Source organism: Culex quinquefasciatus, chromosome 3 (genome assembly GCF_015732765.1).
Source record: "Culex quinquefasciatus strain JHB chromosome 3, VPISU_Cqui_1.0_pri_paternal, whole genome shotgun sequence".
Classification (NCBI taxonomy): Eukaryota; Metazoa; Arthropoda; class Insecta; order Diptera; family Culicidae; genus Culex; species Culex quinquefasciatus.
The window spans coordinates 50950602-51094780 of NC_051863.1; the positions used below are offsets into that span (position 1 = coordinate 50950602).

General features: G+C 38.7%; 8 protein-coding genes and 1 pseudogene across 11 annotated transcripts; 4 read left to right on the forward strand and 5 right to left on the reverse strand.

The window, feature by feature from the left end:
* Window positions 1–1922: 1922 nt before the first annotated feature.
* Window positions 1923–3602, forward strand: LOC6039811 (SAP domain-containing ribonucleoprotein). The gene is made up of 3 exons (XM_038265814.1): window positions 1923–2100; window positions 2260–2353; window positions 2413–3602. The coding sequence occupies exons 1-3, from the start codon at window positions 2071–2073 to the stop codon at window positions 3282–3284; spliced, it is 996 nt and encodes a 331-aa protein (XP_038121742.1). The 5' UTR covers window positions 1923–2070; the 3' UTR covers window positions 3285–3602.
* Window positions 3603–8349: 4747 nt separating this feature from the next.
* On the reverse strand, window positions 8350–32337 carry LOC6039809 (pre-mRNA 3' end processing protein WDR33). Its single transcript, XM_038265809.1, has 8 exons — window positions 31725–32337; window positions 26024–26293; window positions 25785–25936; window positions 23412–23509; window positions 15874–16000; window positions 15576–15809; window positions 14963–15516; window positions 8350–9835 (listed from the first exon to the last, which is right to left on the reverse strand). The coding sequence occupies exons 1-8, from the start codon at window positions 31986–31988 to the stop codon at window positions 8571–8573; spliced, it is 2964 nt and encodes a 987-aa protein (XP_038121737.1). The 5' UTR covers window positions 31989–32337; the 3' UTR covers window positions 8350–8570.
* Window positions 32338–32675: 338 nt separating this feature from the next.
* Window positions 32676–34025, forward strand: LOC6039808 (insulin-like growth factor-binding protein complex acid labile subunit). The gene is made up of 2 exons (XM_001849271.2): window positions 32676–32780; window positions 32834–34025. Exons 1-2 carry the CDS (start codon window positions 32776–32778, stop codon window positions 33984–33986), a joined length of 1158 nt encoding a protein of 385 aa, XP_001849323.2. The 5' UTR covers window positions 32676–32775; the 3' UTR covers window positions 33987–34025.
* A 5557-nt stretch (window positions 34026–39582) lies between these two features.
* LOC119770297 (chromatin assembly factor 1 p55 subunit) lies at window positions 39583–41513 on the reverse strand. The gene is made up of 3 exons (XM_038264907.1): window positions 41386–41513; window positions 41081–41257; window positions 39583–41014 (listed from the first exon to the last, which is right to left on the reverse strand). The coding sequence occupies exons 2-3, from the start codon at window positions 41100–41102 to the stop codon at window positions 39747–39749; spliced, it is 1290 nt and encodes a 429-aa protein (XP_038120835.1). The 5' UTR covers window positions 41103–41257; window positions 41386–41513; the 3' UTR covers window positions 39583–39746.
* An 8938-nt stretch (window positions 41514–50451) lies between these two features.
* On the forward strand, window positions 50452–50891 carry LOC119768948. The gene is made up of 2 exons (XM_038260787.1): window positions 50452–50649; window positions 50711–50891. The coding sequence occupies exons 1-2, from the start codon at window positions 50471–50473 to the stop codon at window positions 50889–50891; spliced, it is 360 nt and encodes a 119-aa protein (XP_038116715.1). The 5' UTR covers window positions 50452–50470.
* Window positions 50892–54517: 3626 nt separating this feature from the next.
* Window positions 54518–80920, forward strand: LOC6039805 (A-kinase anchor protein 17A). 4 transcript variants are annotated; one of them, XM_038263026.1, is made up of 6 exons: window positions 54518–54672; window positions 55072–55257; window positions 55303–55781; window positions 55847–56104; window positions 56402–56609; window positions 79178–80920. In XM_038263026.1, exons 2-6 carry the CDS (start codon window positions 55207–55209, stop codon window positions 80738–80740), a joined length of 2559 nt encoding a protein of 852 aa, XP_038118954.1. In that variant the 5' UTR covers window positions 54518–54672; window positions 55072–55206; the 3' UTR covers window positions 80741–80920. The 4 variants fall into 4 exon arrangements, with proteins under 4 accessions (XP_038118954.1, XP_038118953.1, XP_038118952.1 ...); XM_038263025.1 differs by having other exon boundaries at window positions 54518–54668; XM_038263024.1 differs by lacking the exon at window positions 54518–54672 and having other exon boundaries at window positions 54689–55257.
* Window positions 80921–87803: 6883 nt separating this feature from the next.
* On the reverse strand, window positions 87804–101930 carry LOC6039804 (bumetanide-sensitive sodium-(potassium)-chloride cotransporter). The gene is made up of 10 exons (XM_038263584.1): window positions 101651–101930; window positions 97741–97993; window positions 94473–94569; window positions 90732–91116; window positions 90136–90671; window positions 89095–90071; window positions 88778–89037; window positions 88448–88727; window positions 88112–88385; window positions 87804–88043 (listed from the first exon to the last, which is right to left on the reverse strand). Exons 2-10 carry the CDS (start codon window positions 97983–97985, stop codon window positions 87930–87932), a joined length of 3168 nt encoding a protein of 1055 aa, XP_038119512.1. The 5' UTR covers window positions 97986–97993; window positions 101651–101930; the 3' UTR covers window positions 87804–87929.
* A 3155-nt stretch (window positions 101931–105085) lies between these two features.
* On the reverse strand, window positions 105086–111837 carry LOC6039803 (annotated as a pseudogene).
* A 13099-nt stretch (window positions 111838–124936) lies between these two features.
* On the reverse strand, window positions 124937–128786 carry LOC6039802 (coiled-coil domain-containing protein 149). Its single transcript, XM_038265935.1, has 5 exons — window positions 128511–128786; window positions 127757–128452; window positions 127609–127690; window positions 125805–125949; window positions 124937–125719 (listed from the first exon to the last, which is right to left on the reverse strand). The coding sequence occupies exons 1-5, from the start codon at window positions 128640–128642 to the stop codon at window positions 125173–125175; spliced, it is 1602 nt and encodes a 533-aa protein (XP_038121863.1). The 5' UTR covers window positions 128643–128786; the 3' UTR covers window positions 124937–125172.
* Window positions 128787–144179: the final 15393 nt, after the last annotated feature.

Here is a 144179-nt window from a genome sequence, read left to right on the forward strand (position 1 = left end):
AAGCCGTTACGAAAAAAAAGTTTCCTATGCAAATTTTGAGTTGCGTATTTAATGGGCGGACTCCGACGAGGCCCACTTGCCATCTGTCGGTGAATACGCGCAACTCACGAAAACTGTCATCTTAGGGTCCGGTTGGTGTCAAACTAAAAAGTGACCCCATTCGTTTGACAACGAAAAACGAAGTTGACTTTATAGCTGTCGGCCACCATTGCTAGTACCAACCACTAGTGTCTTCCTTTTAATCTACAAGGACTTCGCCGCCCTGGGCTCCAAGTGTATGAAAGTATGGCACGGAGCGACGGCGCCGAATACCCATATTTACACAAAGAACAGTTGGTTTCAAACCAACAGGGTTTGAGTGTAAAAAACTCCTCAAAGTTTGGGAACGATTCGTTTATAAGTCCTCACTTTGCGCAAAGCGATTCAATTGGGTCCTAAAATGAAGCTTAAATTGCTGATATTATTGTTTACAGCGATAAAGCTTATTTTTCTGAGTACAATGACCCTTTGTACGACCACAAAGAGTTTAAAATGGATTTTTAAATCAATTTTGAAAAATTAACCTCGCGGTCCTTCTTGACAGAAAAGCTCCTATTTGACAGCTCGTTCCAAGGGGACCATAGTTGATCCATCGAAAAAATGTTGTCTTGTAAAAAAAAATTGCATTAAAATGAAAAAAAGTTATCAGAAATGGTTTTTAATCGTGTTTTTTACCGTTGTACATAAAATTTGACATAAGGCTTTAGTACCCAATAGGGTCCTAAAGCCCTAAGTAAATGTTTATGTACAACGATTAAAAACACACTTAAAAACCATTTCTGATCTCTTTTTGTTATTTTAATGCAAAAAAAGTAGACAAGACAACCCAGTCACGACGTTCTAGCAGAGTTCTTACAAAGCTGGATATTCTTATAGCATTCTAGCAAAAATGTTCCACCGTTCTAGCAGGAGTCTGCCAGAACCAGCTCTGCTAGAATATTTCGTGACTGGAAACATTTTTTCGATGGATCAACTTCTGTCAAAAAGGACCGTGAGGTTAATTTTTCAAAATTGATTTAAAAATCCATTTTAAACTCTTTGTGGTCGTTCAAAGGGTCATTATACTCAGAAAAATAAGCTCTATTGCTGTAAACATTGAAATAAGCAATCTAAGCTTAATTTTAGGACCCAATTCCTCGCCCAATTCAGACTTTCCTGCGAGTATCTACCATGGGCTGCGTTGGTTGCTGTGATTTCCCATTTGGAACTGTCAACGCATAAATCCTGCGAAAATTTTCATTTATTTCAAAATTTGGAACTTACGACCTGCGGTCCAGCATTGTCATTGCAGAAGATCAGATTGATATGTATGTGTTTAAAACTTGCGCTTGCATCTGCAATCCAATTGTGTGTATGCACTTCGGAAGGAATCGGTCAAGAAAAATTTCAAATGGGCAGCAGCGGCAGTGAAAGCAAGCCAGAGAGGGTGAAGAAAAGCCCTAAGAAAACGCTCCCTCTCCTTTGTTCTGCTGTACGTAAAGCTGTTTCTTGACCCCTTTCCTTCCGATTTCCATACTAGCCTGTAACGCGTAACGCAAGGTCTTTTTTGCAAAATAAGATTTTCAGTTACAGTGTAGCAGAGCTGGTTCTGGATTCTGAATCCTGCTAGAATGGTAGAACATTTCTGTTAGAATCCTGCTAGAACGTCGTAACTGGGGTACAAAGAAAAAAATGGTAATTTCAAACCCAAATCCAAACTGTTTTGGATCAGCGTGTGACGTCCCCGGCGCGAGAAAATTTCAGCTTCAATTCCACCCCTGCAACCAGCACCATCTTTCGTGCAGGACGCAGCCATCCGCCGGACCGCGCGTCAAAAATAAACCGAACTGTCAAAAACGTCAAACGTAAACAAAACTGCCGTGAATGCATTCGCAAGTCGCCGCGACGGAGAGAGTGGAACAACTGCAAACGGAGAGAAAAAAAAAGTTCGTCTGCCTACAAGTAGGAATACTTTTCTAGAAAAATAATCTTTTATCGAGTGATTTCGGGTTTTGAGACAATCGCTGAACGGTTAGAGGAAGCGCCAGCACGATGAGCGATCACGACGTTTCGAAAATGAAGGTAAGTTTGAGGTTTTCCCGGTTGCCTTTCGATTTGGCGAAGGTGGCCTCGCAGGAGAAAAAAGAAAAATGGTTGACGCTTCTCGTTGCAGGTTATGTGGTCGCAGCCGTCTACGATTGAAGGGTGAAATAAAGTTTTGTTTTGTTTTTTTGCTCGCAGGTTGCGGATCTCAAGAAAGAGCTGAAGAACCGAGGCCTCAGCACGCTGGGGAACAAGAACGAGCTGGTGGACCGTCTGCAGGGGGCACTGATTGGTATGTGGTCTTTGCGGGTTCGAGAAATTGTACAAGATATAACTTTTTTCTTCTTGTAGACGGTGGTGATCCGCTGGAGGAATCGGATTTGTTGGAAGATGACGAGCTAAACGACGACATCCTGGAGGAGGAGGAGGATAAACACGCGGACGTAACGGCCGAAGAGGACCAGATGCTCAAGTCTCCCACGCCCAGTGAAGCTTCCAAGTCGGAATCGCCCGAACAGTTGAGCAAATCTACCGAACAGCTGCACGAAACCAAGAAAGATGAAGAAAATTCGTCGACCGCAGCGGCGGCCGCTCCCCAGAAGAAGGTAGCCCTGAAGCGTAATATATCGATTTCGGTGCCAACTCCGGCCGCGGTGACCGTCCCGGCAGCCGCCACTGAAGAGTCCAAAAAAGACGGCGACGACGAAAACGGAACGGACCAAAAGTCGGACGAACCGGAGAAGAAAGTTGTCAAGCTGACCCAGTTGACGGCTCTGGAAAGGCTTGAAATGCGTGCCAAGAAATTTGGAGCGGCCGCCCCTGTATCGGAGTCGAAACTCCAAGCCAGGGCGGCCCGCTTTGGGCTGGATTCCGAGTCCAAGACCACTCCAGCAGGAACTATGACCGCGACGACGACCTCTAGCCTGGAAGCACTTAAGAAGCGTGCCGAACGATTCGGCGTCTCCGTTTCGGACAAACTCACCAAGATCGATCAGCAGGAAAAGCTTCAGAAGCGCCAGGAACGATTCGCTGGAACGGCAGCAGCAGCACCGGCAGCCGCGGTGACCACCACCGAGGCCGGCAGCACCGTTGCCGTTACCACGCCGAAGCTGACCGCCACGGGCAAGGTGGCCATTACCGCAAACAGCAGCAGCTCCAGCTCGAAAACCGACTACGCCGAACGGGCTCGCCTCCGGCTGGAGAGATTCAAAAACACGGCTTAATTTCATACCCAACTTCGCGGCGGATCGTGGTCCCACAAACACACACATTAGTTTTAACGGTTAAACTACAAATGAAGTGTTAGAAAGTAGTTTTTTTCTTAAACCCCCCTTTTCCGGACGAGAGAGAGAGTGTGAGTTCAATTTTGGTTTGCTTATAATTTTGGGATTTCCCTTCCACTTCTATTGTATACCTCTACTAGTTCTTACCATCTTCAAACAAACTAACAAAAATACTGTAACGTTCATGTAAAACTTTTACATACATTTGTAATCATCATGAAACAGAGAGATCCAATAAATCCAGCAGTAAGCAAAATATGTTTCATATTTTGAAAAATCCCAACTTCAGCCCTTGATTGACACGTGTTCTTTTCAAAGATTCTATGGCAATAAAATAGATAATTAGTGTTGATGAGAATTCCTTGGATGATTACTGAGATATGCTACAGTAGTTCGTATGAATATTGTGCATTTCCAGGGTGGTAACACTTTCGCGAATTTTGCAGATTTAGTCAGCGATGGCGCGGATTTACAAAATTGAAAAATATTTGTTTATTCAATACACTTATTGTTTAATTTAATTCATATAAAACTTCTAATCATGTCTTGATTTGGAATTGAGTGCTTTTGACAATTTCAAATATCTCGAGTTTTTTTTGATTAGGTCCTATAAACATATTTTTACGAACTGGTGGTCTCGGGGTGGACCACCACCGAGACCACAAGAAAGACGCGTAGAATTTAATTAAGAACTATAAAACACGTTTATTCAGTCGCAAAGATAAATACAGAGTGAGGACCGGAAGCTGGGAGTGACATCGCATTGTTGTTGCTGGATGACATCGAAGAAGCTGTCAGATGGCTGACAGTCATGAGCCGCAGGTAGCAAGCGGTTACCAAACCGCCAGTGTTCCCAGGTCGCAACATCTCCCCTCTGAAGATGTGTGGTGCGGGTCAAACCAAGGTACCGTTCGTCATCCTTGGAGAGAACGATATGGTTGATGATCTACCGGTGAGACGTCCGACGATGACCCGGATTGGTTGAAGAACATCAGGGTCGCCGGCGTGGATGATGTAAGATTCTTGGGACTGGTTACACTGGACGGTGACATGGACTCCGTGCTACCTGAGACCGCGGTGTCGAGATGGTACGCTGTCGTAGTGAACCGTTGACGTCCGTTCAGCCGATGAGACCAGTGGTGAAGAAGAGCCGCTGCGGAGGGCCTGGTGCTTTTGCTGGACTTGACGCTTCGGCTAACTAAGGCATAGTTGACGACCAGACAGTCGCGATCCGTTTGGATGGCTTTTTCTGGTTTCCTGGTTGATAGCTTCGGGGACTGCGAATCCGTTCGACAGTTGAGAAATGGTGACGTTGATGTCCACTGGGTCTGGTCCGAGACGGAGGTGCCGCTCGGAGACTTGATCTGGTTCTTGACGGGGACGTTCCTTAATGGTGAGCTTGGCTTTGGCGATACAGAACCGGTGAAATCCGAGGGACCTGTTTCGTCGCTCGGAGACGCTGTCCGGTTTGCGGCAGTTGCCAATGAAGCCCCCAGCAGATGGTACACAATCGGGCTGATCTGCGGGCTTGGAATCCGGCACAGCTTGTTCAGCCGCTGGTGTTCGAACCGGGCTCCCCCTCGCTTGATGGTGTATGCCGTCTTGTGCCACCTTTCCCAGACTGAATTCCGAGACTGCTTGGTATCAACCTGGTGTCCTTCCTCGCTGTAGTGAGAGCTTTGACACTTGATCACCCAGTCTCCGGCAAATTCCTGCTTGCTGGCTTCATGGCACGGCATCTTTTCACACGAGTTCGACCTAACCTCAAACTCTAGATCTGCTTGCTGGGGAGCCGATGATGACGCTGCATTGGCCGCCATCGCGCCTTCCATGTGCGGCGCTGTTGCCGCGAAGGTCGTGTGTTGCTGCTCCGACTTGCCGTTGATCAATTGGTCCTGCTTGGGCAAGCGACGGCGGAACAGCTCTTCGGGTGTTGGCAGCGAACGTCCGTTGCACTCCGGGCCACCTTGTAGGGGATAATCGAATAGCGGCTGCTTCGCAGGTGCATCAAGGTCGTCCCAACTAACAAACGACGGCGGCTGCTGGCCGTGTGGTGTTCTTGGGGAGGACGACTGTTGGACAGGAAGCACCAGCCAGCCACTTCTCGGATCATCCTGCTGCTGCCCGTGGTCGGTGGAGATCGACATTCCGCTGCCACGTTCACGCGCGGGTAAAATTTTTAGTGATAATTAATCACTGCTAACAATTTTTCCGGCTTTCGTCGCCACTTTTACGAACTGGTGGTCTCGGGGTGGACCACCACCGAGACCACAAGAAAGACGCGTAGAATTTAATTAAGAACTATAAAACACGTTTATTCAGTCGCAAAGATAAATACAGAGTGAGGACCGGAAGCTGGGAGTGACATCGCATTGTTGTTGCTGGATGACATCGAAGAAGCTGTCAGATGGCTGACAGTCATGAGCCGCAGGTAGCAAGCGGTTACCAAACCGCCAGTGTTCCCAGGTCGCAACACATATGAAAGACAATGGTTTATTGGTCCTTTTCAAAAAAAACTCTGGATATCATTGTTGAAAATTTTGCAAATTTTTCTATCAATTTGTTATGCAATATTTGTCAGATTTGTATCATGGCTTCAACAATGTTATTTGAATAATATAATCAATATTCATGAAAAATAATCTTAATAATACATTTGAATTTCTTGTGTATCTTAATTCTTATTCGACTCAATCTTTTTGAACTAAATTATAAAATCTTTTGTAAAAAGCATTGTAACATACAAATTAAAAACAAAATTCTAAGTCTACAACAAAGTCAAAACATGATAGCACACATAAACTTTTTTTTTAACTTTGCTACAAGCTGGTTATTAATCGCAATGTTGAAACAAATTAGAATCAACAAAGTTTGTTCTGAATAAACTTTTGATTTAATTCATTTAGTGATCACCATACTGCGATCCGCGGCAAAAATTGGTATTCTTTTTTTTATTTTATATTTTGATATCTGAAATAAGTTCAATAACTGAATATTTTGTCTGACACCTCGCTAAGTGGAACAACTTGAACTTGGTTAGGCATTAAATTTTTCGGCCTTCCAAAAAATTCAAATATGTTTTAATTTTTGAGAATTTTACCGATAGTTGAAAGGGACCATCCATAAACCACGTGGACACTATTTGTGAATTTGTTACAAGCGCTGCTGGTGGTGTTGGTGGCCAGCCTTTGTTCTTTATTTGCCTTCGCTTCTCGCTCGGTTTTCTTCAGCCTTCGATTGGAATGGATGGTCAAAATTGAAATGGATGGTCAAAATTAAGCGCGTTTGTTTTTTTTATGGTGCTTGCTAATTATTTACATGTTTCGGGATTATTTTTCAAGTGAGTGACTAACTAATGGGCAAAAGAACATGTTGCCGGTAGTTGGAAGCAATTTTATATCTTAAGCGCTTTGAAATCGTTAGCGCAAGTGAAAAGATATTGATGGCGACTTTCGTTAAGCAGTTAACCTCTGATCTTGCGTGTGGATGTGTGTGCCACCAAAATGATGAGAAATGGTCTCGCAAAATTGAAATTATGATCAAAAGTGCATTAAATTTGATCTTTTTGGCCAGTAAGTGGCATACATTGGCGTGCTTACTCGAGGCGGTGCTGTTGCTGGTAAGTTTACAGCCTAAATAGTATTTTTGGAGCTTTAATCGAGCATCAAACTCTCCATATGACGAAGATAGGTGTTTGATTAGAAAGGGTATATTTCCCCTACTTGGTGGGACAATTATGCGTAGAAGTACAACGATGGGACAAACAGACTTGGTGTTGTTTTTAATGAGTTTCCGAACAAAGTACCAGAATTTATGTGTTTTCTTAAAGTACACATCAATCTAATCTTAAAAATGTCATAAATCGTCCAAAACTGACATGGGACAATTATGCGTAGAACGGCAGTTAATAAGTTAAAAGAAAGACGAAATATCAATTTAAAAAAAATATTGGAGAATAAACAAAATATTTGTTTTATCCAAATATTAATTTTATATATCGAATGTTTATTTCTTGATATTTGATATGAAATTTATTTGCACTGCAGTTGAGTATAGTCGAATAATTATTGTATTTTTTTTATACATTAGAAACATTTTTAAAATCAATTCAAATTGCATTTTTTTTCTTATGCTTTTTGAAAAACATAGTTTCTTTTTGCAAACATTTTAATGCAGTTTTCTTTGTAAACTCCATATCTATTATTTCATAAACTTCAATTTTTGATAGTGAATAATTTATAAAGATTTTTAAAATAGTTCTTGCAAAATTCGCAATGGGACCATACTTACACCGCGTGGACATTTTTTTTTTAATCTCGTGGATCATCGTGGACAACTTCCATACAAATAAAATCTTTTTTGTATGGGAAGTGGACGATCGCCAAACCCCCGCCCCCCTAAGGTGTCCACGTGCTTATAGTTAATTAGTACTAGACCGAGCCACGTAGCCTAGTGGTAACGCTTCCGTCTCGTAAGCGGTAGATCGGGGTTCAAATCCCGGCTCGGACCAACACAACTGGTAATCTTTTCCCTTCTGGATTCGATTGCTTAGTAAAGGGAAAGTAGTGTAACGTCACAAACTGGACCTTATCAAGACACCTTAGGAAGACAACCTATGGAATGTTAACATTAACCTTAACATGTTAACATTAAGTTGATTAATAAACTGTCGCTGAATCCGCTTTGTAAATGCCGGCCCCGATACTCTTCACGGGTGTTCCCCTCAGGAACAGGGAAAGATTTACTTTACTTTAAAAAAAACTGAGTTTTTTTGAAATTCTGGGAAAAAAAATTATGGCGCGGTTTTCGCGGATTTGATTTTGGGAATGTTGTAACCACCCTTTGATTTCCTCCGTATCCTTCATATAACATGTATATTGTGGTAATTTATCTTGACCGCGTTCCTTAAAATATTTCCACTTTATTTTTGGTAGCATAACCATATTGCTTGAGTGTTTTGTGATGTTTAACGTGAAAAAAGGAAACCGCAAATAAAACAACATGCTGCTTACATACATTTTTTATTCTTATCGGATAAATTTTCACACTCCAGGCAACGATTCTCGCCCTCCTCCCGCCCATTCAATAATAATTTTCTACAAACAATTTTCGTAAATTTTCCCTCGCGAAATCGAAACTATTTGTACACCACATTCGTCACTCGACACTCACGCGCGCGCGCTCTCTTATTCAAAAAAACATGTTTTATTCGCTAGAAAAAAAGCCTTAGTTCCGCCGATTGCCCCCTCGGAAGCCCCCACCACCACGCTGATTACCGCGCCCACCCCCTCGCATGTTATTCCTACCACCGCCGCCACGACCTCCCCCCCTGTTCCAATCGTCGTTTCCGCCGTGATCCGGACCACCGTAATTGTTCCCGCCGCCACCACCACCACCGTTGTTGAAGTTGTTGTTGTTGTAGTTATTTGGCGGCGGAGGTGGAGGTCCGGAGTTGAAGTTGCCGAAATTTCCGGGCGGTGCCGAGTTGAAGTTGCCGGGCGGGAAGTTGACCGGCGGTCCGGAACTGAAGTTGGGCGGTGGACCACCGGCGTTGAAGTTTGGCGGTGGTCCGTTGAAGTTGGGCGGTGCTTGACCGTAGGGCGGACCTTGGCTGAAGCTGTTGGGACCTTGGCCAAAGTTGGTGGGCGGTCCGGAATTGTAACTGTTTGGCCGGTTGTTTGGTGGTTGGTTGAAGCTGTTGGGACCACCGCTAAAGGTGTTACCGAAGCCGCCGGCGCCGCCTTGGTTGAAGTTGCTGCCAAAGTTGTTGCCGCCGAAGCCGGACCCGTCCCGACTGTTGGCGTTGTCGCGGCTGTTGTCCGCGCTGTGGTAACTGCCGCCGGTGGCCAGCGTGTCTCCGCCGGTGTCGCGATCGTACGTCGACCAGTTGCCATTGCTGTTGCTGTTGTGGCTGTCGATCGGTGATCGGTCCCGAGACTTGAACGTGGGTCTGTCGTCGCCACCGCCGAGGCCACCACCATCGTCGTCCCAGTTGCACTCGTTCTGCTCGGCCCAAAGTTTCATCTCTTCCTGCTGCTCGCGACGTTCCTTCTCTTTTTGCTTTTCCCGCTCGCGACCCTTTTTGCTGTTCCGCAGGGCGATTTCGTCCTCCAGTTCATCCGTGTTGAACCGTACGTCCGGAGGCGGGTTAATGTCCAGCTGAAGCAACGAGGGAATGCCCGCCGTTGGATCGGGCGCTGTTGGCGGTGGAGTTCGCCGTTTCATTAGCGATGTGGACGAAAGTAGGGGTTCGGTAGCTTCCGGCGGTTCCGTCGGTTCAATCTTGGTGGTTTTGTTGTAGATGAAGGTCGGATCGATGTCCAGCTTGGCCCGGCTCGCGAAAATATCCAACCCGTTCTGCTCGATCTGGAGAATTTCATCGTCGGTGATCGGTGGGATCATGTCGTGCAGCTCCGGTATGCGACCCATGATGATGTACCGGTTGAGCGCTTCCGGTCCCTCCAGCGTCACGGATTCCAGCTCAGATCCCGCTGAAAATGAGAAGCGGACATGAGGTATACTGCATAAATATGGATTCTGGTAATTATTCGTATTTCAAAATATCTAGGAATTTAATTTTCAATCAAAGTTGATTTACAGATATGTTGGTATTTAAATGTTTTGATAAGCTCTAATTTTATCAATAATTTTATGCGAAATGTTTGAAGAGACAAATTCTTTGAACATATTTGTATAACTTAATAAAGAAAATTGATCATCACTCTCTAATGCTCTGTATTTAGTTTAATGTTACGAATTTTTGCACCAAAATTCATCCAAATGCTGGTTGTACCCTTGGTTGTACCCTTCTTGAAGGCCTTGGAGGAATTTTTGATAAAAGCCAAATGTGTCTAAATGAATAAAAAATTTAAAAACTTTTTTACGTTTCAGTACGTTAATGAAAAAATATTAAAGCTGCAAAAAATTAATTTCAAGATATTTTACGTTTAGTTACGTTAATTTTAACATTTAAAAATATTGACCACAAAACTCAGGTTGGCATTCTTTTTTTCACAGTTTTAGGCAATGTGACAAAATGAAACAGAATTATAACTTTACGCTGGCCATAATCGTTGAAATTACTGTCATATTGGTTTTTCATTAACTTTGGTGAGGTTCAAAGCTAAGTACCGAGATCGGAAGGAACGCAGTCAAGAAATGTTGCGAATTCTTTCCGTGACACGTGCGCGCGCTTGAGCTTCTTGGGAGAAAAACATAAAAAAAAATCAATATTATTAAATTAAAAAAAAAACAAATTCAAAAATTAAAGAACTGACAAAAAATTAACATTAAATAAAAACAAAAACTAAAAATTTTAAAAAAAATTGGAGTTCTGGAAAAAACATTTTTCTTAATTTTCAGATCAAGTCTCAAATTCTTCAAATCTTAAATTGTAAAATTTGCTTAAGTTCTTAAATTTTCAAATTGTTACATTGAGAAATCTTTATTTTATATATTGTAAAAATTCTTTATCTCCGCCAGAAAATCAGACATTTTAGAAGTATTTTTTTAGACTAGAACAATGACTTTTAAATTTTAGAATTATAACAATTTTTGATTCTTATTGTTTTTTTAAATTATAATTATTTGAATTTTTCAATTGTAGCAATATTAAATATGTATTTGTTTTTTTTTTAAAGAGCAAGATGTTCAAAATCCGAAATAAAAAAAAATAAAACATATTCAAACATTTAAGAACTGACCACAAATTTAAATTGAATAAAAACAAAAACCAAAAATTCTTTAAAACATTTTTTTTTAGTTCTTGAAGAAACTATTTTTGTAATTTTCAAACCCATCCTCAAATTCTTTAATTTAATTTTCAAAATCCTAAATTTTAAATTCTTAAATGCTTAAACTATCAAATTACTACATAAGGGAATCTTGATTTTTTTTATATTTTTAAATTCTTAATTTCCGCCAGAAAATCAGACATTTTTGGAGTATTTTTTAGGTTAGAACATTGACTTTAGAATTTTAAATTTAAGAATTATTACAATTTTTGATTCATTAAATATTTTGAAATAAAGTTTTCAATTGTAGCAATATTAAATATATATTTGATTTTTTGAAGTTCTGAACTTTCCAAATTTCATATTTTTGAATTTTAAAATTTATTTTAAAATTACTAAATTTCTGATTTATTTTTTTATTTGAACTAAATTTTTGAATTTATAAATTTCAGTCGCAATAATTTGAATACCTATACAGAGAAACCTCTTTTTACGCGGTGGCGTTACGCTTTTTGTTTCGTCGATTGCTCTTAAACTACACAATATTTTTGCAAGCTTCAAAAAGCATTCTGTAGAGCTGAACAAAACCTACAAATTGTTTTTGAAAGATTGCAAAAATGTTGCGTCGTTCCAGAGAAATCGACGAAATAAAAAGCGTAACGCCACCGCGTAAAAAGAGGTTTCACTGTATCTACTTTTTTGCCAGACAATTTCACGTAATTGTTAGGCTTTTCCCTCTGGTTATTGATTCGTTTGTAATTTTCAGTCGCATTCAAATCTTTTCGTGACCTTTCCCTTAACCATTTCTTGGGCGTTTTTTTTTTATATGGAGTTTTGCGTTCCTTCCGAGCTCCGTATCAGTCTTGAAGTTTGATGTTACCTTTTTGATTGTTTGATAAATTTAGTAAAAAAAAAAAATCTTTGACATATAATTTTGACAAAGAACTTTGTCCTAAGGGCACTGTCTACGGGTGTCAATCCAAAATTTCGCGAAGCGAAAGTGTAACGATTTGTGTAATTGTTTAAACGCTTATATCTTCCACCCAATTCAAGCAATCTGCATGCTTTATCCACCAAACGAAAGGGGAAGTCTTAAATTGCAAGTAGACTACCTCACAAAGTTGATAAAACTTTGTTAAAGCATTCAAAAGTTAAGAGCGAGTTTTTCACCGATGTGAAACAGGTCGTATCGAGGTGCTCCGATTTGGACGAAACTTTCAGGGGATGTTTGTCTATACATGAGATGAACTCATGCCAAATATGAGCCCTCTACGACAAAGGGAAGTGGAGTAAAACGGGCATTGAAGTTTGAGGTCCAAAACACATGAAAAATCTTAAAATTGCTCGCATTTCCGTAAAACTTCATCAATTCCAACTCTCTTAGATGCATTCGAAAGGTCTTTGAAGCCCTTCAAAATGTGCTATAGACATCCAGGATTGGTTTGACTTTTCTCATAGCTTTTGCAAATTACTGTTAAAATTGATTTTTTTAAAACCTTAATAACTTTTGGCAACAGCCTCCAACACCTATACTCCCATAGGTCAAAAGTTAGGGAATTTCATGGACTATAAGCCTACGGTATTAACTTTTTGGCCAATCGCAGTTTTTCTCATAGTTTTACGATTTTTCTAGAACAAACATTTTACAATGTTAGTTTTTGCCCTGTAGGCCTCCATAGCGGCACTTTTTGGTCTCAATTTCGTGATATTCGGAATCCTCAGAAAATTTTACATTAGATTGAGGTGTTGGAATTTTAAATTTGATTGGAAAAAATGCCATTTTGAATTAATTAAAATATTATTTAGCATTTTGTCGGATTAGGGGTAAAACAAGTTTTCGCCTACTTGATACAGCATTTGACGTATTGATCATAGGGTAAATAAGATCTATTTCTTTTTTCAAAAATGTTTTATTTAATTATTTTTTAAATCAAAATTACAACTCCAATACTTCTAACTTACGTGAAATTGACCGAGGATTCCGAATATGTCGAAATTGAGATCAAAAAGTGCCGCTATGGAGGCCTACAGGGCAAAAACTAACATTGTAAAATGTTTGTTCTAGAAAAATCGTAAAACTATGAGAAAAACTGCGATTGGCCAAAAAGTTAATACCGTAGGCTTATAGTCCATGAAATTCCCTATCTTTTGACCTATGGGAGTATGGGTGTTGGAGGCTGTTGCCAAAAGTTATTAAGGTTTTAAAAAAATCAATTTTTAACAGTAATTTGCAAAAGCTATGAGAAAAAGTCAAACCAATCCTGGATGTCTATAGCACATTTTGAAGGGCTTCAAAAGACCTTTCGAATGCATCTAAGAGAGTTGGAATTGATAAAGTTTTACGGAAATGCGAGCAATTTTAAGATTTTTCATGTGTTTTGGACCTCAAACTTCAATGCCCGTTTTACCCCTCTTCCCTTTGTCGTAGAGGGCTCATATTTGGCATGAGTTCATCTCATGTATAGACAAACAAACCCTGAAAGTTTCGTCCAAATCGGAGCACCTCGATACGACCTCTAGAACAAACCGAGCAGAATCTACAAATACTGCCTCTTAAGATGAAAATAAAAAATGAATGCAGGAAAAATTCCGGCTGCTGATTGGCTGAGAGCACTTAGCAAATTTTGCCTCCTCTCCTGTTTTCGTGGAACTGTCACGCGAGAATGTATCACCACTGTTGCCACATTTCATGCGAACTATTTAAGCTAACAGATAGCCTCAGAAAATTTCAGTGCCTTACGAGGTTTCGACAAAGGCGGATCCACGGTGGTAATTTTATTGCTCACACACACACACGCACACATTGAAAGACACAGTTTGTGCACTAAATTGGGAGGAATTCTGTTCTTATGAAGATTGTAAGGACGGTCACCAGACCAGAATGATTTGGGGCAATGGGCTTGGGACCACATTTATAGGATATTGGCCACACCCGGAGTGGCCAGTGCCCTCGGGAAGGTTCTACCGGGGGGACATTAATCGAATCATACGACTTGGGGCAATATGGGTATCAAAATTTATGGTTTTTGAAACTGGTAATGAAAATGGCCATTTTGACCGGATTGGCCACAACCGGAGTGGCCAGTGCCCTCGGGAAGATTCTACCGGGGGGACATTAATCGAACTATTCGACTTGGGGCAATATGGGTATCAAAATTTATGGTTTTTGAAACTGGTAATGAAAATGGCCATTTTGACCGGATTGGCCACACCCGGAGTGGCCAGTGCCCTCGGGAAGGTTCTACCGGGGGGACATTAATCGAACCATACGACTTGGGGCAATATAAAATAAAATAGAATATTTTTTAGGAGTTTTGTACAAAGTTCTTTGTCATGTTGGTCATGTAGAACATAACCACCTGCACCTTTTTTTATAGAAATATTTGCCATATGCATTATCATAATCATCCAATATATTTTCTAAATGTCTTAAACAGCCTTTTTGCAATTCCGTCGTTAAACTACTTACTTTTCCTGTCATTCTTGAACGACGAAATAGCCTACTTTTCTGTACCAAACATAATCGAATAGCAACACTTTTCAAAATAAATGCAGAAAAGTTCTACTTTTCAGCAACTCGTTGCAAAACTCGGTAAACCTCGTTGGATAAATGTACAACTCGTGCTGAAAAAATCTTCTTTTTGCAACTTGTTGCATAAACTACTATTTCATACTCAAAGAGATAAAACATGAGGAGGAATTTTAAATTTAAAGTAAGTTGTGAAGTTGTGAAATTACTTTGGGAATTGTACAACATGTTACAAAATTATTCAAGAGTTTGAAAATAAATTTCAAACATGTTTGCTTGAGATTCCCAACTTTTTCCCGATTTTTCGCGGATTATGGCTGTCATTATGGAGCCACTCTCGAAGTGAAGATACTTACGTTGCACCTGTATCACCCGGTCGTACACGATGATCGCCGACGGGGCCATCTTCTTGAGCGGCGCCACACCCGGATTGCTTTCCACGATCTGCGATATCACGTCCTTGATCTCGTCCGATGCCACGTGGTGATCATCGTACTTGTTGGCCTCGTTCCACTGGGCCTGGAAGTTTCGCGGAATCGGTTTGCTGTACGGAATCTTCTTCTCGCGCATTTTATCGTTAAAGTTGGTCACGTTGGCAAAGTCCAACCCCGGAATGACCCCGTTGTTGTTCGTTCCCAAGCTGTCGGCCATGTCGATCTTATCCTCAGGTCCCATGCCCGGAATGGCCACGTGGTCATCCAGCTCACACTCGTCCAACCCGGCCAAACTCGCCGGCAGCGTGTTGAGATTGTACTTGTCCCTCATCTGGTCACCCGGCCGATTCCTCGTCCAGAACTTGATCGTGTGGTCGTTCGACCCGGAGCACAGAATGTGGCCCAACGGGTGCCACGCCAACGTCCACACTATACTTTCGTGCGCGTTGTCGATTCCTCCGACCTCCTTGTCCGTGCTGTAACAACAAACATTTCATAACTATCCCAACACGAAACAAACCAAAAAATAACTCACCCAACATTCCAAAACAGAATCGACCCGTCCGAACCACCCGACGCGAACAGACCCTCGTGCACGGGATGCCACGACACGGCGCTCGCTTCCTTCTTGTGACCGCGAAACACCTGCACCTCCTCGCTAAGGTTCCGCAGATCGAACAGCTTCAACAGATGGTCACGCGAGGCCGTCACGAGCCAGTTGCCGTTGTCGTTCCACCGGAGGTCCATCACGGTCGACTTGTGGGCGTGCCTGAAACGGGGGGACTTGAATTAACTCAACGAACTTTTAAAAAAGGATTTCGGTTATTCCTTACAGTGTTGCCAGTGCTTGGCCACTTTTGGGGTCCCACAGCTTGATGGGCTGCTGGTTGTCCTTGCTGCCGGACACGATCAGCGCCTTCTGGGGGTGCCAGTGGACACACTTGACGTCCGCACCGTGACCTGGGAGTGAGCGAGAAAAAGATTAGCAGGGGCTAGGGAGTTAGTTGAGATTGAAACGACGAACCCGGTGGAATAATAAATGTTTGGCACTGGCATTTTCAATACATGCGACCTCATGAACCCGCCTTAAGACTTAACACTGATCTAAAAAATCGCGAATTTGCGACCCGTAAAAAAAAGTGACATGAAAATCTGAATAATACCAAACAGACAAATGAAAATCATTGGAGGTTGTAGGATAGGCCTAATGCCATCAGAAAAAAAAAGATTTAATAATATAAATCCCAGTAAAATCGTCAAAAAAAACATGGGACAATAATGCGTAGAACGGCAGTAAAGCTCTTTCAATTTATCACAAAACCATACAAAATTCAATAACTTGAAAACATAAGCATAAGGGTGGTTCAAATTTAACTGAGCCTAAATCCCAAATATGAGCTCGATCGGTCGGAAACTCCAAATAAATTCTCCATACTGTGACTTTTTCAGTTATGCCATTTTTGAGCATATTAGCCATTTTTGCAATTTAAGTCACCATCATTTAATCGATTTTCTTAAGTCATAAAATGTTCGACCACCCCTCGAACTTGAACCAAATGATTGGAAGGTTTTTTGAAGAAAACTGTGGGAATTATGTCATTTTTTGTTCTCTAACAATATAATGACGAACATTTTTCAAAAATTAAAAAAAAAAACTTTGACTCATATGCGTATTAATTAGTTTTATAAATTGAAATAACTTAATTTTATTTTTAACATAAACAAATTTTCTCATATAAAATATTCAAAAAATGAAATTCTCCACCGTTGTATCGTCACGCTACATATTCGCTCATAGAACAAATACCAAAACGTAAAGTCTTCAACCCAAAGTTGATTCTTATGGCAAATTTAAAGTACTTTCAGAATCTGTAATGATATTAAGGTGTTTCCTTTCAAATTTCCAAGTTATAGCCAAAAACTGAAAAAAGAAACATCAATTTCAGAACAACGGGTAACGTCACGGCAGAATGTGTCAATAAAAATTAACTTTAGGATTAGTTTTAATATCAATCTAGACATTTTTCGAAAAAAAAAGTGAAACATTTCGTGACGTTGCAACGCCGGAATGTGTCACAAGTACACCCATGGGAATACTCTTGGGGTTGTGACGAATAATGCAAATCATTGTGTAAATTTATTTTTTACAACAACTCATAACAGTTCCAAATTTGTGAGATGACCGTATGTGGACGAGACACTGTGACTGGATCCATCCAGTTTGAACGGTGGGAACGACCTTTTCTAGCACCTAAACTCCCAAGCTCGAGAAAAAGGCGAAATTTCCATATGCCCCCCTTTTTCTCGAGCTTGGGAGTTTAGGTGCTAGCCTCACTCAGCTGTATCAATATTCGATTCGAGTAATTTTGGTTTCAATCAATCCATTTCACATATAAGAAAAATGCAAGTTATTTCTGTACATTTTACATCTTCCTTTGATTGTTGAAAAAAACATTAGAAAATACTTAATACTTAATCCACCTTTATGTGGTTGGTGTCTTCCTCACATTTATAAAGTTATATTTACAAATATTATCCAAAATATCAAAAATACAGCCTTTTGAAGTAATATTAACACTTGCAGTCTCAAGGTGATCCAAAATGTAAAATATGCTACTTTCAACTGCGTGGCTTATTTTAAACCGATTTCGATGTTTCTTGTTACATTTGATCCGGAGACCGGACGAATCTCAAGAAAAATTTCCAATATGGGACTTAAGGGGTTACATACATGTAGAAAATCACAAAAAATCATATTCCAAAAAAAATATTAAATCCACTTGAAAGATGATTTTCAATCACTCCCGAAAGTTTCATGAAGATATTTCATGATTTTACTGATTGAGAGACGATTTAAGTTCAAAATTTTGCCACGAGCAAAGCAAACTGTCAAACTTTCTGAACGTTTTTTCTTTGCGTTTTTTAGATTAAAATTTTAATCCATGTCGTTTTAAAGCTGTTTATTAAACTCTCAAATCTTCGCTAATATTCCAAATAGCGCCATGTTGCGTTGCGCTATTTAAAAGGTGAGCGACGAAATGTATCTAAAAATAAAAATCTTGCGTGAAAATAACAGGTTGTTGCGCCTAAATGAAATTCACCCAAGATATTTTTGGCAATATTTTCGAGTACAAAAACAAATGAAATGATATTAATTCTGAAACTGGTTCATGTATTGATTTTGAATCTACATTGATGGAGATCGTCCTAGAGATACAGCTGTTAACCCCTTCCCACCCAAAGCAAAATCGAGATTTTTTACGTTTTTCTACATTACTCGTAATTTGATCGACCAAATTAGAAGAAATTTTAATGGTTATAAGTTAACATTCTATATAAACTAATGCATTTTGACCAGTTTGAAAAAATGCATGGTTGAATAGAAATTTAATTTTGAAGCCAAAAATTAGTGGTGCTCTGGAGTAACCATGGGCGTTAGAGGGTTAAACCCGTAAACTGGGATGTCAATTAATTTAATTTAAAGAAAAGGTGGAAGTTAATTTCAATAAGTATATTACCTTTTAATTAAATGTATATTTTTTTAGGATAGGTTGATAAATAATATCCAGCAATTTTGTATAAGAGTTGTTGTTGGAGTCGGAGTCGGTGGAATCGTGTCTTTTTGGAGAGCTGGAGTCGGAGTCACTGAATCTCCAGAAGCCGGAGTCGCAACATTTTCAGAAGCCGAAGTCGCTTCAAAAGCTACCGCTACTCGGATTGAAAAAAAAAATAATTCTTTTGTTTACTTATTTGTATTGTAAATCCTCTGTATTTAACAAAAACAATAAACATTACTAAATCCACCTGAAGTTGGTTGGCGGCTTCCTCATATTTATACTTATAGAAAATTCATCTTAAATCTTTCAATGTTCTGTCTTATTCACTTCACTACTCATAAATATTGATAAGGTTGCCAGATCTTCAATTTCTCAGGCTCATCAGAAAGGTTTTTGGTTGTTCATCCAACGATGGGTCACATGATAGCTCGAAACAACGTTTTTATCTAAATATCTGAAACCAGCCTAAAAAAAATTTATGAATTAAACTTTTAAGTGCTTATTACTTTCGATATGGTTGTCAGATCTTTAATCTTTTAGGCTCGTTGGATATGTCCTTTAATTACCCATCCAACGATGGTTTGTATGGTAGATTCGGACAACGTTTTAGCCAAAATATCTGAAATCCGGCCTCAACAAAGGGTTTAAATATCATTTAATTGCTAATAACTTTTGATAGGGTTGTCAGATTTTCAATATTTTTGGCTCGTATAATGTATAGCATGACTGGGTTTCTTACAAAAACCACCCTTTTTACAATCTTCTGGACTTTAGTCAAAATAGTTTTTTTTAAAGAATAAGTGTTGAAGTACTTAACCAAACATCACCTTTTATAAAAAGTGATTTATAGGACCCCAAGACGGATCAAATGAGGCCAAAACGGACAAAATCGGTTCAGCCATCACCGAGATATTCGAGTGCAATTATTTTGATCAACAACTAACCCCACGCACAGACATTTGCTCAGAATTTGATTCTGAGTCGATATGTATACGTGAAGGTGGGTCTAGGAGGTCAAATTAAGAATTTTCGAGTGATTTTATAGCCTTTCCTCTTTGAGGTGAGGAAGGCAAAGATGAGAGAAAATATTGATTTTTGCCATCTAAACTTAAGCCTGTTGCTGACTTCAGAACTGCCCATTGAAAATCGGTTATTATGGCAAATCAAGTACAGTCATCCCACATATTCGGAACACCCACAAACTCGGAACACTTTTGTGGTAAATTGTCGATAGGATACCAAATACAACTTGTTTTTCGACCCTACTATTTTTAGAACCTTGTTGTGGCCGTTCTCTTGCTAATCCACTAGTAAAAGATGATCTTTTTAATAAAATACTGCATCTCAAGACTATTACGAATACGATACGAAACACCTCATTTTAACTGAAAATTCCAGCAAAAAATTATCAAACTATTTACAAAACTATAGGTCACCTTAAACTTTCTTGGTTTAAGCGTTTGTAGTAATTATTTTGTTGAAAATATGTTAACGAACCTAGAAGTCCGAAGGCTTGAATGGGGAGGGGGCGCCCAAACCTCTTTCTACTCCAAGGAACCTTCCACCGCAGGGTACGAACTGACGACCTTTGGATTGCGAGTTCAACCGCCACCAGCGATGCCACCGGAGCAGGTTTGGTTTGGTGTGATGTTTGTCTTTATAGGAGGGAGACGACTCCCTTACCTGGAATGACTTAACGGCCTAACAACAATCAAGGCTGGGACCGACGTTTTACTTCCCCATCCGATAGAAGGAGATTTACATTAAGCATTAAAAGCTCGTTTACCAACACATCAGTCGAATGATCACAACAAATAAAAAGCGAATAATGATTTTTAGTTATCGATTTTCCATGATTTTTTTTAAGCATCATTTAAGCATTGGCCAAACAAACCGTTCCGAATATGTGGGGTGACTGTATTCCTTGGGTGGTTAAAAATCTTCGCGATTTTGCGGATTTCTGCTGAATGTTCCTGTGAGTCTATTTTCAAGAAAACAACGCAAATTTTGATGGCTAGCGAAAATGTATGTGTAGATCTAGTAGGTATTTCCAGAAGAGAGAGCAAAGATTTATGTAAATCCTGCTCGGTGAGAGCAATTCAGATTTCCGCGACATCATTCCGAGAAGCTAGAGCATTTTCATTTGTCCATTTGTCTGGGCCACGTAGCCTAGTGGGTAACACTTCCGCCTCGTAAGCGGTAGATCGGGGTTCAAATCCCGGCTCGGACCAACACAACTGGTGATCTTTTCCCTTCTGGAATCGATTGCTTAGTAAAGGGAAGGTAAGTGCAAAGTCACAAGCTGGACCTTATCACGACACCTCAGGGAAGGCGACCTATGGAATGTTAACATTAACCTTAACATGTTAACATTAAGCTAAGAAATATCCACTGAATCCGTTTTGTAAATTCGGCCCGATACTCTCTCTTCATGGGTCATGGGCTAAATTTACTTTTTTTTTACTAAAGCATTTTCATCACTTTTGAGTTAACGATGCAGTTTGGTTCGGAATTGTGTGATTCTTCAGGAAAACCAAAAAAAAAATGCAGTACATTTTTCTAGAAAACTGGAGGAAAACCAGTGTTTTCGCGAAAACTTAACAGCCTTAGTCGTTTGGTTTAAGGTTTGGGCAGCCAAATCAAGGTACTATTCTAGTAAATGCCAGTTTTAGAAGGTGCACTAGGCTGCATTAGGGTGACATCTTCGAAATGCCCAGTTAGCCGTTACAGTTTTATGAGGGAGCGTGCGCTTCGAATCTGGCAAGCAGCACAAGGGAACGACGACACTAAAGAAGGTCGATGGGCTGACTCCATCCATCCGAAGGTGTCAATCAAAGCCTGAAGCGTGGATTGACCAGAATGATTTTCCGCCTTATATCAAACCCGTGTCCAAACCTCATCTATATCGTATCAACATATCAACATAGTGATACAAGCTTATAGGGGCAGGGGGGCAGAATGGCCCGCCTAAGAAAAATGCACCAAAAACATACAATTTTTTAATTCAGTGTAGTAGGCTTATGCTTTGGGATGTTCCCTTCAATGTTTTATTGGCTGATGAAAATTTTTAAGCCTACAACTATTTTTGATGTAATTAAAAAAAAAGTTTTTCGACTACTTTTCCAGGGTGCGGGGCAGAATGGAATACTAGGGTGTAATATCAAAATCGATTTTCCAGCACAGCTATTTTTCAGTTCCTTTTGGGGTCCTAAACAACTCGCCAAAGTTTGGGAACAATTGGTTTAGTCCTCACTTTGCGCAAAGCGATTCAACTTTCCATATAAATTTGTATGGGAAAAACCATTTTTTTGGATTTTGATATTTATAAAATCCACGTTTCACGCTGTACTAGAACCGGATTCATATTCGGATGCTTTGGAAGGTGCTCTACAACTTTCCCGAAGAGAGTATGGTGCTAGCTTGTCCCTGAAAGAAGATACAGCGTCCTCAAAACTCGTCTAAAACGTGATTTTCGAGCAAATAACACGTTTTAGACGAGTTTTGAACACGCTGTATCTTTTTTTAGGAGCAAGTTAGCACCATACTCTCTTGGGGAAAGTTGTAGAGCACCTTCCAGAGCATCCGAATAAGAATCCGGTTTTAGTACAGCGTGAAACGTGGATTTTATAAATATCAAAATCCAAAAAAATGGTTTTTCCCATACAAATTAATATGGAAAATTGAATCGCTTTGCGCAAAGTGAGGACTAAACCAATCGTTCCCAAACTTTGGGGAGTTGTTTAGGACCCCAAAAGGAACTGAAAAATTGCTGTGCTCGCTAAATTTAGACAACTTTATTTTTTTCCATACAACCATATTACACCCTAATGGACCACCTTAGAAAACAAGCCATTTTGTCTAATAAAACGTTGAAGGGAGATAATAAATGACTTAAGGGACCTTTCTAACATTGTTTCCATGAAGTTAGGCCACTTTTATGAAAAAAGTCACTTACCAAAACAAACATTTTTGAAAACAGTTTTAATATGTTGAAATAAGACACTATTTTTACAAATAAGCATCAAAACAACTAAAAATCAACTAATGTAGCATTAAACATGATTTGTGAACCTACCAGGAGCGACATAATCCATTTAACCAAAATTTCATAACTTTTGATTGTTTTTATAAGGCAGGAAAAGGGTGGTCCATTCTGCCCCCCAAGTGGATTTTAATTTAACACTTCCACCACCAAGCCTCTAAATGATTTGAAGGTTCCGTTGTTGTTTGATTACCTTCGTAATAGCTCCTGGTAACATTATAAACATTGAACAAACTTTTTCAAACAATCTAACTTTTGAGAAAGCTTATTTAAGAACCTCGAAATAAACAACATTTGCGTGGTTTTGTCAATAAATTTGAATTTTTGCGAATAATTCGAAAAATACAATGAATTCAAACATCGTTTTCGGTATGGTGATGTTATTTGACGTCCTTTATAAGACCCTTGCCTTACAGTTGGTCTAAACCCAATCTAAAGCCCAAAACCAAGGGTGGCCCATTCTGCCCCCCCCCCTGCCCCTACGACTGTGGGCAGGGTTATCAGGACATCGACCATTTCGTATGGATAACAACCTTTTTTTCAACACTTGCAGAGAATACCTCAGGAGTCTAGTTTTCCCACGACTTTTTCTTATTTATTGAAATTAATTAGATCGTCAGACGGAGCAACTTTGAGCAAACTTTCAACTGGCCGTGGGGTTTTCTTTTTCTTATACAAGCAATTTTTTAGAAACTAGTTAGAAATAAAAGTAGAGTAAAGTTTTGCCAAACATCCATTATTCCACCGAACGATGAGGAAAACGCCAACATACCTCGGAGGACGCGCTCCTCCTGGCACCGGTAAAAGTCCCAAACGCGCACCGTTCCGTCGTCGCTGCAGCTGGCAAACTTTGAATCCGTTGGGCTGAAGCTAAAAGTGGCGGGTGAGGGGGAAGTTGCGGGAGAAATGGGTTGAGAAGATATCTTGCGTGAGCTTTATTTCATGGGGGGAGATCGCGTTCTGGTACAGACGAATGGTTCTTTATTTCAAGGGGAGCAGGGGGCAGGGACCATGGTTTTATTCTCTTCATGTTTTATTTTATTTCCAAAGTAAACAACAACAACAAAAAATCGTTACAACAACGCGTGGTGTTTTCTTGCTGTTTGCCGCTGGTCCGTCCGTGCCTGGGATGCTGCGCGGGTGTCCAAATCCAACAGATTGAACGGGGTTTTTTTTTTCGAAAGTTATTTATTAGGGTTGGGTTTGAGTCAAATTCTAGCACAACAAAAAATCTCTTTATTTCTTCTCTCATACTGAAATCAAGGGCAACGGAAAAGTAGAGCAAGGAATTGAGAATCGGCGAATATCGGACCTTCAACTTGGTTGCTATTTCGGGTCGGTTTGAGGCGCGTGAAATTTGAGTAAATGAAAAGCCCGAGTTTAAAGTATTTTGCAACTTGAAGTCTGTTTATTACGTTCAATGATGAAAGAGGGGAACAAAAGTTTTTTTTATTTTTTTAGAGACGGGACTTTAACTGAATTCTTTATTTGTTGCTTTATTAAAATCGTTTACAAAAATAGATACTTTTTAAAATTTTCCAATACATAATCTAGAACAGATATATTTATTTCAGTCTTGAAAATATCACAGATTTTCTTATCACCACGCTTTGGTTTCCTAAACACTAGCAGTTCTTTATTGAGATGAGTAAAGGTCTTTATTCGATTCTGTTTTCGGATTGTAAGTCAGGAAGGACAGCTTTCAGAATAATATTTATTTTATAGGGACACGGTTGGAGCTGAAAAGGCTAGCTTTTCAGTTGTAGATGATGAGTAATTCATATAAAATTTTAAGTGCGTCATCAATAGACATTATAAGAATTAGTTTTCTTGAGATTACCGTAAGAAGTTAAATCATGCAGAACTTCAAATCTACCATTGTTTAAATCAAATTTTTCCAACTAAACATTTTACTTCATGTTGTCAAAAATGGAACAAAAATTAGTGAATTGTAAATTATTTGACTTTTTCAAGGTCAAATGCTCAACAAATAAAAAAAAGACATTGTTAATATTAATTTAACAACAAAACACAATATAAACAAACACTAACAATTAATTAAATCTGAAATTGGTTAGTGTGATGCAGCGATGGAATAATCATCATCAAAAGAAAATCTCTGGACGTTCATCAAGAGAAAACATCCGAAGAGAGCATGGCTCTCCTCTCTCGCGCACGAAAGATCGGTAAAAAGAATCTAAAAAAAACATCATCTTGATTATTCGGTGAAACATCCTTTTCACTACTACACTTGCAAGTGTAACGTCACACGTCGATAATGACCTGTCACATTTTGTAGATGGGCTATGTGTGTAAACAAAGTGAAATAAATATTATCAAGTGGTTCTGACAAGGAAATTCACAAAAAAATCATCAGCAGAGAGATTTTCTTGTAGAGTTTCGAGAGCGATTTTCTTTTGCGTGATTTGCCTCCCCTCTCTTTCGCGGGTGAAGAAAGTTCGCAAGCGAAATTGTTTTTTTTTGCGATTATTTCATCCCTGGTGTGATGAAAGAAATTTCTTTTCAGTCGTTCTACTCCTTTCAAAATTGCAAATTTATAACAGGAGAATGCAACCCTTTAGCTCAAATGCAAAATCAAATTGCAGAATAAGCGATTGTTTGAGAGAGTTCTGAGGTTAGAGATTCTCTCAACAAGAAATGTTTTGACAATTCTTAAAGAAATTGGTGGGTTATAAGTTATAATATTTGCAAATGTATTTTTTTAATATCAGCATAAAATAGCCAATATTAAAAGAATCAAATCGTTCAATAATTCACGAATGAATCTAAAATTCATTCAAACATAAAGTAAAAGATACCCACTTCAAAGCTTTGGAAGAGACTCGGGGGGACAGGGACGAAGTCTGGGACGCTTTTATTGTGCAACAGTTTCTCATTTGGGACCAAGGCAAGAACAAACGAACCAGCAAGTAACTGTAGATCGGTTATTATTTTTGCGGTAACCAACCGAAGAGCAGGGGCAGCGCATATCATCAAGAGAATAAAAATGGTATACTTAATCGTGACCAGAAGAAGGATCGTAAGGTGGTACAAGAAACTGGCAGCTCCGCAGCGGTCGCATCGGGGACGACGACGCCGGCAGTAGCAGCAGCAGCGCCAGCACCAACAGCGCTCGCAGTAGTACCTGATTCCACGGATCGGCTCCTTGTGGGCCTGGAACATCTTGACGTTGTTCATGTTGGACTGCCAATACTTGACGAAGCCGCTGTGGTCGCCCGTCACCATCCAGTTGTCGTTGTGCGACCAAACCATGGTCCGCACGGACACGTCGTGAGCCTGTCGGCAAAAAAAAAGGGGAGAAACAAAAGGTTAATAACAACCACACTCCGAGAATCCAATCGAAACTCAACGCCGCAGCCTTACCTGTAAGATCGTCTCAAAGTTGAAGGTGAGCCCGTTCCAGAGGGTAAACTCGCCGGAGCTGGCACCGGTCACCAGACGGCGGCCCTCCGGAGTCCACGCCAGGGTGAAGATCGGGCAGCGCATTTTGTTGGTGGCCGTTTTGACGAAGCGCGTCGTGACGGCGTTGATGGGATTGTCCATGTAGCTCGGCGGTGGCAACATCTCCGGCAGGTAGATGCTCTCCGGTTGCAGGGCACGCCGGTCCCGGTAGTCGCGTTGCCAGGTGCGAGTCTGCGAATCAGGGAGAGAGATACGAGCATTGTAGATGGCAAATTCCTCTGTACACTCAATCCCCGGTGGTGTCTTTTATCTTTAGCTTCAGTTTCACTAGGGTGGTCCAAATCCGGGCTTTCTCGGGGCTACCCCCTGAAGTCAAAGAATGACCCATCACTAGGCAAAATTCCAAATTTGAGCTCATTCTGACCACGGGAACCCCTCCCTCTAATCGCTTGAAGTTTGTATGGGAAAAATTGTCAAAATGTATGGAGAAAAGCAACTGTTTCAGTTTTTTATCTGTGGAGGGCTCAATAGTCGTCCAGTCTTTATCAATTCTCAGATATAACTTATACGCTTTATTAAATTTTGAACAACTTTCTTTAAGACCCCATATTTTTAGGATTTTTTGCTGAATAGTTATTAGCTTCCGAAAGGACCCTTTTTGCGCATTTAAATATGATCATAAATAAGTTCATAGTTAATAAATTCAGCCCCTTTAAAAACATAAAAAGTATGATAAAATTTACATGATATCACTTCAATATCTGGCATACCATAATTTTGTATGTACCTTGACCATAACTGACAGCTCGCACGACCTAGGTCTCACCCAAACAACCCACCATTTTCTAATGTCGATATCTCAGCAACTGATGGTCTGATTTTCAATGCTAAAACATGAAACCTTCGTGAAATTTTGTGATCTTTTCGAAAAAATACCTTATTTTTTAAATCAAGAGACGACGATGATGACGATACCGACTGAACACAAAGCAATCTTAATCTACTGTTCTCAGGCTGGAAAAGATACCAAATTGTCACACGTACAACTAAGGTGGCTTGAGACATCAGTACTAATGAGGAGGTTGCGGGTTAAAGTCCCGCCTGGAGCCCGGTGATTTTTTTCGCTTCGTGGATCAGTTGGATACCAACAGTCGTCGTTTCTTTCGAATGTCGTCCCTAAAGTTTAAAATCAAGACTAACATTTCAAAAGGGTCAAACATTAAATATTTCGCCCTTTTGAAATGTTAACCTTGATTAAAAAAAAGGTTTTTTTTCGAAAAGATCAGAAAATTTCACAAATGTTTCATATTTTAGCATTTAAAATTGGACCATTAGTTGCCCTCCGCATGGCTGGGACCCCGAACCCATCGAAAAGTGGGATGGACGGAGGGCTTGAGACTGCCCTTTTCCAATTCGAAAAAGGCGAATACGAGCGCCAGCTTAGGATACTGTACATTGAACTTGGCTAATTTGTGTGTAAATGTATAAATCCAGAGTTTTTTTGAAAAGGACCAATAAACCATTGTCTTTCATATGTTTATAGGACCTAATCAAAAAAAACTCGAGAAATGTTTCTTTTTTAGTTATGAATAGAATATTTTCAGCACCTGGATTTGAAGAAATGGTTATTCAAGTGATAAGAAAAAAATAAAATAAAATAAACATGAGATTGTACGAACGATGGACATAAAAAGACAATAATCAAACCATAACTCGAACTACACACACTAATAAAAGAAGTGGGATATCAGGAATGAGGTAAGACCGGGGCCAACATTTACTTCCCCGTCCGACGGAAGGCGTGGTCAGGCAAATCTCGTCTCGAAAATGCCACCGGGACCGTCTGGGATCGAACCCAGGCCGACTGGGTGAGAGGCAACCACGCTTACCTCTACACCACGGTCCCGGCTTGGTATGTGGGGTGTCATATTACAACACGATAAATTGAAGAACTACAAATAAATCTGGAATTTACTCAGTCGTAATAGGGACGTGGCGTTACATCGTGCTGCCACCTGGTTTTTTTAAGCGCAAGAGTGTAAAAGTGCTGAGTCATCGTCTAAAAATAGACGGCGTCCTATCTCGCCCAGCAAAATGAAGTCGATAAAGTAGTCGGTTTCGATGAGAAAAAGTGGAAAACGTGGTCTAAAAATAGCGACGCCATCCCCCTATGCTAAAGGGGTAAAGGGGCATCTTTTTGGGTTAACAAAATCTTTAGGTTTTTAGCAATTGATATGTGTCAAGAATAATTTGTTAAACAAATATACAGATGATGGTGAAATAGTAGAAAGATGTATAAATCATTTATAATTAAAAATAAGCATTAAGACGACCACTTTTCAAGCATGTTTAAAAAAATTAAAAAAGGGGGAAAAAATAGAGGGATTATTCCGAGTATGGGGGTGAGGGTAGGTGCCCAAATAATACGATTACGGTTTTCAGATTTTCAGGAAACAAAGAAGGAAAAATAATAAATGACTTGAAACGTTAAAAGAAAATTTAAAAGGTCATAAAAAAAAGAATTAATTACAAAGGTATCTAAAAAACCTTCTGGATGAAGTTTGAGTGAAATATTGAAGTTGATCATTATTTTCGGTGCTTGTCTGGTAAGATTTTTGTTGCTTGAGGTTCGATATATAAATGGTGTTTTCTCCCCGCATACGGGAGATTCGGCCGATGTCATTTATATGGGGAGGGTAAACATTTTAGGGAGGGCGAACGCTGATGGGATACAACATCCTCACCAAAGTCGAGCCAAACATTTCATTAGGGCACAAAACCAAAACCCGCGATTCGAGAAAATCGCTTGCAAAAAGTGGACAACTTGTTTCAATTCCTATTTAAAAAATAAGCTTGACTGATGGTATTTTTACTTATGATACGCTAAAACACATCATTATCCTCAACTCTGCTTTAATGCTTCTTAATTTATGTTGATTTTCGCAATAAAACTCATAATTTAAAAAAAATCTCGTTATTGGGCCCTTTTAACTGTCCTTCTGTTGTTCATAATGGGCCCTTTCTAAATGCAATTTCGAAGAGAACTGAAAGGGCACTTAAGCGCTGTCACCTGATTGTTGTTTTGAATGATGTTTATGGGACCTTTTTTCAGTTATAAATAATGAGGAATTTAGCGGATATTATGTTAATTGGTGAAGTTTAGTGATCGAATGGTGAGAATAAGGTATGTGAAACATAAAAATTCTTCAAAAGTTTACTGAACAGCATCCGCGGGACCGTGTTAAATATTGTGTTTCGACGAAGTTTTTTTCAGCAGAAATCCTTGGTGAAACGTAAACCAAACGTTGTTTTGAAGTGAATTGGTGTTAAGAATGTATGAAAAGTTCACTTTATAACATAGAAAGTTCCTTAACCACGAAAAAGAAAAGGGCACAATTGAAGCTATAACATGAAAACGGTGCACTTTATCAAAATTTCAAATTGCAAATTTGATTTAACATCGAAAAATGCTGCTACTAATTTTTTTTTCGGATAATCGAATCACAAACATTTTTTTTTCTTTTTTTTAACATTGAATTCGAGTTCTGCGACCACATTTTAGTCAAATTTAAATACATAGTTGATTGCCTAACAAATATTTTTTTTTTCAATGTTTCATTACCGCCATCTTATTGGCTGCCATTTTGGAAATAAAAATTCTAAATCACTTTTGCGTTGTTTAGGGGTCATACATAAGCTCGACAATCAAAAATAAGACAACGAAAAAAAAAAAAATTTGTGTTCGATTATCCGAAGTGAAATTTTTCCGAAGCCTTCGGATAATCGAGTCTGGATCGTATTTGGAACACCATGTTCTAAATTGCCCACAAAATTGACCCATTTTGTTACATGAGCAGTTCTCTCAGATTTCGGTCATTCAATTATTTCTGTATTTTTTAATCCGACTGAAACTTTTTTGGTGCCTTCGGTATGCCCAAAGAAGCCATTTTGCATCATTAGTTTGTCCATCTAATTTTCCATACCAATTTGGCAGCTGTCCATACAAAAATGATGTATGAAAATTCAAAAATCTGTATCTTTTGAAGGAATTTTTTGATTGATTTGGTATTTATATTCGACAATGATGTAGGTATGAATATGGACTACACTGAAAAAAAATTATACACGGTACATTTTTTTTTGGTGATTTTTAATTTCACTTTTTGGCACTAAAACTTGATTTGCTAAAAAACACTATTTTTAATCTTTTTTATTTTTTGATATGTTTTATGGGACAACAAATGCCAACTTTTTAGAAATTTCCAGGTTGTGCAAAAAATCTTTGACCAAGTTATGATTTTTTTTATTAATACTTTTTTTTTAATTTTTTAACTTCATTTTTCGATGTCATTTTTTTCAAATTAGTGCACATTTTTGACCACTTTTGGAAAAGATATTTTTGTAAAACTGAGAAAAGTCTCTATATTTTGCTTTTTTGAACTTTGTTGATACGACCCTTAGTTGCTGGGATATTGCCATGCAAAGGTTTAAAAACAGGAAAATTGATGTTTTCTAAGTCTCACCCAAACAACCCACCACTTTCTAATGCCGATATTTCAGCAACTAATGGTCCGGTTTACAATGTTAAAATATGAAACATTCGTGAAATTTTCCGATATTTTCGAAAAAAATATTTTCAAAAATTTTAAACCAAGACTCACATTTTAAAAGGGCGTAATATTGAATGTTTGGCCCAGTCTGTCGTGCCACGATGCCACGTCAGTACGTCAGTGATTAAAATCTAGAGTAAATCTTCAGAACAACGTATGAGTCATGGGTTTGCTATGCAGATAGGACCTTCTGAAAATTTAATCTAGAATGAAAAAAAAAATTATAAGATTTTTAATCGTGTTTTTTTACCGTTGTACATACATTTTTTCATAGGGCTTTTAGGACCAAATTTGAAAACTATGTATCTTATTTTTTAAAAGGTCCTGCAAGCTATTGTGTTCAGGCCTGCAAAAAGTTTCCAACCTAGCGTACACATGAAGCAAACCAAAATGTCAGTTCACTGCTAGCATGTGACTGCAAGCCTACTGTGTCTATTCAACCACTGCCGCCTGACTTGTGCCGGTCGGCTGCAGGAGAATGAGAGACATGAAAAAATGAGCTACACTCACTCAATTCGTGTCATATGAATGACTCGTAAAATCCTCTTTAAACACTATTTTGACTATTTTCAAACAGTTGAATGATTGTAGACTGTGCAAAACACTTAAAACAACCATAACTTATATTCAACATTACATTTCCACGCATAAATACGAACTTTTTGTGTAAAAACTTGTTTCTTTATATGTGTGCGTGCAACGTCGAATGAGCGTTGGTCGACTACTGCCTCGCATTGCAGCTGCTCAATGAGCTAGGGCACTCACGACTGCGCTGGGTTTGTTTATGTCACGGTTTTGCGGTTCAGTGAATGGATCTCAAAAATTCGTGTCAGCGTCGCCGATTTTCGCGTCATGACCCCTGACATTTTCAGCACTGATTGTGTTTCAAAATTGTATAGGATCTTTAAAAAAAAATCTAGAACTGTTGCCATGTTGCACCATTCGTATAAATTTTGTAGCACCTTATTTATTTTTTTTCATCAGTTCCAGGTGCCACCCTGCAAATTTGCCTCTTCTTCTTGGCCCACCCTTCCACCCCTTCCCCTTCTTACCTCCAGCGCCTTAATGATGGACGCATTATAATCGACGGTTTTCCGCATCACCGACTTCCGAAGCCGCTTGCCGTCAAAGTCGTCCTGCGTCATGGGCGGCCCACCGCGGAACCCATTAAAGTGATGGTACGGCCGGTGGTGGTAGAAGCCGTGCTGCTTTTGCTGCTGCTGCGGCCCCTGATAGCTCAGGATCCGCGTCGTCGGCGGCGGATTCGCAAAGTTTGGGCCCGCCATCGGGTCCGGCGGAGGTTGGGAAAACTCCATCCTCTGCGCTACACTAGTTTGGCAAAAATTAAAAAAATTTCACACTCTTTTTTTTTTTTGTTACTCTATGCTGCGTCCCGTCCCGTCAGCGCTAGTCCAACATTTTCAGCCCACTTTGTGTTCGTGTGACACCATGCAAATTTGCAACACCAACTTTGAGTCCCGAATAAGCGCTTTAAATGGTGGCAAAAGTGGCGGAAATCAGCTTTGAAACACTCGCGACACGATCCGGTTTCGAACGGAGCACTTTTCACCCGAAATTACCCGCAAAAATGAACGATTTTCGCGAAAAATTTCACCGCGACTTTCCCGAGCAACGCGTGAAGCAAGCGACCATCTTTTTACCGTTTGACAGTTTGGGTTTGACGTTTGCTTTGTGCCGACAGAAGCGAAACGATGCTCGTCGCAGGGTTGGCACTGGTTAGCGCGTTTTCTCTGTTGGGCTGCGTGCTTTGTGGCAGTTTGTTGTCGGAACAAAAGCTGTAACTTTTTTTTCAGTGTTCTTTGTTTATACAATTGTTTTGCGAAACGTCATCCGTTATTTTTGTACAAATACATATCTCAAAAAATAATTTTATAATTATTCTTATTTTTCCTTAGGTGTGGGATTTTCGTTTTAAAACTTTAATCAAGACAATAAATTATATTTTCTATTATTACACTGTACGCCATTTTCATAACATAGTCGTGGAATTTATCCAATCAGTTGGATGAGTCACACAACAAAAAGATCCGGTGATTTCGCGCGATATTTCTAAATGCATTAAGTTTAGTAACGCCCTTGAAAATGAGGTAAGAACAGAAAATATATTTTTAAATAAATTCTAAAAATAAAATGCTGACAGGCTACCAATCATCATGACATCGCTGCTAGCGCTCCACCTAGTCGCGGGTCAAGAGTTCGAGTGCTCGTTGGAAAAGATCGATTCTAGCGAGGATGAGCACTGCGTGTTCCGGGATGTAAATCTCAAGGCAGCGACTGCCGGTGTAAAGTTTAGCTATCCGGCCGGCGCGCCAAAGCCATCTCACGTGGCCTTTCTCAGTAGCAGCATGAAACAGGTGCCTTCAAACTTTTTGAACCTAGCCGGTCCGGAGCTCAAAGTGCTCCGGGTTGAAAGCTGTGGCCTGCAGTCGGTGGCCATCAGCAGTGGGCTGGAAGCTCTGTACGCCAAGGACAATACAATTGTAACGGTCATCGTTCACCAGAGTGGACCGGACGGGCCACTCCGGACGTTAGATTTAAGCGGAAACAGTCTCAAAGATATCAGCAACGTGACCAAATGCCAAGCTCTGGAAACTCTTAATTTAAGTGGAAATGATCTTGGAGACACTTTGGAGCTGAACAAATTTAAGGGGATGAACAACCTGCGCAAGCTTGACCTAGCCCGCAACGAGATAAACTACATCGATAACACGGGCAACACAAATCTAGAATCACTGGAAGATCTGGATTTATCCCACAACAACATCCTTCCATCGGATTTAAACATCCAAATATTCTACCCGCTCACCAAGCTACAAACCCTCCGGCTCAACGACAATCTCATGGCCCAACTCGACTACAATCTGCTGCTCAGCATCAAATCGCTCAAAACGGTCTACCTCAACGGGAACAACTTTGATTGCACCTACCTCGAACGAATGCTGCAACATCTTCAAGCCAACAACGTCCAAACCCCACCCGGTGGACCGTACCCGTGCAAGACCAAAATCATGGACGGCTTCTGCTGCACCGGACCTGTGCCAACGAAGCCAACAACACCCGGACCAATCGACCCGAAAACGACCACCGAAAGGGCCAACGTCCCACCGACACCCGTGCCGGATAGCGCAAATGACGGCGCCGGTTCTTCGCCCAGCTGGCTGTGGTTCGGCGTCGGAGCCGGCGTTGCCGCGCTCGTTATTGCGGCCATCGTAGGGTTTGTAGTGTGGAAAAATCAGCAGAAAAAGGCTGCGAGCAACTATCGGGTGCCGCCGGGAAATCTGGAACTATCATAAGTTTGTAAAGAACTAAGGTTAACACGTAACTCAGGACAAGTATTCAACTCAATTTTTTTCAAGACCAAATTGAAAAAACGTGATTTGAAGTTAACTAAAACTAAATCTACTTTAACTGCCTTACTGAATGCTAATTGCTATCATTCCGTCTGTGACAGCAATGCACATATTGATTTTGTTCTGAAATTTAATAAAACTTATATAAATGTTGATACATTTACGCCAAAATGTGATAAATGTTTGAGTGAACGGAATCGACGTAACACCTTATATAATGTGGCCCTCTTAAACCTTGAGGTTTCGTCAACGGATCCACAGGCGTGTATCGTTCTTTTTGCGACAAGACTCCGCCTCCCGGGTCTCCTAAGTGTGAAGGTATGGCACGGGGAGAGGGCACCGAATACCTATATTAACACTTAGAATTGATAAATGTTTGAGTAGTAGTTTAGTTTCGTTTGACTGTAAGTTGTTATTGAAATCAGGTATTTTTGAAAATCGCTAAATTTTTAGAAACCGGAGTCGGAGTCGCTTCAGGTACAATCGAGTGTTGTTTTTTTCTTCGAATAATCTGAGTCATAAACCTAAAAGACGACTGTTGCCGTCAAACCCCAATTTTTGCGTTACGTAATAAAAGAACGCTCCCTAAATTATGACTTGTTAACCTTCTCTTACCCATAAATAAAAACCATACACCGGTTCACAATCTAGAGGTCCTCGGTTTGAATTTCGCAGCCGGCGCTCACAAATTTTTGGTGTAAACGGGTGTAAAAATGGTTAGCGGTGCCGCCCAATTTCAAAAAGACAAACACACAAAGCTGTTGATTAAAGGTTCAAGTGATGATATGCCGATAATACAAATACAAAGGGGTAGTTATGTTCCCTGGCCTAAGAACGGATGTCTTCTTTATCTTTTTTTGTAAGATATCTTTTGTGAAAAAAATCTCTGCTTTTAACAAGAAATGTTCACTCTCAGTACTTGTCTAAAATAATAACGTTTTCAAACATTTTAAAGTTTGACAATATACACTCAACCCCCGGTGGTTGGTCACTTTTTCGTTTGACACTTTTTTAGTTTGTACCCCGTAAGTTGGTCAAAGTCAAACTAAAAAGTGACGAACTGTCACTTTTTACAAGGCGGTCACGCATACTATCAAAACAAACGTTTGGTAGTGTGTGTGAACTCCGTGTAAAAGGGGTGTCAAACTAAAAAGTGACCCCGTTCGTTTGACAACAGTTGGTGTCTGTTCAGATTTTTTTCTACGGTATGGCCCATAAAAAAATGCGACATGTGCATTTTTTCACAGAAAAATTGTTCTATTCTAAAATGTATTTAACAAACTTATATGTAATGTATCATGGTGTTAGTTTAGTATGTTTTGAAGATATTTTCATGACAGTTTTTTACAGTTCGCAAAAATTGGGTATTGGTTGGCTACAATAATGGATGTATTTTTGGTACAAAATTTACCTTAATTTCATACCTTATATCTTAAAAAACGGCACAGTTTAAAATATCCAACCCTGTGCCAAAAGCATCGTCAGAAGTCCCTCTTAACCCTTTCAAGCCTGATGGGTCATATATGACCCAAAAATGAAAATTTTCAAAACTAGCCTATAATTTTCGTATGGTCTTAAGAATCATTTTCCCATCATTAGACTAAAAAATATTTTTTTGAAAATTCAGGCTCGAAAGGGTTAAATACGCCCAATCGGAATAGTCCATAAATTTTGATAAAATTAGTCATTTTAGAGAAAAATGCAATTTGGGTTATCATCTTGAGTGATTCGGTCTAAATAAATTAATAGGTTTTAATGTCGATGGCTCTAAAGAGTGCCCAACGGCTCTATACTGTTAAAAGTCATATCAGGGCATCTGTTAAAGTCAATTGCCATCATTTATTGCATTATTTTTTTCCTTGAATCATTGTAGGCTCCAAAAACTCCTAAAATTGAAGCATTTTCAGAATCGAGATATTTATTAAAACTTCACTGTTTTAGTAGAAGTAGTTAAAAACGAAACTATTGGCACTACGCCCCCCGGGGCATGGCCTTCCTCTAACGTGGGATTTCTGCTCCAGCGCCTCTGACGAGACAGGAGAAACCGGGACCGACGTTTTACTTCACCATCCGATAGAAGCTCAGTGGATAAGGCGGGAATCGAACCCGCGTCTCATAGCATCATCGGGATCGGCAGCCGAAGCCGCTACCCCTGCGCCACGAGACCCACAGAAGTAGTTAATAAAATGCGAAAAATTCGATGAAATTAATTGTTACACGTCTCAAAAACAGTAACCTTGGAGGCTGTTTACTTTTTAATCCATACAAAAAATCACAAGTGGTTCTTCAGATCGACCAACAAAGAAAAGTCATTTTTCCTTTATATGGCCTGGGCTGGGAGCAAATTTGAGAATTTTAAGTTTAAATGTGCTGTGACATTTTTTAAAGTTAAGGAAAAGGTTTTCACTGCATTATTTGTTTGTTTGGATCCTATTTAACATATACACATGCTACATACATCGTAAATAGTCAAAATAGGCCCGATTACCACCTAATAACAATGTCGCATTTTTTATAGGCCATACTGTATGTCAGGGATGCTAAGTAGAAAAAAAAAACGAAAATTGTATGGACAAATTTCTTTTTGTTAGGATGCAGTAAACCAGAAGAAAAATAACATAACAATAATTTTGGTAACAACAAAAATCCAAAATATAAATTAAAAAATTTAAAATTTTGGATATAAAAAAATCAATGAAATTTAAATCTAAAAATTTAAACAAATAAAAAAGATAATAAAATTTATAAATTTGAAAATTTTAAAAAATCATAAATATTGGGATTTGAAAATTTAAATACTCGCCAAACAGTCACTCAGAAAAATTGAAACATGATTTTTTTTAATTATTTTCTTCTCAAAATTTCTCTAACGTAAAATATGACTCCAAAGTTTAGAAGTTTAGAAATTTAGGAATTTACTAAAATAGATAATTAGGAATTTAAGAACTGATATGATTTGAGAATTTATAGTTTTTTGTTCTCTTTTTGTTAATTTAAAATTTTTAAATTCTTGACTGCATTATATTTTTTAGTTTGTAAATTCCATTTTTTTTGGAGTTTGAATTTTAATTTTATTTTAAATTATGAATAAGAAGAAATGAGTTTTTTTTTTAATATTTAAATATCTGAATTTTAATTTTTTTGGATAACTACGATACAGCAATTCCCCACGAAAACAGCATGGGAAAAACGGAAAAAACAAAAGTGCTCGGATCGGGCTCAAAATTTGTCTGAGGGTTCCCTGGCCGAAATAATTAGACCCGTATTTTTTTTTCCATTAGGGTGACCTACGCCGTGTTAGGGTGGTATGTATGTATGTATGATCCCCATACCCGCAGGCAACTTGGTCCCGAAACACATGTGAGCGCTAGGTGAACAATTCGATCATCTTTTACTCCGTAATCTGTACACCCACGTGCATAAGTTTTTTTGCACGAATTTTAATGCTACAAATACCGGCACATAGATCAAAATGGTACCCTCTTCCCTCCCCAAGCGCCGGAAATTTGTAGCGGGTGTAGGGACACTTCGCATAGACGCCCTTGCTCCCATCACGTCACTGAGGGTATGGAGCGACGAGAAATTAATAAGCATGCCCCCTCAGTCGAACCTTCATTAGAGAAGCAGGCAATCCACAACTCACAGCGAACGACCGAGGAAACACCCTACCGCGTATATAATAAGATTGGCGTGGTATGTCTTCAATGATTTGTAAATATGTCAGAATGAGTGAAAGAGTTGCCTGTATTAAAAAGGAAAGGTCTCACCAAACAAGTCTTCAGCAAATTTTAATGTCTTCAATTTTGATGTTCGTGGAAAAACATTGAAAAGCTTCATTCTTGAGTTGTTCCGATTTGTCCGTAGTATTTTCCCGCAGTCCTTCCGAGATGTTCCTGTCAGACAGCTCCATGCACTTGTACACGTTGGCCAGCTTCTGCTGGGCCTCCTCAAGGGTCGAGAAGATCTTGGACCAGAACTTGATGGCTATTGGCATCCGGCAGTAAGATGTTCCAAACGCGCTCCTAAAGTTTAATTCAGATCCACATTACCTCCTTGCCCTGATATACAGTGTAAACTAACAGGATATCGTTTCAATAAAATTACAATTACAATCCCCTTCCGGCGTAGACGAAGTACTTTTCTTCTCTTCCAACATTCACAAACCGTTCGAATTACTATGTTTTACTTGAACAGATAGAAAAAAAAAACCGAAAAACTACATAAAAATGACACGAGCAGAAAAATTTGCGTCCGACCTGCCGCGCAACCTACTTCGATCCATCTCACCTACGCCGTGTTAGGGTGGTCTGCAAAAATTGCCATTTTCGTCGATTTTCGCAAAAATCACTTTTTTTTTCAAAAAATCATAACTCCTCGCCATTTTAACCGATAAGTTGGCCTTTCAATGAAAAATAGTAAGAAGTTTCAAAAATCTAGCCTAACATATGAAAAGGTTGAATGAAACTTAAAAATGCCGTTTTGACAGTGTCTGGACCAAAGAGCCTATATCTGGAAATATTTTTATCGGATTCCCCAAACATTTCATCGTATCATACTAAAAAATGGGAGGAGTTCTTTAACAGGATTCCGATATATGATTTTTTGAAAATAAAATCCGTGTTTTTCGACGCGCTGCGCGCGAAAACGGGAAAATAACGATATTGGCAAAAAACAACTTTTTTCACTAAAACTGCGATAACTTAAAAATTTCAGCGATGACCTATACTTGTTTGAGTATCAAAATGTTTGTAATTGAAAGACGCAACTCATACCATATAAGGCTGTGATAGTAGTTTCAGCAAGTTGCAAAAATAAGATTTTTTCAGCACGAGTCGTACATTTATCCAACGAGGTTTACCGCTTTTTGAATAAAATTTTATGTTAAGTAAATTCACCGTTCATAACAAAAAAATACTGAAAAATGTTACTTTTCGAAACTAGTGCTAAAAAGCGGTCGCTCGAGAATGATAACAAAAGTTAGTACATAGTTCCACGATGGAATTGCAAAAAACTTTTTTGCCTTCCTCACCTCACTGAGGCAAGGCTATAAAATCACTCGGAAAATGAACTTCTTAAATACACCTCCTAGATATACCTTCACGTATACCTATCGACTCAGAATCAAATTCTGAACAAATGTCTGCCACATTGCTTAAGCAGTGTCTGCGTCTCTTCTGGAGAAAATCTGTATTAATTATGTTGCTGCATCATTTTGTCTCGACAAAGATTTACACGAACTTTTTACTGAAATATATAACTCATTGGACTTTTCTCCATTATTTTGGAGAGTTGGTCAAAAAAAGAATTGAAAATTGCTGTTCAAATAAAATCAATGATTATAAAAAATAAATGAAAAACACAACAGTTTTACTATTTTTTATGAAAAATTATGAAATATTTGCTAGAAAATATAAAATTTTTATGGTTTTCTATAACATTTTACATTATTTTTAACATTCTCAGAATCCGATTTTCCAATTCAAACCATCAAAACAAGGAAATTTCTCAACATAACTTGTACCCGTATAAAATAATCCATAACTGCTTCTCATAGAACATTAAGACGTTTATTAGAATTATGTTGCTTACTCGCTACGCTACAGTTTTGGAATTACAATGTGTGTTTGTGTGTATGAATTGTTGTTTGGACAATTATTGTTTGTAAAAAGAAGTTAAAACAAGGTTTATTAAAAAATACACAACTTACGGAGCACCCGCCTCGATTTCGCTGGCCGGGACGTCGGGTTCCTCGTCGTTGTAGATGTTCTCGGCCATCTGCCAGACCTGCATGATGTTGTCCTCGGACACGGAACAGATGACCCACGGTTCGTTGGGGTTCCACGAAAAGTCGGAAATCTTGGCGGTGTGGCCGCCGTGGATGAACAGCAGCTCGGGCGGTCCGTCCTCGGTGTCTTCGGCGCTCTGCTCTTCGCCGATCTTGGACAGATCCCACACGTGCAACCGCCGGTCGGTGCCGGACGAGGCCAGAATGGTTTCGTTATGGGGCGACCACTGGACCTGGAAGATTTCGTCCTTGTGCGACTCGAACGAGTGCAGTTTGAGCTTGAGGTTGCGCAGATCCCACAGGGCAACGGTTTTGTCGGCAGAACCCGTCGCCAGGATGAACTCCGAGTACGGGTTGAAGCTGAGACAGTTGACTTCGGCCGTGTGCGCATCGACAGTGTGGGACGGTTTGGAGGTGTTGTTACAGCGCGTGTCCCAGATCATGAGCTTCTGGTCGTCGGCCACGGAACCGAACAGCGACTCGTGCAGCAAGTGCCAAGCGACGTCCTCGACGACCGCCGTGTGACCGGTGAAGATGTTCTTGGCGTCGATAATCCGGTGCTCCTTCGGAGTGGCGTTGATGTCCCACAGACAGATCGTATGGTCATCACTGGCGGACAGCAGATAGCCGTTGAGGTTCGGGTTCCACGACAGGCCGTAACCCTCCTTTTGGTGTCCTCGCAGGCGCAAATCCGGATGGCATTCGCCACTTGGTTCCGGTTTGCTCGGATGTTTGGTATAGTCAAACACCAGCACGTCGCTCGACGGCGTCTTGGTGGCAATGACGCACGGATTCTGGGGCATGTACCGAGCTCGGTTCACTTCGCCCTCGTGATTAATCTTAATTTCGATTTCAATCTTGCCCGAAACCGATCCAAACCCGCCAAACTCGCCTTTCTCATTATCGTAATGGCTCGCATCAAACTGAGCGTCCTCGTTCGGCAGCTGGACACTCGCAATCAGCAGATGGTTCTGCTCATCCGACGTGTGCGTTCCAAGGATTAACCGGTGCACCGAGTAGTCCTTGCCCTCCGGCTTTGTCACATCCGGCAGCCACTGCGCCGTCAGCGAAGGCCACTCGAGCGCATGGGTCATTACCAGATCATAAAGGAACGGAGTGTTCTTCTTCCAAATCTTGTACTCCTCGTTGATGACCCGCTCCTCAACGGCATCATCGAAGGCTTCAGCTGTTCCGACAAAAAAAAACATCAATAAATCATCAAAAATAAAACGCAGAAATCCAAACAACCAACCTCCATCTCCACGATCACCCATTTTGACTGCGACTTGTTCGGCTTGCTTTCCTCCTTCCTCTACTTCGCGCAAAGAGCAAAACCCGCCAAATTGAAGAGCTTGTCACTTCCTTTCTCCTCCACCCTCCGTTGCACTCGGTTTTGCCAGACACGCTCGTTGATTGACCGGAGATTTACCTGGGAAAAGGTGTTAATAAACGGTAAATTTCAACTTCTTCCGCTGAATCCACTACTAAACCATCGATATCAAATTAATTTAACGCAAAAGCAACTATTGAAACAAGCAAAATTTGCAAATAACTTACTTGCGACACCAGGCACTGGACGACTTTTCTGACGGCAGCTTGTTGAAGTGAGGATTCGGCGCTTCTTTTGTGCAAAAATGCCGCACGCTTGGGCTGCGTACTTTGACAGCAAGGCGAACCGGGGGGCATCGGACTTTTAACTGGTCGTTTCAAATGTCAAACTGACTCGTACGACGAAGGGCCAGCTGGAAATGATGTAGCTCTTCAATGAGAATTCGGGTCGATTTGGCTCGAGTTCGACGGAGTCAAAGAAATTCACGAAAAGTTTGTGCTACTGATGTGTGAAGATTGGATCGGTGATGAGTGAGTAATTTATGATCTCTGAACCGAAAATCAGGACCCTTGTTCAAGATTTTTTTAAATACATAATTTAATATGTAAACGTTTTAAAATTTCAATGATTACATTTAAAAATGCAGATAGATTTATTTGAAAATTTACGACACATTAATTTTTCTCTAGATTTTTCTCAAGTTTGGATCTCCAAACTGCTCCAAAGTAATGTTATCTCGACGGCAACATTTCAAAAGGCATCATGTCATCACGTACATTTTGACACTTTCTGGATTATTGCATATTCTGAAAGTATTCTTAATAAGCTCTCTTGTCGTCATTGTTGTGATCGGGGACTTTCTTTTATAAGGATCGGAAGGAAAGGGGTCAAGAAATAGTCGAGAACAGAACACTGATGAAGTCTGCAAGTAGTAGACGAAATACGTATCTGTCAAGATATTAAAAATATATAGCGGAATTAAAAGGAACAACTCGTCTCTTTGTATTCACAGTAATGCATTCTGCTAAAACGCTCAACCAAACCACAAGGTCAAGAAATAGCTTTACGAACAGCAGAGCAAAGGAGAGGGAGCGCGTGGGGAGCGTTTTCTTGGGACTTTTCTTCACCCTCTCTGGCTTGCTTTCGCTGCCGCTGCTGCCCATTTGAAATTTTCTTGACCGGTTTCTTCCGAAGTGCGTATACCGCTATAAGGCTGATACGCAGATGGGAAGGAACGCAAAACTCCATACAAAAAAACGCCCAAGAAACGGTCAAGGAAAGGGTCACGAAAAGATTTTTCTTAAGCGGTACGCAGCTGAAAAGTAACAGAAACGGAAAGATTGCGTTTGACGTTTCTTCGCGCGGTGCTTGTTTATAATATGTTTTGATGAAAAAATCAAAGAATTGTAATTTTTTCTTTTTGAATGCGACTGATAATTACAAACGTTTTAATAATTTTGTATTGGAGATAATAATATTTAAAATTCCCGCCGAATCTCAAAAAGCAGAATATTGAAACTAAAAGGACAGATTTAGTTTTTCGGTCGAAATGGAGTAAAAAAAGAAGTTGTCTTTATAGATGTCGGCCATCGTATCACCAACAATTTATTGCTAGTACCAACCAGCTACCTCTGGATTATGAGTCCCCTGCACTGTCCGATTTATCCACACTCGCGGGTCCAAAATGAAGTAAATCAGAGTGAAATTAAACTTGACAATAATCATACAAATATCTATGTTCTTACTGAAAATACAATAATAATCTGAAATTTTGAAATCCAACCAAACAACATATTCAAAAATGTGAAAAAAACAAACATTTCAGAAATTTCAAATAACATTTTAAATATATAATAATAATAAAGAAAATTTCAACAAAAATCTGAAATTTGGAAAATCAAAATTAAAAATATGCAGAATTGAATAATAATTTTAATTTTTAACGTTTTTATAAATTTCATAGATCAAAAATGTTAAAATTCGAAACGTATGTACAAGTCGAAATTCCAAAAGTTTTAAAAATCGGAAATATAGAAATTAGTAAATACAAATTTACGAAAACCTCGAAATTATAACAATCAATAACTCTATTTCCTCCAAAATTAAAAAATCTAGAATAAAAATTTAAGAATAACGAAATTTTAAAAAATTAAGAAATTCAAAAAATTTAAGAGTTTAAGAATAAAAAAATTAAAATTAAAGAATTAAAAAAATTAAAAATTTAAGAATAAAAGAATTTAAGAATTTAGGAATTTAGGAATTTAGGAATTTAGGAATTTAGGAATTTAGGAATTTAGGAATTTAGGAATTTAGGAATTTAGGAATTTAGGAATTCAGGAATTTAGGAATTTAGGAATTTAGGAATTAAAGAATTTAAGAATTTAAGAATTTAAGAATTTAAGAATTTAAGAATTTAAGAATTTAAGAATTTAAGAATTTAATAATTTAAGAATTTAAGAATTTAAGAATTTAAGAATTTAAGAATTTAAGAATTTAGAATTTAAGAATTTAAGAATTTAAGAATTTAAGAATTTAAGAATTTAAGAATTTAAGAATTTAAGAATTTAAAATTTAAGAATTTAAGAATTTAAAATTTAAGATTTTAAATTTAAGAATTTAGAATTTAAGAATTTAAGAATTTAAATTTAAGAATTTAAATTTAAAATTTAAGAATTTAAATTTAAGAATTTAAATTTAAGAATTTAAGAATTTAAAATTTAAGAATTTAAGAATTTAAAATTTAAATTTAAGAATTTAAAATTTAAGAATTTAAGAATTTAAATTTAAGAATTTAAAATTTAAGAATTTAAAATTTAAGAATTTAAAATTTAAAATTTAAGAATTTAAAATTTAAGAATTTAAATTTAAAATTTAAGAATTTAAGAATTTAAATTTAAAATTTAAATTTAAATTTAAGAATTTAAGAATTTAAAATTTAAAATTTAAGAATTTAAATTTAAATTTAAATTTAAGAATTTAAGAATTTAGAATTTAAATTTAAGAATTTAAGAATTTAAATTTAAGAATTTAAAATTTAAAATTTAAGAATTTAAATTTAAATTTAAAATTTAAGAATTTAAATTTAAATTTAAGAATTTAAGAATTTAAGAATTTAAATTTAAGAATTTAAATTTAAGAATTTAAAATTTAAGAATTTAAGAATTTAAGAATTTAAGAATTTAAGAATTTAAATTTAAGAATTTAAAATTTAAGAATTTAAAATTTAAATTTAAGAATTTAAAATTTAAGAATTTAAAATTTAGAATTTAAATTTAAATTTAAATTTAAGAATTTAAGAATTTAAGAATTTAAATTTAAATTTAAGAATTTAAATTTAAGAATTTAAATTTAAGAATTTAAAATTTAAAATTTAAGAATTTAAAATTTAAATTTAAATTTAAGAATTTAAGAATTTAAAATTTAAATTTAAGAATTTAAGAATTTAAAATTTAAGAATTTAAAATTTAAGAATTTAGAATTTAAGAATTTAAAATTTAAGAATTTAAATTTAAATTTAAAATTTAAATTTAAGAATTTAAGAATTTAGAATTTAAGAATTTAAGAATTTAAGAATTTAAGAATTTAAATTTAAATTTAAATTTAAGAATTTAAGAATTTAAAATTTAAGAATTTAAAATTTAAAATTTAAGAATTTAAGAATTTAAATTTAAGAATTTAAAATTTAAGAATTTAAGAATTTAAGAATTTAAAATTTAAAATTTAAGAATTTAAATTTAAAATTTAAATTTAAGAATTTAAGAATTTAAGAATTTAAAATTTAAGAATTTAAGAATTTAAATTTAAATTTAAATTTAAATTTAAGAATTTAAGAATTTAAGAATTTAAATTTAAGATTTTAAATTTAAAATTTAAGAATTTAAAATTTAAGAATTTAAAATTTAAAATTTAAGAATTTAAAATTTAAAATTTAAGAATTTAAAATTTAAATTTAAGAATTTAAAATTTAAAATTTAAGAATTTAAATTTAAGAATTTAAATTTAAGAATTTAAATTTAAATTTAAGAATTTAAATTTAGAATTTAAAATTTAAGAATTTAAATTTAAATTTAAAATTTAAGAATTTAAATTTAAGAATTTAAATTTAAGAATTTAAATTTAAGAATTTAAGAATTTAAGAATTTAAGAATTTAAGAATTTAAGAATTTAAGAATTTAAGAATTTAAGAATTTAAGAATTTAAGAATTTAAGAATTTAAGAATTTAAGAATTTAAGAATTTAAGAATTTTAGAATTTAAGAATTTAAGAATTTTAGAATTTAAGAATTTAAGAATTCCAGAAAAAAAATTAATCATTTGTGCCAGCCTTATTTTATAATTTCCAAATTTCCCAACTTCCTAATTTCCTAGTTTCCGAATTTCCTTATTTCCTAATTTCCATACTTCCAAATTTCCTGATTTCTTAACTTCTTAACTTCCTAAACTCCTAATTTCCTAGTTTCCTAATTTCCTAACTTCCTAATTTCCCACGGGGTTGGGCACATGGTTGATCCGTAGCGCATTGGATTTACTTCCGTAAATATGTCGTAAATATCGTAAATACAAGCGTAAATATTATTTATCTGCACGATATTCGGAATTGAATTTTGCTCAGTGTGGATAGTGACAGTTCAGAACTGTCACTTGTTTGTTTCCTTCATTTACAAACTGTCACCGCTCCAATCCAGCTTGAGGTATATTTTGTCACCTCCAGGATTTCCGGTGCCCTACGAAGATTGGGACAGCGGGACCAGAAACGTCAGCACTTCTACTAAAGAAGCAAATGCGGGTGATGACGGCAGGACCGTCGATGAAGCGGTCCCTGCCGACCGAACTTCCACCACCCTCACAATCCGACCGCAGCCGTAACCGCAAGCCTAACCGGACCCGGGCATGCTGGAGCTGCTCACCAGCTCGGAGAACCATGCCGCATGTTGGAAGCCCGAGCCGTCGTCGCAGTCAGAAAGCCGGCAGCGTTGCACACCCCCGCAGAACCAACGACGACGCAAGTGTGCTGGGGCAAAATAACGCAAAAAGCACAAAACGTGGGAGGGCGACGGAACGTTGACCATCGTGGGCGGGAAGAGCATCACGTTGGGCGATGAGGACGGCAAGGGGGCTCCGGGTTGGTGAAGGGGGAGGAGCTGGAGGAGGGTTCGCGGTTGAGCAAGGAGGTTGAACTGGTGGAGCGGATTGATGGGGAGGTGGCCAAGGGAAACGATGTGCCGGTGAAGAGGGTTCGATTCGAGGCGAGAGGAGGGTTTAGGCCGCCGGCGGAGTCGATGTGCGCCGGGAGTCCGATTGTGGTGTCGAGCTGGTTGGGACTGTGGGGAGGAAGCGATTGCGGAGGACTTTGTTCCGTTGATGATGCGGGAGCCTTCGCTCGATCAGTGGAAGTATAACAAAGGGTTGCGTTCCGTACTGCGTGGCTAAGCATTTGCGGCCGCACCAGCGGGAAGGGTTTTGGGAATGAAACGCGAAGACTCGGAACAGTTTGGAGCGATTTTGGCCGACGAGATGGGACTGGGGAAGACGTTGCAGACGTTGGCGTTTATCTACATCTTGAAGAATCAGAGACCTTACGGGCAGCCGGTTGTGAAACGGGTTCTGATCGTGACTCCGAGCAGTTTGGTGGACAACTGGGATCGAGAGATAACAAAGTGGTTGAAGCAGGAACGGATCTTTACGTTCATCGTGGGGCCGAATAGCAAGTTGAAAAAGTACGCGACCCTGTTCGCAACCCAACGAGTTGTCGCATGGGGGGAGAAGGGAGAGGAGGGGCGGTCAATATCGTTTTTTTTTTTCATCATATCTAACAATACAAAAAAACTGATTTCACAAATAAAAAGAAATTAAACAACCGGCGACTTTTCCTTGGTCAGTGCGGACGCGTCCCAGACGAGCTTGGCACCGTCTCCGATGAACATCTGCACCAGCTACTGGCCGGCCAGCTTCAGGTAGGTCGACTTCGGTGGATGAATTCTCAGGTTCTTGAACTTGTCCTTTTACGTCGTCGGCAGCACGACGGCCTCAATCAATTTCTGGATTTGCCTGTCCAACCCGCCAATGTCCGAATACTGCTCGGTCGGCCGGAAGTGTCTCCAGGATGAGGTACGAGTCCTTGTTTACGCCCACCAAATCGCCCGGCTTGAGTTTCTCTGGATCAACCAGGCCAAACACGGGCAAAAAGTACGTCTGCCGTGTCAAAGTCTTGATTACGATCATTACGATGCGCTTGCCCTTCCGCTTGGAGTCCAGCACCACCACCGCCCCGTCGTCCTCCGTCTCCTGAGGGTCCACGTCCAGCAGCTCGAACGACTTGTCCTCCTGGGTTACCACCATCTCGATTGCTGGTGCCTTACTGAGTCCAAACACGCACTAAATTCTACACAAAACAATTTAAAATCCGGATTTACTACGACGAAGCTGCTGGCCCATGAAATTGCCGGATGAGCGCCAGCGAATCGCTCGGCCGGAAAATGTAATAGAGACAGATTGATTTTTTTTTGTTGTTTGTAAACAGTGCGCGCGTTTGCGATGACAGCTGTGAACACTGAAATAAAATTCATAGAGGAATGGTGTATGCACGTAAATATGGATGCACATACGGATTAACTTATGCAATAAATGCAATATATTTGGAGTGACCACCTCGTGTAATTTCCTGATTTCTCAATTTCCTAACTTCTTAATTTACTAACTCCCTAACTTCTTAATTTCCTAATTTCATAGTTTCCTGATATCCTAATTTCCCAATTTCCTAACTTCCACACTTCCTTATATTCTTATTCCTAACTTCCTAATTTCCTAATTTCCAAATTTCCTAACTTCCTAACTTCCTAATTTCCTAATTTCCTAACTTCCTAATTTCCTAACATATTATTTTCCTAATTTCACGATTTTCTAATTTCTGAATTTCCTATTTCCCTTATTTCATAATTGCCCTAATTTCCTAGCTTCCTAATTTCTTAACATATTAATTTCATAATTTCTTAACTTTCTAACTTCCTAAACTCCTAATTTCCTAGTTTCCTTATTTCCTAATTTCCTAATTTCCTAACTTCCTAACTTCCTAATTTCCTAACTTCCTAATTTCCTAATTTCCGAACTTCCTAACATCCTAATTTCCTTACATATTAATTTTCTAATTTCTTAATTTCCTTGTTTCATAATTTCATAATTTTCTTTTTTTCTTTATTTTACTAATTTGCTAATATCATAATTTCCATATTTCCTAATTCCCTTGTTTCCTAATTTCCTAATTTTTTAATTTCCTTATTTCATAATTACATAGTTTTTTAATTTCCATATTTCATAATTACATTTTTTTTAATTTCAGTTTTTCTTGTTTAAGAATTTCTAAATTTGCTTTTATTTATTGATTTCTTCATTTTGTTTATAATTGTTGTTAAAAGTTTTTGAATAAACATTTTTAATCTATTTAATTTAAAGTTTTGAATATTTTTAATCTTTTTATTTTTTCCTCGAAAGAACCTCAAGCGCGCACACCGCCAATCGCGCTCATACCGAACTGTCAACTTTTCTTGGGGGGGTCACGAAAAGAACACGCAACATTTCTTGACCGCGTTCCTTCCGATCAGCATACCGTACTATAATAAAAACACGTCTTATTCCACACAAATTAATCACAAAACTGATTTGACAATCTTCATTCTCTCTTTCGCCCGCCGCACCAGCCATGCCAGATATACAGATAAATCTGTATTATACAGATTTTTTGATCATAAAAATCACAAAAATCTGTGTTTACAGATTTTTTTTAAAATGGTTTGATTTGAAAATTTCAATAATTTAGTAATTGAATTATGCTTTAATATGATTAAAAAGCTTAAATCTGTTGTGAAAAGTCTAAAAAAATCTTCTATGGCTTCGAATTTGACATGATACAGATAAAATACAGATTTATTTTTGAGAAAATACAGATTTCCCATAAAATAATCTGGCAACGTTGCGCCGCACGCATCTCGTTGTTTTCTCGCTCGTTGTTCTCTCTCGCAGCTCGCTAGCGCGCTCTCGCACTCAATCCGCAATCTGTCAGCTAACAAGGCAATATTCATGAAGGTGCGCACTTTTTGTTGCGGTTTAAGCTGTTATTTATTAATTATATCAATCTTATATTGAATACTTATTTAATTATTTATTACATATTCAATCCTGCATCCCATAATCCCTACATTTTTATCACCAAAAATGAGCAAAAATTACTTCTAAAATTGACCTAGGAAAATCTTGGGGGCAAACTTTATAACAAATAAAAAAAATTAAAAAAATTAAAATTTAAAAATGAAATTTATTGAAATTTTTTTAAAAAAATCGACGCTAACATTTCAAAAGGCATCATGTACATTTTGACACTTTCTGGGTTATTGCATATTCTGAAAGTACTCCTAATAAGCTGCCTCTCTACCAGAAATGAGCAAAAGTTACTTCAGTAAAGTCTGTTTAATCATGAATTTAAATAAAGTAACATAAACAAAATCTCTGCCATCAGCAGTCCCTGTTTATATAGCCCTGTCAACCTGTCAAACAAAAGACTACATGAACCTCGTGACGAAAAAAAAGCAACATGAACAAAGCGCCATGTACATTCGGCGAAGAAAAACGAATCATAACAAAGCGTCCCCCTCAATGACAGCAGGGTGATATCAAGGGGGTTGACACATCAAATATTTTCATTCAGATTATTCTGTTCATTCCAGAATAATTCTGGAATGATGCTGGCCATACGCAGAATTATTCCGTTTCTATTTAATTTTGTTTAAGCGTGTTAACCAGCAAGAGCTGTCATGTTCTCGAAAAAAAAGTAAACATCAACGTAAACGTCGCCGCTTGTGGCAAGTGGAAGCTACGTCGAATTGCTTCCAAACGCGTACCTGCAATCCGGATGCGGACCTCACGGAATTTGCCAGTAGAACGGAAGCCAGTAACAAGCCAACGCAATTTTTCGCCGCCACGGTCACGACGATAAAACAGCGGCTCGCCTGGAGACGATTAGACTTTTGGTGTTTGAAAACAATCCGCGGAAAACGCGACCTGGTCCAGTTGAATCCGGTTTGAGGACACGTTGTTTGCAAAGGCGTCGACAGATTTGGAGAGTTCGGTGGAGAATAGGGAACTGAACCGGAAGTTGGACGCCAGCATCCGGGAGTTGTTTTTTCACTTGTCGCCGTACTTTATGCTGCAACCTTAACCTCAAAACTAGACGGCACTCGAACACAATCAGAGCGTAGTAAAAAAGGCCGCTCCTGGCGGCCACCATCAACATGATCACCGCCACAACTCGGAGACGGTCCAGATGAAAGACCGTCTCGTGATAAACAATTCAGCGAGGAAGTACGTAGTGGTCATACTCCGGGAGTACGACACGGTGCTTCTGCCACTTCAACGGCAGTGTCACCGACGAGCACCTGGATCACGACGGAACTCAATGATCAGATCTGTTCCTTTTGTTGGAAGGGATTTCGTGAAACCTGGGTGAGTTTGTTAACAAATCCGTTCAGTGGAACTTAATCTAATCGGTTTATGTTTCCCTCAGGTCCTGCAACTGTACCAGGTCTCCAACCTTAAACACGGTCATGATGGCAGATTCGTCCAGGTTTGGTATTAATCTGGTGTATGCTGTTAAAATCGCCGGAATACTTCGAGGGCACCAGTTGCCCAACCAACCCGAATACTACCTGAAGGTTTCAGCACCGATGTGGAGGGCGGTCTGCTAATTCCGACGGTAACATTTCAAAAAGCATCATGTACATTTTGACACTTTCTGGATTATTGCATATTCTGAAAGTACTCCTAAAAAGCTACCTCTCCACCAAAAATGAGCAAAAGTTACTTCAGTAAAGTCTGTTTAATCATGATTTTAAATAAAGTAACATAAACAAAATCTCTGCCATCAGCAGTCCCTGTTTATATAGCCCTGTCAACCTGTCAAACAAAAGACTACATGAACCTGGTGACGAAAAAAAAAGCAACATGAAAAAAGCGCCATGTACATTCGGCGAAGAAAAACGAATCATGACAAAGCGTCCCCCTCAATGACAGCAGGGTGATATAGACGTTGGTGATTTCAAAAGAAGTTATGTTTGTTTTTCTCAAATATAATTACGGAAATGATGTTTTATTGAATTTGGATGATCAAGTATCATTAAAAGCAACGTTTTTCATCGTTTGTTATCATTAGAACATCTTATTTTGCTTTTATATTAATATGGGAATTGAAAATGGATGCTCAACATTCAAATGCGTTTTTCTCAAAACGCATGGTTTGTACATGATGCTTTTTGAAATGTTGGCGTCGATTCACGCAACTTGATCTGGAAACAAACAAAAGTGAGTTTCGAATTCGTGCCTTTTCCGGTGCATTTCCACACAAGCTCATTTTTCATCCTTTTCCGTTCACAGGAGGGAAATAAGGACAAGGCCTAACCCGCGGCCAGCGATGCCCCGAAAATCAACGAAAAGTAAATCTCGTCGAATGAACCCCGAAAGACCCCGAAAGTGCACCGTTATCCGCACAAGTTTTAAGTCAGCAGCTTGCTGGAGGCATTTATCGAAAAGTTTGCGGTTTGAAGGACGGGGACGTGCTGGAGTGTAGGTCGCTGTCGGTGGCAAGAAAGATTCACGCGATCTGATGGAAAGATTTGTGTGGGCCAAGTTGTACGAGAGTGAGTCGACTTTTGTCACACTTTCCATGAAAGATGCGCCCTGGAAAGATCCTCAAGGTCAAGTTTCCAGCCGTGGATAAGCTCACACGCCAGAGGCAAACAAATTTCTGAGCGAACTCTGCCCCATCTACTCACCTCTGGGCAAACTCGTCGACGACTATTGCATCAGCCCGACCTTCATCTGCGGCCACCCTTAGATCATGTCCCCGCTCGCAACACTACCGGCCATCGAGTTAAACGATCCGGCCGTCTAGCGCTAGCGATTCGAGCAACAGGCTGCCGACACAGCAACCGGCGATGACGAGACTCAGCTGGAGGACGAGAACTTCTGCAACGCCCTGGGGTACGGTCTTCCATCGACCGGCGGCTAGGGCATGAGAATCGATCAGCTGACCGTGTTTCTGACCGACAACAAAAACATCTGCTCTTCCCAGCGATGGAACCGGACGATCCTGAAAAAAAAGTTGCTGCGGCTGTGACGAAAGGAGCTGCGCTCAGTGTTTTGTTTGCTTAATTACAATAAAGATCGGCCTCGTTTGTGATCCTAGTTTTACCGCGTGCACCCGCTGCAGCCCACTGAGAATTTTGGCTCGAGCCTCGACTCGATTCAGGCTCGATCTCGAGCCAAAATTCTCAGTGGGAGGAGTCCAACAGGCAGGAATTCGTCGATGATTGTAGGATTCAGGTCGTCAACCTGCCGACGAGGTGGCCCATCAACCCGGCGGACGTTGGTACCAGGTTCTATCGAATATTCTCCCTGCACTGATGGACTGATTTTATTTGTTGCCAAAAACCCAAAAGTTCAATTCAGGTGACAAAATATTCGAATACACATAAACTGCATTTAATCGCTAACTGATAACTAATAAATAAAAAATCTAGAGAAGGTAAAAACACGCACACAATTCCCGTTTAGACAAAGGTAATTTTCGTCCGCGTTCGGTCGTTTTACTGCCATACGTTTAGCTCCTCTTACTCCTCGACGCAGGCGTCCTCCTGGCCTAGCTTGGTCGTGCAGCGCTTCATCACGTCTGAGATCTTGACCGTTTCGCTCGCACCGACCAACTCTCGCGTCAGCGGAAAGATCTTGTCCAACGTGTTTTGGGTGCTGTGAGAAAAGAAAGATTTGTTGGTACGGGCGTAATTTGAGTCATTTATAAAGTAACTCACTAAGTGGTCTTTACTACTCGGTTTGGTTCAGCGAGTCCTTGAATATTTCCAACAGATGGAGGGCCTCCTAAGCGTTGACAATGTACTCGGACAGTTCCGGCGGGATGACCGGCACTTTACGCTTGCACAGTGCGTTGTACCCGCGGATCAGCGACATGCGGTCCGGATTGTCTAGGATGAGCAAGCAAAGGTCGAATGGGCAAGCAAAGCGGCTGGCAGTTGGATGTTCTGCTAGATGATGTGCCGTGAGTTGTAACGGCCGTACGCAGGATTGGCAGCGGCAAGAATCTCCGAGATCTCCTATCAGGCAGATGTTGATGTTTCGTGCCGTTCGGGCATCGATAGACCAACCAGTAGAAACAGCTGCACCTTCTTCACGCCCAAATGGCCATAAATCTCCGGCGTCAAACGGTCACATGTATAAGTGGCCACCGTCATCATGGGCTTTACCTTGGTGCAAAGGGTAACGATTCCTCGAACCGTGACCAACTTGCCGATGCAATCCGCCTTTACCTCCCGGGTCGAAAACGCCTGCGATACGCTCGGAGCCTTGAATTGAATATCGTAACGTTTGACCAGTTCGGCCGGAGTCGTGTTCCACGCATCATGCGGCTTGTTCGGATTCCACGTCCGCGATCTGTTCCTTGCCGGTTACACTGCCATCCTTGCCGGGTCATCTCCACTTCTCCATCAGAGCCAGCGGATTCCCCGGTCACCGTTTCGAGGTCCCAGAGTCGGGGGGGACCTCGCCGAATTTGTTCACCTTGAGACAGTCTTCCGCCACGGCCGTCTCCTGGTGGAAACGATAGTCTTGTTGAAGGTGGCCGCGAAAGAGGCTGGTTATCAGCTCGTCACTGGCTGTTTTTTTTAAACGTCCTTTTCCACCCGTAAATTTCGTGAGATCCGCAGGGGCTTTCGCTTGCCGCAAACGAAACACGATCGTATAACAACACGGGATGAAAACATTTTGCTTTATTTTGATTTTTTGACGTTTACACGCTAATCTGGAAAACTCATATTATAGAGCAAAACATTCTCATCATTCCAATCATTCTGGAATTAAACTGGAATGATTCCTGAATGATCGAGTGTCAACCCCCTTGGGTGATATAGACGTTGGTGATTTCAAAAGAAGTTATGTTTGTTTTTCTCAAATAAAATTACGGAAATAATGTTTTATTGAATTTGGATGATCAAGTATCAATAAAAGCAACGTTTTTCATCGTTTGTAATCATTAGAACATCTTATTTTGCTTTTATATTAAAATGGGAATTGAAAATATATGCTCAACATTCAAATGCGTTTTTCTCAAAACGCATGGTTTGTACATGATGCTTTTTGAAATGTTGGCGTCGAAATAATAAAAAAAAAATAGGGTACTGATAAAAATAGGCTAATTTCCCCTAATCTTGCACAAGAATCCTTCAAAAAATGACCAAGTTGATGGCGAATCCCCCTCCGCTGACGGTCGATGTGTCAAAATCTGTCAAACCCGTCAAACCGAAATAAAAGGAAAAAAGTGGGTCTTCAAAACTTCACCATCTCAGACAGTGCGTGGTGCAGGCGGACAAAATTCACCATCTTGAGCGTCGGAACCTGCGATCAGCCACCAAGAAACGGTGGTCGGATTTGCCGGAAGCTGCTGAGGTCACATTCCTGTCGGTATCGTTTTGCCTCATTAGGAGGTGGTTTCAACGAAGGAATCAACGGAGGGGGGGCCGGGACTACGCCCCTTGGGCGCGGGGCATCGTCGGAAGTGTTTAATACCTTTTTTCAGGGACCGTTAGGTTTGGAGGTCGGGCTGTGGGACGGGATTCCTCTTTTTAAGGGCACACTAATTTCTGTTTTGCTTTCTTTCACTCTCATGTTTGGATTTTTTCCTCTTTCCTTTCGGGGGACACTCAAAAATTGCGACTCTTTGTGAAAACCGTGTGTGTGTGAACTTGGAACGAAAAACCATGAAACTATTTTGGTGCTTGAAATGAACTTTGAATTCGGTGTCGAAAATAACAATAAACACTGGTGATTGAAACAAAAAATAAAAACGACGAAATGATACAGACGATCCAGGATGTCAGCGATTGTGTGGCGCTGTATTTGCCGCACAGTTTGTACCTCAAGCCGTCGGCCAAGTTTAATGTGTCGGTGGCCCTGCCGAATGCCATCACCGGGAAGAGCATCTCCAACTACGAGGTCATGGAGAAGATGCGTCAGATGATACTGCCGGACAAGTTTTCGGTGCTGAAGGTAGGTTCTGCGGATTGCGCGGGAAACTTACCCCTTTCTGAACAGATTCGCTCTTTGTCGCAGGTATCCAAGAGCACCGTTGGCCAAATCCGGTTCGAGGGCGAGCTGGAGGACCGCAGCAAGTTGCGTCATGTGTTGGGCCGTTTGGACGGGCGTCCGATCCGACTGGCGGGGTTTTCCGAGTCGGTGAAGCTGCGCGCGTCCGAGGCTAAGGAAGATTTTCCGACGCGCCACGACTGGGATTCGTTCTTCCGGGACGCGAAAAACATGGACGAGATGAAGGCGGGCGAGCGGCCGGACACGATCCACTTTGCGAACCTGCCGATCAAGTGGTTCTGTCCGCGGCACCAGGAGAACGAGGACAACGCCAAGCCGAGCGAGAGCATCTTCAAGCGCATCTTTGAAAAGTTTGGCGACGTGCGCTGCGTGGACATTCCGATCTGCGACCCGTACCGGGCCCAGATGAAGGCGCACATGTCCGGGATGCAAAAGTTCAGCTTCGACCAGGAGATGTACTTTGAGGGGTGAGAGATTTGGCTCAGACTGTTGTTCAAGAGTGATCGATAACATCCCTTCTTCCCACTCGCAGCTACGTCCAGTTCACCGAGTACGTGGGCTTCGTCAAGGCGATGGACGAGTTCCGCGGAATGAAGCTGGTGCGGAAGGAGGGCGACAAAAACCTGGCCGTGTCGATCGCGGTCGAGTTTGACCGCACCAAGCACCTCAGCGATTCGACCATCAAGAAACGCAAGATCGTTCGCGACCGGCTGATTGCGACCGATCGCGAAAAGGAGGAACTCGAGAAGAAACGACTCGCCGAGGAGGAAGCGAAGAAGGACCGCGAGAGGTTTGAACTCATTTAACTTTCAGAGCAGCGCGTTCCCCACGGTGTCCTACCTTCCCCTGGGCCTCCCACCCTGGGTGGGTTCGAGTCCAGCAGTGGAAGGTTCGATCACCGGGGCGTGCCTTCAACTCCTTTTTACCCCGTAACCCCCCTTAAGTTCTTTCCAACAGCGGCACTGTCGGAAGCGATAAAAAAGTGTAAAGTGCTATAAAATGACGGTGACGAACCGGACGCCGGGTTGACGGCGGACATTTCTGTACGGTTTCCCCACACTTGTACCGTTTTGTTTTCAATTCGCAGAAAGCGCCAGGAAGATCTGCGCAAGGCCGACGAGCTGAAGCGTATGCAGCGCGAGCAACGCCGCAAGGAGAAGCACCTGCAGAAGCTGCGCCAGAAGGAAACGGACGAAATCAGCCTGAAGATCCTGGCGGAGGAGCGCAAGCTGATGGAGACGCAGCGCAAGCTGGAGAGTATACGGTTGCTGGACGCGCTGTTTGAGCGGATCAAGGTGAGGTTGAGGACGAGGCGGGGATCGCGCGGATTTGCTGGCTAATTTTGCGTTGCTCTCAGCCTTTGAATTTTAGATAGGAATTAACTCGTAGGACTTTTTTTCTAATTGTATACATTCATGGGGGGAAAAAAGAAGATGAAAACATACAAAAATTCAAATTTTAAGAATTTTATTCTTCAGAACTTGTTTGATCCTTTTTCATCGAAATATTAAAACTCAGAAAAAAAACCGGAATAAAAAAATTTAAATAATCTTAAATTTTGAAATCCAAAAATTTATATTCCTGAATTATAAAATTCTTAAATTCCTAAAATCTTTAAATCCTTAAATTCTTAAATGCTTTTAAATTCTTCAATTCCTAAAATCCTTTAATTCTGAAATTCTTAAATTCCTCAATTCTTAAATTCTTAAATTCTTAAATTTTTAAATTCTTCAATTCTTAAATTCTCAAGTTCTTAAATTCTTAAATTTTCTAATTTTCAAATTCTGGACCTTTTAAACAAAATGAAAAACTTTTTTTTGTTGATTAGAGGAATATGAAAAATTGCTCTATTCTTAAATGCTACCATTTTTTGTCACCATCTTAAAATACACAAAATCTGATAACTTCGGAGCATTTTTGTTTTAACCCTCTGGTTTAAATTTGTCCATACAGTTTTGGGTGTTTTAAGATTCTGCGTTCTGAGATTCTTCTGGATTTAAGATTGTATTTATTGAATACAAACGTTTGTGATTTTGGAATTTCTTCTTCCTTCCAACAGAAAACGAGTTAAATTTTTGTTCTCAAATACTTCCTTTTTTTGAGCATAGAGTTATCTACGTGCGCATGTATTGCATGTACGTACACGAAAAAGATTGAGGTTAAATTTTTTACCGGCCAGCAAAACAAATGGCGTGCAAGTGTGCGTGAGAGCGGGCTTACATAACTCTATGAGCATGAGAGATCACCCATGGTTGCCCCTCCGTTGCTGAACAGAACCGTAATATCCTTTCAGCACTACTGATTATATGCTTCGACGATCTAGTGGTGTTTCCCTTATCAACAGCATGTATGAATGCGCTGAAATGATAAAACACCATGATTGCTAAAGCTAGATCAGTTGCGAATAGGTAACAGTCATTGGCCACCAACGGCTCCCGCCATGTCAGTTTGTAGACCTCGATTTTATGGGAAGGGAATGTTAGTTAGCGCAGGTTGCTACTAGGGCAGCTGGTTTGCCCTGTGCTTACACCCCACGAGCGCCAGGAACCTGAAAACTTGTTAGTAGGATAGGGTGTTTGGTCAGGATTCATCATAGAAGATGATGATGCGACCCAAAATCATAGTGTTTGTTGAAAGGTGTTATATATTATTCTCAAGGCAAGCAATCGGATGCTGCGGATGAAACATTTCCCGTTTATCGGTTGTTAAATTTTAAATGAAATGGTTGAGTCTTAGACAGCTGGCTGTGGAAAGATAGAACCAAAATCATTTGTAATTAAAAAATAAAGGATTGAATAGTGCAATTTTTAACTTGAGATGATTGTACGAGTTTTAAATGATTGATGTTTAGTGAGGTACTGATTAACGTTGCGAACGACGAGTTACAATGTTTATCGAGCTGAAATGGTATGATAGGGTTTTGTTATTGTGATTTCGGAAATAAATCGAAATAACAGCGCGAGTGTGTTTCATCTCGCGAACCAATTTTGGGTTGTTTTTTTCTGAGTGTATCTCAAATGTCGCATTCGAAACCAAAACAAGATTTCGCCGCTGCACCAAACTGAAATTTCGCGAGTGGAGTTGCGAAGAGACTAGCGCCACGACCAAAAAGGACCAAGGAACCAACCTCAAAGTTCTGCCAGAAATCGATCTATGGGTGTGAATTTGATGGATAATTCCATGAAGTCCAGCCTGAAAAGGCTGATGACGGCGAGCTCGGGTTTAAAGGTCAATCCAAATTTTATATTTTCTTGAGCCCCCCAAATCAGCAACCGGATCATCATAACTAACTCGTGATGGGACTAACGGACCACATTGACACTTGGTCATTTTTTTGAGGCCATATAGGAATCCAGCCCAAGATTGTGACAAAAACTCTTGATATTCTGTGTCTCCTCCTGAAGCTGGGAACAATCTGAAAATCATCTCATGACCCAACGAAAACAGTTCGGATGCTAGTTTGAACCCCTGATGCACCGGAGCATATGATTTTAATCAATGATTAAACATAATTTTCCCAATTCATCATAAATCCACGTAGAACTCCACGATTTTTTCAACGACTCAAGCAAAACCAAGCAATCAAAACAAAAAGCTAACACACTGATTCAAATTAGCCCAAACATGCTTGACAGTTATTTCGCGACAGAAAAGCGTCGCGAGAGTGAAACTCGCTCAATTCGTTTTAGTGCCGCGGCGACAATATTGTTTCACACCGACGACGGACGCGAAAAAATTTGCCTTCCTTACATTTAGAGGGTAAAGCTATCCAAAATAGATACAAAAGTGCGGACCTTTCAGTGTTCTATCAACTTGATTCATTATTCATACCATCAGATTGAGTAGTCAGTCCTAATTCAGGGCACTTATATGCTTATAACATTTGATAGGGTTGTCAGATTTTCAATCTTTTTAGCTCGTTGAAAAGGTCTTTTGATTGCCTATCCAACGACAAGTCGCATGATAGATCCGGACTACGTTCTCATCAAAATATCTGAGATCCAACCTCCAAAAAGTGCATAAATAACACTGAAGTGCGTATAACTTTTGATAGGGTTTTTATATCTACAATATTTTGGGTTTGTTGGAAAGTTCTTTTGAATACCTTTCTAAAAATGTATAGCATGACGGGGTTTCTTACAAAAAACACTTTTTTTGCAATCACCCGGACTTTTGTTAAAATTGTTTTTCTAGCATAACTTTTGAATTCCTTAACTAAAAATTATAATTTTCAATAGCGACTTATGGGACCCCAAGACGGATCGAATGACACTAAAACGGTCCAAATCGGTTCAGCCAGTGCCGAGATAATCCAGTGCAAATTTTGTGATCAACATCCCACCACACACACAGACATTTACTCAGAATTTGATTCTGAGCCGATATGTATACAGTATGTAAAAAAAGTATTTACACCCCTTGGGCACTATGCACATTTTGTGATGAAACATGTAAAAAATTTAAAGTTTGACAGGAACCTAGTACTACGTTTTGTTCAGAAACTCATGTCAAACATTTTGCTACAAAAAGCTCATGAAAAGATGATTTCTATAAAAAATTATATAACAAATACTATTACGAAAATAAAAAAGGTGCAAAAAAAGTTTGTACACCTTTCGAAAAATTAACATAAATAATGTTATTTGTTGACAAATCACCATAAATCCAGTCTCCCAACTCCAAATAGGCATCCTTGACTGATTAAAAAAAGAATTTGGATTGAATATAAAGTTTACTAACTACTTAGTATAAAAGTTTATATAACTCTGGAAATTCTATATAAAACTTATCAAAACTTAATTTTGCAAACTTTTAATTCAACTAAATGTCAATATATTACCATATAATTGCTAAATAAACATTTTGGAGTGGGTATAACACCGTTTTGGGGTTATTTGTATCGATAGAATAGATTTTTCGTTGGAATTTCGTACCAACCCGGAATTACGTCGTAGGAAAATCCGCCGGCATCCGAACCGGTCCACGATTCACAAGTCAACCTATGTGGAATCGGAAAGGGCATAAAATTTCCGATCTTTTGATACCCAAACATCTAGGTTTTCTTCAAAACCTACGTTTTTAAATACCTAAGCAAAAACGTTGTTATGGTTTCGTTTGAGCAACCTGCCAAAAATGTAACCTCCGTGAATCGAGCCCCCAGCCCCCTCCGATTTGACCATAGCGCCCCTAGCGGAAAAATCTGGAACTACTGCTGTGTTAGGGTGGTTCATTATGCTGAAACCAAAACGTCATTTGACATTTGGTTTACGTTGTGTGCTAACACAAAAAATTCTAGAACATTTCCGATTCATTTCTTCTTTTCGGAGCTAAAAGAAGGGCTAAATTTGCCACCAAATCCGGATAAAAATCGACGTGGTTGTGACTCGGTGTGTGAGATGCGGGGACAATTCCTTCTGGTGGAGGAGCTTTGGTTGAAGAGGAGCAGAATAAAACCAGGTGAATTTGAGGTTGTCGATGTTCGACTTTGTGTCCAGCTTACCATCGAACCTGGGCCAGCTGGTGAATGGTCGCTGTTAGGTGGACACGACAGTCGATCGATGGCCGGATTTGTGACGCAGGGTAGGTTGGTCCACGCGGGACCTGTTGCGCTGTTTTACGCTTCGAGCGAGACATGCGATTTTCCGTGGATTTTTCAAAAAGGAGCTGGATCGTTGATTCTGATGCCATGGCCAAACGTTTGCAGAAAGAAGCCATTGAACGAGTGAACCTGAAGTGCCCAGCACGAAGCTGTGTTTGTTGAACTTCAATTATTGAACTAACCGAATCCATTTGCACTAGAGATCTAGGCGCTTTCTGTATCAATATATTATTTCGGTCATAAAAACTGAAGGCCTAAAGTAGAGAACACACCAAGTTCGAAATGGTAAGTTGGAAAATTTGTTCGGGGACCTGAAAAACACATTCATCAAAATTTGGCAGCTGATTGGGCATGCTTTGAACTACGCCTGGCCCAAATATGAGCATCCTGGATAGGGTCTGGCATGAGTTATGGGACTTTGAGTGAAAATCATGAGATTTTTGAAAATTCGTCAAAGTCCCAGATGGTTTTAGGAAAAAGTTGTTCGGGGACCTAAAAAACACATTCACCAAAATTTGGCAGTTGATTGGGCATGTTTTGAACTACGCCTGGCCCAAATATGAGCATCCTGGATAGGGTCTGGCATGAGTTATGGGACTTTGAGTGAAAATCATGAGATTTTTGAAAAATCGACAAAGTCCAAGATAGTTTTTGGAAAAAGTTGTTCGAGGACCTAAAAAACACATTCACCAAAATTTGGCAGCTCGTTCAGGATGCTTTGAACTACGCCTGGCCCAAATATGAGCATCCTGGATAGGGTCTGGCATGAGTTATGGGACTCTGAGTGAAAATCATGAGATTTTTGAAAATTCGTCAAAGTCCCAGATGGTTTTTGGAAAAAGTTGTTCGGGGACCTAAAAAACACATTCACCAAAATTTGGCAGCTCGTTCAGGATGCTTTAAACTACGCCTGGCCCAAATATGAGCATCCTGGATAGGGTCTGGCATGAGTTATGGGACTTTGAGTGAAAATCATGAGATTTTTGAAAAATCGACAAAGTCCAAGATAGTTTTTGGAAAAAGTTGTTCGAGGACCTAAAAAACACATTCACCAAAATTTGGCAGCTCGTTCAGGATGCTTTGAACTACGCCTGGCCCAAATATGAGCATCCTGGATAGGGTCTGGCATGAGTTATGGGACTTTGAGTGAAAATCATGAGATTTTTGAAAAATCGACAAAGTCCAAGATAGTTTTTGGAAAAAGTTGTTCGACGACCTAAAAAACACATTCACCAAAATTTGGCAGCTCGTTCAGGATGCTTTGAACTACGCCTGGACCAAATATGAGCATCCTGGATAGGGTCTGGCATGAGTTATGGGACTTTTAGTGAAAATCATGAGATTTTTGAAAATTCGTCAAAGTCCCAGATGGTTTTAGGAAAAAGTTGTTCGGGGACCTAAAAAACACATTCACCAAAATTTGGCAGCTGATTGGGCATGTTTTGAACTACGCCTGGCCCAAATATGAGCATCCTGGATAGGGTCTGGCATGAGTTATGGGACTTTGAGTGAAAATCATGAGATTTTTGAAAAATCGACAAAGTCCAAGATAGTTTTTGGAAAAAGTTGTTCGAGGACCTAAAAAACACATTCACCAAAATTTGGCAGCTCGTTCAGGATGCTTTGAACTACGCCTGGCCCAAATATGAGCATCCTGGATAGGGTCTGGCATGAGTTATGGGACTTTGAGTGAACATCATGAGATTTTTGAAAAATCGACAAAGTCCAAGATAGTTTTTGGAAAAAGTTGTTCGAGGACCTAAAAAACACATTCACCAAAATTTGGCAGATCGTTAAGGATGCTTTGAACTACGTCTGGCCCAATTATGAGCATCCTGGATAGGGTCTGGCATGAGTTATAGGACTTTGAGTGAAAATCATGAGATTTTTGAAAAATCGACAAAGTCCAAGATAGTTTTTGGAAAAAGTTGTTCGAGAACCTAAAAAACACATTCACCAAAATTTGGCAGCTCGTTCAGGATGCTTTGAACTACGCCTGGCCCAAATATGAGCATCCTGGATAGGGTCTGGCATGAGTTATGGGACTTTGAGTGAAAATCATGAGATTTTTGAAAAATCGACAAAGTCCAAGATAGTTTTTGGAAAAAGTTGTTCGAGGACCTAAAAAACACATTCACCAAAATTTGGCAGATCGTTAAGGATGCTTTGAACTACGTCTGGCCCAATTATGAGCATCCTGGATAGGGTCTGGCATGAGTTATGGGACTTTGAGTGAAAATCATGAGATTTTTGAAAAATCGACAAAGTCCAAGATAGTTTTTGGAAAAAGTTGTTCGAGGACCTAAAAAACACATTCACCAAAATTTGGCAGCTCGTTCAGGATGCTTTGAACTACGCCTGGCCCAAATATGAGCATCCTGGATAGGGTCTGGCATGAGTTATGGGACTTTGAGTGAAAATCATGAGATTTTTTAAAATTCGTCAAAGTCCCAGATGGTTTTTGGAAAAAGTTGTTCGGGGACCTAAAAAACACATTCACCAAAATTTGGCAGCTCTTTCAGGATGCTTTGAACTACGCCTGGCCCAAATATGAGCATCCTGGATTGGGTCTGGCATGAGTTATGGGACTTTGAGTGAAAATCATGAGATTTTTGAAAAATCGACAAAGTCCAAGATAGTTTTTGGAAAAAGTTGTTCGAGGACCTAAAAAACACATTCACCAAAATTTGGCAGCTCGTTCAGGATGCTTTGAACTACGCCTGGCCCAAATATGAGCATCCTGGATAGGGTCTGGCATGAGTTATGGGACTTTGAGTGAAAATCATGAGATTTTTGAAAAATCGACAAAGTCCAAGATAGTTTTTGGAAAAAGTTGTTCGACGACCTAAAAAACACATTCACCAAAATTTGGCAGCTCGTTCAGGATGCTTTGAACTACGCCTGGACCAAATATGAGCATCCTGGATAGGGTCTGGCATGAGTTATGGGACTTTTAGTGAAAATCATGAGATTTTTGAAAATTCGTCAAAGTCCCAGATGGTTTTAGGAAAAAGTTGTTCGGGGACCTAAAAAACACATTCACCAAAATTTGGCAGCTGATTGGGCATGTTTTGAACTACGCCTGGCCCAAATATGAGCATCCTGGATAGGGTCTGGCATGAGTTATGGGACTTTGAGTGAAAATCATGAGATTTTTGAAAAATCGACAAAGTCCAAGATAGTTTTAGGAAAAAGTTGTTCGAGGACCTAAAAACACATTCACCAAAATTTGGCAGCTCGTTCAGGATGCTTTGAACTACGCCTGGCCCAAATATGAGCATCCTGGATAGGGTCTGGCATGAGTTATGGGACTTTGAGTGAACATCATGAGATTTTGAAAAATCGACAAAGTCCAAGATAGTTTTGGAAAAAGTTGTTCGAGGACCTAAAAAACACATTCACCAAAATTTGGCAGATCGTTAAGGATGCTTTGAACTACGTCTGGCCCAATTATGAGCATCCTGGATAGGGTCTGGCATGAGTTATAGGACTTTGAGTGAAAATCATGAGATTTTTGAAAAATCGACAAAGTCCAAGATAGTTTTTGGAAAAAGTTGTTCGAGAACCTAAAAAACACATTCACCAAAATTTGGCAGCTCGTTCAGGATGCTTTGAACTACGCCTGGCCCAAATATGAGCATCCTGGATAGGGTCTGGCATGAGTTATGGGACTTTGAGTGAAAATCATGAGATTTTTGAAAAATCGACAAAGTCCAAGATAGTTTTTGGAAAAAGTTGTTCGAGGACCTAAAAAACACATTCACCAAAATTTGGCAGATCGTTAAGGATGCTTTGAACTACGTCTGGCCCAATTATGAGCATCCTGGATAGGGTCTGGCATGAGTTATGGGACTTTGAGTGAAAATCATGAGATTTTTGAAAAATCGACAAAGTCCAAGATAGTTTTTGGAAAAAGTTGTTCGAGGACCTAAAAAACACATTCACCAAAATTTGGCAGCTCGTTCAGGATGCTTTGAACTACGCCTGGCCCAAATATGAGCATCCTGGATAGGGTCTGGCATGAGTTATGGGACTTTGAGTGAACATCATGAGATTTTTGAAAAATCGACAAAGTCCAAGATAGTTTTTGGAAAAAGTTGTTCGAGGACCTAAAAAACACATTCACCAAAATTTGGCAGATCGTTAAGGATGCTTTGAACTACGTCTGGCCCAATTATGAGCATCCTGGATAGGGTCTGGCATGAGTTATAGGACTTTGAGTGAAAATCATGAGATTTTTGAAAAATCGACAAAGTCCAAGATAGTTTTTGGAAAAAGTTGTTCGAGAACCTAAAAAACACATTCACCAAAATTTGGCAGCTCGTTCAGGATGCTTTGAACTACGCCTGGCCCAAATATGAGCATCCTGGATAGGGTCTGGCATGAGTTATGGGACTTTGAGTGAAAATCATGAGATTTTGAAAAATCGACAAAGTCCAAGATAGTTTTGGAAAAAGTTGTTCGAGGACCTAAAAAACACATTCACCAAAATTTGGCAGATCGTTAAGGATGCTTTGAACTACGTCTGGCCCAATTATGAGCATCCTGGATAGGGTCTGGCATGAGTTATGGGACTTTGAGTGAAAATCATGAGATTTTTGAAAAATCGACAAAGTCCAAGATAGTTTTTGGAAAAAGTTGTTCGAGGACCTAAAAAACACATTCACCAAAATTTGGCAGCTCGTTCAGGATGCTTTGAACTACGCCTGGCCCAAATATGAGCATCCTGGATAGGGTCTGGCATGAGTTATGGGACTTTGAGTGAAAATCATGAGATTTTTTAAAATTCGTCAAAGTCCCAGATGGTTTTTGGAAAAAGTTGTTCGGGGACCTAAAAAACACATTCACCAAAATTTGGCAGCTCTTTCAGGATGCTTTGAACTACGCCTGGCCCAAATATGAGCATCCTGGATAGGGTCTGGCATGAGTTATGGGACTTTGAGTGAAAATCATGAGATTTTGAAAAATCGACAAAGTCCAAGATAGTTTTGGAAAAAGTTGTTCGAGGACCTAAAAAACACATTCACCAAAATTTGGCAGCTCGTTCAGGATGCTTTGAACTACGCCTGGCCCAAATATGAGCATCCTGGATAGGGTCTGGCATGAGTTATGGGACTTTGAGTGAAAATCATGAGATTTTTTAAAATTCGTCAAAGTCCCAGATGGTTTTAGGAAAAAGTTGTTCGGGGACCTAAAAAACACATTCACCAAAATTTGGCAGCTGATTGGGCATGTTTTGAACTACGCCTGGCCCAAATATGAGCATCCTGGATAGGGTCTGGCATGAGTTATGGGACTTTGAGTGAAAATCATGAGATTTTTGAAAAATCGACAAAGTCCAAGATAGTTTTTGGAAAAAGTTGTTCGAGGACCTAAAAAACACATTCACCAAAATTTGGCAGCTCGTTCAGGATGCTTTGAACTACGCCTGGCCCAAATATGAGCATCCTGGATAGGGTCTGGCATGAGTTATGGGACTTTGAGTGAAAATCATGAGATTTTTTAAAATTCGTCAAAGTCCCAGATGGTTTTAGGAAAAAGTTGTTCGGGGACCTAAAAAACACATTCACCAAAATTTGGCAGCTGATTGGGCATGTTTTGAACTACGCCTGGCCCAAATATGAGCATCCTGGATAGGGTCTGGCATGAGTTATGGGACTTTGAGTGAAAATCATGAGATTTTTGAAAAATCGACAAAGTCCAAGATAGTTTTGGAAAAAGTTGTTCGAGGACCTAAAAACACATTCACAAAATTTGGCAGCTCGTTCAGGATGCTTTGAACTACGCCTGGCCCAAATATGAGCATCCTGGATAGGGTCTGGCATGAGTTATGGGACTTTGAGTGAAAATCATGAGATTTTTTAAAATTCGTCAAAGTCCCAGATGGTTTTAGGAAAAAGTTGTTCGGGGACCTAAAAAACACATTCACCAAAATTTGGCAGCTGATTGGGCATGTTTTGAACTACGCCTGGCCCAAATATGAGCATCCTGGATAGGGTCTGGCATGAGTTATGGGACTTTGAGTGAAAATCATGAGATTTTGAAAAATCGACAAAGTCCAAGATAGTTTTTGGAAAAAGTTGTTCGAGGACCTAAAAAACACATTCACCAAAATTTGGCAGCTCGTTCAGGATGCTTTGAACTACGCCTGGCCCAAATATGAGCATCCTGGATAGGGTCTGGCATGAGTTATGGGACTTTGAGTGAAAATCATGAGATTTTTTAAAATTCGTCAAAGTCCCAGATGGTTTTTGGAAAAAGTTGTTCGGGGACCTAAAAAACACATTCACCAAAATTTGGCAGCTCTTTCAGGATGCTTTGAACTACGCCTGGCCCAAATATGAGCATCCTGGATTGGGTCTGGCATGAGTTATGGGACTTTGAGTGAAAATCATGAGATTTTTTAAAATTCGTCAAAGTCCCAGATGGTTTTAGGAAAAACTTGTTCGGGGACCTAAAAAACACATTCACCAAAATTTGGCAGCTGATTGGGCATGCTTTGAACTAGGCCTGGCCCAAATATGAGCATCCTGGATAGGGTCTGGCATGAGTTTGACAAATTTTCAAAAATCTCATGATTTTCACTAAAAGTCCCATAACTCATGCCAGACCCTATCCAGGATGCTCATATTTGGGCCAGGCGTAGTTCAAAGCATCCTGAACGAGCTGCCAAATTTTGGTGAATGTGTTTTTTAGGTCCTCGAACAACTTTTTCCAAAAAACTATCTTGGACTTTGTCGATTTTTCAAAAATCTCATGATTTTCACTCAAAGTCCCATAACTCATGCCAGACCCTATCCAGGATGCTCATATTTGGTCCAGGCGTAGTTCAAAGCATCCTGAACGAGCTGCCAAATTTTGGTGAATGTGATTTTTAGGTCCTCGAACTACTTTTTCAAAAAAACTATCTTGGACTTTGTCGATTTTTCAAAAATCTCATGATTTTCACTCAAAGTCCCATAACTCATGCCAGACCCTATCCAGGATGCTCATATTTGGGCCAGGCGTAGTTCAAAGCATGCCCAATCAGCTGCCAAATTTTGGTGAATGTGTTTTTTAGGTCCCCGAACAACTTTTTCCTAAAACCATCTGGGACTTTGACGAATTTTCAAAAATCTCATGATTTTCACTCAAAGTCCCATAACTCATGCCAGACCCTATCCAGGATGCTCATATTTGGTCCAGGCGTAGTTCAAAGCATCCTGAACGAGCTGCCAAATTTTGGTGAATGTGTTTTTAAGGTCCTCGAACAACTTTTTCAAAAAAACTATCTTGGACTTTGTCGATTTTTCAAAAATCTCATGATTTTCACTCAAAGTCCCATAACTCATGCCAGACCCTATCCAGGATTCTCATATTTGGGCCAGGCGTAGTTCAAAGCATCCTGAACGAGCTGCCAAATTTTGGTGAATGTGTTTTTTAGGTCCTCGAACAACTTTTTCCAAAAAACTATCTTGGACTTTGTCGATTTTTCAAAAATCTCATGATTTTCACTCAAAGTCCCATAACTCATGCCAGACCCTATCCAGGATGCTCATATTTGGTCCAGGCGTAGTTCAAAGCATCCTGAACGAGCTGCCAAATTTTGGTGAATGTGTTTTTTAGGTCCTCGAACTACTTTTTCAAAAAAACTATCTTGGACTTTGTCGATTTTTCAAAAATCTCATGATTTTCACTCAAAGTCCCATAACTCATGCCAGACCCTATCCAGGATGCTCATATTTGGGCCAGGCGTAGTTCAAAGCATCCTGAACGAGCTGCCAAATTTTGGTGAATGTGTTTTTTAGGTCCTCGAACAACTTTTTCCAAAACTATCTTGGACTTTGTCGATTTTTCAAAATCTCATGATTTTCACTCAAAGTCCCATAACTCATGCCAGACCCTATCCAGGATGCTCATATTTGGGCCAGGCCTAGTTCAAAGCATGCCCAATCAGCTGCCAAATTTTGGTGAATGTGTTTTTTAGGTCCTCGAACAACTTTTTCCAAAAACTATCTTGGACTTTGTCGATTTTTCAAAAATCTCATGATTTTCACTCAGAGTCCCATAACTCATGCCAGACCCTATCCAGGATGCTCATATTTGGGCCAGGCGTAGTTCAAAGCATCCTGAACGAGCTGCCAAATTTTGGTGAATGTGTTTTTTAGGTCCTCGAACAACTTTTTCCAAAACTATCTTGGACTTTGTCGATTTTTCAAAATCTCATGATTTTCACTCAAAGTCCCATAACTCATGCCAGACCCTATCCAGGATGCTCATATTTGGGCCAGGCGTAGTTCAAAGCATCCTGAACGAGCTGCCAAATTTTGGTGAATGTGTTTTTTAGGTCCTCGAACTACTTTTTCAAAAAAACTATCTTGGACTTTGTCGATTTTTCAAAAATCTCATGATTTTCACTCAAAGTCCCATAACTCATGCCAGACCCTATCCAGGATGCTCATATTTGGGCCAGGCGTAGTTCAAAGCATCCTGAAAGAGCTGCCAAATTTTGGTGAATGTGTTTTTTAGGTCCCCGAACAACTTTTTCCTAAAACCATCTGGGACTTTGACGAATTTTCAAAAATCTCATGATTTTCACTCAAAGTCCCATAACTCATGCCAGACCCTATCCAGGATGCTCATATTTGGGCCAGGCCTAGTTCAAAGCATGCCCAATCAGCTGCCAAATTTTGGTGAATGTGTTTTTTAGGTCCTCGAACAACTTTTTCCAAAAACTATCTTGGACTTTGTCGATTTTTCAAAAATCTCATGATTTTCACTCAGAGTCCCATAACTCATGCCAGACCCTATCCAGGATGCTCATATTTGGGCCAGGCGTAGTTCAAAGCATGCCCAATCAGCTGCCAAATTTTGGTGAATGTGTTTTTTAGGTCCTCGAACAACTTTTTCCAAAAACTATCTTGGACTTTGTCGATTTTTCAAAAATCTCATGATTTTCACTCAGAGTCCCATAACTCATGCCAGACCCTATCCAGGATGCTCATATTTGGGCCAGACGTAGTTCAAAGCATGCCCAATCAGCTGCCAAATTTTGGTAAAGGTCCTCGAACAACTTTTTCCAAAAACTATCTTGGACTTTGTCGATTTTTCAAAAATCTCATGATTTTCACTCAAAGTCCCATAACTCATGCCAGACCCTATCCAGGATGCTCATAATTGGGCCAGACGTAGTTCAAAGCATCCTTAACGAGCTGCCAAATTTTGGTGAATGTGTTTTTTAGGTCCTCGAACAACTTTTTCCAAAAACTATCTTGGACTTTGTCGATTTTTCAAAAATCTCATGATTTTCACTCAGAGTCCCATAACTCATGCCAGACCCTATCCAGGATGCTCATATTTGGGCCAGACGTAGTTCAAAGCATGCCCAATCAGCTGCCAAATTTTGGTAAAGGTCCTCGAACAACTTTTTCCAAAAACTATCTTGGACTTTGTCGATTTTTCAAAAATCTCATGATTTTCACTCAAAGTCCCATAAATCATGCCAGACCCTATCCAGGATTCTCATATTTGGGCCAGGCCTAGTTCAAAGCATGCCCAATCAGCTGCCAAATTTTGGTGAATGTGTTTTTTAGGTCCTCGAACAACTTTTTCCAAAAACTATCTTGGACTTTGTCGATTTTTCAAAAATCTCATGATTTTCACTCAGAGTCCCATAACTCATGCCAGACCCTATCCAGGATGCTCATATTTGGGCCAGGCGTAGTTCAAAGCATGCCCAATCAGCTGCCAAATTTTGGTGAATGTGTTTTTTAGGTCCTCGAACAACTTTTTCCAAAAACTATCTTGGACTTTGTCGATTTTTCAAAAATCTCATGATTTTCACTCAGAGTCCCATAACTCATGCCAGACCCTATCCAGGATGCTCATATTTGGGCCAGACGTAGTTCAAAGCATGCCCAATCAGCTGCCAAATTTTGGTAAAGGTCCTCGAACAACTTTTTCCAAAAACTATCTTGGACTTTGTCGATTTTTCAAAAATCTCATGATTTTCACTCAAAGTCCCATAACTCATGCCAGACCCTATCCAGGATGCTCATAATTGGGCCAGACGTAGTTCAAAGCATCCTTAACGAGCTGCCAAATTTTGGTGAATGTGTTTTTTAGGTCCTCGAACAACTTTTTCCAAAAACTATCTTGGACTTTGTCGATTTTTCAAAAATCTCATGATTTTCACTCAGAGTCCCATAACTCATGCCAGACCCTATCCAGGATGCTCATATTTGGGCCAGACGTAGTTCAAAGCATGCCCAATCAGCTGCCAAATTTTGGTAAAGGTCCTCGAACAACTTTTTCCAAAACTATCTTGGACTTTGTCGATTTTTCAAAATCTCATGATTTTCACTCAAAGTCCCATAAATCATGCCAGACCCTATCCAGGATTCTCATATTTGGGCCAGGCCTAGTTCAAAGCATGCCCAATCAGCTGCCAAATTTTGGTGAATGTGTTTTTAGGTCCTCGAACAACTTTTTCCAAAACTATCTTGGACTTTGTCGATTTTTCAAAAATCTCATGATTTTCACTCAGAGTCCCATAACTCATGCCAGACCCTATCCAGGATGCTCATATTTGGGCCAGGCCTAGTTCAAAGCATGCCCAATCAGCTGCCAAATTTTGGTGAATGTGTTTTTTAGGTCCCCGAACAACTTTTTCCTAAAACCATCTGGGACTTTGACGAATTTTCAAAAATCTCATGATTTTCACTCAAAGTCCCATAACTCATGCCAGACCCTATCCAGGATGCTCATATTTGGGCCAGGCGTAGTTCAAAGCATCCTGAACGAGCTGCCAAATTTTGGTGAATGTGTTTTTTAGGTCCTCGAACAACTTTTTCCAAAAACTATCTTGGACTTTGTCGATTTTTCAAAAATCTCATGATTTTCACTCAGAGTCCCATAAATCATGCCAGACCCTATCCAGGATTCTCATATTTGGGCCAGGCCTAGTTCAAAGCATGCCCAATCAGCTGCCAAATTTTGGTGAATGTGTTTTTTAGGTCCTCGAACAACTTTTTCCAAAAACTATCTTGGACTTTGTCGATTTTTCAAAAATCTCATGATTTTCACTCAGAGTCCCATAACTCATGCCAGACCCTATCCAGGATGCTCATATTTGGGCCAGGCCTAGTTCAAAGCATGCCCAATCAGCTGCCAAATTTTGGTGAATGTGTTTTTTAGGTCCCCGAACAACTTTTTCCTAAAACCATCTGGGACTTTGACGAATTTTCAAAAATCTCATGATTTTCACTCAAAGTCCCATAACTCATGCCAGACCCTATCCAGGATGCTCATATTTGGGCCAGGCGTAGTTCAAAGCATGCCCAATCAGCTGCCAAATTTTGGTGAATGTGTTTTTTAGGTCCTCGAACAACTTTTTCCAAAAACTATCTTGGACTTTGTCGATTTTTCAAAAATCTCATGATTTTCACTCAGAGTCCCATAACTCATGCCAGACCCTATCCAGGATGCTCATATTTGGGCCAGGCCTAGTTCTAAGCATGCCCAATCAGCTGCCAAATTTTGGTGAATGTGTTTTTTAGGTCCTCGAACAACTTTTTCCAAAAACTATCTTGGACTTTGTCGATTTTTCAAAAATCTCATGATTTTCACTCAAAGTCCCATAACTCATGCCAGACCCTATCCAGGATGCTCATATTTGGGCCAGGCGTAGTTCAAAGCATGCCCAATCAGCTGCCAAATTTTGGTGAATGTGTTTTTTAGGTCCTCGAACAACTTTTTCCAAAAACTATCTTGGACTTTGTCGATTTTTCAAAAATCTCATGATTTTCACTCAGAGTCCCATAACTCATGCCAGACCCTATCCAGGATGCTCATATTTGGGCCAGGCCTAGTTCAAAGCATGCCCAATCAGCTGCCAAATTTTGGTGAAGGTCCTCGAACAACTTTTTCCAAAAACTATCTTGGACTTTGTCGATTTTTCAAAAATCTCATGATTTTCACTCAAAGTCCCATAACTCATGCCAAACCCTATCCAGGATGCTCATATTTGGGCCAGGCGTAGTTCAAAGCATGCCCAATCAGCTGCCAAATTTTGGTGAATGTGTTTTTTAGGTCCTCGAACAACTTTTTCCAAAAACTATCTTGGACTTTGTCGATTTTTCAAAAATCTCATGATTTTCACTCAGAGTCCCATAACTCATGCCAGACCCTATCCAGGATGCTCATATTTGGGCCAGGCCTAGTTCAAAGCATGCCCAATCAGCTGCCAAATTTTGGTGAATGTGTTTTTTAGGTCCCCGAACAACTTTTTCCTAAAACCATCTGGGACTTTGACGAATTTTCAAAAATCTCATGATTTTCACTCAAAGTCCCATAACTCATGCCAGACCCTATCCAGGATGCTCATATTTGGGCCAGGCGTAGTTCAAAGCATGCCCAATCAGCTGCCAAATTTTGGTGAATGTGTTTTTTAGGTCCTCGAACAACTTTTTCCAAAAACTATCTTGGACTTTGTCGATTTTTCAAAAATCTCATGATTTTCACTCAAAGTCCCATAACTCATGCCAGACCCTATCCAGGATGCTCATATTTGGGCCAGACGTAGTTCAAAGCATCCTGAACGAGCTGCCAAATTTTGGTGAATGTGTTTTTTAGGTCCTCGAACTACTTTTTCAAAAAAACTATCTTGGACTTTGTCGATTTTTCAAAAATCTCATGATTTTCACTCAAAGTCCCATAACTCATGCCAGACCCTATCCAGGATGCTCATATTTGGGCCAGGCGTAGTTCAAAGCATCCTGAACGAGCTGCCAAATTTTGGTGAATGTGTTTTTTAGGTCCTCGAACAACTTTTTCCAAAAAACTATCTTGGACTTTGTCGATTTTTCAAAAATCTCATGATTTTCACTCAAAGTCCCATAACTCATGCCAGACCCTATCCAGGATGCTCATATTTGGGCCAGGCGTAGTTCAAAGCATGCCCAATCAGCTGCCAAATTTTGGTGAATGTGTTTTTTAGGTCCTCGAACAACTTTTTCCAAAAACTATCTTGGACTTTGTCGATTTTTCAAAAATCTCATGATTTTCACTCAAAGTCCCATAACTCATGCCAGACCCTATCCAAGATGCTCATATTTGGGCCAGGCCTAGTTCAAAGCATGCCCAATCAGCTGCCAAATTTTGGTGAATGTGTTTTTTAGGTCCTCGAACAACTTTTTCCAAAAACTATCTTGGACTTTGTCGATTTTTCAAAAATCTCATGATTTTCACTCAGAGTCCCATAACTCATGCCAGACCCTATCCAGGATGCTCATATTTGGGCCAGGCCTAGTTCAAAGCATGCCCAATCAGCTGCCAAATTTTGGTGAATGTGGTTTTTAGGTCCCCGAACAACTTTTTCCAAAAACCATCTGGGACTTTGTCGATTTTTCAAAAATCTCATGATTTTCACTCAAAGTCCCATAACTCATGCCAGACCCTATCCAGGATGCTCATATTTGGGCCAGGCGTAGTTCAAAGCATCCTGAACGAGCTGCCAAATTTTGGTGAATGTGTTTTTTAGGTCCTCGAACAACTTTTTCCAAAAACTATCTTGGACTTTGTCGATTTTTCAAAAATCTCATGATTTTCACTCAGAGTCCCATAACTCATGCCAGACCCTATCCAGGATGCTCATATTTGGGCCAGGCGTAGTTCAAAGCATCCTGAACGAGCTGCCAAATTTTGGTGAATGTGTTTTTTAGGTCCTCGAACAACTTTTTCCAAAAACTATCTTGGACTTTGTCGATTTTTCAAAAATCTCATGATTTTCACTCAAAGTCTCATAACTCATGCCAGACCCTATCCAAGATGCTCATATTTGGGCCAGGCCTAGTTCAAAGCATGCCCAATCAGCTGCCAAATTTTGGTGAATGTGTTTTTTAGGTCCTCGAACAACTTTTTCCAAAAACTATCTTGGACTTTGTCGATTTTTCAAAAATCTCATGATTTTCACTCAAAGTCTCATAACTCATGCCAGACCCTATCCAAGATGCTCATATTTGGGCCAGGCCTAGTTCAAAGCATGCCCAATCAGCTGCCAAATTTTGGTGAATGTGTTTTTTAGGTCCTCGAACAACTTTTTCCAAAAACTATCTTGGACTTTGTCGATTTTTCAAAAATCTCATGATTTTCACTCAAAGTCCCATAACTCATGCCAGACCCTATCCAGGATGCTCATATTTGGGCCAGGCGTAGTTCAAAGCATCCTGAACGAGCTGCCAAATTTTGGTGAATGTGTTTTTTAGGTCCCCGAACAACTTTTTCCTAAAACCATCTGGGACTTTGACGAATTTTCAAAAATCTCATGATTTTCACTCAAAGTCCCATAACTCATGCCAGACCCTATCCAAAATGCTCATATTTGGGCCAGGCGTAGTTCAAGCATGCCCAATCAGCTGCCAAATTTTGGTGAATGTGTTTTTTTTAGGTCCTCGAACAACTTTTTCAAAAATCCCATAATTTTCACCGGGACAATAATCTCCCTGGACATGTAGTGCAAAAGTTTTACGTCATTTTCGTGGGTTATCGAAGATATTCAAAAACAGAGATTTTTTGTGATGCAACGAATTCGTTGAAATGAATTCGTCCTACCGTATGGCCATTAGGGTGGCTTGAAGTTGTATGGAAAAAAATCAAAATGGACTAATTCAATCAGAACAGGCATTTTCCGGTCCCATTTGGGCCCACAATCAACCCCCCAAAATTTGGGAGCGATTGGATTTGACCCGGCTTTCCGCAAAGCGATTCAAATTTGTATGGAAATTTGTATAGGAAAACCCTCTTTTTTACATTTTGATTTTTATAATTTTCATTTTTCACTCAATTTAAAAACTAACACCGTAGAAGTATAGTCCTGAATGTCCTCTAAAACTTTCCCGAAGAAAGTATGGTCCTATCTTGCTTCTGGAAAAACATACAGAGTTTTGAAAAGAGGCATTTCAAAATAAGTGCTGAAAATTATATTTCTTGCCAACACTGCCAGTACTTCAGTAGATATTTCGAAATCTTATTTTTTAACGTAATAAGGAAGCAACCTAGCAAAATGGTGTCTTAGGAAAAGTTGTTGTGTATGAATGTGGCTTTTATTTAAAATTATTGACATGCAGGGTGACACACCTACAGGGTGTCAACCAAGCCCTAACTTCTACTGGTGACCTTTTAAAGCGTTGGTGTCTTAGGAAAAGTTGTTAAGCTACTTATTCCAAGAAATTTTGACATGGTTTGAAGACAGGGTGGCACATCTACAGGGTGTCAACCCATTTCTAGCTTCTATTTAAGACCTTTTTGATCACTGTAAAGTGGGCGAAAAAGAGTACAAATCGCAAAATAGACCTGACACGCAAAAGGAGGCTGATCAAAAAATCGTAAAAAGTCAGTTTTTCACATAAAATTTCCTGAGGAATCGATCGCACATGATTGAAAACACGGTAACAAAGTTAAGATGCTAGTTTGACAACTTTCCGATCAAATGTATTTTTTCTGTATAAAATGAAAGGAAGTTGAATAATGGAATTTCTTCTGTAAAAATGTTTAGGACTTTGGAGCAATCTCTACAAAATCGGCCGATTTCTACCATTTTTATTTATTTGTGACTCAAACTTTGTGGAGGCCTTCCCTATCACCAAAGAAGCCATTTTGTGTTATTGGTTCACAAATACAATTTTGGCAGCTGTTCATACAAAAATGGTACGTAAATATTAAAAAAAATCTGTAACTTTTCAAGAATTTGTTTAATTGATTTGGTGTCTTCGTTCAAGTTGCTCATTTTTTAAGCCATTCAGAAGTTTGGGGTTTGAACATTTTTCCGACGAGTTGTGATTTTTTTTAAATAGTGATTTTTGTTTAAACAATCTTGTAATTCAAATTTTTGACCCATATTTTTTAAAATAAAATTTGCAAGATCGGAAACTATTTTTAATAATGCGCAATCGATTCCCCCGGAAATTTTATGTGAAAAATTGACTTTTTCCGAATTTTTGTTCAGCCTCCTTTTGCGTGGCAGGACTAATTTGCGATTTGTACTCTTTTTCGCCCACTTTACAGTGATCAAAAAGGTCTTAAATAGAAGCTAGAAATAGGTTGACACCCTGTAGATGTGCCAACCTGTCTTCAAACCATGTCAAAATTTCTTGGAATAAGTAGCTTAACAACTTTTCCTAAGACACCAACGCTTTAAAAGGTCACCAGTAGAAGTTAGGGCTTGGTTGACACCCTGTAGGTGTGTCACCCTGCATGTCAATAATTTTAAATAAAAGCCACATTCATACACAACAACTTTTCCTAAGACACCATTTTGCTAGGTTGCTTCCTTATTACGTTAAAAAATAAGATTTCGAAATATCTACTGAAGTACTGGCAGTGTTGGCAAGAAATATAATTTTCAGCACTTATTTTGAAATGCCTCTTTTCAAAACTCTGTATGTTTTTCCAGAAGCAAGATAGGACCATACTTTCTTCGGGAAAGTTTTAGAGGACATTCAGGACTATACTTCTACGGTGTTAGTTTTTAAATTGAGTGAAAAATGAAAATTATAAAAATCAAAATGTAAAAAAGAGGGTTTTCCCATACAAATTTCCATACAAATTTGAATCGCTTTGCGGAAAGCCGGGTCAAATCCAATCGCTCCCAAATTTTGAGGGGTTGATTGTGGGCCCAAATGGGACCGGAAAATGCCTGTTCTGTAAAATCGATCATGTCGAGCCACCCTAATGGCCATGGCATCAGAATTGATGCAGAGATCCTCCGCAGAGAATCCACTGAAAATCGCTTCTGTCGGCCTCCAAGCAGAGCAGAGGACAAGTTTAGCATTGTGAGCAAGAAACAGCATACATTTTGTAGCATGGACAAACCTACCCCTGCGGCACAATTCCGGCAATCTTTCGTCTTGTCGTGTCCACCTTGAATGATAGTTACCATACTCCATCTGGACCAGGTTCGATGAAAAGCTGGACACGAAGTAGAAAAATCACTCCGCTCCAAGCAAAGCTTTTCCACCGGAAGGATTTTCCTCGGAAGTGTCCCACGGCATCCACGTCGGTTTTTTTCCGGAATTTGTGGCAATTCAGCCTAACTTTTACCGCCCAAGAAGAGAAACTCGTCGGAAATGTTCTAGTATTTGTTGTTTTTGCACACAACGTAAACCAAATGTGAAAGCAAACGTCAAATGACGTTTTGGTTTCAGCACAATGAACCACCCTAACACAGCAGTAGTTCCAAAATTTTCCGCTAGGGGCGCTTTGGTCAAATCGGAGGGGGCTGGGGGCTCGATTCACGGAGGTAAAAATGTATGGAATTTCGTAATTTTTGTTCTCGTGGATCAAACTTACTTTTTGCCCAGGTATTTAAAAACGTAGGTTTTAAAGAAAACCTAGATGTTTGGGTATCAAAAGATCGGAAATTTTATGCCCTTTCCGATTCCACATAGGTTGACTTGTGAATCGTGGACCGGTTCGGATGCCGGCGGATTTTCCTACGACGTAATTCCGGGTTGGTACGAAATTCCAACGAAAAATCTATTCTATCGATACAAATAACCCCAAAACGGTGTTATACCCACTCCAAAATGTTTATTTAGCAATCATATGGTAATATATTGACATTTAGTTGAATTAAAAGTTTGCAAAATTAAGTTTTGATAAGTTTTATATAGAATTTCCAGAGTTATATAAACTTTTATACTAAGTAGTTAGTAAACTTTATATTCAATCCAAATTCTTTTTTTAATCAGTCAAGGATGCCTATTTGGAGTTGGGAGACTGGATTTATGGTGATTTGTCAACAAATAACATTATTTATGTTAATTTTTCGAAAGGTGTACAAACTTTTTTTGCACCTTTTTTATTTTCGTAATAGTATTTGTTATAGAACTTTTTATAGAAATCATCTTTTCGTGAGCTTTTTGTAGCAAAATGTTTGGCATGAGTTTCTGAACAAAACGTAGTACTAGGTTCCTGTCAAACTTTAAAATTTTTACATGTTTCATCACAAAATGTGCATAGTGCCCAAGGGGTGTAAATACTTTTTTTACATACTGTACATGAAGGTGGGTCTAAATTAAGAATTTCATTTTTTGAGTGATTTTATAGGCTTTCCTCAGTAAGGATAGGAAGGCAAAAATTAATATGAAACTTTCTTGTATGTTTGTCGCGAAATTGTTTTTCTTAATATGGATTGGGATTGGGTTTTGGGACGGCGTGGATTTGGCGCCGAATTTTCTAAACTTCTCCTGTAACAACCCTGAGTCTAACGATTTTTCTTTCTTCCAGTTGAAGCAAAAGCTGTTTGACGGCAAGCAGTCCAAGGTGGAACCGGCGAAGAAGTCGAACGCGTCGACCAACAAAAAGGCGGACAAACTGAAGGCCGCTCAGGAGAAGGAGATTGAGAAGATGCGCCAACGGGTGAAGCAGGTCAAGGATGGCAACCTGTTGAAGAACTTCCTCGGAACGTCCGGCCAGAGTTCGGCGACGCGTTCTCGCTCGCCCAGCGTAAACACGATCAGCTCCGACGACAGCATCCTGAACGATCAACCGTCGGATGGGAAAAAGAAGAAGAAAAAGAAGAAATCAATGTCCGATTTGAGCTCTTCCGAGTCGGAGGCGGACGGTAAGCAGCGAGAACATGCTGAACACCACCAGGAAGGGGCCGGAGCGGTGGCTCCGTATCCGTCGGTTCCACCCGTTATGCCACCGGGAGCGTATCCTGGGATGTACCCGGGCTTCGACTGGGCCGCGATGGGATATCCGTACGCGTACGATCCGTTCTACGCCCAGAGAGCGAACTACTATGCCAGCGCGATGGCGTACCGCGGCTATCGTGGCGCTCCTCGTGCCTCCAGATATCCACGTGGAGGTGGCCGAGGAAGAGGCGGATACCGGGGCCGGTTCGACTACCGCGATCGGGAAGACGGAGACTACGACTACCGCGATAGATCGTACTCGCGATCCAGGTCCAGATCTAGAAGCAGAAGCCGGTCCCGCCGTCGCAGGTCGCGCAGCCGCAGTCGCAGAAGCAGCTCGAGTCGTAGCCGAAGCCGAAGCCGCCGTCGATCTCGCAGCCGCAGCCGCCGAAGCCGCTCGAGTACCCGCAGCAGACGGTCGCGCAGCCGGTCCAACTCCAAGTCGAAAAAACTCGTCCAAATGTCCAAACCGACCGCCAAACACCTGGCTTCCACGATGAGAGACTCACGCTCAAAGACAAAGTCGAGGTCCCGTTCCTGGTCCCGCTACCGACACCGTTCAAGGCAGCGCACCCGGTCCCATCACCGTCACTCCCCCTCCAAGGAACCGGAAGACGAAACCGTGCCCGAATCCTTCCGCAAGCACCGCATCGTACTCCAAACCGACAAGCTCGTCCGCAGCGCCAAGGAAATCGAGGAAGAAGTTCGCGAACATCTGCGCAAACAGCAGGAGGAAGAGGACCGCAAGGCCGAGCAAGAACAAAACAAACTGGACGAACAAACTGAGGACGCAGCCGCCGCCACCTCCGAAACCAACAACCACAAACGGGCCAGAACTTCCCGCAGCAGCAGCAGCACCCGCTCAAAGTCACGAAAGCGCTCCCCTTCCAAGACCAACGCCAAGTCCCGCTCCAACACACCCCAAGCAGAAGCTCGGAAGGGCCGCGAAAGACGTGACGACGACTCGTCCGGCGATGAGCGCCACTCCAAGCGGCGAAATCGAAGTAACGAACCGCGGAGCAGCCGAAGACGCCACAAGTCTCACTCGGAGCGGTCGGACCGCAAGCGCAAGTCCCAATCGGTGGATGGCGGCGACAGTCCGAAGCATCGCCGGTCGCCCAAGCGGCGCGAGGAGCGAGTCAGTTCCAAGTAGAGATTGGTTTCCTTTTTTCGTTTCTCATTATTTTAGAACTTTAGATAGAAGGATGCAAATGCAAGTGAAATGTGTTGAATGCTAATATATGCGATAAGGGTTGAACTGCAAACGATTGGACCTTTTAGAGTCGCAAGCTCTGAGCTTCTACGAGAATAAAGTAAGATGAATGTAACAAAAGGAAGGCCTTTTTATTTCCAAGTGACAATTCACATGACTTGCTAGTTTACGGAGTTCGGAAGAAACGCGGTTAAGAGAATTTTTACTTTTAATGTTAATCTGTGGGTCGTTAAAGTGGATGGTTCCGGATTAACCAGGTTGAGTCGGAGGATATCGGCATAACTTTAGAGTAACCATGTTGGGTCAGAGAATATTGGCATGACCTCAGATGGTCATAGTTTTCGATTTCATCGTTTTGGTGGTACCCTGGAACAGGTTCCGGATTGACCGGAACCGGTTCTGCCAGTCGAAATCGCAAAGCAGACATCCTAACCTTTCATTTGCGGCCAAGGCATCCAAAATCGGTAAAGATTCCGAATTTTGGTAGCCAAAACATGTCTGGGTCTGGGACCCTAGTACCATAAGTGAGACCCTTTTTTTGGGGGTCATCAAAAATCATCAAATTTTAGCTCTATAGGTTCCAATGGTCAAAAGTTACGATAACTTTGCCGAGCTTCCGTGGCCGTGAGGTTACGGGTTTCGCCTTGTAAGCGGAAGGTGATGGGTTCGAATCCTGTCTGGCTCGGCAAAGTCAGATCCCTTAAAAGAGTAAATATGCTCACTGGGAATACTGACCGGTAGGGGATGGGTTTCGACTTGCGGCGTGCTGGGTTTCCAATCCAGAGGTCGTGAGTTCGATTCTCGTACCGGGATGATGAAGTTTAAAAAAAAAAAAAAAAAAAAAAAAAAAAACTTTTATGATGTTCTTGGCTCATAGAGACCCGAAGACCATGTTCGGATTATTACAAGGATGTTTGATATAAAATTCCATTCAAAAAGCGTTTTTGAGAATTGCAAAAAATACTTTTTGCAATTCCTTCGTGAAACTACTTACTTTTCCTGTCATTCTTGAACGACGAAATAGCCTACTTTTCTGTACCAAAAATAACAGAATCGAATAGCAACACTTTTCAAAATAAATGCTGAAAAGTTCTACTTTACAGCACTGAAATGGGTGCTGAAAAGTCCTACTTTTTAGCACTTGTTTCGAAAAGTAACACTTTTCAACATTTTTTTGATTTAAACGATTTATTGACAAAATACATGAAAATTTTACTTGAAATTTCACTCAATGGGTGTTTTTCGGAATTGCTAAAAATGTTGTATGGAACTCGTTGCAAAACTTGATTTTTTCAGCACTCGTCGTATTTACCCAACTCGGTGAACCTCGTTGGATAAATGTACGACTCTTGCTGAAAAAATCCTCTTTTTGCAACTTGTTGCATAAACTACTATTATGCAGCTCGTTAACCTTGTTGTACAAATGTACGACTCATGTCCAAAAATCAAGTTCTTTTTGCATAACACAATTCGTTTGTGAATGTCGATTTGTTTTTGAATGTCTGAATTTATTTTCAATTATTTCCAGAACCTTTTGTCCATTCCATGGTATGGCGAGCTAAAGTCAACAACGGAAAACTGATAAGGAAATCAGTGTGATGGGTTAAGCAACAGAATAAGTGAACTTGAAAAAAAAAACCGAGAGTGATAAACTGAGTGCTGGTACCAAGTTATTGGTTTTGGTATGTAGTATTGGAAAATCAGTGGACTTTTGTGCGTCTAGGCAACGATTACGGCATCTATACAACGATTAAAGTAAAAGAAGTTTTTGAACCGTTAAGTTATAAGTACGGTATGCTGATCGGAAGGAACGCGGTCAAGAAATGTTGCGTGTTCTTTTCGTGACCCCCCCAAGAAAAGTTGACAGTTCGGTATGAGTGCGATTGACGGTGTGCGCGCTTGAGGTTCTTTCGAGGAAAAAATAAAAAGATTAAAAATATTCAAAACTTAAAATTAAATAGATTTAAATTGTTTATTAAAAAATTTCACAACAATTATAAACAAAATTAAGAAATCAATAAATAAAAGCAAATTTAGAAATTCTTTAATTCTTAAACAAGAAAAACAGAAATTAAAAAAATATTTAATTATGAAATAAGGAAATTAAAAAAACTATGTAATTATGAAATAAGAAAATTAAAAATAAAGGAAATTAGGAAACAAGGGAATTAGGAAATTTGGAAATAATGATATTAGCAAATTAGTAAAATAAAGAAAATAAGAAAATTAGGAAATTATGAAACAAGGAAATTAAGAAATCAGAAAATTAATATGTAAGGAAATTAGGATGTAAGGAAGTTAGGAAGTTAGGAAATTAGGAAATGAGGAAATTAGGAAGTTAGGAAATTAGAAAAATTTGGAAATTAGGAAATAAGGAAATTTTTAAAATTAGAAAACTAGGAAATTAGGAAGTTAGGAAATTAAATTAGGATATAAGGAAATGAGGAAGTTAGGGAATTGGGAAATTAGGATATCAGGAAACAAGGAAATTAGGAAGTTAGGAAATTAGGAAGTTAGGAAATTAGGAAGCTAGGAAATTAGGAAGTTAGGAAATTAGGAAATTAGGAAGTTAGGAAACTAAGAATTTAGGAGTTTAGGAAGTTAGGAAGTTAGGAAGTTAAGAAATTATGAAATTAATATGTTAGAAAATTAGGAAGCTAGGAAATTAGGAAATTATGAAATAAGGAAAAAAGGAAATTCAGAAATTAGAAAATCGTGAAATTAGGAAAATAATATGTTAGGAAATTAGGAAGTTAGGAAATTAGAATATTAGGAAGTTATGAAATTAGGAAACTAGGAAATTAGGAGTTTAGGAAGTTAGGAAGTTAAGAAATCAGGAAATTTGGAAGTGTGGAAATTAGGAAATAAGGAAATTAGGATATTCGTAAACTATGAAATTAGGAAGTTAGGAAATTTGGAAATTATAAAATAAGGCTGGTACAAATGTTAAATTTTTTTTTCTCTGGAATTCTTAAATTCTTAAATTCTTAAATTCTTAAATTCTTAAATTCTTAAATTCTTAAATTCTTAAATTATTAAATCCTTAAATTCTTAAATTCTTAAATTCTTAAATTCTTAAATTCTTAAATTCTTAAATTCTTAAATTCTTAAATTCTTAAATTCTTAAATTCTTAAATTCTTAAATTCTTAAATTCTTAAATTCTTAAATTCTTAAATTCTTAAATTCTTAAATTCTTAAATTCTTAAATTATTAAATTCTTAAATTCTTAAATTCTTAAATTCTTAAATTCTTAAATTCTTAAATTCTTAAATTTTAAATTCTTAAATTCTTAAATTTTAAATTCTTAAATTCTTAAATTCTTAAATTCTTAAATTCTTAAATTCTTAAATTCTTAAATTTTAAATTCTTAAATTCTTAAATTCTTAAATTCTTAAATTCTTAAATTCTTAAATTCTTAAATTCTTAAATTCTTAAATTCTTAAATTCTTAAATTCTTAAATTCTTAAATTCTTAAATTCTTAAATTCTTAAATTCTTAAATTCTTAAATTCTTAAATTCTTAAATTCTTAAATTCTTAAATTCTTAAATTCTTAAATTCTTAAATTCTTAAATTCTTAAATTCTTAAATTCTTAAATTCTTAAATTCTTAAATTCTTAAATTCTTAAATTCTTAAATTCTTAAATTCTTAAATTCTTAAATTCTTAAATTCTTAAATTCTTAAATTCTTAAATTCTTAAATTCTTAAATTCTTAAATTATTAAATTCTTAAATTCTTAAATTCTTAATTTTTTTAAATTTCTTAATTTTTTTAAATTTCTTAATTTTTTTAAATTTCTTAATTTTTTTAATTTTTTTTATTCTTAAATTTTCATTCTAGATTTTTTAATTTTGGAAGTTTTGATTGTTATAATTTCGAGGTTTTCGTAAATTTGTATAATTTCTATATTTCCGATTTTTAAAACTTTTGGAATTTCGACTTGTACATTCGTTTCGAATTTTAACATTTTTGATCTATGGAATTTATTAAAAAGTTAAAAATTAAAATTATTATTCAATTCTGCATATTTTTAATTTTGATTTTCCAAATTTCAGATCTTTGTTGAAATTTTCTTTATTATTTAAAAAAAATGTTATTTGAAATTTCTGAAATGTTTGTTTTTTTCACATTTTTGAATTTGTTGTTTGGTTGGATTTCAAAATTTCAGATTATTATTGTATTTTCAGTAAGAACATAGATATTTGTATGATTATTGTCAAGTTTAATTTCACTCTGATTTACTTCATTTTGGTCCCGCGAGTGTGGATAAATCGGACAGTGCAGGGGACTCATAATCCAGAGGTAGCTGGTTGGTACTAGCAGTAAATTGTTGGTGACACGATGGCCGACATCTATAAAGACAACTTCTTATTTTACTCCATTTCGACCGAAAAACTAAATCGGTCCTTTTAGTTTCAATATTCTGCTTTTTGAGATTCGGCGGGAATTTGAAATATTATTATCTCCAATACAAAATTATTAAAACGTTTGTAATTATCAGTCGCATTCAAAAAGAAAAATTACAATTCTGTAGACACCGAGCCAGGGAAATACACTAGATAGAAATAAAACAAATCACGGGCGGCTAATAAACATATTTATTGCCGCCACCACTCGCGTGCCCGACCGCGTTACACTCTGGCCTAGAATCCAAGTCCAACCACCTCACCACTCATCTGCGACGTCAACCATAGTTGATCCGTCAGCCAGTGTTGACCGGGGTAAGATTCCTACAAATTCTTTGATTTTTTCATCAAAACATATTTCAAACAAGCACCGCGCGAAGAAACGTCAAACGCAATATTTCCGTTTCTGTTACTTTTCAGCTGCGTACCGCTTAAGAAAAATCTTTTCGTGACCCTTTCCTTGACCGTTTCTTGGGCGTTTTTTTGTATGGAGTTTTGCGTTCCTTCCCATCTGCGTATCAGCACAGACAACAGACGTAGCGGCTAGAACAAAATAATTTGAAAATCGTGTGTAAAAACATGGCTGCCGCATCCTGCTAATCTACTAGCGCCATCTGTTAGCCTATTGCCACTCTCTAAAGCAGCCATGATGGTTTTCTGAGAAGGTGTGCTTGAAAATGCATCACCCAGAAATATTTATAAAATATATTATTTCAATTTTGCAAAAAAAAAATAAATAAATAGGTAAAGATTACGATTTTATGCCATAGTCAATCTACTTTTATTATTAATTAACACGATTTACGAGCACATGGAAGTTTTTTTTTCATTTAATCATCGATATTAAAAAATAGTCTAGTCTGATGCTTTTTTAAACACAGCAACCAAGGCCGCGCTTGAGGCTGTCAAATTCTTGCTGGTTATGTTTATAAACAAAACCAACAGAGGGGAGCGAAAAGGAGGAGGAGACCCGGTGGAAATCGGGAGGATGGACAAGCGTTTCTTGGAGGATAAAAGATCCGGAACCAGAAACGAAACAATCCGGAACTGTCGAAGAAGGAAAAATAGCGAGGTATGACACGATAAAGTCTGGAAGTCATTGGCGCCGTCAGCAAGAGCTACTATCACGGCCAACCCCGTAAACGTTTTGGCCCCAAACGACCGCATTCCGAAGATTATCTCCGGAACCGACAAACCAGCTACCACGATCACTTCAACCCTCACCTCCAAGACACCAACCTCTTCAACGCCCTCGAAACCCACCCCACCTTCAAGTGCCGCCACTTCCAGCGAACCCTCGTCGCCATACCAAAGGCCTAAATTTTGAATGTTCTCCCCGGCGCGTCAGATTCCCCCACCGGATTTCCAGTGCAAGCGATCCTCAAACACCCCCACCCCCCTCCCATTCCCATCCTCTTCCATGAGTGGCACCAGGCGGGGGGAGTGTGGCAACTTCCGTTGCGTTGATGATGACACCGGGCCACCGTATTTTCCGAGGGGATCTTGATTGGAACGTCCGTCGTTTGCACACCTCCTCTATAACGACGCCATACTCCAATCGGCAATCCGTCGGGGCTAAAACCGGTTCAGAAACCAGGTTGGCCACTTTGGTTGCCTCACATTTGTCAAGCAGCTGCAAGCGCGAGAGATTTAGCTGAAATCGGCTGAAATCAACTTTTCATCCAGAACAAACGATTACAAACGTTGACAACCAACAAAATGGAAAATGACAGTAGGCGGAAAGCGATATTTTGACAGCGGGCAATGTGTCAGGGCAAAGCGACTGCAGCGCCACAAACGGATTGCCACAACTAAAAAAACTGTAGCAATGATTTACACAAGGGAAGAATCGAGCCCAAACGTCTGTTGTCTGTGGTATCAGCCTTACATGGTTTGAGTTCAAATTCTGTAAAAGAAACTTTGCAAAATTCGGGAAGTGTTTATTCTGTGGCATTTGATTCACATTACAAGTTTGCAATGAATGCCACTCTGTTTACCATAGCCAAAGCGTCAAAAAGTTCTTTCATTTTTGCGGCGCAAAGCTTTCGTGCGGACATCCTGATGTGAATCACTCAGCTTTGATTAGTCATATGAAGAGACACACCCTAACTGCAACGCAATGCAAACGGTGTCATCAAAGCTGCCAAAGTTGTACTGGAAAGCTGGAACGTCTGAATGCAGTCTTGCAAAACACACCGATGTCGCTTCTGGATGCAGTTGTGAAGTTATCAAAGGTAAGTTTATCTCAATCCTTCTCACCACCCATGATGTGGCTAATTTTCAGCAGTTTTATTTTGACAAAGAACTTTGTCCTGTCTACGGTGTCAATCCAAAATTTCAGAAGCTGCCGCGCGTTACCATCACATGCCTTCGGCGTCACATTCCAGGTACTTGAATCTTACGTCCCAAGCAGAGATGATGTCTGCCACGCAACAGTTTTCTGTTGCTCAACAAGCTCCTTAGGTCTGGTAAACTTTCTCGACGTACAAAGTGCACCATGTACACACTACGGGCACGACAATGCTCGAAAAGAATCTGTAAGCGTTTGGAGCATAAATGCATATAAGTTAGTAAGCAAAACTTTATATTTTTTGGCAAACACTTTTTCATAGTCTACATTTGGCACTTAAACGTGAAATATTTTAAACTAATCCTAATAAACAAAAAAAAAAAAGCAATAATACTGATAACGATTTTTTGCACAGCTAAAACAGCATCAAAATTTAGGAGTAGAACGTGAGCACGGACGTCTGGTTGCCGCGCACCAACAGGAACGGTGGCATATCCTTCGTGAGCATTTCCAGCCAAGACATGTACAACGGAGCGGAAACGGTTCCCTGGAAGAAGCAGGCAATCGCCGCGATTAGTGAATTTTTGTATTTTTATATCTATATGAAGAACTCACCAGCCTCGGCATCGGCATCGACATCACGATCAGGTTCGCCCCGTTCGAGTGTTCCAGCAGCATTTCGCGCAGCCGCAACTGACGGCTCGTCTTCTCCTGCAGCGCCACCCGCTCGTGCTCGCCAATCGGTATCTGGGTGCCGTCACTTTCGGTAAAGTGCTGCAGCAGCCGCTGGTGCATTTCTACGGTTTCCTGACGCGGCGCATTCGTTACGCCCTGCAGCATCGTCAGCGAGGAGTAGTCGATGCGTAGCTTGGTGAGGAGGTTCGCCATGCTGAAGCAGGGGTGAAGAAATGGTAAATGATTCTCGATTGGGACAGTTCAGGAGGTACTCACTTTCGCTCTTCCACCTCCAACTCCATCTGGCGGTTGGTGAGGGCAAACACGCGGATCTTGCACTGGGACCACTTGGACCGGAGCGAGATGATGTGCGGAACGAGCATCGTGAGACCGCCGTCGTCGTACAGCCACCAGACGTCGATGGTGCCCTTGGATTGCTTCTTCTGGAACACGCTGAGCCGGTCCAGGATCTCCTTCGGGACGCTCGAGCCCCCTCGCGTCGAGTAGACGATGCTGTTCCGTTGGGCCTCGAGCGTACGCCGGTTCGGCAAGGGAGCTGTAAATGGGAATATCTTGAGTACCAGAAGTTACTGTAGACGCCGCTACCTTGCTGCGGAATGGTGAGCGTGTTGTCGTTGCTGCCGTTCGCCGAGTCCAGGTTGAGGTTCGAGTCGACGTGCATGAGCTTGCGCGGTGGGCGCAGTCCGTCGGTGAGGACGGTCGAGATGGTTTGGAAGTTGGAGTTGCTACCGACGGCAGCTGGCATTCCGGCAGGTTCCGCTACGATCTCGGTGGTAAGGTGGGAAAAGTCCAACCCGTTCGGTAGTCGCAAGATCGCCAGAGACATCCGGCAATCGAAGGAATCGCTGTGGGAAAAGACTCGATTAGTTGGTTATTGTTGGACGCAATATAACAGAACTCACTGCAGGACGTTGTAGTACGTGAGCAGATCCTTCACCGGGCAGGTCATCCAATCGGCCTTGTAGCCCATCAGGACAATGTTGGGCGAGAGCTTGCCCACGCCCGAGGTTTGGATCAACGCGTGAACGCCCTCCTCGATGGACATTCCGTCGATGGGTTGGTAGAAGCCGCGAATCTTGCGAATCTCCAGGAACTTGGTGCACTCGGAGTTGAGTTGCTTGCGCTTGCGATGTGAGAGACGTTCTTTGATGATGTCGCCAACGATCATCAGCGAGTGGTTCTTGGTGATGAGGTTAGCAAGGTCGATGAGAGGTGGTCGATTCATCGGGTTACCCGCAAGCACAAGAATCGACGGGTGGTAGTTCTTGACGTGATCGCCAATGTTTTGCAGCTTGAGCGTAGAGGAGAGGGCGCTTTTGTAGATTTGCTCTTGGGTAGATGAACCCCAGTTGACGTCCGGATTACGATAGACGACCACCAGATAAAGCACAAAGATGATCGTAACCGTCACGATCGTAAACATGTAGTTCAGCTGGAACATGATCACGATGCACATGATCGAACCGAGCAAGCTGATCCACGGATGGTAGAACCGAAACGTAGGTCGCCAGCCGAGAGGCTTCACCGTAGCCGCATGGAACGTGCAGAAATTGATCAGCGCGTACGAAGCCAAGTAAAAGTTGGAGATCAGAGGAGCAATAGCGTTGATGTCCGCGATCAGCACGAACAGTACGGACACGATGAGTACCAGCACGTAACCACGGTATGGCTCTCCGTGCTTGCCGTAACCCTTGGAGAAGAAAATCAGTCCCGGGTAGATGCGATCGATACCCAGCGCCTGGATGATCCTCGGAACCGAGAGGAGATTGGTCAGAGCGGTACTAAGCGTCGCCGCGAAGCATCCCGCGTAGATAATAGCCGACGACAGCGACATCAGCTGCATCACCGTGTAGTCGTTGTGCAGTCCGTATGCGCAGTTCTGAAAAGTTTTAAGTTCGCTTGAATACCTTCCCAATAACTCACACCCCACCTCAGTTACTCACACTTTCCGCCGTGCACGTCACGAACGTCCCGTTGACGAGGTCGGTAATGTTGCCGGAAGCGTCCCGCAGGGCAGCTCCACCAGCGAAAAACACAAACGTCACGTACGAGATCGCCGAGATGAGCAGCGCCAGCAGGGTGCCCTTCGGAATGGCACTGGCGGGATCCTTCAGGTCGCCGCAGATATTCGCGCCAGCCTGGACGCCCGTCACACTCGGAAAGAATATCGCAAAGACGCTGAAGAAAGACTGCTGGGAGTTTTCGCTGAACCGGTAGTCCGGCTTCATGTTCGCTTGAAAGACCGCCGACGAGAATCCCATGAACCCTTGCGCCACCGATGCGTCCGAACCTGGTCCGACCACAACTCCGATCAGGAAGTTGAAAATGGCGATCACAATGGCGACGATCAGAAAGTTCTGCGCCTTTGCCTCCCACTCCATGCCGACGGCGCAGATGATCACCATCACGACGATCGCGATCGAACCCACGATCCGCACGTCGTTTACTCCTCCGTCGACGATTTTAGTGTCGTAGGATTCTGAAAAAAAAGAACTCGTCAAATATCCCACCATCCAAAAACCACCAATATCAACCGTACTCAGCAAATCGTTCAGCGAGCTGCAGAACCCGATCGTGTTGAGCGCGGCCTGGACGCAGTTGGCAAAGGCAAACACCACCCCAACCGACGCGCCAAATTCCGGTCCCAGCGAGCGCGAAATGAGATAGTAAATGCCACCGCCCTTGACCTGCCCGTTGGTGCAGATGGCCGACAGCGAGAGGGCCGTAATGACGCACACCAGGTACGAGATGCCAATGATGATCAGCGACTCGACGATCCCAGCTTGTGAGACGACCCAGCTGAGCCGCAGAAAGAGCATCACGCCCCAGATGTTGAGCAGGCACGGGATCAGCACGCCCTCGATCCATCCCAGCTTGATGCCATGGCCGTGGGCGTCCGGTTTTTCCTCCTCCTCTTGCTTTTCCTGGGAAAACGGGAAATAGTTTGAAAAATGTGTTGATATAATATGTGTTGTTGTTAAAACATTTGTGCCCAGTTCAAATAATCATCTCTGCGGTACACTTCAAGAAGTGGGGCTGGAAGTATATGCATCGTTATGCAATGGCGTACTGCACGAATAAAAACTGTTCTGGTAATGTAATGCATTAAGGCAAATCTCTTACCTACGCTTTTATTTTCCAGACGGGTACCAAACTAGCTTTTGCGAGCTATATTCTTAGCAAATCTGTACGGCCAAATCTTGTTATTTTTCAAGATTCTTTAGAAAACTGCTCGACATGGTCAATTTTTCAGAACAAGGTTTTCATACACATAAACAACTTTCCGAAATCTGGGACCGATTGGTTGAGCAATAGCTTTGTGACCCACTGTATTCTAATTTTAAATTGAAATTTTGTTTGAGCAAATTCAGTTTATTTTGTCTAACCCTTAAAAAACTAAGTTGGTTTTTGCCAGTTACCGTCTCTGATGTCGAAGAGGGGTATTCTGTGTCAGTTGGCGGAGAATGATCCAGCTTACTTGGCAATGGTTCAATTTGTCTGTGATAAAAATAAACAAAAAAAGCACTGTGCTTCTAATACTCAATTCATTTTTTTTTTCAATTGGATAAAACTTTTTGAGGACCAAAGAATACATTTGGCATCTTTGATTCGGCTAACTAGTATCGATACAATTTTTTGTAGTTGTCCATACAAAAATAGTATGTGGATTTTACAAAAAACTGTATATTGTTAGGAATTTTCTGATCAACTTGGTGTAATTTTGTTAAGCCTGAGTATGAAATTTTGATTTTATTCTCCGTAAAGCGGTATACGCACTTCGGAAGGAATCGGTCAAGAAAAATTTCAAATGGGCAACAGCGGCAGAGCAAGCAAGCCAGAGAGGGTGAAGAAAAGCCCCAAGAAATCGCTATCTCTCTTTTGTTCTGCTGTTCGTAAAGCTGTTTCTTTACCCCTTTCCTTCCGATCAGCGTACCATCCTTAAGATAGGAAAAAGTTGAAAAACGCATTGTTTTTTTAATTTCAATTCTTAGCGATTTTAACACTGCCTGCAAAAAATTTGATTGTAGATAATTTACTTAACAAATTTGATTGTTTAAAATCTAAAAATTACTTATTTTTACCTGAATTTAATAATCTGATGGCTATTAACGGTGTTTTTATCGCAAAAAAACTCGATTTAATATCACCAGAGGTAAAATAGAGCCTTTCTTACAAAATGATGAAACTCCGACAAATATATTGGTGCAATTAATTTTTCAGAAACAAAATGATACCACCCAGTGAGAATTTGACCTGAAGCTTCAAATATTTTTAGGCTAAACCTTAAATGCATTTTTTTTTTAATTTCAGAGGTACATTATGGGTCGCAAGATATTTAAAATTAATTAAGAAAAACATATTGGATTGACATCATTAGAAAAAAAAATTGTTGATCTACTATGAGAAGCCAGAAAGAACACTTTCACGCGCAAGCGTGAATGAGCTGGCGTTTATGCTTCGACTTGACGACTTGTCGATCTTTCGAGCGAGAACAAGCCGGGACTTCGAATCTGATGTTCAATATATGATTCTGTATAAAACCAAAAATTTAATGGGGAAAAATAGGGTAAAAATAAGACGAAAAAAACTAATATGGAAATACATTTTGGAAAAGCTTCAAATTTTGAGTCCAAGCAGTTTATGGCGCACGTTTTCCAATGGATTTTTGTTTGAAACTGAATTCTTTTAATTTGATAGTTTTCTGTAAAATTGTCAAAAAAATACCTCTAAAAATGGTTTTGACCACATTTATTGGTCGAAAATTGTAAATCGAAAAATAAAAAAGTTCGTCTCCGACCCCATGGCTACAAATCTGAAATATAAAAATTGTGGGTTTTACGAGCGGTTTTCCAATGATGGAAGACTCAAATTTTTAAGAGCGGGTACAGACATCGCTCAGGTATTTCAGAAAAAGAGCTATCAAAAATCAGACTTTGAGTTCCGGATTTCGGGCCAAAATTCAATCGAAAGAGCGTATTTAAACCTTCAATTTAGTAATAGGAATTTTTGTGGGACGATTCCTCGCCACGCACGAATTTTTTAAGATTTCTGAGAAAAGTGTTTTTTTCAAAAGCAAACCTTAAACCTTTCTTTTGTAAGAAAGGCAAAAAGGAACGCATAAATTGATTGCAATCAGCAGTAAGGTTCGTTGCCACCGAGTGGAGTTCCTGCGTAAAACATTACAATGTGTTTGACTTGCGATAAGCAGTATAGGATAAGATGTCTGGCAAGCTGCTATGAATGAGTCTAAAGTTTATTATCTGAACCAGCCGTAATTGAATAAAGTAGAGCGCCACTTGACTGTTATTTATGGCAATCTGAAGTGGGAAAGTGATTTTTTTGAACATAATTTCTTCCGCATTTAATTTCAACTGACAACTTGACACAACTCAACAACACACAAGAAATAGTAGCAAACAAGTTGAACAGCAGTTATCTTAACTATTTATTACCATTTCTGAAAGCCACACCACCCTTTTCCTAAATCTCAAGTTTTGATACAAAAGATTTCTACGAAACCTAGCCAGTATCTGAAAACAGTTGTAAGGTAAATCGTAATCTCTATACAAGCTCGAAAGAAACAAAATGGTAACATGCTATCTCGAAATACAAAATTTAAATGAAAAAAGTTTAAAATGGGTTTCAAATTTGTTCGATCAAAATGGACTATAGTTAACCCTCTACAACCTAATCCCGCCGCTAGACGGGCTTCGATCTAAAAAAATTACCAACCGATTTTTGATCTTTTAAAAGCATTGGAAATGCAATGTTTAAAAAAATTTAATTTCAAGACTGGCTGTGTTTTCACTAACATTTCCTTTATTTTTTGAGTAATAAGAAGTATGTAGTAATTTTTACAGTGCCCCAGACTATGCCTCTATGCATTTTTTACAATTAAATGATACTTGTGCCATTCCAGAGCAGAAAATATGAAACAGAAGCAAAAAATTGACAAAGTGGCTTTAAAACATGAAAAAATAGAAAGGCAAAATGCCTATCATTACATAAGGTGGTAGAATAGGCCAAAAATTATCATAAACATAGATAAACTGAACAAGATAAATGCAAATTTACTAAAAATAAAACAAGAAAAACATAAAACAAGAGAAGTAAAGTTTTTTGTAGAACAAAAGTTGCTAAAAACTACCTCATGAACAAGGGAAAAATAAAAATATAGGAAAAAAAAACTTGGGCAGTTGAGGGTTAATCGCAAAATGTCAACTTGTCGATCATTTTTTTTTGCACATAAAAATAAAAATAAAGTTATCCTATTACTTACCGGCTTTCTGTCGAGGTCTCCATGTAGCTCTCCAATCGATGGCCGTTTCAGGCCACGTTTTGATGTTCGGTAGTATTCCAATCGTGGCAGAGGTTCTCTAAAAACGGTTGGAATAAATGAAGAATAATTAAAAAAAAATCACACGCAACTTTCAATCACTTTCAAACCTAGTTACATTACACACTAGTTTGCCAAAATCCAATATCACCGCATGTTTAAAACTCCCGGTTCGTGTCATTTTCGCATTAACAAAGAAACAAGTCACTAATAGCTAACGGAAATTAACCGTCAATTGTGTGCACTCATTGAACACCCTTTACTGAATGAACTGAATTGTGTGGATCCCACAGTAATTATATTTCCACCCTTTCGTTCCAAGCATTAGAAAAGGGCTTTCTCGCGGAATAGCAAAAATCAAGTCAAGTGCTTCCTTCCGTGCGCCCTGATGGGAGTTTAGTACTGGACGGCTTCATTCAATCCAATTCTAAGCTCTTACGCTCTTACTCTTATCACGAGCGGTTGTAAATTAGCTATTGCTCGGTGATAAAATGCATCCCGGATTCGGGAGTTTTTGAGCCTTGGCCTCGGATATTATTGCATCCAAAATTGGACCATGATTACTAGGCATGATTTAATCTGGGTAGTCTGTATTTATTTTAAGCTAATCTGCAAAGTTGAATTTTGCTTCACCAAGGGCAGTTTTTTCTTGACTTCTTGTCAGGAGGTTTTTTGATAACTTGAAACAAAGACGTGATTAGAGTGGGGCAAGACGATCATATGGGGAAAGAGGAACAATCGCTCGTACGGCCGTAAATTTTTACAATTTTGACATTTCCAGTATGAGGAATTGTTGCTAGCAATTAGTTGATTCTACTACCACATAACCACCAAAACGACATAAACGCCACGGGACATAAGATTGAATGAAGTTTTTTTTAAAACCATTGTTTTCTTATAACATTTGGAAAGCACAAAATAAGGCTAAGGATTTGTTTTTGTGTTATTTATATCTAAATGATTTTTTTCTAGATAAATAGTGCCCCTACCAATGATTTGCACCCATTTTAAAGTATGATTATGATATGATGATATGATATAAGATTTTTAGTATGCAAAAAAATACGAATTACTGAAACAACTCAGCTTGGTGGGTAACGAATACATAAGGTTGCATCAATACTGATAAAAAAAATTCAAAAAAAATCTATCCCAGAATATTATGATATGATATGGTATTTATATTTTACCTTCTGAATAATGCTAGTTTTTCGAGAAAAAAACGTTGGAATTAAAAATTAAATATTATTCTCTCCTCTAAAAACGAAAGAAAGGTTTCAAATACATTATAATCTTATGTTTCTAACTGAAAACTATTCAATTGTTAGCAAATAAATATTATTTTTCAAGCTAACCCCACCTAGATGTAGAATGTGCTTAAAATCAATTTTTTAAACTCGTTTTGACAAAGTCATAGTCAAGACCTGAAATAAGATGATAATCAAAATATCCGACTGATTTTTCACGTTTTTATGGGTTTTACCGAGCATTTTTTAGCTAGGTACACTTGCCCCACTTTTCCCTATCTTCTATATATATAAAAAAATTCGACGGTTTTGTTCGAATGCGAATCAGTTCAATACGAAACGTCGTGTTTTTTGTTGCTTTAGGTTCGTATAAGTCCAAGGAAGGTTCTTATGCCAAAAAGTTACATTCTTGGCCACTAATTTTGAAAATGCTTAAAACGTAAAAACTTTCAAAAATGGAACTCGGATATCGTTTTTCCGGAGAACTTCACTTGAAAGTCTTAATATTTACTACTGCTTCAATATTTTTAACTTTCTATTATTGATAAAGCGGTTCAATAATAATTGTGTAAACCCTCATATTTTTAAGCACTCTTCAACGAGTTTTCAAACAATATATTTCTGTCAAGAATTTGAAATGAAATTTTGCTCAGAAAAAAAAAACTTATCGTTGTGTGTGACGAAACAGCCATATCAACTCGATTTTAGGACCCAATTGCTATATGTGAAAAACTGATTTTGATGGGTTGCTCTGATGATTTTGGGATTTTGGCTCAAAGAAGTCGTAGATTACGGAATGAAATGCCTGCGTCTTGAACGAAGTTGCTTGGATTGGCGAGCACAACAAGTTCCTATAATTAAAAAAGAATCTCAAAATATAAGTTAGATTTTTTGAAACGCCAGCACAATTATTTTCAACCAAGCCAAAAGTTTATAAGTAATAACTTTTTAGAAGGGTTCCAACACTGCTTCTATAATAAGAGATGTTTCGATAGAAAGGATATTAGATAAAAACTTTTTTTTATCCCTTCGGTAGAACGTGCGTTTCTTACAAGTGCCCTTACAAAGTGTGTAGAATATTCAAATACGCGACTGCCGATAGCTGGAATCGATTGCATCTATCAAAATATTAATGTAATAGCGGAATAAAATGGAACCTTTCATGTTTGATTCAAACCGTTTGAATATCGTAAAAATAAACTAAAATGTGCTTTAAATATAAACTTTTCAAATCAGTTACCTCTACTTGCGATTGAGGCTGATTTAAGTTGTCAAAATTTCACAAAATATATTGCTTGTTTGCGGGGTTCATGGCCCAATAAAGCTTATCAGAACCGTCGCATGGATTGGACCAAACCGGTTAGTTTCCGGATTCGACCCGCTGGCCGCACTTGGGTCCCCCCTGTTATAAATTTGGTAGCTGTGTACTTCAACCTGCTGATGTTGGTCGAAGTGTGCTATCATTTTTGATAACAACGCTGGACTAAAATGGTTTTTTGTTGCAATAGCTGGCAATCGAAAGCTGCGAATGGTTTTTTGAATATATTTTTTTTACAATCATTATTATTTTTCGCACCGCGCACTGGACTCACAATCCAGAGGTCGCCGGTTCGAATCCCGCGGCGGGCGCTCTAAAATTCTTTGTGTATATATGGGTATTCGGCGCCGTCGCTCCGTGCCATACTTTCATACACTTAGGAGCGGCGAAGTCCTTGTAGTGTAGATAAAAGGAAGACACTAGTGGTTGGAACTAGCAATGGTGGCCGACAGCTATAAAGTCAACTTCGTTTTTTTATTATTTTTGAACTCAATCAAGCCTCTAAAACTAAATACTTGCTTTTCTAGATGAAATAAAAAAAACATTATCATTTAAAAGACACAACAATTTTGATTTGCGAAAACGTTGTTAAATGAATTAAATTAAGTGTACTACAGATAATCACCCGCCTTAAAAAATGACTCACCTCGTCAGATGATTGTAGCTGTACCGCCGCCCGTTGTCATCAGAACCCACCGAGGAGACGGTATAGCTGTCGATGTCCACCGTGGAACCGCCATCCGTCCCACTGATGGTGAAAGTAGCCGACGGTTGCAGCGTTGAGCTGTTGTTGTTAGTGTTGCTGATGTTGGCATTGTTGCTTCTGCCGCCGGTGAAGGTGCCCAGAATGCGATTGCTGATGCGAGTTATCGAGAAACGATCGACTTTCATCGTGGGACCTGCACCGTATTAGATATAGATCATGATGAGCATTACTACGCAGTTTATCTCGCGTCGACGGGGAACGATGAAGTAATCGGGTGTGGAAGATTTTCTTCGATATCGAGTACAAGATAAGACAACCACTTTGGGTAGAGTGGGTCGAAGCTCGTATATACTGCGTAATTTTAGCATTGTATTGTATTGTTCTGTGATACATAATTTTTTTTAACGTGAGTCAATGAGGTATTTCTTTCTTTAGATTGGAATTTGTATTGAATCTTAAGTGTTTTTTTCTTCTAACTTTTTAGTTGTAATAAATGTATTACCTGCGGAAGTTTGAACATTGATGTAAAACATAGTTTAAGGGAACCCCAAAACTTTATTGTGACACGATTATTCGCTTAGAAACTGAATTAAGTAGAATCAAAATGATTCTTCAAAATTCAAATAGTTAAAAATAAGTAAGACTGTAAATAGGATTTTAAAGTTGAGTAATTCTATACGTTTTCACAAATACACTTTACTTTATGTTTTTTTTTATTTGCATGAGACTTTATCCACAGGGAATATGTCAAAAGAAGCCATTGGCTGGTCATGAGAATGGACCGTAAACTGGGGTTACTTTTTTTTTTCATTTTTGAAAATTTTGAGTATCAAAATTAGTGGCCTGATAAAATTTCTATCAAGGTCACCCCGGGCTATCAAAGTCACCCCAGTTTACGGGATATGTGAATATTCAAAAATCTGTATCTTGGAAAGGAATTTTGTGATCGATTTAGTGTCTTCGGCAAAGTTGTTGGCTTTGATGAGGACTGTCCAGAAAAAATGTTTTATTTTTTTAACACAATAGATGATTTCTCAAAAATCCCAAAAGGGAATTTAAAAAGGCATCTTTAGCACCAGAGTTTAGGGTAGTGCGAAAAAAATATGATTTTGCAATAAATAACCAAATGTGGTCATAGAAAAACTTGAAGTACATTTTGGCAAAAATTAAATTTGCAATCGAAAATTACTTTTTTTCATTTTTAAAGCTATTCATGTTAAACTGTTCGATTTATTTCAGTTTAAAGGACTGCACTTCTGCAAAAGAACAATTTTTATTTATAAGTCTTTGTTAATCGGTAAATTCCTTAAATTAAAAAAAAAATATTTTGGGAACTTAACTTTGAGTAATAAAAAGTGACTTGCATTCTCATGGACAAAATTTCATTCAATAAAAAAAAATGGAATTAAAATTTGCAAAATTCTAGAAAATTACTGTTTCTATTGATCCTTGCACTGTAACTTGGATTTGGTCCGCACTTTTCTCTCGCACTTTTGACAACAAAATTTCCAAAAACTAGGCAACCAGTCGTTGTTTATTTACATTTCCAGTCGCAGTTTCCACCAAACTGGACATTCGCACTTTAAAATTGCGATTGACAGGTAAGCAACATCGGCTCGCTTTGATCATTTTTTGAGAAAATTAAAATTTCCCAAGCCAGTTGACAAGTCGCAATAATGCGATCGATAGCAATAATTTAGTGCGAAGTCCAAGTTAGTGAGAATTGCGCAATACTACTGCTGTTTTCATAAATGTTGGTACCGTATTCGGATTCAGCGACCAACAGATTCTGGAGAAACTATACAGTGGCCTTTTCAACATACTATTTTATCTGATTGAAATCTGCAGTTTAAACAAAATCACAGGGTTTCTATTTCTTTCCTATTGTAAATTTTTATGTCCGTTTGGGCTAAAAAAATACAAAGTTAAAGTTGCAATTATCTGTAATAACGTCATTTTGGGGGAATCGGAATACATGGGGTGAATTGGAACAGCAGTTTTGGCAATTTTTAAGCCTAATATTTTGGTAATTTTGGGTGATTTCGGTTAGACCAGATTCAGAGCAACACAGTGTGTGCATTCATTTCCTAATTTGAAGCTTTCAAGTGCTTTTAAACGTGCTGCCCCTATTCAGACTGTAGTCCCGATTCGCACTAGTTGACAGTAACATATTTTTTTTAAAATAAGAATCAAGGTAAAACCACTTAGTTGAGCTTTAAGTCTGGCAGCCGAATTTGAAATGATGAAAAATGCAATAAATAAATTATTTTTTTTTCGATTCGAGATATCCTGTGGGGATAACAAGAACTAATAAAAATTGTTAAAATATCATGAAAACGTTACATATTATAACCAAAGCACACAAAAATATGTTGATTCAGCTAACATCCAAAATTGAAAAAAATGCCTTACAGTTGACCATAAACCCAACTAATTTAACTTTTCTGTAGTGTACACTCAATTAGTCCAAAAATTGTTCTCAGAAGAGAATTCATCAAAACAATGATTTCAATATAAAAAAAAGTTTTTGGGAAATCTCCAGCAAAATTTTTTATTAGTTTTTTTTCCTTAATTCTAATCACTTTGCGTGCTTCCCTGAATTATCTATATACAGCAATTCCCCACGAAAACAGCAGGGAAAAAAACAAAAGTGCTCGGATCGGGCTTAAAACTTTTCTGGGGGTTCCCTGGCCGAAATAATTAGACCCGTATTTTTTTGTTTGGCCATTAGGGTGACCTACGCCGTGTTAGGGTGGTCTGAAAAATTGTCATTTTCGTCGATTTTCGCAAAAACCACTTTTTTCAAAAAATCATAACTCCTCGCCTTTCAACCGATTTCAATTGTCATATACGCAAATGAAAGGTGATAAGTTGGCCTATCAAAGAAAAATAATAAGAAGTTTAAAAAATCTAGCCTAACATATGAAAAGGTCGAATGAAACTTTAAAATGCCGTTTTGACGGTGTCTGGACCAAAAAGCCTATGTCTGGAAATATTTTTATCGGATTTCCCGGACATTTTTACATAACATACTAAAAAATGGGAGGAGTTCATTAACAGGATTCCGAGATATGATTTTTTGAAAATAAAATCCGTGTTTTTCGACGCGCCGCGCGCAAAAACACGAAAATGACAAAATCGGCAAAAAATCTACTTTTTCTACTAAAACTGCGATAACTTAAAAATTTCAGCGATGACCTATACATGTCTGGGTACCAAATTTTTTGTAATTGAAGACGTAACGAAATTTCTTCTAGATTAACAGCTCGAAATGATGGTTTTCTTTTACCCATTCAAAAAAATATATATGATGATCAAGCCCCCATTGAGCAAAACGTTACACTGAAATAAAAAAAAAGTACCAAATTCCTAAATTCCAGGAATTTTGCCACTTTTCCTTATTTAGTAAAAGGGTTTTTTGGAATACTTAATAAGGAAAGGAGGCAAAATTCCTAGAATTTAGGAATTTGGTACTTTTTTTTTATTTCAGTGTACGTTTGGGGAAAACTAAAAAAATGTCGAAGTTTCAATTGATCTGTTTCAAGATATTTCGATAATCATCGTATTTTGTTTTGTTCAAACCAGTGAAAGTCGTTCGTAAGAAAATACATAAAAAATTGCTCAGAAAATACTGGTCTTACTATTCGGCCGATCAACCGCTAACCAAATTTAATCCAAGTTTCATGATTTAGATTTTACTGATTTGACCTATAATGTTTTCCTTAATTATGCTGATCACTTTATTTTTTTCCGTTCAAGCACTATCGGTCACAAGGATTTTAGTGGAATATTTTGTTCGCTTATATATTTATTTATCACCAGTCGTAATTATTCCCACACTAACACTTACACTAATCACAACTAAACGTTTGTCCAAGTTTTCCTCGACGCAGGTTCGCCCACCTGACGATGAGACACTGGCCTTAGTAAAACACCGAAAGTCGCGTTCCAAATTAAGCTTGTACGCATCACTTCAGAAGCCTGTTTTAAACACCGAGATAAGGGTTCGTTTCTGGAACCAGCGTAGAAGTCACCCACCACCACCAAGCGCAAACACGACTATTCTGTCTCTTTTGGAAATTGCTGAGGACTGCCCGACGGAGTCCACCCTCGCGACTGTCGCGACGCGATCAACTGTGAAAAGTACCATTAGTTGCCTCCCCATTATATATAGGTTCTAGCCTAGCAAAGGGGGTGTAAATTAGCCGCCCACAATGGGCGCGCGCGGTTAGTCGGTACACTACGCAGGGGTTGATGGGGTGAAAATCTGTACAAGGTTTAGTATATTTTCTGTTCTTTAAAGATTGTTGTGGCTTTATTTATTTTTCGACTTAATTTTTTGACTTCATTTAACTGTTTTTTACAAATAAATGCTTTAAATATTAGAAAAATCTCATTCATTTCAATTTGTCAATTTCTCTCAAAGAAATGGCAAAGACAAACATAACTCATCCATTGTTATATAGAACAAACCGTTTTCCAATTGGTTTTCGATCTATTAACAAAAAAAAATTTAAAATATTTTGATCATCTTCAGGTCATCCGATTGCTCTCAACTGAAGATCAATTAAATTTCGTTTTGTTTTAGAGAAAAATACAAAGTAGTCTTGGAGGTTACGAAGGCCCTATAACTGTCATATTATTTTGTTCAAATATCATTCTGTTCTATTTTGAATACCTATTTTTCAAAATCAATTATTAACCTTCTAGAATTAATTTTATTAATTTTGCTGATAACTTTTCAGGGATGATAGTCTGATTCTAAAGCAAGGAATGCAAGCGTGCGAAAAAACCTTGCCTTGCCGTGTTAGGGTGGTCCGAAAAAATGTCAAAAATCACATTAAAAAAAACATGACTCCAAAAGATGGTTTATTGAGCTTCCAGAAAAAAATAGTTTGAAATTTTTCAAAATCTAGCCATATTTTTGAAAGAGTCGTATGCGAACTTGAAATGCTGAGACCTCCATCTGGGCCAAAAAAATTTACAAATCATTTTCAAAAATGATGGAGTTTTATTTATAGGTTTCCTAGATTTTTTTTTTTAAATAAAAATCAATGTTTTTCGACATAAACGACGATAAATTGAAAATTAGGTACGCAAATTTTCGTTATTCAAAGATGTCTAAGTTGTCTTGTTTTGGCCAAAAATGATAAAAAAGGATGGTATGAGATGGGAATCTTTAAGTTTAACTGAAAACATCAAATTGATCATTAATTTGCTTACCGAGATATAGATTTCGAATATTTTCATTACAAGTTAGAATTCATGCATTTTTTAATGTTTTGGAAATGTAGAATATCATCCTAATTAAATTAAATCAGTTAAACTGAATACCTACACCAAATTGATCGGTAATTTTCTTACCTACATAAAGATTTCGAATATTTTCATTCCACGTTAGAATGAATGCAGATTTATTTTTTGATGAAATCTTCTATAAACGAATTCATAATTCAAAATGGCTTTTTTTTTAAAAACCATCGGAAAAAAGATAAGCAAAAGATATCCGTCGCAATTTTTTTTCCATACTAGCTTTTTATTTTCAAGGAGGCGCATGGTTACTCGTAATAACCCCTTTATTTTTGCCAAACTTTTTTAGTTATTAGTTTATGCCTTTTGTTGCGACGGAGCGCGTCCGAAGCAGCCCCTTGTTCTGCGTCAGTGTCAGTGTTTTGTGATTGTTTGACTGGTGCCCGTGCTGTCGCTTAGAAATAAAGAAAATAAGATCAAAACAATTTGAGTAAGCGGGAGCACGGGCGCAGCTGAAGAATTCAGCTGTGAAAAAACACCAAAGATGTAAGTTTTGTAATTTTTGTGAACTATTAGTGTTATTTATTAATAAATAAACTTTAGTTTTGTAGCGAGTGGAAAAGAATGAAAAAAACGAAGTTGACTTTATAGCTGTCGGCCACCATTGCTAGTACCAACCACTAGTGTCTTCCTTTTAACTACAAGGACTTCGCCGCCCTGGGCTCCTAAGTGTTTGAGTACGGCACGGAGCGACAGCGCCGGATACCCATATTTACACTTAGGATTTTTAGAGCGCCCGCCGCGGGATTCGAACCACCAACCTCTGGATTGTAAGTCCAGTGCGCGGTCCGATTGATCCACACGGGCGGGAAAAGAATGAAGTTTTCTTTTAATCACTCCGCTGACAGAACCGGTGCCCGGTTATATTTAACTTTATATTCAATAATGATATTAGACTGCAATTCTGAAGGAATAATTTTTTAATTATTAAAGTTTAAGAACTAAAAGGGTAATACAAATATTTTCAGCTTTGAAGGCTATTAGTTTAATTAACTTAAATTCTTCTTATACATCCCCCGCGACTCAACACCTTTTTTTCTTTTTTCGACAGAGTTTTCTATATCCATGTACAATTTTACCATTGATCAAGTCTTATCACAACAAGTGTCTGTGGTCAACATTCCCTGATGGTGAAAATTTCGTCCGGGTAATCATTGCTACCTATTAGAACTTTACGGCCACCTAACGTGTGACGTATTGATAGTTTATATTTGTAAGAAAATATTGCTGCTTTCTGGTATCGTTCCGGGCTGCTGATGTCACAAAGATCTTCAACGACAACGACTTTCCGCAGGCAGCTGGGTGCCAACAAGCGATTAAATATTTAGCTTTTCTGTTCACGCACGGTGCCGATGTGCTTTTTTCTCGTACTGCCGCGTGTGTAACAGCCGCGTGACATGCCCAGCCAGGAGCGGATGAACCGCGAGTTGTGGGAAAATAGAGCAAGGTTTGCCATGAACCATTCGAGGTTGTCTGCGGGTAATTGGGTACTAAAGCCCTATGTAAATTTTTATGTACAACGGTAAAAAACACGATTAAAAACCATTTCCGATCACTTTTTTTTTCATTTTAACGCAATTTTTTTTTTGACAAGACAACATTTTTTCGATGGATCAACTATGGTCCCCTTGGAACGAGCTGTCAAGTAGGAGCTTTTCTGTCAAGAAGGACCGCGAGGTTAATTTTTCAAAATTGATTTAAAAATCCATTTTAAACTCTTTGTGGTCGTACAAAGGGTCATTGTACTCAGAAAAATAAGCTTTATCGCTGTAAACAATAATATCAGCAATCTAAGCTTCATTTTAGGACCCAATTGGCAACCATTTTGACTCTTGAACCATGCGTGGTGGAGGTGGGGGCGCAGCATGTTTTATTTCATGTTTCGGATTTCATGAAAATTGGAACTTAAAAAACTGAATAGTTTTTACAATAAATTATTAGCATTTTATTTCATCATATTGCATATTTTATTCACTTATGAATAGAAGGTCAGCACCGAAGTTTGGTTTCCTCGAACCAACAGGAACGGGGGCATATCTTTCGTCAACATTTCCAGCCAGGACATGTAAAGCTGCGCCGACACGATTCCCTGTAAGCATTGAACAAACGATCAGTAAAATGCCCAACTTAAACAAACAAACTTTCATTTTTACCTTTCTCGGAATCGGCATCGACAGCACGATCAACGATGCGTTCTTGGAGTACTGCAGCAGGAGTTCCCTCAGCCGCAGCTGTCGGTTGGTTTTCTCCTCCAGCTGAATCCGTTCCGACTCGCTCACGAAGGTGTCCGTCTCCTGGTCCTCCAGCACCGTGTCGATCAGCGCCCGGTGCATCTGGATGGTGGCCTCCTGGGGTTTGTCCTTCACCGTGACCATCGTCAGCGTGACGTAGTTGATGCGCAACTTCTCAAGCAGGGTTATCATGCTGTTGAATGGAGTTGGATCTTGATTAGCAGAAGCAAGAATAAAGGAGGTAGGTACTCACTTGTTGCGTTCCTCCTCCATGCTGGCCCGGTTGGTGGCCAGGGCAAACACCCGGATTTGGCAGTCGGACCATTTGGACCGCGTCGAAATGATGTACGGAAGCAGAATCGTGAGTCCACCGTCGTCGTACAGCCACCAGACGTCGATGTAACCGGCAGGTTGCTTTCCAGTAAACAAGCAGAATTCTTTGGTAGCCGCGAGGGTGGATTTCTGCCGGGCTGTGGAAATAATGAACGGTCAAATTTGACTGAAATCTCAAGTTAAAAATAATACTAACCTTCAGGATTCGGTGCGGTAACCGTGTTTTGGCCACTGCTCGGAACCATGCCGTGGAGGTCGAGGTTGGAGTTGACCGGCATCAGTCCCTTCTGAAGCCGTTGAGCAGCCGGGCTGTTGGCGAAAGCTGCCGGAGAAACCACGCCCGGCTGTAGATCCTGCGGATCCACGGTATCACTATCCGGGATGAGATGGGAGCAGTCGATTCCGTTGGGCAAACGCAGGATGGTGAGGGCCAGCCGATTGTCGAACGCCGTACTGACGGTAGATAAACCAAGTTATTGGTGATTATTGGCGCCTTACAAGAAATAAAGGGGTTTGCAACTGCCACAACTTACTGTAAAATGTTGTAGTACTGCTTCAGCTCATCGGAGTTACACGAGCGCCAGGTTGTCTTGTAGCCAACCATCAGGATATTGGGCGTCAGCTTTCCGAAGCCAGTCGACTGCATCATCGTGCGAACACCATCCTCGATGGGCAATCCGTCCGTGATCGTGTAGAAAGATTTCAGCTTAAGCTCGTTCATCAATTTCTTCCCCTCCGTCATAAGTTCCTGGCGCTTTTTGAACGTTAGCTTTTCCTCCATCACGTGTCCGGCAATCAGGAGCGAGTGGTTTTTCGTTATCAAGTTCGCAAAGTTCAGCAGGGATGGTCGATGAAGTGGTTTTCCTGTGAGCACGAGCAGCTGTGGGTTGTAGTTCTTGACGTGTTCTCCGACTTGTTCCAAATTGATGGCAGCGTTGAGTGCCGACTTGTAGGCTGCCGCTTGCGTTGAGGAACCCCAGTTGACGTTCGGTTTGCGGTAGATGACTAGCAGGTAGAGCATGAAGATAATGACGAGGGCGCAGAACGTCGATACCACATCGATCAAAAACATGATGGCAATACATAGGATTGTTCCGAGCATGCTCAGCCAGGGATGGTAATATTTGAAGGTTGGTCGCCATCCGAGAGGCTTCACCGTGGCTGCATGGAAGGTACAGAAGTTGACCAGGGCGTAGGCCGCCAGGAAGAAGTTGGTGATCAACGGTGCAATCACGTTCAAGTTAGCAATCATGATAAATGTAAACGACACCAAAAACACAAGCACGTATCCTCGATAAGGTTCTCCGTGCTTGCCGTACCCTTTGGAGAAGAAGATCAGACCCGGGTAGATCTGATCGATACCAAGAGCTTGAATAAGTCGTGGCACGGAGAGCAAATTTGTCAGTGCAGTACTGAGCGTAGCTGCCCAGCATCCGATGTAGGTCAACCAGCTGGAGATCGCCATCAGCTGCAGTATTCCGTAATCGTTGTTTAGACCGTAGTGACAGTTCTGTGGAAAGAAATAACTTCAAAGTAGTGTTTGTACAAAACCATTAATAGTCTTACATTAAGTTCCGTGCTGCATGAGGTGAAGTTGTTTCCAACCAAATCAGCCAAACTGCCCGAGGCATCTCGCACAGCAGACATACCGGCTACCACCATAAACACAATATAGGAAATGCCCGAAATCAGACATGCCAGCAGTGTGCCCTTGGGAATGGCCGTCGCAGGATCCTTCAAGTCGCCACAGATGTTGGCTCCACTCTGGATGCCAGTGACACTCGGAAAGAAAATTGCAAACACACTGAAGAAATTCTGCTGAATTCCTTCACTGAATCGATAGCCGGGTCCAAGATTTTGGTCGACAACTCCACCAGCGATTCCTAGAAATCCCTTGGCCTTTTCCTCATCATCCGTAGGTCCGATGATGGCACCAACAATGAAGCTTCCGATAGCCAGCAGAATGGCCACCAGCAGAAAGTTCTGAGCTTTGACCTCCCAATCCATTCCAACTGCGCAGATTGCCACCATGATCAGCAAAGCGATTGTCCCGACGATACGGATGTCGTTGATGTCTCCGTCAACAATTTGCACATTGTAGCTTTCTGAAAGAACAGTAACAGAATTAAACTCACACTTTCCCCAGAAACCAACCCATCAACCTACTCAACAAACCGTTCAACGAGCTGCAGAACCCAATCGTATTCATCGAGGCATTCACGGCGTTGGCAAACGCAAACACAACTCCAACGGACGCGCCAAACTCCGGCCCCAGCGAGCGGGAAATGATGTAGTACATGCCGCCACTCTTGACCTGTCCGTTGGTGCAGAGGGCCGACAGCGAAAGGGTCGTAATGACGCACACCACGTACGACAGCGCCGTGATCATCAGGCTCTGGATGATTCCCGCCTCGGCGACGACCCAGCTGAGCCGCAGAAAGAGCATCACACCCCAGATGTTGAGCAGACATGGCGTCAGCACTCCCTGGATCCAGCCCAGGCGAATGTGGTGTCCGGCTTGACCGGCCTCCTCGACGTCGGCATCCTGTGGGGATAGAAAATGAAGTGCGTTTGTTATACATATATTTTTTATAGCATTACCCTAAACTGAGATATGGATTTCCATTGAAATGACTGATCAATTCAATGTTGGGAACAAAGTTTACGGGCGCTTAAAGGATCGAGTAAATCAACTGAAGAAGAAAAGTTATAAAATACATAATAACTAACCGTTTAATGTACTATTTTTATAGTACTCTTTAAGTCATGAGACTTTAATTTAAAATATTGATACAAATATTAATACAAAGCAAAAGTGCACACATTTGGTTTGGGAGAACTTTGAAAAATAACACTAAATAAAGCACCAAGCAAAGCCAAATCCAAAGAAATGCATGAAGAAAAAAAAATTTCATGTTGACGCATGGTGCCTTAATAGAATTCTAATAATAATTTATGTATATAATTTTTTGGACGAGTTTCACTTTTCGGGACGTGTTAGTCAATGTCTGTCAGTAATTCTTAATTTGTTTAAGGTGTAGCCAGTGTATAGCAACATGGCTCTTCTTGTTCTATTACAGTCATGCCTCGGTTTTGCACGCCTCGGTTTTGCACTGCCCCGGTTTTGCACCGTTCAGCTGCCTCGGTTAAGCACGGCCCAGTGCTTAACTGAAGCACAGAGCTTATGGGATTTTGGCTATATGGGAGACATTGGCTATAATTCTATGAATAATCATGCAAACATCAAAAAATTATAGTGTTTTGGAATTGGGATGATGTCAGTTATCCATTAAAATTATTATTTCATGAAAATTTTCACAAAAATACGTATTTTTCCTGTATTTTGAAAATGCATTTTTTTTCTCTAGAAAATCCAAAAATATATTGTTATTGCAATATGGGTATCAAATGATCAGGTTTTTATCATACATTTTGGATGTAATAACAACATTTTTAGAAAATACTCAAAATTTTCTCAAAACTACGTATTTTCGAAATAAATACTCAAAGTTTCAATTTTTACAATATGGGTATCAAACGATCGGGATTTTTTTATACATTTCAAATGTTATAATAATTTTTTTTGAAAATACTCAAAATTTTCACAAAACTACGTATTTTCGAAAAAAAATACTCAAAATTTCCGTTTTTACAATGTAGGTATCAAACGATCGAGATTTTTTCATACACTTCGAATGTTATAACAACATTTTTAAGAAAATACTCCAAATTTTCACAAAACTACGTATTTTTGAAAAATACCCAAAATTTCAATTTTTACAATATGGTATCATACGTAGTTTTGTGAAAATTTTGAGTATTTAAAAAAAAAAATTATTACATTCGAAATATATGAAAAAATCCCGATCGTTTGATACCCATATTGTAAAAACTGAAATTTTGAGTATTTTTTTCAAAAATACCTAGTTTTGTGAAAATTTTGAGTATTTTCTAAAAATGTTGTTATTTTATTCGAAATGTATGAAAAAATCCCGATCGTTCGATACCCATATTGTAAAAATTGAAATTTTGAGTATTTTTTTCGAAAATACGTAGTTTTGTGAAAATTTTGAGTATTTCAAAAAAAAAAATTTAACATTCGAAATATATGAAAAAATCTCGATCGTTTGATACCCATATTGTAAAAATTAAAATTTTGAGTATTTTTTTTTCGAAAAAACGTAGTTTTGTGAAAATTTTGAGTATTTTCTAAAAATGTTATTATTACATCCAAAATGTATGATAAAAACCTGATCATTTGATACCCATATTGCAATAACAATATATTTTTGGTTACTTTAGAGAAAAAATATGCATTTTCGAAATACAGGAAAAGTACGTATTTTTGTGAAAACTTTCATGAAATAATAATTTTAATGGATAGCTGACATCATCCCGATTCCAAAACACTAGAATTTTTTGATGTTTGTATGATTATTCATAGAATTATAGCCAATGTCTCCCATATACCCAAAATCCCATAAGCTCTGTGCCTCGGTTATGCACGCCTCGGTTTTGCATCCCCCATTTGCGGTGCTAAACCGAGGCACGACTGTACACAACTAGACAATTTTAAAGTTGATTTGAGTAAACGCTTCAGAATCATCAAGATATGATAGATTTAGGCTTCCTGAACACACCCAAATCGTCATAATTGAACTTTAGTGAACTTTCTGTCAATTAATAAAATTGTATATTTCGGGTTTAAATGCTACCATGCGCATTGCGAACCCCCTTATTTTTGCTACCCCCACAGATACACGTGGGCGCATGGTTGTTCAATATATATAATTCCACAATATTTATACCCAATATCTACTGTTTTATTTTTTGACAGAAAGTCAGAAGACAGAAATTTACTAAAATTATATTCTGTTTAGAACGTCCAATTTCCCGTCCCGGGAAAAAAAAATCCTGTGAATTCCCGGGATTTCCCAAAAAAAAATATTTCCCGTTTCCCGAGAAAATTTGTAAACATTTTCTTAAATTTTTGGAACTACTTTTTGAAAATGCTCTGAAAAAATAATAAATGAACAAGCTCAACATGATTTTGTTCAATTAAATGTATTATTTGGTTTAAATTAAAATTGAGATTTTTTTACGTTTTTGTTTACCATGATCAAATGAGATGAAAATCGAATTTGTGCAAAAAGAATTAATTCAATTGGTTGAATACCTGGTACTAAAGAAATTACAATTTGAAGTAAAAGAGTTGCATAATAATACAAAAAAAATCATTGTCAAATTACTTTCCATTGTTTGATCTCAAAACATAGAAACATATATTCAAAGCTTGCTTCAAATATTTGAAAACATTGGGTTGTTTGAAGTAGAACCAACACTAAAAAGCTTTACAAGAGCTGAAACCAAATTTTGTCATGAAAAACATAATTTCTGCATGTTATGATTGTGGATTATGCAATTTTATGATTGTGGATTATGGATTCATTTTACTCACAGTTTTGATAAAAAATATTTCTCATCAAAAAATACCAAAATTCATTTTCTTGTAGTCGAATGATTTTTTACATGCAGTCAAGCTGTTAATTGATCTACACAATTATTTAAACCATTAATGTTGATGTCCTATACAATTTTGTTGCATAATATTAATTAAAACGAAGATCATAAAAATTTTCAATAAATTTAAAATTTTCCGAGAATTCCCGGGATTTCCCGGAAAATTGGCTGAAAATTTCCCGTTTCCCGGGAAATTAGTAACCCCGGGAAATTGGACGCTCTAATTCTGTTGTTTGGAGTGTGTTCAGGAAGCCCAAATCTTTCTTACCTTAACGAAACTGAAATGTCGGGTTGTGTTACAATGCAGTGCACTTTGCTCAAACACCCACCACAATTACCTGTTTCTTTTCCTTGGGATCACTGTCTCCATGCAATTCCCCAATCGATGGACGCTTATTTTTGCGCGTTGACGTCCTATAGGCATCCAACCTTGGCAGTGGATCTCTAAAATAAAATACACGATCAGGCCTCGGTTCAACGCTAATTAATTGAAGAACGATTTGACACTTTGCTCATCAATCGGCGTGTGGCATCATCACGATACACTGCACATGGTAACAATGTTACATCGTTTTCTTCGTGAATTTGGTTGCACTTGAACTTTTCAGTCCAAACTCCATTTAATCTACCTGGTGATCCCCATTATGCTGATACGCCGGTCCACGACTGCAGTGGATGCATCAAGACCATTCAACGAGTTGTGGTTTCCCGATGGTGGTTCATTCTGGTGGTTTTCGACACTTATTTGCTTAAACGCCTGGTTTTCATACCCTTGACCGTTTATGGGTATCACTGTTTTAACCGTGAATCGATTCATTTTGCTTTGAATTCAACTGTGGTCACTGACCGCAATATCGATTAGTTTCTCTTCTGATAAAACACTTTTAATCCTTCTTCTGATGCATTTATTGTTTGTGTTATTGCGGCAACTCGATTATAAACTACTCCTCCTTATCCAAATTCTCTTCACAAATTTCGAAAACTTCCGTACGGCGGACGATCGTAACGTGGTCATGCCGATCGTCCGAACCAGTGTAGCTTCAAAATGCACTGGCTTTTATAGCTAAAATCAAAGACAATGCCAAGGAATCAATGAATTGGTCCACCACGTTTCATTCCTAGGTGCTAATATTCCCCCTTCCTTGGCACTCATATATTCCGAGCCAACGACTTTGGCGATTCTGTTTTAGGCAGCTCGGGGCAGTTTTTCTAAATTTGCAGTGCTAACTGTTGTAATTTGAGCAAAGGGCACCTTTTCCGTGGATATCTTCGGAACATGTTATCTAGTAGCGCTCAAGTTTGCATCGCTGTTCCAAAGTTATCGCCCTCTGCAACGTTTGGTTTTAAAATAAGATTTTTTCTATGTAATTTGAAATATAAATTCATCCATTCCAAGTCAAACAAAAGTGCTCCACCATGCTGTAAGGGGTGCCACAATGGTCAATTCAATATTCTTAGACAATTTGACTGTTGCCCGGTACAATCAAAAATATCTGAGAAAGTAAATTTCCACACTGTGCTCCAAGGCTACGCCCATATAGTCCCGTGAGGATTTGGGGGGAATGTGTTTTTTGTTCACTAGTTGCAAAAGTGCGGGAACCCACGCGACTATTAAAAGTGAACGGATTTTTTTGGGTGGTTTGGTTAAGGGGGTTAAGGGGGAGTTCATCGGGCCAATGAAAATTATTGAATGTTTTGTATAGGATATAAATTGTAAATGTGTTAGTATGAGTGTGAGTCTGAAGTGAAATATTTAGTTTTCATATAGTATTATAATTATAATATTTTATAATGGTTTGATCTCACCAAATTTGTCGTAAGATGGTTCAGTTCCCTTATTAGTTGATACCGCTTCCTTTCGATCCAAAAACGTCATTAGCTAAATCTTTGCTAATGTCACTCTGGGAGTTCCTTTCGCATTCGCATTCGCATGGAGATGGTGATCTTAGCGGGTTGCAGACTGGATTTCGTCATGTATGTGTGATAATTGTCCAGCTCCGGCTGCTTAGAAACAGTGCACAATTTTTTCGCTAATCAACTTCTTTATTCAATGTTTATCACTTTCCAATGTTTCTCACCATGAGACATGTGTTGCTCTAATTTATACGGTTACCCTCCTTCTGGGTCAAAACTCAAAATTACTGCGAAAATAAGCCGGTGGCTTTAATCCACTCAAATGTTGTCATTGTTCAAGTAGGCAACCGCGTTTATACGTCGCATTTGGGTCGAGGTGTTCAGTATTCACCCAATGACCCTAATGAACAACGACACAAATGCTTCTAAAAATATACTTGATCCACAAGGATCTCGGAGAGCCACTGGAAAGTGAGAGAAATTGACATAATAGAAGAGCGAAAGAATTGGTGTTATGGTTGCGTCGGAGACATGGAACAAATGTCATACGATTACCCAGTAGAAACAGATCACGTTCTAAGAGGTCGCCTCTCAGCACGGTGGTTTGGTTCCGTTGGCAGATCGGTGATGCGTTCTCACGGTATGAGATAGAACGGGGTTCAATTCCCCGGCGGAATACAGTGCACAATTTTTTCACTAATCAACTTCTTTATTCAATGTTTATCACTTTCCAATGTTTCTCACCATGAGACATGTGTTGCTCTAATTTATACGGTTACCCTCCTTCTGGGTCAAAACTCAAAATTACTGCTTAGAAAGGTAAATTTAAAGTGGGAGGACAAAGTGAAATATCTTGGACTTGCTTTTGACAAAAACCTTACATACAAGGATCACATTGAAAGTATCCAGGTTAAATGTAACAAATATATTAAATGTTTGTATCCACTTATAAACAGGAATTCTAGACTTTGTCTCAAGAATAAACTGTTAATTTATAAACAAATTTTCAGACCTGCCATGCTTTATGCTGTGCCGATCTGGACAAGCTGTTGCTTAACCAGGAAGAAAAAACTTCAGAGGATTCAGAACAAAATTCTGAAAATGATTCTGAAACTTCCTCCCTGGTTCAGCACCAGTGAACTTCATCAATTAGCCGAAGTTGACACTTTGGGGACCATCCATAAACCACGTGGACACTTTAGGGAGGGGGTATGGCAATTGTCCACGCTCCATACAAAAAGATTTTTTTGTATGGACAATTGTCCACGAGGGGGGTTGAGATTACCAAAAAAAATGTCCACGTGGTTTGTGGATGGTCCCTTGGATGTTATGTCCAATAAGATAACACAGTTCAACAAAATATCAAATGTTTCTTGTCTCTGAGACGAGAATATGTGTTCCTAGTAGATTTTTGCATGCTGAATCCGAATCCGGGTCCAGAATTGCTCCAAATGGTCCCAATTTTGAGATACACCCGTTTGAAATGTTAGTTTAGGCCAAAATTAACTACTTTGTTGACTATTTTACAAAAGAACTATTGAATAAACAACTAAACCAATACATGCATCTTAAAGTTCACGTTTTCCCCTTTCTGAAACACCCCTGGTTTTTAAAATTTGATTGTTTCAACGCATATTTATAGCCATTTTAAAATTAGAATTTGACTTGCATGCAAGTTGGAAAAACTTGAATGAGAACCAACTGAAAAAAAACCCGTTTTCCGCTTGTGGAGCAGGGGGTCATTTTTTCTGGACACCCTAGTACTCAGCTATGTTTTTGAAATGTTGATTTGAGCACAAACTTTAACTTGTTTTTCTAAAATTTGTTTTCAGGGCATTAAAATTTTACAATTTAATATATTGACAAAACAATATGTAACAATTTTTATTCATATAAAAAACTGCCAGTTTTGTATTTTTGTATTATTTTTAAATGCCAAATTTCAAAATCCGGCTTCGTCATGCACACGAGGTATGTCTTGCGAGCAGGGATGGAAAAATCGCAAAAAATCATTTTTGCTTGCGAGCTTTCTTCACAAGCGAAAGAGAGAGGAGGCAAATCACGCAAAAGAAAATCGCTTCTCCAAGAAAATCAATCTGTTGATGGTTTTTTGTGAATTTCTTTGTTAGCACCCCTTAAAATGATTTATTTCGCTTTGTTTACCAACATTGTCCATCTACAAAAAGTGACAGATCATTTTTCTACATGTGACGTTACACTTGCAAGTGTAGTAGTGGAAAAGATGTTCCGCCCAATAATCATGATGATGTTTTTTTAGATTCCTTTCACCGATCTTTCGTGCGTGAGAGAGGAGAGCCTTGTTCCTTTCGGATTTTTCTCTTGATGAACGTTCAAAGTTTTTCTTTTGATGATGATTCTTCCATCGCTGCTTGCGAGTCTTCACCCCAAATTTCAGCCAATTTGGTCCATCCAATCTCGAGATATCGTGGTACCCGTAAATCAACTCGGTGTTTAGAGAAAAACGCTCACACAGGTTGACAGTTCGCTTTGCGCACCGCAAAATTTCAAGCTTAAATCGTCTCTTACTGAATTTAACTATGAAATATTTTCATGGAACTTTCAGGAGTTATTAAAATCATCTTTTAAGTGGATTTAATAAATTATCTGTAATATGAAATTTTGTGATTTTTTACATGTATGTAACCCCTTAATTAAAATTTCAACTTCAAAAATGCTTCTGATTGCTCAACTAAACAACCTTTAAATTTTGGTTTTACAGGAAATTTCTAATAAGTGTCACGTTGGAAGACGTTTTGAACCATTTACGGGTGCGTTGATATAAATCCTTTTTTATAAATTTATTTGTCTATTATATAACAGACTCAATTACTTTCGCATTTGCTTAATAAATTATACAATCAATTTTGTTGTTGACTTAAAGTTTAAGTCTTAAACCAATGCGTCACAATGTGTTAACTCGCTAAATGTCTTTAGAGCGTGCAGTTTGCACTGGATTTGATGTTTCGAAATTGATTTTATTTAGTTTGAGGTATACATCACAATAAACAATGACAAATGGTCCTTTTTGGCTAATCGACAATCTTTAAAATGTCTGGGTCGGTGGTTTAGTGGTAAGCATGGTAGTCTCTCACCCCAGTCGGCCTGGGTTCTTGAGACGAGTAATGTGTCATCAACGATGGAAGGAGTGGGGAAGTAAAACATCGGTCCCGGCCACAGTTGTTGTAAGGTTGTTAGGTCATTCCAGGTGTAGAAGCCGTCTCCATGGTATGAGTATAAACAACACACCTTCGGTAGAGTCGCTGGTTGACAACTGGACTCGCAATTCAAAGATTGTCAGCTCGGATTCTGGGGTGGAAGGATTGAATTTATTTTGGATTTGGATTTTTTTTTGTTAAATCCTAATATTAGAGGAATGCAATTGGCTCATTAAGGTGTTAAAATAGGGTATATGACCCTATTTTGGACCTAGTACCTATTTTGAACCTATTTTTATTAATCGAGGTAGTTCAGGCTTTTAAAGTACGAATTTACTGAATCCAACCAACAGAAAGTGTAAGCAGGATCGTTTTGTAGCTTACCTCTTCCAAAAATGTTAACATTTTTGATTATTTCCGCTTTTCAGCCACTTTTTCCAATGTCACTCGCATTTCTTATAATTTTCCTAGCACATCGATTAGGTCCAAAAATTTCGGCCTCGTTGCTTATCACTTTTGGCTCGGGACACCTTGTACAACTTTCTGTTTTTCACTAGCATCAAGCTATTTTCAGCCGGTTTCCGAGTAATGTATGTGTTATTTATTTAATACTTATATGTTTTTAGTCACTAAACCGTTGAAATTACTGATCTATAGTTAAAAAAAACTCAATTGAAAAAATATTTTCAAATCAGCCGTGTTGGATCAGTTTTTGGAGCTACTTTTCCTACAGTTCAACGCTACCACCAATACATGTATAACAAGGTGTTGCCAGTTTTGTTTATGAATTTATTTCGATACTTAATTGAAATTTAATGCCAAGTTTTTACTTAATAATTTGGATTAGTTTTTCCGACTGTAATTATTTCAAATAAAAATAAGCTTTAAAAAGCAAATGATAAACAGAAACAATGAAAATATGATTTTTTAATTATAAACATGCAAATTAATAATAAAGATAGGGATGATTTTAAAGACTGATTGCAATCTGATCTAAAATTTAAACTGATGTTGATATATTTTTCTCGCAACCTCATCTTCACCAATTTAGCTGCACCTATTAATTAATATTTGCTTCAAAAATGCAATCTGGCTACCCTGCTGGAATTGAACTGGAAACGATTGAAAAACCAAAAGGGCCTAGTTCATTCAATCGTCAGCTGTCACCGCGACAGGCGCTGTCAACCTTGCTCAAGAGTGGTTTCGATAAGGTCGCATGAATTTATTTAAAAAAATCTAGGGTTAGTTTTAAAAAGATCCTAAGCGCTAGTCGATCAGTTTTCGATAAATATACGAATTATAAAACTTAAAAATGCTTTGAATTGTCATCTGCACGTCTTTTAAATGCTCTCTACTGGAAAACAATAAAATAATCGACATCAGGGATACCATCTGACTCGATTCCTTAGACATAAATAAGTAATAAGGTTTAAGGGTCGCTTTTTATCGTTGTTGTTTATATGGGGAAAACGCAAAAATGTATGCAGAAAAACATCGTTTCAGTATTTTTCCGCCAGGTGGCGCGGGTCTTGCCCAACTTTGCCCAAGGGTGCAAAACGATCCGAGATGATCCTAATTTTATGTGATTTTTTTTTAAATTATTTTCTTATGCACATCTTATATACCCAGTATATAAGCCGATTTCTTTTCATCGCATTGCTAATAATTCATCAGGATCAACTCGGATCGTTTTGGACCCTTCGACAAAGTTGTAGAGAATTGAATTCCTACAAGAATCTTACACTTGGACAATTTTGGGCAAGACCCGCGCCACCTGGCGGATTTTTAATTATAAGCGTTGGCTTATAATAAATTACACTTTTAGATTACTGCGTCAATCATATTAGAAACACAAATAAACCATAAATTTGATCAAAATATTTCCATTAGGCTTCATCCATAAAGTACGTCACGCGAAAACCAGCCAAAATTTACCCCCCCCTCCCCCCCCCTTTGTCACGCTTTTCCTATACTTATAACATGCAATGTCACATTTGCTCAGACCCCCCCCCTCCCCCCCTAAAGCGTGACATACTTTATGGATGACGCCTTACTGTTCATTTTTCTTTATTCTGAAGTGTAACTGTATTTCCAGCTTTGAAAATTTATAAATTTTTGTGGGAATTTAAATCATTTCGAAAAAACAACCTAAGAGATTTTGAAAGAAGAGGTGTGTGAAACAATTTCGATAAATGGAGAGCTAGTTGAGTCCTTGTGCACTTCGCAGTGTTGCTAGTTGGGCAAATTGCAGCTTTCAGACCATCCCGGATCGTTTCCTGCAAGCTTCGGAAAGGAGAGATAAAATGAAATCATTGCAACTGTTAGAAAAATAAAAATCTTCGAAAACAAATTGTAGCATTGGAGGTAAATGCGATGTTAACTTTGAGGATGTAGTCTAATTTTGTACTTTTATATATTTTATGATTTGAGACATAACTAGTTACATGGTTTATTCAACACCTATAATATAATCAATTTTGTAACTACGCCCCTCCTACCCGAGCATGGGTAAATAACAAAGGAAATGCGTAATAATACCTTTCTCTGGTATCAATACAAAATTTTGGTATTCCTGGACCCTTAAAAATTTGTCTTAAGGATTATGCAAGAACAAAATGTGGTATCATACCAATTTAAGGTATTGTTTTGATATTGCTAAATTGCAGAATTTGTCAATGGTCCAACACCACATTTTGGTATTATTTTGGTATTAAAGTGTTTTACCAAATTCCTCTGAAACTATGGGAAAATTTTGACCAATTTTGACAAAATAATTAATTTTGCGCTAAAATGATGTCTCAAAGTGAATGCTTTCATTGAAAACCGAAAATTTCAAACTTGATTTTAAACATTTTTGATATACCCCCTACAGAAATGACTTGAAATTGTGGAAAATTTTCTAAGTCAGGATGGCACATTTTGGTATTATTTTGGTATTAAGGTGTTTTATCAATTTCCTCTGAAACTATGGGAAAATTTTGACCAATTTTGACAAAATAATTAATTTTGCGCTAAAATGATGTCTCAAAGCGAATGCTTTCATTGAAAACCGGAAATTTCAAACTTGATTTTAAACATTTTTGATATACCCCCTACAGAAATGACTTAAAATTGTGGAAAATTTTCTAAGTCAGGATGGCACATTTTGGTATTATTTTAGTATTAAAGTGTTTTATCAAATTCCTCTGAAACTATGGGAAAATTTTGACCAATTTTGACAAAATAATTAATTTTGCGCTAAAATGATGTCTCAAAGTGAATGCTTTCATTGAAAACCGGAAATTTCAAACTTGATTTTAAACATTTTTGATATACCCCCTACAGAAATGACTTAAAATTGTGGAAAATTTTCTAAGTCAGGATGGCACATTTTGGTATTATTTTAGTATTAAAGTGTTTTATCAAATTCCTCTGAAACTATGGGAAAATTTTGACCAATTTTGACAAAATAATTAATTTTGCGCTAAAATGATGTCTCAAAGCGAATGCTTTCATTGAAAACCGAAAATTTCAAACTTGATTTTAAACATTTTTGATATACCCCCTACAGAAATGACTTGAAATTGTGGAAAATTTTCTAAGTCAGGATGGCACATTTTGGTATTATTTTGGTATTAAGGTGTTTTATCAATTTCCTCTGAAACTATGGGAAAATTTTGACCAATTTTGACAAAATAATTAATTTTGCGCTAAAATGATGTCTCAAAGCGAATGCTTTCATTGAAAACCGAAAATTTCAAACTTGATTTTAAACATTTTTGATATACCCCCTACAGAAATGACTTGAAATTGTGGAAAATTTTCTAAGTCAGGATGGCACATTTTGGTATTATTTTGGTATTAAAGTGTTTTATCAAATTCCTCTCAAACTATGGGAAAATTTTGACCAATTTTGACAAAATAATTAATTTTGCGCTAAAATGATGTCTCAAAGCGAATGCTTTCATTGAAAACCGGAAATTTCAAACTTGATTTTAAACATTTTTGATATACCCCCTACAGAAATGACTTGACATTGTGGAAAAATTTCTAAGTCAGGATGCCACATTTTGGTATTATTTTGGTATTGAAAGGTTTCATCAATTTTCTCTGAAACTATGGATTTTTTTTAAATTTTTGACGAGATAATTAATTTTGCGCTAACTTGACTTGAAACCCAAAAATGTTAAAGCTGATTTAAATTTTTTTTGTGATATACCCACTAATATTTTTTTCAAAAACGTTGAAATTTTTCTAAGTTGGGATAACCAAATACTTTGAAAAACGAGTCAATCAACAGATTATTGAATTTTGGTGAATTTCAATCCAGTTTCATTTTAATAATACTTATTTTTCAATCTTGTTATTTTTCAGAAGCTTCAAGAACTTCAAGTACAGCCGTTCATCAATGACAAATGCATTCGGTGTGGTGAAGAATATCACTAAAAACAACATGGAATCATCAGGTGAGTAGATTTGGTTGTTGCATAAGGATCATTTACGTTTTTTCACTAACTGCAACTGTTGCACTAAAATGGTATGAAAATAGCAAATTTTGGTATTACTTGTGCAAATACCAGCGACCAAAATGTGCTCTTGGTTGCCCAGTAATAGATGGTAAAATACCATGAAATCAAACCAATATCATGTTTGTGGAAGACCACAGGAATACCAAAATATGATTTTCCAAGGGCGCGGGAATACCTAAAATTAAAACCATGACAATACCAAGTTTTGGTATTCAAGCAATGTTCAAAATCCAGAAGACCTCAACTTGGTATTGAAATGATTTTATTTTGTGGTATTATTTTACCTTTGGAATAACATGGTATGGTATTGTTGTGCCCTTCCACATACAAGCTTTTGGTATGATTTCATGGTATTTTACCATCTATTACTGGGCAACCAAGGGCACATTTTGGTCGCTGTTATTTGCCCAAGTAATACCAAAATTTGGTATTCCCGTGTTATTTACCCCTGCTCGGGTAGCCGATCCGAACGGTAGGCAATCTTGTCAAATCTTACATTGTTTTTTAAAAGTGAAACATGTATAGGGGAAGGTGGGGCAAGACGACCATATGGGGCAAGAGGAACAATCGCTTGTACAGCCGTAAATTTTTACAAGTTTGATATTTCCAGTATGAGGAATTGTTGCTAGCAATGCTATTAGTTGAACCTATTACCACATAACCGCCAAAACGACGTAAACGCCACGGGACATAAGAAAGAATGGTGTTTTTCCCAAATCGTTTGTTTTCTTATAATATTTGGAAAGTACAAAATAAGGCTTAGGGTTTGTTTTAAGGCTCATTTTATCTAAATGCTATTTTTCCTAGATCAGTAGTGTCCCTACAAATGACCTGCACGTATTATAATGTATGATTTATCTTTTGGTTATTTTTATTGAGAGCTTTAAAAAAATCTTGTTCAGGTGGGGCAAGTGTACCATGTGGAATTTTAGTATGGAAAAAAATACGAATTGCTGCAACAACATATTTTATTGGGAAATAAATACATAAAAGTACTTAAAAACTGATAAACAATTGTTAAAAAAAATGTCCATACAAAATATAGTGATGTTATGAAAATTTACTATTTATCATCTAAGTAATAATTTTTTTTTCGTAAAAACGATCAAATCTTTAGCAAAATATTTGTTTTAATCTAAAAATGAAAGAAACGTTTCAAATACATTCTAATCTGATGTATCTAAGTGATAACAGTTCAATTGTTAGCAAATTAACGTGTTGTTCCATGCATTGTTCCTCTTGCCCCAACGGGTTGTTCGTCTTGCCCCACTAGTTGAGTAGAGCATACGGAAAATCAATAATTTTAAAATCATTTTTTTATAATACAAAACAGGATTTTTTAGAAACTTGTTCTATCAAAGTCATAGTTAAGACCTGGAATAAGATGATTATAAAAAAATCCGACTGATTTATTTACGTTTTAATGGTTTTTGACGAGCATTTCCTTAGCTTGTTACACTTGCCCCACCTTCCCCTACTATAGTTAAACTTTCTGTCAAGCGACTGTAAAGTTTAACATAACAGATGCGAAAGTTTCACACCAAGTTACAAGCTATAATCTCCCTTTAAAATTTCTTGATTGTTTAATAGGTAATATTACTGAACTTCAGCTCTGCGTAAAATTTAGAATTAAAGATAAAAAAAATCTTTGTAGCTTTTAATTATCTCTGTCATTCATTCCACTTAAGTTGAGGTGGTTTTATTGCGAATAATAACGTCTCAACCCTTTTCTATGTTCTAATGCTTGAACATTTAGTCGGAAGAATACGCAAATTGGAAAATAGGACAGCGACTTGCTGAGGATGCGTGAGTTTTCCATTCAATATAATTAAAACACGTTTTCAAATTCAAATCCATTATTTTATAATTATTATTTAAATTCTGAAATAAATATTTTCCAATTTAAATCGTGGATAGGCCCTTTGGGTTATCAACCCGAGCTTTTGTACGTGTGCGTTTTGACGCCGCACGCCGCAATTCAAGTTGTCAAAATTTCAACCAATCAGAGTGTGGGTCCAAAATAGGTTCAACGATGTCTCCAAAATACATTCAATAAATCCAAAATGCATCCAAAAAATGTTTTACTTGAAATGCTTATTACAATGAAATGGTTAAATTATTTTCAATTTTCAATAGTACACTTTGTTAAGCATAAACTAAGGCACAAAACAATCCTGAAATGAGCCAAATTAGTTAGACCGTTCCTGAGAACCATGCGAAATGTGTTGACGCTTTGCATAGTAGGTCCAAAATAGGGCCATATACCCTATTACCGTTTTTTACCGTATTTTTTAAGAAGCAAGTTAGCTTAATACTCTCTTCGGGAAAGTTGTAGAATACTCTTCAGAGCAACCTAATATGGGAAATTCTCCGCCAACTCACACGAAATCGGGAAAAGTTGCCCGAACTCTCTTCGATTTGCATAAAATTTCGTCCTAAGGGGTAACTTTTGTCCCTGATCACGAATCCGAATCCATTTTTCGATATCTCGTGACTGAGGGGCTGTACGACCACTTCCATTTGTGAACAACCGTGAACAAAATACGTGTTTTTCAATAATTTGCAGCCTGTAATGGTGATGGTTTGGAAATTTGGTGTCAAATGGACTTTTATGCAATATTGGACGCCTGATTTAATGGCGTACAGTCATCCCTCATATTCGGAACAGTTTACAGATCGGCCAATGTTCCAAAAATCATATAAAATCGATAATTGAACTTAATGACTCGCTTTTACCTTCATTTGAAAGCTTTTCTTGCGATCTTTCGAATGATGTATCAAACAATTGCAAATTTTAACTTTTATATCATTTTTTTGAAAAAAACTTTGACCCTTGAAATCCACAAATTCGGAACACTTTTTTCTTACGGATGTAAACAAACTTTGGATCTCTCCGTGAGTACATATTTTTAACAAAATAATGACTTCACACACTGTAACCATTGAAACTCAAGCTTAGTGATGTTTTATACATGGTCTGATAACTTTTTTTTTGTGAAAATATCAGTTAAATTCAGGTGTTCCACAATTGTGGGAGGCACAATAACATCCCACAATTATGAAACAGGCAATTTGGAGGCAGTGATTTGCTGCTCTGGATAAAATTGTTTTGAAATTCAGTTTTTGTTTCCAAAAGTACCACTTTTACTAGTGGAATAGCAAGAGAATGTCCAAATAAAGGTTCTAAAAATAGAAGAGTCAACAGAAAAGATGCATTTGGCATGCTATTGACAAATTACCACAAAAGTGTTCCGAATTTGTGGGTGTTCCGAATATGTGGGATGACTGTACTTAGAAATCCGAAAAAAGGGTTTTTTCATATATGAGCATTGTTTTCACGTGGAATTTGTAAATAAAAAAAGTTTTACTCACACAAATTTCCACACAAAATTGAATCGCACTGAGATATGTTTATGTGGAATGATTCTTTGAGTGGGGGTTTTTTTTTTTAAAAAGAGCTAAGCTCTGTTCTACCAAACAGAGCAGGTAAAGAGTTTTTATTGAGCCTATAGAGCTCGATGCGTCTCTGGTTGTCAGTGTCATGATTTTTGCTTCAAAGATATAGATTTTGCTTACCTGACAATTTTTTTTATTTCTTCTACAAGTTGTTGAGAATAGTACTCTACACGTAGTGATACTTTTTGGCAAAGATTTTTATTTCTTCACAAAATTATATACCGTCACCTGGAGCGAATTGGGTTAACATTCTGAATAGGGACAGCAGGTTTTAGAGCACCTGAAAACTTGACCACATTTGAACCACTACTTGCTGATTCATTCTGGTGCAGATATTCGTTAATCTGAATTAGATACCGAGCATTTTAGATTGATCTTGATAATCAGATTTCATTGGAAATGACTAACGGCTTAACATTACTGAATACATCTTTCGATCGTGATTTTCGCCAGACCTACCCCCCCAGATGGCCACGTGGTTTAAGCATGAGCCCCGATAGGAGAGATACAATAAGCAATCTTGAAAGTTAAGACATTTCACTAGAAAACCATTTTGGGAGAAGGACAACTTTCACGTTAATGAGTTACGAGTAGATTCATGGTTGGAGCTTTTATTTTACGGCGACATGCTATTATGTGAATAGTTCTGGAGTTTTTTTTTGAAATGGTCCAATAAACCAAATTTCCAGTTTTTGCTTTCTGGGTGTTTTTGAAACCGCCTTGAGTAAGGGGTTTTAAAAAACACCCAAAAAGCAAAAACTGAAAATTTGGTTTATTGGACCCTTTAAAAAAAACTCCAGATTTGTGTGTGCCACGCGGAAATATTGTTCGATCATCATAAAATTGTGTTCAAATAATATGTGATCAAGACCAACTATACAGTTGTTTGTATGCCCGTCCAAAACATGTAACGCGCCTAGCACCTTTCTGCATGATTAAAAGTGCTAAAAAGCTGCTCAAAGTGTTAATCATTTCGTTCCGTCTTCAATTAGCACCATCGCCGCCGTCATCGATGCTCTTGGACAATTGCCGGACCAGCTCAGCAATTTCGGGCGGCAGTTCGGGAAGCGTCGACTCGCCGTCGGTCCTCAGATTCCGGTCGGCGTTAATGTACGGCTCCAGCAGAATGCCACCGGTCTCCTCGACATTGGACGTAAAGTCGGAAGAAGACTCATTGCCAAAGTCAGGGTCACCAAGTTCGGAGCAGCTCGGTAGACTTTTGTTCGACTCGGACGAGAGAAGCTCCGTTGGAAGGCCCTGCGATGTGTTGGAACTGGTACCCTCAAGGCAGTGACCTACTCCGTTGGTTCTGGCTGCCAATCTTGCTCGTCCTCCACCACTGTCGGACATCTCGGACTGACTCGAGGCCTTGAGTTTCTTAATTTCCTCGCTAAGATCTAGGTCAACGGTAGCCGAGGAATAGCCATTTAGTAAGATCTGCGAAGGCGACAGGCATGACAGGGCCGCCCCATTAGAACCAGTTAGAACCTGAATTCGCTGCTCCAGTTCGGAAATTTTCGCAGCCAATAGCCTGAAATGAATTCAGAACGAGAATTTGTTGTTTCTTCAGCACTCGAAACGAGACATCAAGGTGAGAATCGGTTGCGAAAACATACTTGTTGGTTCGTTTCTGGTGGGATAGCGCGAGACTTTTGTCGTTGACATTGTCCAGCAGAGCCAGGCAGCGAGATTTGAGCTCCGATATGGTGGCCGCCTTCAGTGGCAATTCTTCGACGGTGCCGCGCTGCAAAAGTTCTTTTACTGAAAGTTGAGAAACTGGGGTTAATAGTTTATCGAAATTTTTGTGAGGTTAAAAAAAACATAAAATGCCGTATGAAAATGAAGCAAATTTTAAAATATGTACATAAAAAAATACGAATTTCCATAATTCTCCGCCAACTCACACGAAATTGGGAAAAGTTGGGCCAACCCCTCATCGATTTGCGTGAAACTTTTTTTTTCCTTGATCACGAACCCAACCACCATTTTCAATATCTCGTGACGGAGGGACGGTACGACCCCTTCCATTTTTTAACACTCGAAAAAAGACGTGTCTTTAAAACAAAAATGCAGCCTGAAATGGTGATGGTTTGGAAATTTGGTGTCAAAGGGACTTTTGTATAAAATTGGACAACCGATTTAAGGGCGTACTCAGAATTCTGAAAAATCTTATTTTTCATCGAAAGAACACAAAAATGGTTTCAAAAATTCTATCAGTTTTCGTTGCTCAACTGTAATTTTTTTTTGGCATTTTATGGGAAATTTTATATACTTTTGGAATCCGCAATAACCCAGATGGGTAATTTTTTCACTTTTGGGAACACTTTTTTCTCCGTGTTATCGTGATTTCACGAAAAAAAGTTTTGAAAAAGTTACTTTCATTGTTTCTCTATGGTTCGTCGTTCGATCAACGACGACCAACTTTTTCAAAATATTTGTTTTCGTAAAATCGCGATAACTCGTGATGGTTATAAGCAAACTCCTTATGTTTGAACATCAAAATTTGCATAAATGTCTGCTCTACAACTTTGTAGACGTTGTATCTAAAAAATATTCCTGAAAAGTTACAAAAACACGAAATTTTAAAATGAAAAATTGTGTTCTAAGTGAAAAATGACCTTTCTGGGTTATTGCAGATTCGAAAGGTACACTAAATTTCACATAAAATCAAATGTAACAAACAAAATTACAGTTGAGTAACGAAAAATGGCGTAATTTTTGAAACTATTTTTGTATTTCAATGAAAATACGATTTTTTGGATTGCAGAGTACGCTATCAAATCGGGTGTCTCATTTTACATAAAAGTCCTTTTGACACCAAATTTCCAAACCATCACCATTTCAGGCTGCATTTTTTTAAGAACATGTCTTTTTTCGAATGTTCTAAATTTTAAAATGAAAAACTTTGTTCTAAATGAAAAAAATACCCTTCTAGGTTAATGTAGATTCGAAAAGTACATAAAATTTCCCTTAAAATGACATGTTCAAAAAAAAAATGCTGTTGATTAACGGAAAATGGCATAGTTTTAAAAACTTTTTTAGTATTTTTTTTCGATGAAAAATACGTTTTTCGGAATTCTGAGTACGCCATCAAATTGGGCGTCCAATTTTACTTAAAAGTCCCTTTGCCATCAAATTTCTATTTCATCACCGTATCAGGCTGCAAATTATTGCAAAAACCCTCATTTTTCGCATGTTCAAAAATGGAAGGGGTCGTACCGTCCCTCCGCCACGAGATATTAAAAAACGGACCTCGGATTCGTGATCAGGAATCAGGGTCGAGGCAACTTTTCCCGATTTCGTGTGAGTCGGTAGAGAATTACCCATGAAAGAATTGAAATGAGAAACGAAAAATAAATAACACGGAAAATGGCAATTTTAGTCAATTCAAACATTTTACAACAGATAATTGTTAGTAACCTTGCGTGTGCGACATGATCATCTGGTTGTTGTTATTTCCAAGCTTAATTATTCCTTTCTTGCGTTTGGTGTCCAGCATGGTCTTTAGAAAAGAACAATGTTAATTTTTTTTAAATAAGAGAACTGAGTTCATGCTCTAATAACGCACCTTATACTTTGCAGCAGACTGTTTCGCCAGCGCCAGCTCGTTCTCCAGATTCGCGATCTTTTCCAGCTGATGTTTGTTCTCCAAAATCAGCCCATCAACGTCGAGTATCGCCCGCTGGGACTTGTCCCCTTTCAGTACAATGCTCAGCTCGTGGTTTAGCCGGTGGGCTTTGCACTTGTACGCATCCCGTTCCATGACGACCTCTTCCTTCTCATCCAGCAGGGACCGGAAGTCGTACTGCAGTTGGGCGTTCTTCTTCTTGATGCCTTCCATCTGCGCGATCAGTTTGGACTTTTCCTCCTGCCACAGGATGTCTCCGTTGGCGTTGAGCTTGACCTGCTCGGATGATTTGAGTTTGCGGCAGTTGGCTTTCAGGTCGGAGTTTTTCGTCCGCAGCACTTTGATGTCACCTTCGAGCTCGTGAACCCGCTGCCGGAGTGCCTCCACCTCGGTCGTGAGGGATAGGTTCCGTTCGCGGGTTTGGTTGACGATTAGACTGACGGCGGACCCGTGACCGAATCCCGCGGCTTGCAGTTCGGTTGAGTTGAGACTGCTCTTGATGGCCGAGTATCGCATCTGAAGAGTTTCCGCCATCAGCTTGAACTGATCCCGCTCGGAGCGATACTTTTCGAGCTCGTTTCGCATGATTTGCAGCGCTTCCACTTTGCTCTGCAGCTTCCGATGGATGGCAGAGTTCTGAAACAGGTCGGAACTCTTAGCTCAAGATTCTATAGAATTTTAAAGTATCTAGTACCTCTAAATCGTATTTTTCCATATGCTCCTCAAAATCGAAACTACCCGTTTTCAGTGCCATTTCACCGCTTTCTTTAGCCTTTCCAGATTTTTTCCCGCTATCTACATAATACTTAACTTCGTGTGATATCATTGAAACTACTCTTTTTTACATATTTACACCTCAATGGGACTAGAATAAGCTCACTTTCGTGACAACATGTTATGCACACTTGCTTCTAGTTGGATAGAAATCGATTTTTCCTACTAGTGCATACCGTGAAACGTCAAAAAGTGCACCAACAACATGTTTCGTGCGTTGCAATCTCTGTTGTGACTTTTCGTAAACAACAAGCCACCTCTGTCTCAGCTTGTTTCGAGGCGCATGTGTTGGTGGAAAATTTTATGCTGTTTTATGTTTACACCAGGGAACCCCCACAGAAAACATCGCACAAACCGAGGGAAAGACTCGACGAAAATGAGCGTCGAAATGTTTCCAATTGGAAATTCACTCTAACGGTTTTTGTTCAAATCGCAGACGCGTCTTTGCGCTAGCAGCCGCAAGAGCCCAGGGAGACTTGAATGCGCATGCGCGTGGAGCGAAGGTAAGAGACGAACCCTGAAAAACGCTTTTCGCCTAAAAGCTTCGCCGAAGCTTGCGCTCTACCAGTGGGTAAGAGACACTTTTCGAATGTATTGTATCATAGCAGGTGATACACGCAAGTTTCCCACGCAACTTTCCGAATTATTTTCGTTGGGAAAAAGCGCTTCTCGCACCTGGTACGGAAGACACCATCGGGTTTCCAAGCGGCCAAACACGTTTACACACATTTGAGAGCCCCACCAAAACGTTCTAACGGGGGAAGCTGGGGGACTTTACGATCGAGCACAGAGTCTACGGGGACCGAGCGAACTCACGCACATGTGAAATACACCCAGGTCGCTTGATGGTGTCATTCAGCAAATTAGGGGGAGAAAACGAGCATAACGCATGGTGGAACGAAACACGTGTCGGCACGGTCGTACACTGGGACAGATCAAAATTTGGTGACGTTTATACGCGGGGCGGAAATCGAATTAGGTGGGAGCTCGGGCTAGAGGGTAAGATAAGCAGTTGGAGATAAAATCATTAATTTTCACAGATTATTCGGTAAAGTAATCGATAAACGTTTAAAGCAACATTTATTCGAATACAATTTTTTTTTGTAATGATTGAGTATTTTTTCGGTAAATTCAGCTTAAAACAGAAACTACTTTGACACCTTTTTTCTACAATCAATGATGGACTTTGTAGGTATCAACAAGGTATCAACTTTAAAATAATCATTATTCACTTCTAATAACAAAAACTCGATTTTCACAATTTTTAGCGGTCCAAAAGGGTCAACTGTTGAGGTAGAGTGCACGACAGATCTTTTAATTCTGGCCAAATTAGGATTTTTTGAAAAAAATGCAATATTTGTTAAATTTTGAAATCACAGTGAAAAAAGTGCAATAATCATTTTTGGATGTAAAATGAAATTTGTTATGAAAATATATTTAAGTGAAGTTTAGATAAAGTTGAGCTTTGAGTTAAAATCCTCAATATATTTATAATTTTATTATTAAATCATATAAATAGTGTACATCCCCGTCAATCTAGAATAAAATAGGCTTTAAAAATTCTCTCCCGCATTTTATTATTTTTTAACATTCTTGATCAAACCTTTGGTTGCTGATATACTGCGAAACATGGAAAGAAATTGGGAAAAATGAGCTTTTCAACTTAAAAGTAAAAAAGTACATTTTATAAATAGTACTAGAGTATCTTTAGGTATTTTACTAACCTAATCCACCTATATGGTTGGTGCCTTCCTTACTACTTACTAAAAATGCATCACGAAAAAGATCCGCAAATAATTTTCATCTTATCTATTAATTCTTCGGAAAGTACATCATAACTTGAAACACGGTTGCAACATTTTCGATAATTCTTTCGTAAAATCGCGATATTTCGTGATGATTACAAGCAAACTCCTTTTGTTTATACCTCATTTTTTTTTTAATTGCCAGCCCAACAATTTTGTAGAACATTGTTGCACTCTTAAAAATAATCCTGCGCATGCTAAAAAAAATTACAGTTAATTTACGAAAAATTGCATAATTTTTGAAACAATTTTTGTATTTTTTATCTTATTTCTAAATATTAGGCTGCAACATTGCTAAAACAGCTGTCCAAATTCGCCCCATGTGTCCTGATTCGTCTTAGATGACGGCACGTCTTTTTCCGAATGTTATCAAATGAAAGGGGTCGTACCACGCCTCCATCTCGAGTTATCGAAAAATGGAGCTCGGATTCGTGATCAGGGACAAAAGTAAATATCACGCAAATTGATTCCGTGTGAGTTGGTGGAGAATTACTCCCCTGTCATATGTTTTCAAAAATGTCAGGGAAGCTTAAGAGCGAGTTTTTCACCAATGTGTAACAGGTCGTATCGAGGTGCTCCGATTTGGATGAAACTTTCAGCGTTTGTTTGTCTATACATGAGATGAACTCATGCCAAATATGAGCCCTCTACGACAAAGGGAAGTGGGGTAAAACCAGCATGGAAGTTTAAGGTAAAAAACACATGAAAAATCTTAAAATTGCTCGCATTTCTTTAAAACTTTATCAATTCCAACTGTCTTAGTTGCATTCAAAAGGTCTTTTTAAGCCCTTCAAAATGCGTTATAAACATCCAGGATTGATTTGACTTTTTCTCATAGCTTTTGCAAATTACTGCTAAAAATTGATTTTTCTAAAACACCAATATCTTTTAGCAGCAGCCTCCAACAGCCTTACTCCCATAGGTCAAAAGTTAGGGAATTTCATGGACTATATGCCTACGGTATTAACTTTTTGGCCAATCGCAGTTTTTCTCATAGTTTTTCAATTTTTCTATAACAAACATTTTACAACGTTAGTTTTTGTCCTGTAGGTAAAAAAGATGGCACTTTTTGGTCTCTATTTCGACATATTCGGAATCCTCGGGAAATTCCACGTAAGTTTGAAGCATTGGAGTTGTAAATTTGATTGAAAAAAATGCCATTTAAAACGAATTCAAATAATTTTTAACAAATTTTCGGATAAGGGGTAAAACAGGTATTCGCCTACTTGATACAGCATTTGACGTATTGATCCCAGGGAAACGACATCTATTTCTTTTTTCAAAAATGTTTTTTTCAATTATTTTTTAAATCAAATTTATAACTCCAATACTTAAAACTTACGTGGAATTTCCCGAGGATTCCGAATATGTAAAAATTGAGCCCAAAAAGTGCGGTCGTTTTGGCCTACAGGGCAAAAACTAACGTTGTAAAATGTTTGTTATAGAAAAATTGAAAAACTATGAAAAAAAAGGCGATTGGCCAAAAAGTTAATACCATAGGCTTATAGTCCATGAAATTCCCTAACTTTTGACCTATGGGAGTTAGGGTGTTGGAGGCTGCTGCAAAAAGATATTGGGGTTTTAGAAAAATCAATTTTTAGCAGTAATTTGCAAAAGCTATGAGAAAAAGCCAAATCAATCCTGGATGTATATAGCGCATTTTGAAGGGCTTCAAAAGACCTTTTGAATGCAACTAAGACAGTTGGAATTGATAAAGTTTTAAAGAAATGCGAGCAATTTTAAGATTTTTCATGTTTTTTTTACCTTAAACATCCACGCTGGTTGTACCCACTTCCCTTTGTCGTAGAGGGCTCATATTTGGCATGAGTTCATCTCATGTATAGACAAACAAACGCTGAAAGTTTCATCCAAATCGGAGCACCTCGATACGACCTCTAGAACAAACCGAGCAAAATCTACAAATACTGCCTCTTAACTGTTTGCAGATATTACTTAAGTGCTCATAACTTTAGATAGGGGTTCAGACTCATTTGGAAGGTCTCTCGATTATCCATGCGACGATAGGTCGCATGATGGATACGGACATTACTTACGTACCGCTAAGTGAGATCAACCACATTAGAGTAGAGACCCTAAATAGGGAGACTGGTCTAAGCTGGCTAAATCGATCTGGCAACGTATATTTTGAGCTTGGCAACACTGATAAGTTTTGCTGGGCGTAAAGGCAAATGCTCGTTTGGATGCGTCAAACTCGTGTCTGTTTGGGTACGTCAAATTCACTTCGACCAGTCTCCCTATTAAGGATCTCTACATTAGAGTACATATATTTCTCTTTAGTGGTCATAATTTTGGACAGGGTTGCAACATATTCAAACTTTTAGACTCTTTGTATACTGCCCCTGATCGCATAAATGTCCCATATGCATTTTCATCGATTTCGAGTTAATGAACGGTTTGGTTCAAAATTGTGTGCTCTTTCGAAAGAGCCTGTAACATCCAGTACTTTGTTCTAGAAATCAGGAGGAAATCCAGTTTTTTCGCGAAAACTTAACACGTAGCCTTATGTATGGGACAAACTTCAAATGCGTTTTTCTCAGCTTGCTGTTTTTGCATATGGGACATTTATGCGAACATGGGCAGTATAGGTCGCTCAATTACCTATCCAACAATGTGTGGTATTTGACCTAAGAATTCATGATCAACTTTTCGCATTTTGTTTTGTGATTTCACAATCCTTTTTTTTGGTTTGGAAATACCTTCCATAATTTTTTGAATTGGAATCAGTCAACAATATTATGAATTTTAAAGAAATTAGCTTCAAAATAAACTTGAACTTTTTGCCTACAAAACCTCCATAACAAAATAAAACTTAAGAGCGAGTTTTTCACCAATGTGTAACAGGTCGTATCGAGGTGCTCCGATTTGGATGAAACTTTCAGCGTTTGTTTGTCTATACATGAGATGAACTCATGTCAAATATGAGCCCTCTACGACAAAGGGAAGTGGGGTAAAACGGCCATTGAAGTTCGAGGTCCAAAAAAACATGAAAAATCATAAAATTGCTCGCATTTCCGTAAAACTTCATCAATTCCAGCTCTCTTAGACGCATTCGAAAGGTCTTTCGAAGCCCTTCAAAAAGTGCCATTGACATCCAGGATTGGTTTAACCACGGACGTGGCATGAGTTCATCTCATGTATAGACAAACAAACGCTGAAAGTTTCATCCAAATCGGAGCACCTTGATACGACCTCTAGAACAAACCGAGCAATATTTACAAATACTGCCTCTTAATTTGAATAAACAAATAATTCTAAGAGGTTTTTATGATCCTTACGTATTTTTGTAAAAATATTTCATTATAAAAAACTGTTTCTTCAATATTGTTTTCGCAACAAATGTTGCTTTATCAATTCTTTTAGCTTATGTTTGAATTGTATTTTTTTTACGTTAAAATTTACCGTCACCGCTTCTTTAAACTGAACTTTGCATAAAGGCATAGCTGTCCAATCTATTTTTTTAAAACCCAACCTTTTGTTCTTTTTGTTCTGCAGATTCAGAAATGTAGAAATTAAAAATTTTGATATGATGTTGCTATATTTTTCCATTTGTAAAAAGTAATCGCAAAAATATCTCGTTGCCTATCAATTTGAAAATTTAGAAAAAGGACAAGTTTAAAATTTCATTCGAGTTTTCATCAATGGCTCGAAATTGGTCGTGGAACAAATCTGCATTTCCGGGTAGAAAAGTCCAATAAATCGAAATAGCGTTGTTTAAAGTCGGCACCCCTTGCGGTACATGCATGATGGAAGTATTTTTGACCCATTTTGAAATTGGGTCATCATTTTAATTTCATTTCAATTTCATTTCCCTTCCATGTGCTAAGAATAGGTCAATTAAAAATTGAGGCCGTGTTAAACGTTTAACACTCTTTAACAAAGTTCTACCAAAGCATTGAAGCTTTTATGGTTGAAATCGGCTTTTCTATGGAAATGCTGAAAAAAAAAACACTTATTGACCAATCCATCAGCAGAGCAAGAACGCCTTCACACATCACACGTTAGAGCCATAAATCATATAGGCTTTTACATAAATAATGGGGGACCGATCACGTCGAAATTTAGCTTTCCCACACTTGTTTGATCCCAATTGATGGGTGTTGGGACAAATTTTGATGGTGGCGTTTTTAAAGCTCTTCAAGTATGACAACGATGGCCCGAGGGCTCCCGTCGGACTGAGTTCTGCCGAAACAAGTAGATAGGAAACAGTTCAGTTTGATGTTCGTTCGTTTTCTTCCAGCAGAGTGCGTGCTCGCGTGACAAATCGAATATGATGTTATGATACAGCGAATCAATTCGGAGATCTTTGGAGCAATCATCCGTGACTGCGTATCGTAAATGTTGTCTGTTAGGAGACGGACTCATTTTTCTGTTCCAGTCCGACAAACTGGCGGAATTGACCTGTTCAAGTGGTGGGAGAGAGGGAGTGGGTGGATGGCGATGTTCGTTTTGGAGTTCCATGAATTTTTGAAGTTGTCAGTGCGTGGCAGATTGTAATGCTGGCTGTAATTTATTCGAAATTTGTGCATATTATGTTAAAACGATCAGCTATGGTTATTGTGATAGTAAGTTCATTGTGAGAGCATTTGGCGAATTTGAAATTTCAAATAATATTTTCATAGTTAATTAATTTCAATTTTAAGAGCAATTCTCTCAAGAATAAGCAAGTTTTTCTAGAATTTACATTTTGTTTTAATTATGTACCGTAAACCGGGGTGACTTTGATAGGATTTCAATTTATTTTTGGAATATTTCCCAACTGGAAAGGTTTTTCTCAAGATAATTATTTTTAAAACATGTACTGGGGTACCCATGTGGGTCTCGTGGCGCAGGGGTAGCGGCTTCGGCTGCCGATCCCGATGATGCTATGAGACGCGGGTTCGATTCCCGCCTTATCCACTGAGCTTCTATCGGATGGTGAAGTAAAACGTCGGTCCCGGTTTCTCCTGTCTCGTCAGAGGCGCTGGAGCAGAAATCCCACGTTAGAGGAAGGCCATGCCCCGGGGGGCGTAGTGCCAATAGTTTCGTTTTTTTTTGGGGTAGGCCACACAAAGTTCATGCACTATTTCTGGAAAAAGTTATTTTTCTATAATGCTCAGAAAAATAGTTACGTTAAAAATTCTCATTTTAAATTCCGGGGTGACTTTGATAGTCATAGTTTTTCTTGTTAAAATCAGATTATACGTGTTCAAACTTCATTTTTACGTTAAATGAACCATCACTAAGGTTGATAATATAGTTTTCAAGAAAAAAAAATTGTAGGTAAAGTTGTTAAAAAGTCGGAATTTTGCCTGAAATTCGTTAAATCTAGTATTTTTCATAAAATTATCGATTTATATTACACTTTAAACTGAATTCGAAGCACGAATCACAAGTTTTCACATTTCATATGAAATTTGTTCAACTGAAATTGCCTATAAATTTGGAGATTTTTTTAAGTTATGTTTCAAAAACACATATTATTTATTATTTACAAAATTAGTTTACCTTCTCCTAGTGGAAAATTGTCCAAAGAATCCAAAAATGTATTCCATTTTCCGATTCAAAATTATGTTCATTGAGAAAACTATGACACTTTGAGGAGTTTGAAATAATGCCTTTCATCAACATTTTCTTAATAATAGTTTACTAACTTTTTAAACCTTTCAAAATGTTATGAAAAGTTCTTCTTGAGGTACTTTGAGTACTTCTCTACCATGGTCAGTTTGATTCTAAACCATTCCGTACGTATTTAATTTGTACTCTTCATTTTGCGGAAAAATCTCAAACCTATCAAAGTCACCCCGGCTATCAAAGTCACCCCGTTTTACGGTATACAGTATGTAAAGAAAGTATTTACACCCCTTGGGCACTATGCACATTTTGTGATGAAACATGCAAAAAATTTAAAGTTTAACAGGAACCTAGTACTACGTTTTGATCAGAAACTCATGCCAAACATTTTGCTACAAAAAGCTCATGAAAAGATGATTTCTATAAAAAGTTATATAACAAATACTATTACGAAAATAAAAAAGGTGCAAAAAAAGTATGTACACCTTTCGAAAAATTAACATAAATAATGTTATTTGTTGACAAATCACCATAAATCCAGTCTCCCAACTCCAAATAGGCATCCTTGGCTGATTAAAAAAAGAATTTGGATTGAATATAAAGTTTACTAACTACTTAGTATAAAAGTTTATATAACTCTGGAAATTCTATATAAAACTTATCTAAACTTAATTTTGCAAACTTTTAATTCAACTAAATGTCAATATATTACCATAGAATTGCTAAATAAACATTTTGGAGTGGATATAACACCGTTTTGGGGGTATTTGTATCGATAGAATAGATTTTTCGTTGGAATTTCGTACCAACCCGGAATTACGTCGTCGGAAAATCCGCCGGCATCCGAACCGGTACACGATTCACAAGTCAGCCTATATGGAATCGGAAAGGGCAAACAATTTCCGATCTTTTGATACCCAAACATCTAGGTTTTCTTTAAAACCTACGTTTTTAAATACCTGGGCAAAAAGTAAGTTTGATCCACGAGAACAAAAATTACGAAATTCCATACATTTCTGGCAGGTTGCTCATACGAAACCATAACAACGTTTTTGCTTAGGTATTTAAAAACGTGGGTTTTATAGAAAACCTGGATGTATGGGTATCAAAAGATCGGAAATTTTATGCCCTTTCTGATGCCACATAGGTTAACTTGTGAATTGTGGACCGATTCAGATGCCGGTGGATTTTCCGACGACGTAATTCCGGGTTGGTACGAAATTCCAACGAAAAATCTATTCTATCGATACAAATACCCCCAAAACGGTGTTATACCCACTCCAAAATGTTTATTTAACAATTCTATTGTAATATATTGACATTTAGTTGAATTAAAAGTTTGCAAAATTAAGTTTAGATAAGTTTTATATAGAATTTCCAGAGTTATATAAACTTTTATACTAAGTACTTAGTAAACTTTATATTCAATCCAAATTATTTTTTTAATCAGTCAAGGATGCCTATTTGGAGTTGGGAGACTGGATTTATGGTGATTTGTCAACAAATAACATTATTTATGTTAATTTTTCAAAAGGTGTACATACTTTTTTTGCACCTTTTTTATTTTCGTAATAGTATTTGTTATATAACTTTTTATAGAAATCATCTTTTCATGAGCTTTTTGTAGCAAAATGTCTGGCATGAGTTTCTGAACAAAACGTAGTACAAGGTTTCTGTCAACATTAAATTGTTTAGATGTTTCATCACAATATGTGCATAGTGCCCAAGGGGTGTAAATACTTTTTTTACATACTGTAGATACTTAAGAGCGAGTCCACGAACAGGGCATACCCCTTTGTATGGGACGTCGTTTAGACCTCACCAATCTGCCTGAAATTTTCAGGGGTTGTTTGTACATATAAAACTAGCATCTGGCCAAAATATGAGCACTCTAGGTCTCAGTCTCAGATGGTAGTCCCAGATGTCCCCTACAAGCTGCAGGTCGAACCGAGTTGATGTCTGGATGGAACGCTTTTTTATTTGAGTTTGAAAATTATTCTATTTTTTCACTAAAATGACAATAACTCCCTTTAGATTCAACCAATTGGGATGCTTCTCCCTGCATTTTATTGCATTTTTAAAGCCCTTTCAGATGCATTTTGAGTTTTGAAATTAAATTGAATTTTGCCTAAGTTATAGCCTTTTTAAGATTTTTGACTTTTTGACACTTCCCGTTGATCTAGAGTGCTCATATTTTGGGCAGATGTTAGTTTTATATGTGCAAACAACCCTTGAAAATGTCAGGCAGATTGGTGAGGTCGATGCGAGATGGGTATGCTTTGCTCGTGGACTCGCTCTTAAAACAATGCAATAACTTACGAAATTTTATGTTTTATAGACGATAAATAGGATAGCAAGCAATCTGTAGAGTTAAAAATTGATTTTAGTTGAACAGAAGTTGTTTTAGAACTGGCGTTACGTTTCGCTTTTAAAAAACGATGTTATGTTAGTTCAAAACACGTAGGTCCTTTTAGAATTAAGTTATCGGTGATTAACAAACTAGTTTTAATGAAGGTAAGATTTTTTTAAACAAGGAAATTTCATTAAAAATTAAATTTTTGAGTCATAATAAACATAACTTAATAGTTTTGATTTTGATTTGATTTGATGTGAAACCCAACAGGGGCACAAGGATGACCTATGTAGCGGTTGCCTAGAATTACAGTGGCTCAGACTTGAAGTAAGCATCTTCAAATTACTGCCGTATGAAGGGCCAAAAGGGGGTGGTTGGACGCGAACAAGCAAAATCACTCACGGTGTCCTCAGGGGAAGAGAATCTCCTTCCGACAGTAACCTCCGATAACTCCGAAAAAAGTCTGACAAAGCTGAAAAACAGGGCTCACACCCTGTTGGGAGCCTAAAAGGGCGCGGCAGACAGCTGTAAACTGACAGAGGTCAATAGATGTAGTAATTAGACAATCCTTAAAAATTGAATAATTATTAAACTATTTTCCCCTTGTGACGTAGTTCTGGTCTTCCACTATCCACATCCAGTCTCCGCCATTACAGCATACTGTCCACTGCCCTGATGCTCCCTCCCCAATCCCCGGCTTTGATTCTAACTTCTGATGAAAAGGAAAATCATAGATGAGAAAAGGTCAATGCGGATGGAGAGCAAATCGAGCTCAGCATCCCCTCACAAAGACTGGTAGTAAGTGTGAAATAAAAATGAAAAATAAGAAAAATAACAAGACGAAAAATGGAAAAAAAACTTTATAGCAATGAAAAAAAAAAATGTCGAAAGTCAATTTGTAAAAGAATTCAGACAAAATGATTATGTTTTATTTTGTGACACTGCCTCAAATGGTTTCGTTCGGTTGCTTCTATTGGATTACATGGTTCTGACATCGAAAAATTTCGCTGGAATTAAAAAAATACAGTTGGTTGAGTTTGCTGCACGATGTGCATGTTTTTAACAAGGATGACTGCATTCGGACAGAAATCAGTTGTTCGTGAAGCAATTTTGCATGAGCTTTGATGGAGTAACTGATTCGGGAATTTAAATGATTTTTTTTTGTTGATGGGGCTGCTAAACTTTAAAATAAAAAAAAAACAACAAATATTTGTGTTAATATTGTTTCAACAAAAAGGGGTTTATTTCTATGGATTTATTTTATTTGCATTTGATTATCAAGATACACTTGTTAAGGTTAGGGTGATTTATATTCCAACTCTGTATAAATTTTCCATTGCAGAAACGGAAATGAGACCGCATAACGTGACTTAGCCCGCTTCGCCGTAACTGAACTCTCCGGTTTTATTTGCCGGTAAGCGACCCCACACCTTCGTCCGGTTTATGTCGCATCTGAACCTGAAAACATAATAATCGAATTATTATTGATTACGGGGTCCGTTTCTGGGTTGCATATCAAGGGGAGAGTCTCGTCTCTTGTTCCTGCGTCCATTTCCAATCGAACTTTTCTTGTGCACTACAGGTTGTTGCTACGTGGCATTCTGAATGTCATCAACAGAACCTACCAATATTGCTGGTGCAACCGGCAAATAAGGTCACGGTTACGGCACCGGTTTTCGTGCTCGAGGGTAACGCCACCCTTGATAACAAATATCAACACGTGGTTCGGATCCATCGAACTTGCTAATGGTATTTTGCCAATGGCAACCGAACACGTGACTTCCCAGTTTTTAAAAACAAACTTTTAAAATTGACGGCACTAGGATGGCGAGCTACTATTGAGCAGCTGATTTGGCTTTATTTTGGCGGCTGTTCGACCTTGAACTATAAAAAATGCCGGCAATAATTGGCGTGACATTTTGGCATCAATTCTTAAATTAGTTTGATTGGTTGAGCAAAAAATAAACCGTTGAAACGCAAATACCGGTTGCATTTGTTTTTGTCTATAGAGCAGACATTTGTTTAGAAACTGTTTGGGCTTGGGAAATTATTGCTCCGTCAACCCCATCATTTGGATCATTTGGTCAATTGGAGCATGTTTAGGGAGCCCAAACTGAAGCGTTTATTGACATCAACTTCAACAATGTCGTATTGTGCAGCGGATAAAAAAAATAACAGTCAGAAAGTATTCGCCACCGCTAACATTGCCGGCCCTGCACGTGGAAGTGAAAACGTTGTTTGAACCTTTAACTTTTTCTTTTCTTTTTTTGCATCCGTCATGCGGTCACGTGAGAAAAATAAATAAATAACATAACAATTCCACCCCACATCGCTCGGGTTTTTTGATTTTTAAAATACGTGCGAAAACTCCTTTTTTTCGAACCTGCCGTCGACGTCATGACGGAATTACCCGAATCATAGCGCCGCCGGGAAGAATGCGAGCGGAAGGCTCGCCCGGATGAAATGGACTCCCAGCTGGAATTCACCTTCCAGCTACTGATGGACGCCACCGGATTTGCTATAGTCATCAGATCATGGACCACATTTTCGAAGGAACCATGGTGACTACAGATTCTGCATAAATCACCGGGGGATATCCATGCGTGACATCCGGTAGACTTGCACTCTAAATAATATCTTAAAAGCGTGCTCCCTGGAATGCGAGTAAATGTGGTCTCGCGCCCAGCCAATTTTACTAAACTCTTTTGATCTCAGCTGGACGTGATAAACCAGCTGTTCCTTCCGAATATGCGCAATGGTTGATGTGGTTCTACCAGGAGGTGGACATGCAGGCCAAACGAGACATCAACAAGCTTGAACATCTCGGGCCGGGGCTTTCAGTTCGTCGAAAACCTCACAAGGAGTATCGGGAGCATCCCACAACCGACCCCACAAACTGTTAATTACGGACGGCTGGAGCTGCGCATTCACCGGAATCTGCATCTACTTGTTTAATAACATCCAGAAACAGCTATCCGAGGAAGCATCTGTGAGTATTGTGATGGTTTTTGGTGGGTTTAAATCACAAATTAAAAGCATAAAGAGAACAGGAAACTATGGTAATTAATACAGATATTCGATGCATTTAAGTATTTTGAAACTTTTTTTTAGCTATTATAATTCCCTTTTTCATTAATCTACTGCTTTTCAAATATAAATACAGTCAGTCTTAAAAGTTACCGTGCAATGTTACAAGAAACACGTAATTTTAAAATTTTATTATTTTTTTTTACATCTCTGGATTATGGCCAAGCCTACCAACTTAACGGTTTTTTTCTTATCGTACTGATTTTAAACCTTCTTCGCGGATTTGTGTGCGGATTTTTTTTTCTCATAATACAGATTTGTAAGGAATTTAATGATAACTATAAGATTGATACAAATTTTATTTAGAGTTTTGTCCTTTTTCAAAGTCGGCCTGAAAAATTAGGGGGCAAAAAAATATTTTTTCAAAAAGTTTAAATTTTTTATGGAAATTCAAGTGAAATTAATTCAAAATGCATTCCCCTGTTTTTAGAATCATCTTCATTGAAATGTTGAAATTTTTGCTTGTAATTTTAATTATTATATTTTTTTTATTTTTTGACGGGCAAGTTCGTTTGATTTAAGTTTTTTTAAGGGTGCATTCTTGAGTTTCAATGTGAAATATAGCAATTATCAATTATCACGTCTGAATTTTCCGAATATTCATGTCCCAATTACAACTGCTCTTTTCTCCTTATTACTCTCAGCGTCGAACATAGCCGAACACGTTTTTGTATAGAGGAGAAAAGCAACTCGCGCCTCCTTTTCTCTCCCACAATAAAACTGGGGACAAGGTAGCTGTCAAACTGTTAAAGTCACTCACAAAATGAACTTTGAGTGATTTGGGTGATTTGAGTTCATTTCTGACGTCACGATTTTCTCCTCTATACACCCTTACCAAAAATCATGATTTTTTGAGTTCCAAATCCCACTTTTCATACGATTTTTTGAGTTCAGGTACTACAACCATAAAAGTGGTTATATGGGTTGAACTGAAAAATTCGTATGAAACATGGGATTTGGAACTCAAAAAATCATGATTTTTGGTAAGGGTGTAGAGGAGAAAATCGTGACGTCAGAAATGAACTCAAATCACTCAAAGTTCATTTTGTGAGCGACTTTAACAGTTTGGCCTAGTTTGACAGCTACATTGTCCAGAGTTTTCTGTGGGAGAGAAAAGGAGGCGAATACTTTATGAAAATCATACCTGTCAAAATTCCTAGCCTCAAAATTTTGTCGCGAGTTGCTTTTCTCCTCTATTTACACAATCGCGTTTGACATTCTCCTTTTTTCTCTCATTCCCGCTTTCACGATCATCCCACCGCAACAACTAGTGCGTCCATCCCGGGAATTCCCGGGACAAAAATCCCGGGATTTTTCCAAAACCGGGAATTCCCGAATCCCGGGATTTTCTATAATTTGTCCCGGGAATTCCCAAAATTGAAAAAAATATCATATTTTGGTCTGGAAATTCAGATTTGGTTGTGGAAATAGTAGAACAATAAAATGAATTAAAATTTGTATTCAGCAAATCTCAGCATTAGATTGGCTTTTTAGGAAAAAATATTATAATTTTAATTAACAGGTCCGCAAAATGCCTAGTGCTTTAAATTGTTTTCCCTTTTATTTTATTTTTTTTAAAGACTGGATATATTTACGTATATTTTCGATTTTAAATAAAAAAAAAAACAATCTCAAATCAAATTATTTATAATCAAACGTTTTGGATGACTTCGGTTAAAACAGGAACAGAACAAAACAATTTGTACTTCCAAATTTATTACTCTAAAATCTCCTGTACCTTTTTAGATTGTAATTCTGATTTTCCCTCGGTTGGCGGTAGTAACTTGAAGATAATTTGTAAAATATGTTTAATTTTTTTTTGTTACATTGCACAGTGGGAAAAAAGGGCCCAAAAGATTACCGCAACATGATTTCGCGCAAACCATCGATTGCTATACACCAAAAGCTTCGTTTTTGCACCAGGAACAATAATTTGATGAAAAATAGCACTGCACGGACCGGTGGTCGGAGTACAGGCCACCGGAAGATCCGGATTTTTGGAAAAAGTGTCAGATTTATCCAATTGTGAACTGATAAGCTTTCTTCTACCATGAATAGTCATGCAAAACAATCCTAGAATAATATTAAATACCATAGGACCCATCGGAACCGGTTCCACCGATCTCCGGTGGCCACATCCGGAACCGCATTAGGAAACAGCGTAAACTAGTCATGCGACGTATCAAACTTCTTGATTTTGGATGGAGACATGAGTTATACACTCGTCTTTTAAAAACATGAAGTTTGATCTGTCGCAAGAGTGGTTTCAGGAATTTGCAAAATATGATCTTCGGATGTGGCCACCGGAGAACCTGGGAACCGGTTACCGGAAGTAAAAATACATTTTAAGAATACTCTCCATCCAAAATCAAGAAGTTTGATACGTCGCATGACTAGTTTACGCTGTTTCCTAATGCGGTTCCGAATGTGGCCACCGAAGATCGGTGGAACCGGTTCCGATGGGTCCTATGGTATTTAATATTATTCCAGTATTGTTTTGCATGACTATTCATGGTAGAAGAATGCTTATCAGTTCACAATTGGATAAATCTGACACTTTTTCCAAAAATCCAGATCTTCCGGTGGCCTGTACTCCGGCCACCGGTCCGTGCAGTGCGATTTTTCATCGGATTATTGTTCCTGGTGCAAAAACGAAGCTTTTGGTGTATAGCAATCGATGGTTTGCGCGGAATCATGTTGCGGTAATTTTTTGGGTCCTTTTTTCCCACTGTGCATTGACTGGTATCATTTAATTTATTGTCGTTTTTTGTTT

Coding starts and splice junctions, on each gene's coding strand:
- LOC6039811 (XM_038265814.1), top strand. CDS start 2,071: ATGAGCGATCACGACGTTTCGAAAATGAAG. Junction 2,101..2,259: donor ACGACGTTTCGAAAATGAAG/GTAAGTTTGAGG, acceptor TTTTGCTCGCAG/GTTGCGGATCTCAAGAAAGA. Junction 2,354..2,412: donor TCTGCAGGGGGCACTGATTG/GTATGTGGTCTT, acceptor TTCTTCTTGTAG/ACGGTGGTGATCCGCTGGAG.
- LOC6039809 (XM_038265809.1), bottom strand. CDS start 31,988: ATGGAGTTTTCCCAACCTCCGCCGGACCCGATGGCGGGCCCAAACTTT. Junction 16,001..23,411: donor GGAGGAGCGCGTCCTCCGAG/GTATGTTGGCGT, acceptor GCTCACTCCCAG/GTCACGGTGCGGACGTCAAG. Junction 9,836..14,962: donor CCGGGTGATACAGGTGCAAC/GTAAGTATCTTC, acceptor TCTCATTTTCAG/CGGGATCTGAGCTGGAATCC.
- LOC119770297 (XM_038264907.1), bottom strand. CDS start 41,102: ATGGGTGATCGTGGAGATGGAG. Junction 41,015..41,080: donor GGGTGATCGTGGAGATGGAG/GTTGGTTGTTTG, acceptor TTGTCGGAACAG/CTGAAGCCTTCGATGATGCC.
- LOC119768948 (XM_038260787.1), top strand. CDS start 50,471: ATGAAAGACCGTCTCGTGATAAACAATTCAGCGAGGAAGTACGTAGTG. Junction 50,650..50,710: donor AGGGATTTCGTGAAACCTGG/GTGAGTTTGTTA, acceptor TGTTTCCCTCAG/GTCCTGCAACTGTACCAGGT.
- LOC6039805 (XM_038263024.1), top strand. CDS start 55,063: ATGATACAGACGATCCAGGATGTCAGCGATTGTGTGGCGCTGTATTTG. Junction 56,105..56,401: donor GCGAAGAAGGACCGCGAGAG/GTTTGAACTCAT, acceptor TTCAATTCGCAG/AAAGCGCCAGGAAGATCTGC. Junction 56,610..79,177: donor CGCTGTTTGAGCGGATCAAG/GTGAGGTTGAGG, acceptor TCTTTCTTCCAG/TTGAAGCAAAAGCTGTTTGA.
- LOC6039804 (XM_038263584.1), bottom strand. CDS start 97,985: ATGAAAGTCGATCGTTTCTCGATAACTCGCATCAGCAATCGCATTCTG. Junction 90,672..90,731: donor CTCGCTGAACGATTTGCTGA/GTACGGTTGATA, acceptor CTTTTTTTTCAG/AATCCTACGACACTAAAATC. Junction 88,728..88,777: donor GCTCACCATTCCGCAGCAAG/GTAGCGGCGTCT, acceptor TCCCATTTACAG/CTCCCTTGCCGAACCGGCGT.
- LOC6039802 (XM_038265935.1), bottom strand. CDS start 128,642: ATGATATCACACGAAGTTAAGTATTATGTAGATAGCGGGAAAAAATCT. Junction 127,691..127,756: donor AGTCTGCTGCAAAGTATAAG/GTGCGTTATTAG, acceptor TCTTTTCTAAAG/ACCATGCTGGACACCAAACG. Junction 125,950..127,608: donor GATCATGTCGCACACGCAAG/GTTACTAACAAT, acceptor CTCAACTTTCAG/TAAAAGAACTTTTGCAGCGC.